We start from the raw sequence: 144,179 nt of genomic DNA, 5'->3' as shown, positions 1-144,179 counted from the left end.
TATAGACAGAACTATGAATTATTGTTTCATGTCAATGTCCATCAGAAAACATCTACCCTAGAGATGATATTCAATAACCATGTACTTATCAGCTTTGTTTTTTCTTTCTTTTTTTTTATCCTCATGTCTTTCTTTCTTCATTTTCTTCCTTGTTTAGTTAAGTCCAATCTTTCAATGACTTCCTGAGTTTGGTTTCATAAAGATTATATGTTTGAAAGCATTCATATCTTTGTGTGCCCTCATGATTGCATGATATTTAATAGCAGATATTCTATATTTGGAATTATTTTTATTTATAATTTTTACATATTTATTATTGTCATGTTTTGCTCCTTTGTTTTCTGAGTTACACTGTCACCCTCAAGAATGAGGCAGACATTATTACCCTATATACAAGTATGATTATACTACTGGTGGGACCCTGCACCATGTGCAGCCAAAAGAAGCTGTGTTCCATTTGTGTACAATGTGTCAAAATGCATTCTACTATCACGTGTAACTAATTAGATCAAAATTTTAAAAAACAAACAAACAAAAAATAAATGCCATTTATTTTGCTTTTACTTTTACATTAGCTATTCTGTCTGTTCATTTGATTTTCTTTTGTAAGTTTTAAAAATCTTTTCTTTATTTTTGATAGTCTGAAATGTAAATAAGATATAATATTTTGATGGCCTTTTATAAGTAAAAGTATTTAAAAATGTCATATTTTTCTCCAGGCATCCAATGTAAATAATATAAAATGCAAACCTTCAATTCTAGGAAGTTTTATTTCTTTCATTATTCTCTGCTACTCATTTTCTCTATTCTTTTTGCAATGCATATTAATTGAATGCTAGCATTCCTATTAGTTATCATTTATTTTCTATTTTCTTTTTTATTTTAAGCTCTACATTTTCATCTCTCTCTGAAAATTTACTCAATTTTGCAACCAAAATTAGTTGCTTTAATCATTATGTTTAACTAATGGAAGATCTCTCTTCTACTCAATTGATCTACTTAAATTACATTTTATAGTACTTCTAAGGAGATTACTTGTCTTGAAAAAACTTTATATTTCTTTGGCTTTATTCTTTTTTCTTCAAGTTTCTATGCTTTTGTATCATCTTGGCTCTCCATTCATATTAAAGGGAATACACTGTTTAATGTTAGTCTTTTCCTCCTGCTCTTCCTCCCTGCTCTGTTCTTAGTTGCTCTCATTATATCAAAGAAGACATTTGGCATTTGTTTTTTAGGGATTGGCTAGCTTCACTCAGCATAATCTGTTCTAATGCCATCCATTTCCCTGCAAATTCCTTGATTTTGTCATTTTTTAGTGCTGCATAATACTCCATTGTGTATAAATGCCACATTTTTGTTTTATCCATTCATCTATTGAAGGGCATCTGGGTTGGTTCCACAGTCTAGCTATTGTGAATTGTGCTGCTATGAACGAGGAAAAGACTAACATTAAACAGAGACATGAGGTGGGAGGGAAAGGGAGAGAAAAGGGAAATTGCATGGAAATGGAAGGAGACCCTCATTGTTACACAAAATTACATATAAGAGGCTGTAAGGGGAATGGGGAAAAAAACAAGGAGAGAAATGAATTGTAGTAGATGGGGTAGAGAGAGAAGATGGGAAGGGAGGGGAGGGGTGATAATAGAGGATAGGAAAGGTAGCAGAATACAACAGTCAGGAATATGGCATCATATAAAAATGTGGATGTGTAACCGATGTGATTCTGCAATCTGTAATTGGGGTAAAAATGGGAGTTCATAACCCACTTGAATTTAATGTATGAAATATGATATGTCAAGAGCTTTGTAATGTTTTGAACAACCAATAAAAATAAATAAAGGGAATACAGTAAGCAACATTGACTTGTGATATTATGCATTTTACATTTTATTGTGTTATTGTGTATAGGTTTTTTTTTGTTTGTTTTTTGTCTTTAGCAAGTTTCTGAAAAGGAGAATCCTTTTAAGAGCCAACATGGGAAAGAATATGAGGGATCTTACTTCCTCTAATGGCCTCTTTTTAATAATACATCTCATCCATCTACTAATGTTCTAATATCCCACAAAACACAGCTTCTTTGTTTTGGTTTCTTCAGTAAATAAAGGCATATTCTTTATTAAGGTATTGAAATATTAATAGTCACCTGAAACCAAAGGTGGAATCAGAAATATGAATGTCTGTCTTCTCATTATGTAGTCTTTTTTCAATCCACTATTATCTATGCCCTTCCATCCTGGCTTCCATGGTATCTTTTGCTCCAATAATCAACATTCATTAATATAACCAAAATAATGATGCATCAAATAAAATATAAAAAAAATTCTCTGTGGAACGCTGCTCAATTTTTTTCCTGTTTGGTAGTTGATTGATAGGTACTAAATATAATCAAATAATTGGTTAAGTGACTTTATAATTAGCCTTCATGTAGTGAAAAATTCTATATCAATAGCTTGCAAACAAAAGATTTGAAAATGCATAAACAGAGCAGAAAAGAAATAAAAATTGCAAAGCCATACTTTTTGTAAAAATAAAATAAAATTTTATGGACATATAAAAATATTGCAAATATAATTTCAGTGTTTGCTTCTATTCTCAGTGCTCATGATTAGAGTAACATTCTTAGCCATTAAAATATTTTTTTACAAACATACTAAAAAAGAGATTTATTATATTGAAAACTGTATTGGTGTCAGTCTCCTCTCTCTGTCCCTCTCTCTCTCTCTCTCTCTCTATATATATGTATATGTGATCTAATTTAATCTATTGTATATAAGGGATAACATAGTCTTCCTGAAGCAAATACATAACATTTACCTATTCTTATTTTAAATTCTAAATATAAGATATAACTTCATAAAAATCATAGATTTTTTAAATAAAAGAGACCTCTGTGATAATATGGCTTTGATTGCATCTTCTCATTTTTAATTATTATGAAAATGAAGCCTGAGAAGTAAAATGTGACAAAAAAAAATATACATCCAATAGTAAAGCGTTTATTTTGTAATATACTTTTCTATCCAGTATACCAAAATGTCTTAAAGTATTAATTTTATATCCTGCTGTTGCTTGTTATATAAACCATTACCTTACCTAAAGACTCATGATTATTTCTAAAGACTTCTCAAGGATGATTATTATACTTTCATTGTCTTTTAATAAATATTTGCTGAGTATCACATATGTTCACACTATCTTAGGCGTATCATTAACAAAAAAGGCAATAAATGTCAGCTGGAGACACTTCACTGATATTTGAGTTGATGATTTAAAAAAATGAACATGTGTTTCTAAGAATCTTAAAAACTGAATTTCTACCTCTACCTTCTCCTTCTACATGGGAACATCCAAGGGATCCCTCTTCTTCCCCTGTGGAGAAATTTGTCACCACAGCCCAGTCAGAGTAATGTAAGTACTGTCAACAGCCACATGATCCATAAGGAATGCACTAATCAGTAGGGGTTAAATAATACAAGCTTTAGTATTTAATATGCTTTCCTAGGACAATGGAAAGGTCCAATATCAAAGTACAAATTTAGTTGACACAAAGCAACTAGAGCAACATCTTGTGACTTCAGGGAGGAACCCTGCAGCAGACCCCACTTTGTTCATCACAAGCACAGCAGAGAATAGCAGTATCAAATATCAAATACAGGTGGAATTTGAAAGGGCCACAAAAAATGTCAACACAGCAGGCTTTTAGGTGATCTCTATAGAAAGCACATATTTTAAACAACTGTAGTACAAACTAATGCTTGGAATAATCAACATTTCATAGTGAGATTTACATTAAGTGGGGGAGGAAGGGAAGAATGCCTCAACCAAACAACTATATTGTGCCTTTCTAAGAGGTATTCAAGTGTTGGATGAAAATAGCTATAAATATATTTTTATTTATCCATCATCAGCTTCTTGGAATTTTTATTCAGAACAAATAAAAAACATGAAAACTAGGATCCTTTCTGAGGCTCATGCTTTATTTATGATTCATATCATAAATGCATTTTAAAAACAAGTGTGTATGAGTTCAGTTCAAAAAACAACATTCACGTTATTGATCTCTCTATTTTGTATGAACTTCCTGCTAGATACTGTTAAGAAAAGATAAATAAGAAAGAATCTTCATAGCTTACAGTTGCATAAATTCGATTAGGATAACAAACACATAATATATTTAAATATCATATGGGAAATAAAATATTATAAAAATATGAGAGGAAAATAAGAAAACCCATCTACATATTTATGAAAGGATCTTTGGAGGAAGTGTCCTTTAAGATGAGAGTCTTCAAGACTAAAATTTCTAACAAAAATTTAGTGTCCGTTGATCAAACTTTCCCCATCCTGCTTTCCTCCCTACACTCCTTAGCTTCTGGTACCATTTACTCTCAACTTTTATGGAATCAACTTTTGTAGATTTCACATGTGAGTGAGATCATATGCTACTTGTCTTTCTTTGTCTGGCTTATTTCACTTAATAATCTCCAGTTCCATCCTTGTTGTCACAAATGACAGGATTTCATTATTTTATATGGTTGAATAGAATTCCATCATATATATGAAGCACATTTTCTTTATCCACTTATCAACTGATGGACATTTAAGTAGTTCCCATTCTTGGATACTGTGTGTAGTGCTACAATAAACACAGGAGTGCAGACATCTCTTTGACATTCCAATTTTATTTCCTTGGGATACATACTCAGTAGTGGAATTGCTTTGTCATACAGTAGCTCTATTTTGAACTTTTTAAGAAACTCCTGTGCTATTTTTCCCCTGAAGCCTGTACTAATTCATAATCTCACTAACAAAGTGTTTAAGGGTTCCCTTTTCTTCAAATTCTTAATTGTACCTGTCGACTTTTTTTTTTTCATAGTCACTACTACTAGAGTAAGGTTATATCCCATTGTGGTTTTGATTTGCATTTCCATGATGATTAGTGATGTTGAGCATATTTTTATAGATTTGTTTGCCACATCTGTGTCTTTTGAGAATTATCTATTTAAATTTATCTCCCATTTTCTAAACAGAATTTTTTTTTTTTTTTTGGTACCAGGGATTGAACTCAGGGGCACTTGACCACTGAACCACATCCCCAGCCCTATTTTGTATTTTATTTAGAGACAGAGTCTCACTGAGTTGTTTAGTGCCTCACCATTGCTGAGGCTGGCTTTGAACTCACAATCCTCCTGCCTCAGCCTCCTGTACCGCTGGTATTACAAGTGTGCTCCACTGTGCCCAGCTAGGGTATTTTTTATTCTGTGTTGAATTTTTGTAGTACTTACATATTTTGTATATCAAAGCTTTGTCAGATATATACTCTGCAAATGTTTTCTCCTGTTGTATACTTTGTCCCTTTGTTGTTTTCTTTGCTATTTAGAGAACTTTAGCTTGATGTAGTTCCATTTGGTCTGTTTTTGCTTTTGCTTTGTCCTATGTTTTGGTGAGCTTCTCCAAAAGCTCTTTGCCATTTTAGTGTTCTAGAACATTTCCTGTGTTTTCTGGTATAGTCTCATATCTTGCATTGAAGATTTTAATTCTTTTGGTGTCAATTTATGTACCAGGTAAGAGGTAGAAGTCACTTTCATTCTTCTGCATGTGGACATCAAATTTTTCCAGCACCATTTATAGACAAGATTGCCCTGTCTCCTGTGCATTCTGAAAATCAGTTGCCTATAGACACATGGGTTTACATCTAGACCTTCCATTCCATGGGCTGATATGCCTGTGCTTATGACAATATCATGCTATTTTTATTACTACAGCTTGGTAGGAGAGTGACTATGAAAGACAATAAGATGCTGTTTGTGGGCTGGGGATATAGCTCAGCTGGTAAAGTGCTTGCCTCACACGCACAAGGCCCTGAGTTCAAGAAAGGAGTTTCAACTTTTTAATTTTATTTTTATTGGTTAATTACAATTATATACCATAGAGCGATTCATTCCACCATACTTGCACTTGTACTGTTTGATGAGTCACATACCCCCTTACCTTTCCTTTTCCCTCTCCTCCTCTCTCCCCCTGTCTCCATGCTCCATTCTACTGATCTCCCTTCTGTGTGTTGCTATTATCTAAATCTGTGCATTATAATTATATATAAAAGCAGGATTCATTTTGTTATGTTTGTACATAAATGGCATAATTTGGCAAATTTCATTTCCCAACACTTCCCTAAGCCTTCACCTCCTTCCTACCTGTTGGTCCCCTTCTTTTAATGTATTGGTCTACTCTATACTTTCATAAAAATCCTTTTATTCCTCCTCTCTCTCCCTAGCTTCCACATATAAAAGAAAACATTCAACACTTGAATTTCTGAATCTAGCTTCTTTTACTAAAGATTATATTCTCAAGTTTTATCTATTTAACAGCAAATGACATGTTTACTCTTCGTTTTTTTTTTTTTTTAATGTTTGTATTAGTACATTAAAGTTATACATAATGGTGGGGTTCAATTTACATGATCATACATGCATAAAACACAATTTACTTCATGTTAGTCCCCTATACTTCCTTGACCCTCCTATCCTCCTTCCCTCTATTTTCCTTCCTCTACTCTGTCTTCCTTTTATTTATTTATTTTTTTTAATTAGTGCTTTATAGATACACATAAAGGTTAAATTCTCTGTGATATATTCACAAACATACACAGAGTAATTTGGCCATTTTCATTCCACAGTTCCTCTCTTATGGCTGAATAAACTTCAATGTGCATATATACCCCATTTCTATATCCATTTGTCTGCTGATGGGCTGGTTCCATAACTTGGCTGTAGGGAATTGTGCTGCTATAAACACTGACATGCGTATATCACTGAAATATGCTGATTTTAGTCCTTTTGGATAAATACTAAGAACTGGAATAGCTAGGTCATAAGTGGTTTTATTCCTAGTGTTTGAGAGAATCTCCACACTGTTTTCCAAAGTGGTTGCACTAATTTGGAGTTCCACTAACAAGATACGAGGTTTCCTTTTCCCAGCAGCCTCACCAGCAATTATTATTATTTGTGTTCTTGATGACTGCCATTCTAACTGGAGGGAGGTGATATCTCCATGTAGTTTGGATTTGCATTTCCCTGATTGCTAAGGGTGTTGACTTATTTGTATGTTGATCATTTGCATTTTTTCTTTTGAAAAATATCTGTTTAGATAATTTGCTCATTTATTGATTAGATGATAATGATGATGATTTTGATGTTGAGTTTTTAATATATTCTGGCTATTCTAACAGGGGATTTTCTGTCAGAACACTGGCTGACAAAGATTTTTCTCCCATTCTGTAGACTCTGTTTCACTCTTGTTTTTTGTGTTTTGTTTTCTTGTGCAGAAGCTTTTTAATTTGAATCCAACCCACTTATTGATTCTTGGTTTTATTTCTTGAGTTTTAGGAATATCATTAAAAAAGTCAACACCTGAGCCAAAATGTTGGAGTGTTGACCCTATTATTTCTCCTAGCAGTGGCAGTGTTTCTGGTCTAATTCCCTAGATCTGTGATCCACTTTGAGATGATTTTTGTGCAGGACTAGAGAGAAACATCTGGTTTCATTCTTTTATATATTGATATTCAGTTTTCCTAGACCTCTTTATTTGAAGTCTCTTTTCTCAAATATGTTTTTTCTGGTTCAGATGCCTGTATAAATGTGACCTTCTTCCATGTTATATCTTTGGTATTCATGTCTGTTTTTATGCTGACACGATGCAGGTTTTAGTGCTATAGCTCTGTAGTATAATTTAAAATTGGGCATTGTGATGCCAACTTTGCTATTATTACTTAGGATTGCTTTGGCTGTTCTGTGTCTCTTATTTTCCTCTATGAATTTTAGGATGGTATTTTTCTAGTTCTGTGAAGAATGCCAGTGCTGTTTTGATGAGGATTGCATTGAATCTGTGCATTGCTTTTGGTAATATGGTCATTTTAACAATGTTAATTCTGTCTGTCCTAGAGCATAGCACATCTTTCCATCTTCTCATGCCTAGAAGAAAAGATTTTGAAAGGTTTTACCACAAAGAAATCATAAACATTTGAAGAGTTAAATAGATAGTTTTAACCTAATTGAAACATTACACAATGTATACATGTATCAAAACATTCCACTTAATTCATTAATGTGTACGATTATTACATGATTATCAGCTAAAATTAATTTAATTAAAATAGTAAAATTCAAATAGATGCATAAATACAATAGTTAAAGCAGAGACAAATATACGGTGTGCTACACAAAATGAAAATTTATGTGAATGTTGATAATTCAAATTAAAGTCAGAGATAGTTTTATTCTAATAAACACCTAATGAATAAAATATTTATCTCTATGTCACCATGACTTAAGTGAAGTTAAGTGTAAGCCTATTGAAGAAACAGTGTTGGTGATGAGGTCTATTTATTTATAAAGTTATGTTCTTCCAAATAGATGGTCGAGTTATTGCTTAAATAAAAGTGAAAAATTACTATGTTTAGCAGATTCTTAGGAATTAGAAAACAATTTCACATTTAAAGAACTTTTTATTTTACTGCTCTTTTCTACATTTATAAATAAAGTACCATTTAATGTGATAAATATTTTAAACATTTGCTTAAGATTATTAGGTATAACTCTCAAAATGGCATATGAAGCATATCTCAATATAAACATAAACATATTTGCTATTTTTTCAATGACAGCATTGGTGAAGATAGGAGGATCAATGCATCTTCTTATAAGTTCCCTCACAAAGCCAGCACAGAACTGGCCATAAGCAGTATTAAGTACAATGAGTATATGTTGTGCCTATCCTCTAGCCACTTCATTTATTAAAACCCATTAATGGTCCAGTCTCTACAACCCCAATAAGTAGACATTATTATTGTCCATATTTTTTTTAAATCTGAGCCACACAAGGGTTAAATTGTTTGCCCAAGTTCACATTAGAATAACAGAATAGTGTACTCTAAACTCCTTGATTACCCATACTGCAATGTGCTGCTTCTAAACATTCAAAATAATTTTGTGTATACAATGAATTGATGCAAAATTTAAAAAATGTGTTAAACAGTGGATGTGTAACCGATGTGATTCTGCAATCTAAAAAAAAATGTGTTATACAAATTTTTTAACCTCATTAAATAACCTAGAGAGACTTTTGATGATGAGTGATTATTTATCAATAAAATAAATTGAATTCAGTGACCAAGTGACTGGACAATATTTTATAATCTTTTTGCACAATTTAGAAGGTTTGAAGACAAGCAGGATTACTATTTACTTGGAATAGGAGAAATATAATTTTATTTCAATTATATTTTTAAGTAGTTTCCTAAATATGAGATTCCCATTCAGGGAACTCTAGGTGACCATGAATTTAGTCAGGGGTATAAGAGTAGTTCATTTCTGTAACAGAGGAGACAACGTAAGGTGATGCAACCCCAAAGACCAGAATTTAAAAATGAATGATGATAAATGATGAATTCATTCTACTTATCACCATGTTTTGTTAAAAAGACAGAAAAGGATATTTAGAATTGAAGTGTAATAAATATGGAGCAAATAAACCAAAATGGTATGACAATGTGCACAATCAACTTACGGAAGATACAAGTGCAGAAGGTAATATCACTGAGTAATGTGGAAGGTCTCTTCAAACATCCAGGCAATTCTGTAAACACAGACCACATCTTTCTTCATGTAGTTTAAAATGATGGTAATTAAATCTCATTCTCCTGGAAGGAATGTGATTGCCTACTAGACATTACTTTGTACATTTTTAGGTTTTCTTCTGAAGTATAATCTGGCATAGAAAGGATGGTAAGTTGCAGTTTACAGTTTGGCATTCTTTGCCTGTCAATTTGTGGCACTGATCTTATGCAGCTTTGTATTGCAGTCATTTGTGCATATTTCTAAATCTTTTTGGAACACAAGTTGCTAAGTCTGTAAAGGGAAGAACTGAGTTTATTTATCCTGTGTTTTCCAAATAGCCAATGGAGTTGTACTCAATAAGCAATGTGCTATATATTCCTCTATCTTAGGAAAAGAGGAAGCTAATGCTAAGTCTCAAAATACAATTTGGATATTCTTCTGAAATGTTGTTTAGATAAAAAAATCTATTTCCTCCATCTGCATTTATTTTGTGTAATATGTTTAATAAGATATGTCTTTTTTACTTATCAGACATTATTTGTTCATTTTTTTCTGAGATATACAGTAGATATTATTATCTCCAATTTACAGAAGGGAAAAACTGAAGACTAGGGATAGTGTCACTCTGTCTGTATAATTTTTGGAGGCAAATAAAAGAACACCAAAGGCCATACCTACTAAGTTTCAAAACATGATATTCCTATGTGTATATTAGCTATATCTTATGCAATATTATTTAATCCCCATAATGAAATTATCTCATCAATGTAAGGAAATAAAATTTAATGTCAAATCATGATTTCTTTAATTGAATTTTCATCATTATGATTTGTTTCTTAATAGAACAAATACTGAATGGCTATTTAGACACACATTTTATTTTTTTTAATTTTTTATTGTTGGTTGTTCAAAACATTACATAGTTCTTGATATATCATATTTCACACTTTGATTCAAGTGGGTTATGAACTCCCATTTTTACCCCATATACAGATTGCAGAATCACATCAGTTACACATCCATTGATTTACATATTACCATACTAGTGTCTGTTGTGTTCTGCTGCCTTTCCTATCCTCTACAATCCCCCCTCCCCTCCCCTCCCCTCCCCTCTTCTCTCTCTACCCGCTCTACTGTCATTCATTTCTCCCCCTTGTATTATTTTTCCCTTTTCCCTCACTTCCTCTTGTATGTACTTTTGTATAACCCTGAGGGTCTCCTTCCATTTCCATGCAATTTCCCTTCTCTCTCCCTTTCCCTCCCACCTCTCATCCCTGTTTAATGTTAATCTTCTTCTCCTGCTCTTCGTCCCTACTCTGTTCTTAGTTACTCTCCTTATATCAAAGAAGACATTTGGCATTTGTTTTTTAGGGATTGGCTAGCTTCACTTACCATAATCTGCTCTAATGCCATCCATTTCCCTGCAAATTCTATGATTTTGTCATTTTTTAATGCAGAGTAATACTCCATTGTGTATAAATGCCACATTTTTTTATCCATTCGTCTATTGAAGGGCATCTAGGTTGGTTCCACAGTCTTGCTATTGTGAATTGTGCTGCTATGAACATCGATGTAGCAGTGTCCCTGTAGCATGCTCTTTTTATGTCTTTAGGGAATAGACCAAGAAGGGGAATAGCTGGGTCAAATGGTGGCTCCATTCCCAGCTTTCCAAGAAATCTCCATACTGCTTTCCAAATTGGCTGCACCAATTTGCAGTCCCACCAGCAATGTACAAGTGTACCCTTTTCCCCACATCCTCGCCAGCACTTGTTGTTGTTTGACTTCATAATGGCTGCCAATCTTACTGGAGTGAGATGGTATCTTAGGGTGGTTTTGATTTGCATTTCTCTGACTGCTAGAGATGGTGAGCATTTTTTCATGTACTTGTTGATTGATTGTATGTCCTCCTCTGAGAAGTGTCTGTTCAGGTCCTTGGCCCATTTGTTGATTGGGTTGTTTGTTCTCTTATTGTCTAATTTTTTGAGTTCTTTGTATACTCTGGATATTAGGGCTCTATCTGAAGTGTGAGGAGTAAAGATTTGTTCCCAGGATGTAGGCTCTCTATTTACCTCTCTTATTATTTCTTTTGCTGAGAAAAACTTTTTAGTTTGAGTAAGTCCCATTTGTTGATTCTAGTTATTAACTTTTGTGCTATGGGAGTCCTATTGGGGAATTTGGAGCCCGACCCCACAGTATGTAGATCGTAGCCAACTTTTTCTTCTATCAGACGGCGTGTCTCTGATTTGATATCAAGCTCCTTGATCCATTTTGAATTAACTTTTGTGCATGGCGAGAGAAAGGGATTCAGTTTCATTTTGTTGCATATGGATTTCCAGTTTTCCCAGCACCATTTGTTGAAGATGCTATCCTTCCTCCATTGCATGCTTTTAGCGCCTTTATCAAATATAAGAAAGTTGTAGTTTTGTGGATTGGTCTCTGTGTCCTCTATTCTGTACCATTGGTCCCCCTGCCTGTTTTGGTACCAGTACCATGCTGTTTTTGTTACTATTGCTCTGTAGTATAGTTTGAAGACTGGTATCGCTATACCGCCTGATTCACACTTCCTGCTTAGCAATGTTTTTGCTATTCTGGGTCTTTTATTTTTCCATATGAATTTCATGATTGCTTTCTCTATTTCTACAAGAAATGTCGTTGGGATTTTGATTGGCATTGCATTAAACCTATAGAGAACTTTTGGTAATATCGCCATTTTGATGATGTTAGTTCTGCCTATCCATGAACAGGGTATATTTTTCCATCTTCTAAGATCTTCTTCTATTTCTCTCTTTAGGCTTGTGTAGTTTTCATTGTATAAGTCTTTCACCTCTTTTGTTAGGTTGATTCCCAAGTATTTTATTTTTTTTGAAGATATTGTGAATGGAGTGGTTGTCCTCTTTTCCATTTCAGAGGATTTGTCGCTGATATACAGGAATGCCTTTGATTTATGCATGTTGATTTTATATCCTGCCACTTTGCTGAATTCATTTATTAGCTCTAATAGTTTCTTTGTAGACCCTTTTGGGTCTGCTTGGTATAGAATCATGTCACCTGCAAAGAGTGATAATTTAAGTTCTTCTTTTCCTATTTTTATGCCTTTAATTTCTTTCATCTGTCTAATTGCTTTGGCCAGTGTTTCGAGAACTATGTTGAACAGAAGTGGTGAGAGAGGGCATCCCTGTCTTGTACCAGATTTTAGAGGGAATGCCTTCAATTTTTCTCCATTCAGAATGATGCTAGCCTGAGGCTTAGTATAGATTGCTTTTACAATATTGAGGTATGTTCCTGTTATCCCTAGTTTTTCTAGAGTTTTGAACATGAAGCGATGCTGTACTTTGTTGAATGCTTTTTCCGCATCTATCGAGATGATCATAGGGTTCTTATTTTTAAGTCTATTGATGTGGTGAATAACATTTATTGATTTCCGTATATTGAACCAGCCTTGCATCCCAGGGATGAATCCTACTTGATCATGGTGCACAATTTTTTTGATATGTTTTTGTATCCGATTCGCCAGAATTTTATTGAGGATTTTTGCATCTAGTTTCGTTAGAGATATTGGTCTGTAGTTTTCTTTCTTTGAAGTGTCTTTGTCTGGTTTAGGTATCAGGGTGATGTTGGCCTCGTAGAATGAATTTGGAAGTTTTCGCTCTTTTTCTATTTCCTGAAGTAGCTTGAAAAGTATTGGTATTAGTTCCTCTTTAAAGGTTTTGTAAAACTCTGCTGTATAACTATCCGGTCCTGGGCTTTACTTAGTTGGTAGTATTTTGATGGTTTCTTCTATTTCCTCAATTGATATTGGTCTGTTTAGGTTGTCTATATCCTCCTGACTCAATCTGGGCAGATCATATGACTTAAGAAATTTATCGATGCCTTCACTATCTTCTAATTTATTGGAGTATAAGGATTCAAAATAATTTTTGATTATCTTCTGTATTTCTGAAGTGTCTGTTGTGATAATGCCTTTTTCATCCCGTATGCTAGTAATTTGAGTTCTCTCTCTTCTTCTCTTCACTAGCATGGCTAAGGGTCTGTTGATTTTGTTTATTTTTTCAAAGAACCAACTTTTAGTTTTGTCAATTTTTTCGATTGTTTCTTTTGTTTCGATTTCATTAATTTCAGCTCTGATTTTAATTATTTCTTGCCTTCTACTTCTTTTGCTGTTGTTTTACTCTTCTTTTTCTAGGATTTTGAGATGAAGTATGAGATCACTTATTTGTTGGTTTTTCCTTTTTTTAAGGAGTGAACTCCAAGCAATTAATTTTCCTTTTAGAACTGCTTTCAATGTGTCCCATAGATTCCGATATGTTGTGTCTGTGTTTTCATTTATCTCTAAGAATTTTTTAATTTCCTCCTTGATGTCTTCTATAACCCATTGATCATTCAGTAACCTATTGTTCATTCTCCAAGTGATGTATGCTTTTTCCTTCCTTCTTTTATCGTTGATTTTCAGTTTCATTCCATTATGATCAGATAAGATGCATGGTATTATCTCTACTCCTTTATATTGTCTAAGAGTTGCCCTATGACATAATATATGATCTATTTTTGAGAAGGATCCATGTGCTGCTGAGAAAAAAAGTGTAACTGCTTGATGTTGGGTGGTATATTCTATATATGTCAATTAAGTCTAGGTTATTAATTGTGTTATTGAGTTCTATAGTTTCCTTATTCAACTTTTGTTTGGAAGATCTGTCCAGTGGTGAGAGAGGTGTGTTGAAGTCTCCCATGATTATTGTATGGTGGTCTATTAGACTCTTGAACTTGAGAAGAGTTTGTTTGATGAACATAGCTGCACCATTGTTTGGGGCATATATATTTATGATTGTTATGTCTTGTTGGTGTATGGTTCCCTTAAGCAGTATGTAGTGTCCCTCTTTATCCCTTTTGATTAACTTTGGCTTGAAATCTATTTTATTTGATATGAGTATGGACACTCCTGCTTGTTTCCGAAGTCCATATGAGTGATATGATTTTTCCCAACCTTTCACCTTCAGCCTATGTATGTCTTTTCCTATCAAATGCATCTCCTGTAGGCAGCATATTGTTGGGTCTTGTTTTGTGATCCATTCTACTAGCCTGTGTCTCTTAATTGGTGAGTTTAAGCCATTAACATTTAGGGTTATTATTGAGATATGGGTTGTTCTTCCAGCCATATTTGTTTATTTCTGTTACTAAACATGGTTTGTTTTCCTCTTTGATTATTTCCCCCCCCCCTTTACTGTCCTACCTCCCACTGTTGGTTTTCATTGTTATTTTCCATTTCCTCTTCCTGTAATGTTTTGCTGAGGATGTTTTGAAGAGATGGTTTTCTAGCTGCAAATTCTTTTAACTTTTGTTTATCGTGGAAGGTTTTAATTTCATCTTCCATCCTGAAGCTTAATTTCGCTGGATACACAATTCTTGGTTGGAACCCATTTTCTTTCAGTGTTTGAAATATGTTATTTCAGGATCTTCTAGCTTTCAGAGTCTGTGTTGAAAGATCAGCTGTTATCCTGATTGGCTTACCCCTAAATGTAATCTGCTTCCTTTCTCTTGTAGCTTTTAAAATTCTCTCCTTATTCTGTATGTTGGGCATCTTCATTATAATGTGTCTAGGTGTGGATCTCTTATGATTTTGCACATTTGGCATCCTGTAGGCTTCTAGGATTTGGGATTCTGTCTCATTCTTTAAGTCTGGGAAGTTTTCTCATATTATTTCATTGAATAGATTGCTCATTCCTTTGGTTTGAAACTCTGTCCCTTCCTGTATCCCAATGACTCTTAAGTTTGGTCTCTTAATGTTATCCCATATTTCTTGGATGTTCTGCTCATGGTTTCTTAACAGTCTTGTTGAGCTGTCTATGTTCTTTTCAAGCTGAAATACTTTGTCTTCATTGTCTGATGTTCTATCTTCTAAGTGTTCTACTCTGCTGGTAGTATTCTCAATTGAGTTTTTAAGTTGGTTTATTGCTTCCTGCATTTCTAGGATTTCTGTTTGTTTGTATTTTATAACCTCTATCTCCCTGTATAGTTGATCCTTTGCTTCCTGGATTTGTTTGTGTAATTCATTGTCGAAGTGATCTTTCATTGTCTGATTTTGCTGTCTAATGTCTTCCTTGATACTCCAGATCATCTGAAGCATGTATATCCTGAATTATTTATCTGACATTCCATCTGCTGCAGCTGTTACCTCTTCTAAAGTTGAGTTGACCTGCATTGCTTGTGGTCCTTTCTTTCCTTGTCTTTTCATACTGCTTGCATTTCTTTCTGCTTGGTGAAACTGTTGTGTTTTTGAAAATTTTTCCCCCTGTATATTTATATTGCTCTTGTATAGTTGAAAAGTCTCTCTTGCAGGGTCGGGCGGCGGTCTGCCTACCTTGCAGGCGCGGGCAGGGGCTCTGCTCTGCCCCTCCTCCAATTGGTGTGAGGTGTCTATCACGCCCGCGGACCCCTGGGCCTGTTCTGGCGGTCGGTCGCAGGTCTGCCTACCTTGCAGGCGCGGGCAGCGGCTCTGCTCTGCCCTTACTCCAATTGGGGTGACGTGTCTACCACGCCGGCGGGTCGCTGGGCTTATTCCGGGCGCGGGAGGCGGCTCTGCTCTGCCCTTACTCCAATTGGGGTGTCTTGACTACCACACCGGCAGGTCACTGGGCCTGTTCCGGGCTCGGGCGGCGGCTCTGCTCTGCCCCTACTCCAATTGGGGTGATGTGTGTATCACGCCCGCAGGCCGCTGGGCCTGATCTGCCGGTCTGTCGCATGTCTGCCTACCTTGCAGGCGCGGGCGGCGGCTCTGCCCTGTCCCTCCTACCACGCCCGCGGACCACTGGGCCTGATCTGCAGGTTGGTTGCAGGTCTGCCCACCTTGCGGGCGCGGGTGGCGGCTCCGCTCCGCCCCCTCTCCAATTGGGGTCACGCGACCACCACGCTGGCGAGCCACTGGGCCTGCTCCGGGCGCGGGCGGTGGCCCCGCTCCTCCCCTCTGGCTCGACGACAAAGCGAGAGAGACTGGGTGTCTGGGACTCACCCTCCCTACCAGGAGACCAACTGTTTCTGTCGCCGCTGGTATTGATGAAGTTCTCTCCTCCGCCACTTTCTGATGACATCAGATCTCTGCCATGTTGGTATCCTATGCGAATGGCAGCATTTCATTCCCTTTGCCAGGTGACCAAAGCAATGGGTGAGTCCTGACCGGCCCTCACAGGCCCCGTCTCAGTCCTGTTGCCACTGCCCACGAAGGCTCGGTTGGTATTTACCTCCACAGTATTCAGCAGGACCCGGACCGAGAAGCAGTTTCCGCGGGCTCCTTAGCCCTGGGCCAGAGCAGTTCCGGGAGCCGGAACTCGGCCGCTCCGAGCTCGGTGTATGCTCTGATAAGAGCAGGCTCCAAGAAGCAGTTTCCCCGGGTTATTTAGCACTGAGCCTGAGTAATTTGTCTGCAAGCCGCAGGCGAATGGCAGCCTGAAATTACCTGTTCTATGGCTGAATGAGCTGCGATCAGTCGAAAACAGGGATGGTGACGTCAGCTCTCCAAGATGGTGGCCGCTGGCCTCCTCTGTGTTCTGACCCGTGTGGAGAACTGAATTGGACTGCTTCCTTCCCCGTCTCAAACCCAGAATTCAGCACTGAGTACGGTGCTTGCACAGCTGGCAGAAGCCCGCAGAAGCCCGCGGAAACTGCAGCGCTGTATCCCTGCGTCACTATCTCCTTGTTTCCCAGCGCACGCCGCAGACTCTAGCCGCGGGGCTATTTGCTGAATAAGCAGTGTGACCCTCCGTGGGGACAAATCTCTTGCGTTTGAGCCCCCGTAGCCGATCCTCATTCGATGGAAATCCTTCCTCCAGGTTCCGGAGCACCCCACTATTGCTGGAAATTCCTAACAAGATAGCCTTTAGCCGTCCTGACTCGTCATTCTCCCACACAGTGAGGCAGCAAACGGGGGCAAAGCACTCCCCTCGCTGCCATCTTCCCCTCCTTAGAGACACACATTTTAGAGAGAAGGACTGAAAGGGCATTAATATCACTGCTAAGAGTGGCCAGCATGCATAAGATTTAAATAATTTAGTTGTATACCCTGATAGCATGAGAAGACACTTCAAAGGAATAGTTGAAAGACTCTCTGCCCATGTATCTATCAGCCTATGTACTAGAAGCAAACAAATTAACAGTCCATGATCATCTGACCATCCCCTGAAAACTACACTTGTATATCCTACTGCCCACATAACACATCACATAGAAAAATTATGTAAATATTTCAACCTAATGTGACCCAACCTTCTGATATTTCATATAAAGCTTCCTCTTCCCAATTCTGCCAATTTCACTAAATCTGAATTCTATAGTTTCAGCTGCATATACCTAAACACTTAAGAATTTATCTTCTTGTTCTTTCACTTTCTTGATAGACTCCACTAGCAAATTTATTCAGCTTTTCTTTCAAAGTTAGTTTGACCTCACACTGCAGTTGGACTAGTCACCAGCCCAGTCCAAAGCCCATCATCATCTGTTACCTGGGTTGCAGCAATAGTCTTCCAAATGGTTTCTCTGCTTTCACTCTCTGATTCATCTCATTGCAACCTCCAGAATTATCCTGTTATAAGAATAGACACATCACATTAATTCCTTGATGTAAGCCTCACCTTGGATTGCTGCCTCATTTATGATACAATCTGAAGACTTTGTCTTTAGATTCACATCTCTACATGATGTAGACACTGATGACATTTTCACCTATCATGTTTCCTTTGTTCCTTTGACCCAGTCATGATCTCTTCCAGCTATTCTGAACACATGCCTAGCATGTTCACTTTTACTGTACTTCTAGATATTCAAAAGGCTGCAAACTTCATTCTGATCTAATGTTACCTTCTCAAAGAAGTCTTAATGGTGTTCTCTATCTAAAGTAGGAACTTGTGTAGTAGCGATATCATCCATTACCACCTTATATTCTGTTTTATATGTGTGTGGTCTAATTCTTCACTAGAATATCTAAATTCCACGAGCACAGGAGCTTCATCCACTGAATTATCCCTATTTCTAAGAATAATAATTGTCACATAGTAGGTTCGCTGTGAATATTGGATAAAGTCATGGATATCATGTTTATTTGTATTTATGTAAATATTTAAAGACTACATATATTGGTTCTCAAAATAAGTTTAATCAATTTGAATGCATGCATATACGTACAGGTGCTCCTAATTTGTTAGATGTTTAATTAGATAAGTGGCAATTTAATTGGGAGGGAAGTGCAATATAACAGTTAACGACAAAATGGAGAGATGCAGATGAGTAAGTGAGATAAGAGAGATTCAAGGAGAGATGAAAGAAAACACATGAAAATAAGGAGAATTAGACTAATGATAAAAGTAGAAGTAGTATAAGTGGAGATGATGAATACATAACAAAATAGAAGTTTGGGAAGGAATCAGATGGTTGTACTTCATAGAGTATGAATATTGGGTTGTGTCAATGGGCAAAATGAAAGACGTCCTCAGCCTGGAGATGGAAGGATGCTGGTTAAGATGTGTTCTTTAGCATGCTTTTGTTTTGGACTATGTTACTCACCAAGACTCCCTTCCTCAAACAAATGAGGACAGCATATAGCTAGAAATGTTAAATGACTCTGGTTTCTTATTCCTCCCACCCCCAGATTTTTAACAATGATAGTTTTCAGGCCTGCAAGTCAAATCATGACATCTCTTTAAACTCACACATATTATTTCCCTTGTGTTAGAAGCTCATGTGTCACGGAAAGCTGGCCTGCAGCTATGCCTTATAAAGCTGAAAAAAAAAAACCCACAAAATGTTACTCCTGTTGTCAGGCATTCTCCTTATAACTAAGCCAGGCTGTCCCCCTTCATTCTATTTGTTCTGACAAGTTTGCATGTCAAGCCATCTATTCCCTTTCAGAGTGCTCTGTTGATAAAGTGCTTGGTCATACTAAAAGTCCTAGAGAGCTCATCTGTACAGGATTTTCACTGAACAAGCTGCTTATAAAATTTTTCAGGGCAAGTCAGCAAAGCTTAAATGTGTGGCCATCACCAGAGTGCAGCTTGAATGAATTGTTTACGCAGTTGTCTATAGATTATTTATAATATGCCTTATACCAAACGTGTTCCGTGTTTTAATGCATTTTGTACATTTGCTGCTTTGATCATAGGATAAACTCTGAAATAACTTTCTTTTTTCTATTTAGGTGATGATCACCATTAATGATCACCTCACCTAAATTCCATTTTTGAACTTGTTTAAACTCCTGATGTCATCAAGTGACATCTCTAGAAATGTAACCTAATATTCATAATGTGCTAATGTCACTAATGTACTTTCCATGGAATGTAGGAAGAGTTGAAAAAGCTCCAGTTGGTTATACTTAGTTCTGAAATATCATTCTTCAATGTTTGTGATTCACCTGCCTTTGCAAAATTGCTATTTATTTTAGGCTATTGATCTCTGATCTCTTGCAAATACTCAAATCTGTGTATGATAGTCTTTGGACATGAAGATTCTACTAGATAAAAAATTATGTGTGTCTCAATATATCTCATTCCTTTGAATAATTTCTCTTTAGCTAAACCAAGAAAAGTGGAAATTTGTTAAAAATAGAATATTAATGAAAACAAAGCATTCTATTCTAGGTCAGTCAATGAAATCAAATTATTTAAATAATTTTTGAACTTCATTATTGTACTTGAAATAGGAATTAATTTTGTTAACCACCACAAACTGTGTTTTAATTTAACCAATTTTATAATATAAATGTCTCAAAATTAAATTTTTGATCTGAAATTATTTGCTATACAGGTTAATAATTGAAAAATTTTAACATTTTCCAGACAATTTTGAAATCTAGATAATTACAGGGACCAATGATTTCTATCTTCCATTATAAAAGATAAATTAACCTGTGAAATTTTTTTGCAAAAATAATCTTTTAAAATAAAGATGATATCTAGTTGCTTACAGAATCCAAATATACCAATCACCAACCATCTACTATTCTACTTTTACATACTTGTGTTTTTACTTTGGAAAAATAGATAAACTCTTTTAAAATTAGAATTCACATTTCTTCAAATTTCTGAAAGTGTAAAGAATGGACGACAGAGTTGTAGACACTTAAAAAAATGTATGTATCCTTGAAGTATCCCTTTGTAACTGATGTAAGTTTGTGGAAAATAGAGAAAAGTTTGAGAGATTAATTATTTGTAAATTTAGCAATATACAATCAATAACTCTTATAGGCAGTATATTTATTTTAGGCTATTCATCTCTGATCTCTTGCAAATACTCAAATATGGACCCCAGCAGGAAAACTTCTTTTTTATCATTTCTAATAAGACAGATCAGTATGCATGTCTAAAATTAGAGGGTAATTAGATAATAGTAATATATAAGCCAATACTACATTGTAGGAAAGCATTAAATTTAATAATATCTACTCATACTGAAGAGAGGTATTAGACCTAATTTCCTATGAGATCTAGACTAATTTAATCTTTGGCAGTGAGAAGAAGACTCCATTCATTCATTCATTCATTCACTCATTTTTCAGTAAGTATTTCTGCTGCCAGATAATCTAGATTTCAGCCTTTATTTTAATCGGTGGCAATTTTATGGCTTTCAGCAAGTCAACTTCTCTGAGCCCACTATTTTCTAGTAAGTAGATGGACATAATAATAGTAAGAATTCCATAGGATTGGTCTAGATTTAAATTAGTTCATTCAAGTAAACCACTTAGCACTTGCTCCTGACACTTTGCAAATCTTTTAATTCTACCAACATTTTTATATTTAAATTCATCTGAACCCAAAAGACACTAATGTTGAAATGTAAGAAATAGTGATATGGTTTCTGCCCTTATTAAATGCTACTGAATTAAAAGTTGATGATTAAGAGAGAGAATATTTAAATAAACACACCACATAAAATTGTGACCATGACAAGTGACATAAAGAGGTACAATCTTTTATGAAAGCTATAATGGGAAATAAGACATAGTAAGGATGAATAGATGTCGTTTTTATTTTTGGTGACAAAGAGAAGATCATGGACAATGCACTTTCCGTAGAAGCATATTTACTGCAAAGGGGCTGGAGTTAATTGTCATTACACAGAAAGCAGCAAGCTCGGACATTCTTTCTCTTTTCAACAAGGGATATTTTTGAATTATGCCTGCTAGGTTACTATTGCACCCCATTCTATCATGAAGAAAGGATCAGCATTCTAGGTGAATATAGTCACAGGCACATAACATTTATGTAACAGATCTAGAGAGCTGCAGCATGCATGGAAATTTCCATACAATTTCTATTGATGTATAATTGACATATTAAAAATTTTCACTTAATGCATACATTTTGATGAGTATATACACGATATCATCACAGCAGCCAAGGTTCCAATTATATCCACCAGCCCAAACAATTTCCCCTTGTATTGTTTTATTGTATGTATGTATATATGTGTGGGGAGTGGAGTATTAACACAACATGAGATCCATCATTTTAGTATATTTTAAAGTACACAATGCCACATTATTTTCTATAGGTACTACGTTGTACAGCTGGTCTCTAGTATTTGTTTTACATAACTGAAACTTTATACCCATTGATCAACAATTTCCCATTTCCTTCTCCCCCTGCTCCTGGCAAATATCATTCTACTTTCTACTTTTTTGAGATTGACTACTTTAGATATCTCATCTAAGTGAAAGCATACAGCACTTTTCTTTCTCTGGCTGGCTCATTTCCCTTAGCATCCTGTACTGTGGTTTTATCCACATTGTCACAAATGACAGGGTTTCCTTATTTTTTAAAGGTAAGTAATATTCCATTCTCTATATACCAATTTATCTTTATCCATCATCTGTTGAAGGACATTTGAGTTGTTTCTTTATATTGGTTATTTTGAATAATATTTTAAGGACTTGAGGGTGGATATCTCTTCAAGATATTCATTTCAATTATTTTGGATAAATAACCAGAGGAGGGATTGTTGGTGGTATGATTTAGATCTAAAAATGTTTGCTGAAGAGCCCAGGTTAGACAATGTGAGAATGTTCAGAGGTGAAATAATTGGATTATGATGGTTATAACATCATCGAAGGATAATCCATTTAATGAATTAACAATTTAAATGGACTACCAAGTGGTAACTGTAAGCAGGTGGGGCATGGCTGGCTGAAGGGGTGCCTTTAGGAATTCTATCTTGTCCCTGTCTCCTTGCTCTCACTTTCTCTGCTTCCTGGCTGCCATAGCTGAACAGTTCCCTCCCTGCCCTCCCACCCCACACACTTCTCTCATGATGTTCTGCCTCAACGCAGGCCCAGAGCAATAGAATCAGACAACCATGGAATGCACCCCTGAAACCATGAGCTCAAAATAAACTTTTCCTCTTCTAAGTTGTTCTTATCAATTATTTTGGTCACAGCAATGAAAAGTTGACTGTAATAGGGATCTATTATAGTTCATTGTTTTTAATTTTTTGAGGAAATTCCATATCATCTTCCATAGTGGCTGCATGTTCTACATCCCTGTCAATAGTGTAAAAAAGAAGTTTGACCTTCCGTGGGAGCCAGATTATCCATTCTCAGGACAAGTCTGTGTTCAGTATTGCGCACTGGGCAATGGGCTTAGGTGAATGTGAAAGGAATTGATTTGTGCTGAGTGAAACCCGATTTGTGTTTGTATTTGTATATGTGTTTGCATATGCATGATGACTTCTGGTTTTCTCAGTGTTCTTTGGAGAGTGAAGCTGGGGTAAGAGTTGCTGAACTCTTCATGTTTGTCCTAAGGAAAAGCAAGGCATTGCATTTCACCAATTTTACATACAAAGTTGATTCCATGCAATTGGAATGAAAATTGGATGTTGGATAACCAAATTAATGCATTTAACTACTAGAAGCTGGACGAGGTGAAAACAATGTAGAATAAGGCAGAAGATACCAGACTTTTTCAAGAATGTTTCTTTAGCCAGTATTTTCTGTAACTTTTATTTATTAATTTAATACATGACAATAGTGGAATGCCTTAAACATTATTACCCATTTATAGCATAATTTTTTGTAACTCTGTATATAAAGTATGTTCATGCCAAAATTATGCCATTATACATGTACTCTTTATTTGCATTATGACTCTTAATGCACATATATACCACAGTTTTTCATATCTCTGTTTGTATATAAGGTATGTTGACACCAAATTCAAATCTTCACAGTATTTTCTGTATCTTCCTCTGAAGATAAAAATACACTGACATGCTTGTTAAATGTGTAATTTTCCAGACACCTACCCTAAATTTTCTAATTCATTGGATCCTTAATGGGACCCTAATATTTTATATTTGAAATAGTATCTCAATTGAAATTTTATTACAAGAGAAAATGAGGGAAACTTGTTATAGGCTATGGCTAGTTAGAAAGAAATAAGGATTTGTATTTGTATTTAATACAAGGAAAATGACTAATAGTTTGTTTATGAGATGAAATGCATAAAGTTCTGGTTCCTGGTGTGGGTTTCATGTTTCTCAGCAAATTTTCTTGTTATAGAGTTGCAATCCTAGAATACTGTAGGATATTCCTATGGAGAGAGAAATATCAGGTAGAAGTATCATCAAGATTGTGGTGTCTAGAATCAGCATCAATGTTTATATTTGTCTTTCTGAATATTTCCCTTTTACAAAGCAATAAGGATATCCACTGATCAAGTATAAGGTGTTTCTTATTTATACCAAATCTTTATACATGCATGTCATTAAGGAAATAAGTTTTTATTCATAGTTTTTCTATACATGTTGCATTTTACATCATTATAGCAATGCCTGCTACAGTTTTTAAGGCTTAAAACTAAGCTAGTTTACCTAGGTTATGTCCTTCTTTCCTGCACATCTACAACTGATATTCCTGGAGAATGATCAGCATGGTTGAACATCAATGAACTGTACACTTGAAACTCAGAGGTAAGAACCGTTTATCCCTGAAGTAACCTCCTACACCCTTCAGTCCCTTGATTCATTAACACTTTTATTGAAAATCCTGAAAATCTATTGGAGAATATTTCTAGAGTTTTACAAGATTTAAAATACGTGACTCTCTTCCAATACAGTGATTTATGTCATTAAATTCCCCTGAACACCTGAAAAACCCATGTCTATTGCTTCCAGGCAATCTTTACAATGATATATGTTTGAGTTATCTGCTTTCATTTCGTTCTATCATTTCAGGTTTCGAATTAAGTGCAAAGGTATGGTATCTAGGCTGCTTCTGTGTTCAATGGACTAAGCTCATATACTATGAACTTTTTAAAAAAAAAGTGTTTAAATTTTTAAACCTTTCCTATTTAGAAAAAAAAGTCTATGAAACAAAAATAGATGTTAAAGAAGAAAGAGAACGAAGTCCGTCTCTCTTACAGTGTTTTAATATTTTCATTTTGATATGTCTTCAAAAGGCTTGGCCTAATTTGGCTTAGGTTTCCAGCTCCCTCCGTCTGCCCACCCATGCTAATTCAACTTTGCCTTAAGTAGCATAGATATCAAAAGTATGTCCTGCTGCTTAAGTATATTGAGCTCTTCATTAAGGATTGAGGAATATATGTGCAAAGTAATGAGTACCCATGTGAGTTCACAACCACCATGAAAATCACTTGTTTTTCCATGGCTGTTTCTTGTATGCCAATTTCAAAGCCTCTGCCAATATGCTTGCTTACCCTCCCTCTCTCTCCTCCTCTCTCTGTCTCGGTTGTTTTAATAGAAACTACATGTTAATGTGACAGCCATGCATTTAAATGTTAAATGCCTCAAAGATCATTTTTTATATTAGTTTAACATATGTCCAGTAAGCTTAAATTTGCAACCTACTTGCTAATGAAAACTATAGAATAAAAAGCAATGCTCCCTTTCCTAGTGTAAATCATTTTGTTTCATGCATTCCTGCGAGTACATAGGAACTCTCAACCACTTTCATACAGCAAACATATTTTGAAATTTATAAAAATAAGCGAAGTGACAGTTTGGGCAGTGTCTTCTTTATATTTCATATAATATAAAACTAAATATAGTTAAAGCCTGATATTTTACTAATATTTCCATCTCTAAAATATAGTCTTTATTTTTATTGTTCTTACTTTGATTGCTCCAATATGTATTACACTTTTCAGGAGGTGGAAAGAATGGAGGTATTCCAAGAATACAGAAAGATTACTCGTACTGCTAAAGGACTCATGGTGGTCCACCATAAGGCAATGAAATATAATGTGGACAATGGGTTAGTAGCCAGTATTTTACCATTGCCCTTCTAAAGAATGGAAGGATGTAGCATAGCCTGACTCACTTACATATGAAAGGGAGATGCATCCAATTTTCTGTGCGATAAGGCATCTTAGTTGTGGTGCAGTCTGGTCTATCTTCATATTTACATGAATTTCCTGTTAAGAACACAGAGCTTCACCCTAGGCACACTGAATCTTAATGTTTTCATTTGAGTCCCATGAAACTATTACTTACCATGGAGTACTGATTTTCAATCAGAAGGTATTATGAACATAGGTTATTCAATGGTTTGAACAAGGACTCACACTTTCAGTGTTCCCATCTGTTCTCATATTTCTATCATGCCCATGAATATATTCTATGAAACACAATGGGAATAAAACATTACACTCTTTAAGCCATGAACCCTTTATAAACGCAGCCTTTGCTAAAATGTGGTACAATTAGTATTTTTCATTGCACCTGCCATGTCCAGCTCCAATTGGAGAAAGAAGTTTATGCCTCTTGAAACATTACAACAGGTAGCATATGTGCATGTGCATTGCTGGTTTGAATTAGATTCTCAAAAAAATAATTTCAACAATTTTCAAAACACTTTACCTTGCAAAAGTGAAGCAAAGCATCCAAGTAAACTATACAAAGTGTGCCTTTATTTACAAGTTGCATTTGTATACTGAAAAAAAATGCTACCAAGTATTTAAAGCATAATTTTGTTTAACTAAATTTATTTTCTATGGTTTTTAGCATTCATAATATTTAATGTTGTTTACATATTTATAGATTAATTTAGAAAGTAAATGCTTTTGCAGAGTAAAAAACAATAATGTGTCTTTCTTATTTGTATTTTCAAACTCCTGCTTACATGTTGGTCCCATGTCTTACTTTATTAAACTATTTCAGAATTGATATACTACCTAGTTTTTTGATAGTTCCTACACGTTTTTGAACTATTTGGAAATTGTAGAAGATGCTGAAATTTACTTGGTACCTTTACAACCTGTAACTTTCTGGCCAAAACAGTGGAGACACTGGTTTGCCAAAATCCTCATTATGTGAGAACCAAAGTGTTAAATCCTAAGCTAAAGCAGGTCTAAAGGAGCAGTAGCTGAGGTGATTTTTTTTTTTTTTTTTTTCTTGCTTCTTCACTGCCAGGAAGCAGCAGGCATCATCTGTGAGAATCCCTGATCTGAGCTCTGCCCACTTGCATACTTGCTCACAAAAGCAGAACACATACAACTAAAAGTTATTTTTAAGCATTACTTTCATAAGTATTCAAGTTTTCCTTTTTGTAGTCCCCTCTCCAAGGAGGCAAAACAAAATAATCAAGCGAAACACGCACATACACGCACACACAAAGAAACCTCTGCAAGTTCGCAACTTGTCGCTTAAGGCCCTCGAACTGCTCTTACATTGCTGCTGCCACCTAGTGGGTACCAAGTGGAACTCGATCAGCTAGTTTCCGCGGAATAAAATACAAGGGATTAGTCCCTTGAGGACAGGACTCTCAAGTTGAATTTCTTATAGTGTTAGTCCTCATTTCTCTAGAAACATGCCCTGTCAGGCAGAAGAAAAAATATTTCTCATTAAAAATAAATTATCATCAACAAGAAATAGAGGCGGATAAAATGCATTGGATACTTTGGGAAATAAAAGTCATTATCTAACTTTTCTATACAAACCTAACAAAGCTTCTCCTTTTGTGTGATTTCAGACTCTCTTGCAAGTTCAAGTAATAGATGCACTGGCCTCTACCAAGTAATAAAAGGAAAAAAGATGTTTAAAGGGATGAAAAAAAAAAGACACAAAACCTGAGATAATCTCTGTGTTTTGCTCAGAAATCAGTTGCTTTCTAAGTCCTAAAAGTGATGATTGTTTTTTTGTGGGCTTTCCCTCATCTTCTGTTATACTCTCTGCATTCTATAGAGAAGAATTAACCTTCTAGAGATTAATGCCAGGCATTCATCAAATAGGGCAAATGAACCAATATTGTTGGAAATGGCTAGACAAAAAGAAAGAGCATGCATTCTGGTCTTTGTGGTAATTTTAAGAAAGTATTAATTTATTAACTAATTTTCTGAAGGAATAAATGACCACTGACTTGAAACAAGATAGGTGTTTGGAGAACAGAAAGGAAGATTAGAAGTGTGTAAATTGGTGACAATAGAAAGTCAAAGGACCAGAAACATTGTATATACTAAATTAAAAAAAAAAAAAGACTGAAAATGTAATCAGAATTTCTGAATCTATTTTTGTCACTTTTAGTCTCATGTTACAAAATATAATTGTCATCTACTCTTATTGAAAATATCCCAGAGCTTTACTCTGCACACTGAATTTGTTATTACATGTAGGTCTTTGTTAAGAGCAACTTGGAGTTGAAATCCTATGATAGGGAGAAATTGAGAAGGGATATTTTAAAGATTAATGTGAAACATGATAGTAAGATAATGGCAATGCAGAAAATTCTTGGGTAGTGTATCAAAATGCAACAGTAAAAATAGAAATGACTCCAAGTCTTTAAACAGAGGGAATTTCATACAGGGTTTCTAATACAAGTGACTCCATGTGACAGAATCCATGAGAAACTCAAACTCAAAAATTAGCAATTGCAAGAAGCCTCTGTTACTCCTATGCTTGATCACCAAAGTCCAGCGTCAGTTTTGCTCAAAGAAAGAGGCCAAGACCACCCAGAAGGAACTAGTACTTGATGGAACTGTCTACTGAAAAGAGGAGCTTCTGAGAAAATATAACTATTGCTAGGAAGGAAGGCCTCCAGGGGAGCACCAACTTCTTAAAATAGGCAGAAACCAGTTGTATATGGAGCCAGGAAATTTAGCCTGTAAATGTGATAAATTCCCAATAAAGAAAGGGAGAGGGATGAAATTAAAACAAGTCAGAGAAGGGCACAGGTAAGGACAATAAAAAGCAGAAAAACCAAGTGTCCCACGGGACCAGAATAGAACCTGAATGCAGAAGGAATAACAGGGTGTAGAGATGATAAAGGAAGGAGGAAAACGTATGTTGGCAGCAAACAAAAAGCAAGATGAGAAGGAAAGCCCAGGCATGTGTGGTCAGATGTGTAAAGACAAGCTCTAGAATAAGAAGTTTGAAATCAATTTTACAGACTTATTCTTTCCAAAGACTGTTGCATAGGAACATATCTCTGGAAGATGCTAACAGACTTCATTTGTTAAAAGGGTGACATTGTGAAAGAGTTGGGGGAGTATTAGCATTTAAGAACTAAGATCCACAAAATTATTTAATCTGGATTTGTTATATACATTTTATGGATCTAGAGTTTTGCCACAAGACACATAAAAACTGCTGAAAATTTTGGAAATACTGCCACTGAGTCCCAAACTGAATAAAAAATGGGATGTTCAAAAAGCACCTAATCCCTGTAGATTGACTAAAGTAAAAATATCATAAGAAACTAAATTTCATTCAGATTTTAATTAATTCATGGATATTTGGAGCAAAGCTACTTGTAGAAAAAAATATTTTAAAATACCAATGTATTAGTAGATTAGATTTTAATATAGCAGATTTGTTCTAAAAAAGATACCTGATAATAGCAGATAAGTCTTATTTATTGACCACCAAAAGACATGGTAGGAACTCTCATTAAATTTGAAGTTTTAGTGCTAAATTATTTGTAAAAAAATTTTTGGAAGACTTTTTATAATTGAATTATTATCTATTTCACAAACTATTGCAAAGACGGTGGCTTCGGTTTAGAAAGTTCAAATGACTCTTGATACAAATGAATGAAATGGCAGAAACAAATGCATACAGTAATGGGAAGGAAAGAATTAGCACCCGGCTTCTGCCCATTCCTGCCTCCAAGGGAACTGGAAGTGTGGGTGGAACACTGGGCCACACCTCTTTGAAAACACTATTAATAGAGAGCACTGGTGGGAGAATGCCAGGAGTCATTATCTATAAAATGTTCTGAGAGGATACACCTGGTCAGTTTAGACTGCTTATTGTAGGTAAACCTGGAATTTATGGTTAATGGAGCATGAAATACCAGAAAATGGGTAATAATCCCATGAGCTGCCTAATTGCTAGAATACAAAGAAGGAATCTCTCAAAACCAGCTAGGATTATGGTTAATACTTCAACATTTATTACTCGTAAATCTTATATGTTAATCCCAAACCAAAATGTGCACCAATGTGAGAGAAAACGGATATTTTGGAGATGTACATTTGAAAATACCGGGATCATTCCAGAGGAGAATGTCCTGATGTTTGGCTGTGTCTTCACAGTGTTTAATAAATCTGGTTGCAGTCTAAAAGCCATGATCTTTTCAGTCTGATTTGACATCTTAACCCATTGCAGGAATACAGATTGGTAGAGTTGGCATGATTAACAGTTAGACCCACAAGTTATAATGACTTACGTGTACTTTTTAACAAGAAATGGAGATGAAAGCATAATGAGAACTTGTTGTTAGGATTGTTGTCTGTGTGTTTTTATGAAGTGGCAAAAAACATTGATGTAAACTATAGCTAAAAAATCTTCATAATGAAATTTAGCGGAAGAAACAGATCTGGGAAAACTAGCTAAGTAAATAGACAATGAATGCAAGTAGAAAGAAAGTTAATAAGGATGTGCTAATCTCTGGCTGATAATAGGAGTCCTGCTAAAACCCACACATTTATATAAAGGCACTGAAACACTGGAATGAAAATAAGACATTTTTTCCCTTGGATTTAGTAAAGATATTGAATTTAGTCACAACCCAGGTGTCATCAGATACCAGAGGTTACTCTCCTAAGAGCTTGGATACTTTATGGAGAAATACAAGCACAAGCCCAATGAATTTTCGCTAGTGTCCATTCTCAAAAATAAATGATCAGGGACCATGTCATTAATTTTATATATGACTGAATTAAAGGGTTATGACTTATCCCCAGGTGGAAGAAAACATTTGAGAAAAGCTGCTTTCAGATGGTTTGATAAATATTGTGTTGCAATATGTAAGTCTTGCACAGGGAGAGGTATAACATGCGTTCACTCTATTTCACCAACAAGTGAATACTACTTTCAAAACAGTAAATGAGTACACGCAATCCAATATCAGTGGGATGTTGATCAAAGAGATTCACTGAACTTAGTGTTATTTACGTAAGCTATGATTTTTCAAAGTAAAAGTATATTGTTAACTATATCCCTGGGGTGGAGACTGAGGAGAAGAGAGGATAAGAAAATATTCAAAATATCTCCTAAATCAGTGACCATGCCTGGCGCTGAGGGGAAAAAGGTAATCATACTACAAAAAGAAGTGGTTCTATGGAGAATAATAAAATAGAAAGAAAGAAAGGAAAGGAAAATCAAGGAAAGCATCTGATAACTAATTTATTTGGGGGAAGTTGTTCTGAAGCCAATTAGAAAAGTAGAGAAAAGTGAGGAAAGTGATTGTTTGCTGTCACTAAGCTGATAGGGCAATATAGATTCTTAGGGGGAAAATGAAGCTACTTTGGTTCCTCCATACTTTTGAATTTCCCCCTAAATTTTGTCAATACATTTCAGCCTGGAAGAATTCAAATCTAATTATTTTTTTTTAAAGAGAGAGAGAGAGAGAGAGAGAGAGAGAGAGAGAGAGAGAATTTTTTTAATATTTATTTTTTAGTTTTTTTCGGCAGACACAACATCGTTGTTTGTATGTGGTGCTGAGGATTGAACCCAGGCTGCACACATGCCAGGCGAGCGCGCTACCACTTGAGCCACATCCCAGCCCCTCAAATCTAATTATGAGGATCATGATTTGGAATGGAAATAGCAAAAGAACTGAATTTAATCAATCAGTTAAAGCCATGGTCTTGAAAAATATTGACTGTTAGGTTGGAATCTCTTCAACCCACCCAAGGTAGGGATTCAAGGTCTTTCACTTTGGAATGATGTGAAAATGGTATAAAATAGTTTTTAAAATGACATTTTAATTAAAACATTACCTTATTCTTAAGAGAGATAGAAAGCATTCTGAAAAGACCTGAATGGTATACAGGTAGGTAATGACTACGACAGTTATACCACAAATTAGACAATGTGACTAGAGAGAATACTAAATACCCAGTGGTTACGTTGTTGGTATCCAAATGCATAATAGGAACAGACAAAGCCCTTCTTTCAGCTTTAATTGGACATGCTAAAAAAGAAACTTGGGGTTGTCTAAGTCCCTCTTAGATGTCATAAATAAGGAAGTGATAGTAGAGGAAGATTATTCTTAGCTTCTTTTTTTAGAGCCTTGTCTGGCCACCACATGAGGTGGACTGCTTATAAAAACCCAGAATACATTTTCAAGGATCAAATCAGGTGCCTCTTGCCATGCCCAGTGTGATAAAGACTGTTCGAGAAGTACCAGAATTGCAACAAGCTACAAGTAACTGGAAAACCATGACAGGCTACTTAAACACTTCTTTTCCATACCCATTTTGGGGTCCAGTCAAATCTGCAGTTTTAAAATATGATGTTCAATCTACATCTATCCTTTTTACACGGGGACATCTGTGGGGTTTGTTTTTTTTTTTTAGTTGTCAATGGACTTTATTTATTTATATGTGGTGCTGAGAATTGAACCCAGTACCTCACACATGCTATGTAAGTGCTCTACCATTGAGCCAAAATCACAACCTTACATGGGGGACATTTGAATTACAGTAATACTATTACAATTTCATGGTACAGGCCTTGAACTTGATGACCTTTAATAATCGTTTATTTCACTACATTCATGATACCATGGAAGTTGTCCCTCAGAGGACGCAGTTCAGGCAGAGTTAAGAACTATTGTGCTATTTAAGATATAGAGACTGACTAATATTCCATGCCTGGCCTATTTGGTGAAACTTTGGCAAATTAGGTGGGACAGAGCAGAGGCATTCCTCAGCCTCTGAGAAACAAATTATCTCCTACTTTCCATGACACTAAAGAGTAAGCTGGGTAATTAGTGGAAATATCTGTAGAGATCCCATTAACCCACCTAGGAATGCTGTTGAAATCTATTCACTACAAAATGAACTCTTCTGACTAAGCACAAAAGCTATCAAAAGTTCTGATTACAACTAAAAAATTCAGACTAATTGTTTGGGTATGTTTATAATAGACATTTTCATTAAGGCAGAAAATAGGTTATTTGCTTTGTGCACAGGGATATGTTAGAAAGTAATAAATATATATAATTCAGAAAAGAGAGGGAAGCTAACTTCTTTTAATTCACTGTAGTCCATGAATTGGACCTATCGCCATGTAAATACAGGCAGGAAATTGAGGGTAATCAGGTAAAACTGAGCTACTAAATAGCAGAAGAACCACAGATGTGCCCCACAGGCTCTACTTATCTGTGCTTCACCATGCCACCTCCCATGGCCAATGCCAAGTAGTTAAATTAGACCCCTGTGGTATGAGAGTGTTTCAATTTATGAATAATATATATCAGCACACCCTGTTTATTCTGCTAAGAATTGTTTTCTGTGGTACTCATTGGTAGAACTGGATTCAGTGTGGGGGATATTTAGACTCTGCTCTTAGCTCACAGGATGATGGCATAGAGGTTCACACGTGCTCAGTCTTACAATAGTCATAGTGTGGTCCAACACAAAATCATGGAACAAATTGGCCATGCTTCTGATATATTGTGACATTTCTTAAGCAAAAATTTAAATACTCTGGGTATAATGTGTTGAGAAAAAACTACCAATTCCTGATTCTACAAACATGCACTCTGTTAGGAGAAGTGAAATATATGAAAGATCAAAGGCCACTGTTGCTTAAATGTGAGACTGAAGACAAGAGCAATACATAGAGATTGCAGGCGCAATGTGTGATCACACTCCCCATGCATTTTAAGGGCTGTGAACGAATATCTGATTTCTTCTTCTTTTTTTTTTTCACAAGTCATATAGTAAATAGATAGCACTAACAAAGTCAAATATTAATAACCAAGAACTACAGATCCTCAAATCCCCTTTCCCCCAACCAGCAAAACCCATAGAAATTTACACTGACCAAAGTAAATAGAAAATAAAAGTCAAACCACTTAAATGGTTGACATTTAGGGATAGAGCCAGGGTCTTGCTTTCATCTTTCTGAATCACCAGTGTTATAACATTAACAGAAAATAAGTGATATTATAGACATGGTGCAAAAGTTAGAAATAAGACCCAATGAACAATAATTTAATACGCTGGTAATTAAAACAATTTTAAATTTCATCTTGACAAAAGAAATGACCACTTTCCTTTGCATGTTGTAGCAGTGTTTTTTAAAAAATTCTAAATAGGAAACAATTCTTTTAAAGAAAAATAGCAAAGTCATGACAATATTTAGAACAACCCAAATTATTTTTGAAATGAATTATTGGTTATAATGAAAATAGTTGAATTAGAATGTAGAATATCTAACTTACTAAATTTGTTTTTCTCTGTTTTTCTGGTAGGCAGTCCTTTTGGAATATAAATTTATGAACGCTTTCTCTTGAGAAATTACTACTTCAGAATAAGTATAAGTTTTGCCTTATTGAATTGTTAGAATCTAGATCAAAGCTCATTATACTTTAGTAAGTACTTGTGATAGGTAACTTTAGTCTAGTATAGTGACATTGCCTTTAGAATCTGGCTTCGGCTCCTGACTTTCACCCGGTTGGATTCTCCGTGAGAGCCCTTAATTGGCCAAAGGGAAAAATCCTTGTTTCCCTCCCTAGCCGATGGTACCAGCTTGATGATGTTTATGATAGTATGGATACTAAAGAATACCAGAAAAAAGGCAAAGCAACCAGACCACTGAAATGGGTAAGAATCATGTTCTGCAGAAGAGAAGATCCTGTCCTTCAAACAGGGAAACCTTTCCAGCACCAGGTAATCCCAGCTCCAAATGTGCCTGACAATGTCCTCTGTTTTGAATGTGACTTCCTGCTCAACTCACTTTATTCTTGTAGAATCTCTGATGCAGTATTAGCCCTTCTGAAAAAGTGATTCTTTGTGAAAGAAACTTTTCATAGGAAGTCTGCAGAAAATATATTTCCAAGCCCTTTGAGATTCAAGGAAATCCCTGACGACCATTAATCTCTCAATGAGAAAGAAAATATATACAAGAAAGCTTTCATTATGAGTTCACTGATTACAGGCAATAAAATTCTTGACATGCTAAAGAAAACTTAAATATAGAAAAATTAATTTTTATGTGTGTTTAAATTACTGAAAATTATTTGACTTTGTTATTATCACATAGATAAAAATGTTTGACAGTGAGCATTATATTTTATTTTGTGACGTCTATATTAAAATTTATGAAGCACTATACAATTTATATATACTGTGGATTCTCCTTCTTCTTCATTATCATCATCATCATCATTATCATCAAAATAGCAGGAATAAGGCAAAAAGAAGAAGAGCAATGACAACATCAACAACAAATATGAAAAATTAAAATATCTGAATCCCCTTTAACATTAGTCTAGAAATGTTGCATACATGTTTTTCTCTTGTTGCTGTCTTGGTAATGACAAAATGCTGCAAATCATTGTTACCTCTATTTTACAGATAAAATAATTGAGGGGTAGAGGGGCTGGAGTTGTGGCTCAGAGGTAAAGCGCTCACCTAGTATGTGTGAGGCATTTGGTTCAATCCTCAGCAAAAAGATATTGTGTCCACCTATAACTAAAAAACATATATATATTGAAAAAGAATTGAGGGGTAGAGAAGAGAGGAAACTTGCTGAAGTATTATGCATAGTTAGCTTTCAAGATTAAGTCCAGCTACTCACATCTTTCTCATGTCTACAGAGCAATTCATAGGAACATCACCTGGTTTAGGTTCAGAGAGAAATTCTATACAAAGCTGAAAACTTTCTACTTGAGAAAAACTAAGATTCAATTATAGTTCTCAAATTATATTCAGACAGAGCTAAAATAATCTTTGTTTTTGCCCTCTATGGCTCCATATATGACAGCAAATTAAATGTCTTTGAGGAAAAAATAAAATACTCCATGAGCAACTTTGCTATGGCTGTTTCCCAGCAAAACTTTCTGGATGAAAATGTTCTTCCTATTCCCGTCTCACATATGCTCCTCATCACCCAAAGCCTACCCTGGACAGCCCTAGAAATACTCCAAATGTGGAAAACAGAAACTTTTGTGAAGAACACTGTGTGTTTCTTCTGTGCCTTCCCTATTTTATATAACACCAAAAGAATTTAAAAAGGTAAGAGGATATATTATCCCAATAAATATGGAAAATAATAGAAAACAACTGCATCTTCACTCACAATTTTAGTTAAATCAAAAATTAAAGGTTTCCAACAAATCGACAATATTTTTTTTTTTTATTCTGAATAACCAACAAGGATTGGCTACCTGTGTTTTCTTTACAGCTTTCATACCATTTTGTGATTATAACTTAAGGTAGTTAATTTTTTTCAATTTTTAAAATTGACACATCATACATAAGTGGAGTACAACTTCTCATTCTTCTAGTTGTATGCATTATAGAATGACACTAGTTGTGTAATCATATATGTACATAGGGTAATATGTCTGATTCAGTTGACAATATTGAATAAAGTTGCCATAATTCTTTAGAAGCATTTTACTTCTATATCCTTCAACAATCAATGTTTGGACAAAGTCTGTCCTTGAAAGCACACAAATTACTCCTACTAAAGTCACCAATTATGCATATGCATTTCTAGGACCAGATTTGGCCCAATGCTTAATTAGTGTCTGGCTGTGATTACATCTGTGGTGTTGAATTTTCAAATCTAAATTTTCAGTGCTGCAACAAAACTTTGTAAAATTCCTTTAATTGAAGTAGGGGAAAATAACATCAACAGTGGTTTGGTATTTTAGTCAGCCTGAGAAAATGTTTTTCCTTAATCTGAAAGCAATTTCTCTCAAATTCAAAACAGAAGAAAAGTGATTTAAATAAATACTGAAATACTATAAATAAATAATCATTGGTCTCTTGAGTTTGACTTTTGAATGCTGAGAGATTTTTAAACAACATTGTTCTGGGCAGTGCGTGCTGCTTTTTTCCCCTCTATCTCCTATCTGAGCAATGAAGGGTGCATTTTCCCTTTTCTTCTTTTTCTTCTCTTTTTTCTTTCCAAGTTTCTTTCTCCTACTTCATTAATGATTCACAAGTAGCTAGCTAGTAAGTACAATTCAACTCTTGTGAGACAAATAAACACGTCTTTCCTGGTGCCCTTCCTGCCCCCTTGTCTAGTGTGCATCTCACACATCAGTTACAAAGCGGGATTGAAAATTGTCTCTCTTAGGAGGAGTGCACATTATTGTTAAAGAGCATTTATTTATATATTTCACCATAGTTTCTCATTTTTTTATTGTACCTTCAGTTACAGAGTCTCACTTCATACTGAGCTTGAAGTAAGAAATACATGTCGTGAAAACTTTCCTAAGTAGTACTTTCGGGTTTAGGTTTTGTATCTATTCTCCGCGGATCAATTTAGTCACTATTTACAAGATCAAATGGCTTTATTATAATGTACATTGCATCTGAAATACTTTATCTGAAGTGATCCAACTCACACAGGCTGGCTCTTTCATATGAATGGCCTTTGAAAACAGAAATTTGGAACTAACATGAATTCCAATTGTCTAACCTCAGATTCATTTTTAAGTCCACAATAAGTGGGAAAATTTAATCACATCACGATTAGTCACCCCATATTTCAAAATATTATGCATTAACTCTTATGATTTGGCAACAAGTATTTCAATGACATTTGGTGTTCAAAAAGTGTTCTTAGGGATTCTGATTACCTTAAGGCTACTTCATAGCCCAAGGCTGTATCCTCACAGTGTTTCAGAGGCTGACAGGAAAGGGAGAAATTTTTTTCCACAGGTTGTTGCTTATCTCAAATTAAGGATATTCCCTTTGGCTCTCTGGTATCCATTTATTTCTCATAACATTTTTTGGGGGGAGGGAGGAGTTACATATGTCTTAGAAACTAGGATTAACCTATTTGCATACAAGTATCTTCTGGGGTCCTGGGAGCTTGATGTCAACTATGGATATTTTGGAGACGACTTGCCTGTCAAGTAAATCTTAGACATTACTGAGACCCAAACTCAGAAATAACTCCTTAGAATTAAGGAAATAGGGGAAAAAAGACTGCATTTGGTTATCTGCCTGAATAATCTAAGGTCATAAGACATTTTTTATTTCCTATGGTGCCAGGTCATGTCATGTGGGAATTAAAATGTACTATTTGTTTCAAATATTATAACTTATTTTAAGCTTATTTTATAAATATTATTTTTGATAAATACAAAATATATTTTTCTATAATTTGATATTGAATTTCATAATAGCAGACAGATCTTTCCAATATTCTATAAATGATGGTGTAGACTTCATGTGACATGATCTATAACTGTAACTTAACTGAACATATATTATTTCTAAGTTAATATGACTGAAAGTCAGTATGTTTGAATTCTGTTACACAGAAGAACCAGGAAAAAATAATTACTTCCATTAATAGACTCCAAAATCTTTGTATAGACTATAATCAGCAATATGATTTACTCTTGAATTGCCACTCTGGGACAAGGAACATTGATGAAAATTCTATTCTTCATTGCAATGGATGATGCTACTGACCCTTTGCCAATATGTGCTTTCTATCACCTTACTGCTGAATTACCAGCATTTTTTCTCTTGATTTTCTTTATAACCAAACCACTTGCTTTCATAAACGAGAAAAGAAGCACCACATCTGTGTGTGCATGCATACACACACACACACACACACACACACACATGTGCTTCAGAGATCTTGTATAATTAATACAGTTCAACTTCTCAAAATCAAGTAAGAAAACATACTGATTCTTAATGAAATAAGAATTAAAATATAAAATTTTTATATTTTTTATGTAGAAATGCTTCTATTTGCAGCTGAATCAAATTCAGATGGTCATTTATGTTTAATATTAATTAATAGGATTGTTATTAAATGACACTTAACAAGTCAAAATAAGTATTTTCTTGACTTTGTTTAATTCCTTAAAAGTAAAAATAGATTCTGAATAGTTCTCAAGGAATGACATTCTCTGCTTGATTTGTTTCTTTAAGATGTAGATAAGTTTTCTTTTTAATATTTTTTTTAGTTGTTGATGGGTTCAGTGTCTTTATTTGTTTATTTTTACGTGGTGGTGAGGATTGAACCCAGTGCCTCACACATGTGAGGCAAGTGCTCTACCACTGAGCTACAACCACATCCCAAGATGTAGGTATCTTCATACATGCAAATTTCAAAGGTGTTACTATTTCTTTTTTGAAGTCTGAAAAAAAATCATAATATTTGGAGTTTTATTGTGCATTTGGGTAGAGAAAATTTAGTTGTAGATGAACGGTCCATTTTGTAAAAGATTTTAACTTCTGTTTATAGGTCTTGCAAATTCATGCAGCATCAATAAGAATTTACGAAGTGCATATTATGTGCCATTCACTGTATTATTATAGGACTTCAAAGACAAAAACAAACACAAAAATCCTTCCTTTCTCCTCTATTTAGAGGTCAAAATAAAGTGAGGAAAGTGGATGTGAGGCCAATTATTAGCATATAATGTGAAAGTAGAATTATCATAGAATTTAGTAGAAGCATATGGGTAGAGTTGGGAGTTGTGGAAAGTTTTTGGTAGGACATGCCAGCAGTCATGTGAGTGAAGATACCAATACCAGTGCTGACACTGCTTTGGTATATACGGATGAGAACAAAAATAATAAGTGTTTGAAACTGTCTCTGTACTTTATAGCCTACATGGAGATTGTATTTCAAGAAAACCAATCTACACCTGATTGTAAAATTTCCAACTGGCTCATAATCTCCTAGCAATCCATATAAAGCCACCTTTTCTGAAGGTCTCTTAAATGTACCTTCAAAGCATTTGTTCTTCCCAACCTGTTTTGACAGCTCTCATTGCTGTTCCCAGACAGGAGCATTCCTGCTCTAAGTATATATCGAATCTAATGGGTTTGTGCAGGAATTAATTGCTACTTGGCTTACCAAATCATTTTGAACAGTCTTCAAATGAGTAAATATGGTAAAGTCACATTCATGGTAGAAAAGTGGCTTTCACAATGGAAAAATAATTCCATAAAAATGATGAATAAGTTTTTTTCTTCTGGATAAAAAAGTATCCCCAATTTTTATTTCATAGTCCTTTCATAATTTTTGAAACATTAAGTGCAGAAAAAAAACCTTGAAATATTGTTAATATGCTTATGTAAGGTAAGACATAAAATTACATATTACTTTAATGCAGTTCTTTATTACTACATAAGCACAGCATTACTTTTTTTAAAAAAGCTTTATTTAGGATGTTTACAGAGCAAAGCATTCACCCATTTTAGGGATAATTCAATGATTTTTAAGAAAAATACAAATTGTGCAACCAGCTCCACAACTCATTTAGACTGTTTTTAATACTCCCCAAAAGATATTTCATGCCATTTACAGCCACGTTCTTTACTTAGTTTACTTAAATTGTTCAAATTTAAAATTCAAGGATTCATTTTTAAAATTCACTTTGTCTCCTCCACAGTGCTCCTCTCAAGTACTTAATAAAAATTAAAGTTAAATTAAAAGAACAAATAAAAAAGTGTTTATGCGCATGCCATTTAAACATATGAGTAAAAGCATGTTTCAAAGCTTTTATTGGGCATTAATTGCTTTAATTTAATTATGAGAAGGAGAAACTCAAAAGAGTTTTACAATGTCAATTTAGCGGGTCAAGAATAGATGTGTACAATGAACCTAAATGCATTCTGCTGTCATGTATAACTAATCAGAATAAATTTAAGAAAATAAAAATAAAAAAATAAATAAAAATTTTAAAAAAGAATAGATGTGAATGCCATTTGACCCAGCTATTCTACTCCTTGGTATATATCCAAAGAATTTAAAGTTAGCTTATTACAGTGATGCAGCCATATCAATGCTTTTAGCAGGACAATTCACAGTAGCTAGTTATGGATCCAACATAGGTGTCCCTCAAAAGATGAATGGATAAAGATAACATGGTATGTATTCACAACAAAGTATTACTTAGCCACAAATAAGAAGGACTTTTGACATTTGCTGGTAAATGGATAGATATAGAGCTATTGTGCTAAGTGAAATAAGCCAATCCCCCCACAAGCAAAGGTCCAAACTTTTCTCTGGAAGCTAACCCACGATGTCAGGATGGGGTTAAAAAAAAGAATAGAAGTTCAGTGGAGTAGAAATAGGGGAATGAAGGGGATGGGGGACAGGAAAAGACAAGACTATGGAACAAGTCTGACAAAACTTTCCTGTGAATATATATTAATATTAAGATTCACAACTGAGAATCCCATGAACCTTACCTTATAGCCACATGAGATAATTTTTAATAACAACTGTGGGTAAATGGCAGAAATATCAGCAAAGTAGAGGGAAGGGAGTAAAGGAGGAGAGAGGGGAGGAACAAGAGAAATACTGGGGACTGAATTAGAACAAGATATATTCCATGCTTGTATATTACATCAAAATGGATTCTGCTGTCATGTATGAATAAAAGGAACCAATAAAAAAAGGAATAGAGGAGAATGAAAGAGAAATTGACTTGACAAATCTCAATAATAACTACCAGACAAGGATATTTGCTTAGGAAGTTCAAGATTTTAGCAGGTGGTTTTCATATAAGCAAAGATGTTGGTAATTAAAAATATATAATGACAATTTGTATCTATAGTATTGTTGCAAATCAGATATGTAATTTGTTACAATACACTGCTGGTACTGTTAAAGATAATTCTAAGTATTGGGAGGGAATGGTTTTTGCTCTAATTTTCAAAAAATATTAAGAGATGGGAAAAAATTATGTCTTACACATCTCAAATTCTTCATTTTGGAAAAAAAACTTTAGTGGAAGATAAAGCATAACTATCCTAAATATATTTATAATTATTTCATGTTACTAGTATTTATTGAACATTTGCTATGTTACACACACTATCTATATTATGGGAAGGACAAGAGTGAATAAAACAAAGCCCCTAATCTCTTATATTTATATATTATACCTTATATTATACCTTAAATATAAGGTACTTATATTTAAAGAGGGGTAGTCAGGAAAAGATATAATTCATTGAAGTGTAGTATAAATATATTGACTGTATCACATATTATTTAGAAGTAGACAGGGAATTGAGATCCTCTGGTATGAAGTTGTTCTACTTTAAGTGGTTAAAATCTTCTCTAAGGAGGTGCTATGTTTTGAATGTGGTGTCCTCCAAAAATTCACATGTGGAACAATGCAAGGTTTGGAAGAGAAATGATTGGGATATAGGCTTAAACTAAAAAGTGAATTAATCCCTGATGAGATTAACTGGGTGGTGGCTGGAGGCAGGTGGGGTGTGGTTAAAGGAAGTGGGTCTTTTGGGGCGGGGCTATGGGGATATATTTTGTATCTGGAGAGTGGCTTGTTGATCACCACATGAGCTGTTTAGAAAGAGGTAATACTAAGTCCTGAGGCTGTAACAAGTCTAATACAATCAAGAAAAAGAAAAACAAGGTAAATTTGGCTAAAGTGGAATTAAAGAAAGAAGACCAAAGTAAGGTGATATAAGAAAGGCCAGGTCTCCTACTATCTTTTAAGGCAAGAAACTAGTGGATGTTTGGCTTTTCAAATAGAAAGTAATGCACTGAAATGTTTTAAGCAGAACAATGAGATGTTCTATACCACATAATATCATCTTTCCTTCTGGTTTGAGTAATTGGGGGTAGGGCAAAGGGAAGTAGGGGAGAGGATTGATTCAATAAAAACTTAACTTAAAAAAAGAATAACTTTTGAGGATGTTCTGTATAGTCATTATAAAAAAGAAAAACAGGAGGAGTGTGTTTGCAAGTCAAACATTATTAGTTAATGTGAACCAAGCAAAACTTGATGGGCATTTGATGTAGCACATCTGAATAGGCCTTGGTGAATCAATCTGGGGTTCTGAGGAGCAATCAAGTCCACAAGCACTTCTTTTAAAGTCATTTTGGTGCAGATCTTATCAGAGCAATGGGACTTGGGGGATTTTTTGAAAGTATACCTTCAAAAAGAAGAGAAAAGGGTCCAATTCAGATGAAGCTTTGGAGGTTTCAACCCTTAGAAGACAGCTAAAGGGAGAAGATTCTACAATGCATTCAGTGAGTGGGAGGGAGGTGAGGGGCTGCTGTCCATGACTATAGGAAGTGTTGCTATAAAGAAAACCTTGCATCTGCCAAGGTAGAGGCCAGGCGACTTTAATGAAGGATTTCTTACAGATACTATCTGGATGAAAGCTTAACTGAAGTGGGTTGAGTAACATTTTTTTTTTTTTTTTTTTGTAAAAACAAAGTCATTTTTTTTTCCACATTTTTTTTTCTGGTAGGTAAAGTTGAAATGGAAGCTATATTAGTATCCTAGTTGAAGTAGAACCAAGCTAGTTACAACACCTGGTAAAAGAGCTAAAATTCCTATTTCTTTAATTTCTTTTCATCCCCTTTCTTTGATTTGATAGATAAAAGAGTATCCATTATGCCATAATGCCTATGGACATGTATTTGCTTATTTACATAAATGAAATCTTAAGTATATAACTGAGAATAAAGAACCAAATTATCTCTGTATAATGAAAAGTATATAATACTTATAATTTTGAAACTAATATAAGTACAGAGAACTTATTGCACATGGTATATTAGTTTTTCACTAACTATAACAAAATACCTGAGATAGGCACACTTTATGAGGAAACGGGGTTTATTTAGTTCGCATTTCTGGAGGCTGAAAGTTCAAACAGTGCGTTACAGGCTCTGGTGAGAGACACAATAGTGGATGGCAGGAGTTCACGCAGGACGAAGAGTCACATAGCAAGATAAGAAGTCAGAGAGGGATTGGAGTCTCACAGTCCGTCCCAAAGGAATGCCCTCAATTGATCTAAGGAACCCCACTTGTCCCTGACTTAAAGTTTCCATTGCCTCCCAATACCAGCATGTGAGGACCATCCTTCCAATACAAACCTTAGAGGAAATACTCAGCTGCTAAACCATAGCAGATGATATATAATTCCTGAAAGAGAATGTTGCACAAAAATGAGTGTTTTAACACACACACAATGACAAAATAGACACAATAATCTTAATAATTCTTAGTTTAATTTATTTCAGCAAATAAATTTTCTAAGTATCCATTATGTTCTGGAATCTTCATTGGTGCATGGGCTAGAGAAGGGTGATTGGGACTTAGAATCTGCTTTCAAAGGTTTCCTGTCTACTTTATAGAATTTACAGGTAGAGATATATGTGAAAGTGCAATGATGTTCAAGAACAAATAGAGATGAGAGAAGCTGTTAATCACATGGGAAAAACAAGTATTGGAAAAATCCTTAGCAAGCTTAATTTTGATTAAAAAAATGTCACCAGGAAGACCCAAAAGTATCCCTTGTGCATATATGGGTGTGCAAAATGTATGGTTCCCTTGAGAAACGTTAAGCTGCTTGGGGATTGCAAGTGGAGACTTAAAGAAGGTGGAATAATATGCTCAAGTTCAAGAAGGGTTAGGAGCCAACACTTTTATCTTCTCAGTAGGGGGAAAAACAAAAATGAAGTATGCTGAATATTACCAAATTTTGTCCAAATATTTTAGAGATTTTAACAAAACTTAGATGATAATTATTGGGCAATTAATTGGCCTGATGACTAAAACCATTTTAGCGTTTTGTTGTCTTTCATTGTCACAAGACAATCACACATGGTATTAGCCAGCCTTGCTAAAAACTTTGAAAAGCCCATTCTCATGATGCTCTGGGATGGTGTGCAATATGTTGTTAGGCAAATTCACTTTTCATATAATAAGTTACTGCTTCATTAAACCCTTTTTGCTTAGGTTCTCTGGAAGAACAACAATGATTATGTGACAAAATTTCCTAAACATGGCAATTAAAATGTTCTTCAAAGAAAAAAAAATCACTGTTGTGATTTCTGATAGTCATCAGGAAATCCCTTTGTTAAGAAAAAAATATATATATATATAATGTAGATTATATATATTATATTATAATTATGTAACATAATTATAATATAATAATATGTAGTATATAATTATGTTACATATATGTGTAGTATATCAATATATTATATATGTAATATATAATTATATACTATTATATATTAAGAATATAATATATGATACTTATATTAACATAATGATATATATTATATATATAAAATAATTTCAGTGTTGATCACTTAAATATTCCTTCCTTGCAGGATCATGTACAGGAAATACACAATAATATTCTTTTTAAATATATCAGTAGTGAAACGTGTTATGGCAATTACAGTACTCACAAAAAAAGTTTACTTTAATAATAATAATAATATATCATTATTACATATATCAGTGGTCCCTCTGTATCTGTGGAAGATGGCTTCCAGGAGTTCTGCAGATATTAAAAACTGAGAATTTTCAACTCTTATGTAAAATGTTACAGTATTTGTGTTTGACCTATACATATCTACCTGTACAATTCATTTGTAGATTACTTACAGTATCTAATATGATGTAAACGCTATGTGCATTATTGTTATATTTTATTATTTAGGAGATAACCTCAAGGAAAAGAAGCTTCCACATATTCAGTACCAATGCAGCCCTCATAGGCCTCACTACATAGCCCGTGATCAATGCTTGTGACTTGAAAAACACTCAGAGCTGGAAGATACTGAGGACCTGAGAATCAGTATGATCTATTGCATTGTGTTCCTGTTTGTCATGTAATTGCCATGGTTTTGGTGTGGTGCTTAATGAGCAGAAAATTCAAATTTTGAGCTTTCTGAATTATTTTTTCAAATATTTTTTAACGTCAGTTGATTGAATCCACTAATGGGAAACTGTAGATACAGAAGGCTGATTGTAATTTTTTTTCCAATCTGGAGATTGAACCCAAGTGTACTCTACCACTGAACTCTATCCACAGGCTGTCCTTACATTTTTCAAATTTTGAGATGGATCTGAATAAATTGGCCTCCAACTTGTGATCCTCCTGCCTCAGCATGCAGAATAAGTGAGATTACAGGCATGCACCACCATGAAGGCAAATTATAATTTAATTTTTACCTAATTTATATGATAAACAGAATCTCAAAATAGAAATTTTGCCTTTTATCTCCACTTAGTGAAGTGATACTCATAGCATTGGTCAGAGATTATTTAGGTTTTCTCCTCCCTATAACAGATAGAAAAATTAACTTTCAACTCTGAAGTTATGAGAGCCTAGCTAGCTTGCTTTGACCTATGAAATCTAAGTGGAAGTGACTTCTGTCATTTTAAGCAGAATACTTAACAATGTGGTGGAATTTTTCATATATCATACCCTGCTGAATGACAATGAATGAACATATGGTGTCCTTGGGTCACAAAAAGGTAGCAGAGCCCCTGGTGACCTCTTGGATATATTATATAAGCAACAAACTTGGTTTTTTAAGGTGCTGATATACAGGTAATTTTGTACCTAACCTACTTTGACTTATACCAGCTATTTAAAAAAAGCTATTCAATAGGGCTAGTTCTAAATGAAATTTAACTTTTATAGTTAACAATCTCAGTTCTATAATTAATATGCCCAATACTTTGTCATATCCCTAATTTTAAAATTCATTAGATGAAAAGCTTTTCCTATTCTCCAACTCCTCTGGAAGCTGACTGTGTTGTGGGAGATAGAAAGGGAAACAATGGAGTCCTTCTCCCTGTATCTTGTGTTTATACCTTTCTCCTCCTCCTCCTCACCTTTTCCATGTGTGGTTACAAACTTTCTTGCTAAAGGTGGGTGGAAAGAGGAGGCTTCAAGGGTAAAATTTAAAAATGCACAGGTATAATTTAGCTTTGGTGCATTTCTAGTTGACTCTTCCTGACATAAATCCTTGAGATACCCAAACTAGTTTAGCATAACTCACTCACCATCAGTTCCCTTTATGAGGTGAAGTACTCCAGGTTATGGTTAATACTCTCTCTCTCTCTCTCGTTTTTGATAGAACTTTATTTTTATTTTTGCTAGGCAAGCACTGTACCATTGAACTACAACCTCAGCCCTATAATCTCTCTCTTACCCTGAGCAAATCATATATTTTGCCCCACTCCACCCCCCACCCCCAGGTAGGGGCATCTCACTTTTGCAGTCATCATTTTACACAGCATCAAAGACAATTTGAAGTCAAATATCCCCTTTTGCCTGGCCTCCTTTGATACTGAGGAAACACTCACGCAGCCTTTGCCTTAAAACATTGGAGAAGCACCTGCTAATCTCTTTAATGTTAGAACAACTAAATGAATGTTTTTTTCTTGCTTCAAGATTTCTAAAGTGAAAGTCCTACACTGCCCAGTGTCCACTAAACTGCAGGGGGCAGATTAAGCTAAGTGGCAGCCTCAAAGTTTCAATTCCAATGTGGAGTGAGAAGCACTGTCCTCTCTCTCACAGAGACAGAATGAAAAGCATTGTCCTCTCTCTCACAGAGACAGAATTTTCTTGGGAAATCCCCACCCACCTCATCAAAACTGTTAATTTTATTCCCTTGTGATGAGGCAGCAAAGAGTTAGAAATCCATTTCTGTGAACCCCTTTTACATGATTGTCTCTCACCTCACTTTAGAATGCTGACATCAATCATCTTGTGGCCTCAGCAGAAAACTGATGCTAAAATAAATTTATTTTAAATATATGATGACACATATTTTATTCTTACCCGATTTTTTTTTGTTATTCTATTTTTTTTTCCATTCAACTGAAGTTCAAATGACTACTTTGATCAGATTCTGTTTGAAACCGTTAAGGAAATTTCATGAACATTGCATTTTCTTTTAAAAATTATTGATAAAAAGATTTTTTAAGTATTTTGTATTTCATAATTAGATAAACTGAAACCAGTTTTAAATTTCACTTCACCCTTTTGGCTTTTATGACTCAAAACAATATAGAATTAACTGAGGTTTTATTATGCTTAATCCGGGGAATAAATAACATAATAAACTTTCCTTTTAAATTCAAATCAAATAATCACAGATTAAGAATTTTATAGCAAGAACAGATCATACAGCCTATAGCAGCCACTTAACTTTAAGGAAAAAAAAGCTATAATCTTTAAATTACTTGCTCAACATTATAAAACTGATTAATACTAGAAGCTAAGTTTACTTACAGAACTCTCTCCATTATACCATGGTGTCAGTATTTATACAAAACTGCAAATTAATTGTAATAATTAAAAGATATATTTGTTTGAAAGTAGTGACAGCTATCCCAAGAGGACTATTTAAAAGTAAGTAATATTCAAATTCGTCAAAAATATAAGCAATTACCCTTATTGAAAAACCAACTGCAATCTCAATTTAGAGGTATTTGATGGGATAGATTATCCCTTCCTTAATCAATGCCCTTCATATTTTTGGATATGTACCACCTTATTTGTTATGGCAGGTTACAATTCTGTCTCAATTCTCCAAATTATGTTTCTTTTCCCCTGGAAGAGTGAATAGATGTCATTATTAGTGTTGGTGAATTTTGAAAGATGTCTGGATGGGAATTTCCATCATGATTCGCCTGGCCTCTCTGACTGCCTTGGACCTGTGCATTCACAGCGGGGCAAGAGAGAAGAAATGAGAAAACACAGGATCAGGTCTGCCACTGTGTTTCCATTAACCTGAGTGGTCCCTTCACAACCTCGGAAGTGCAAAGAGTGAATGATGGCCCAAGTGGGGCAGGACAGATCGATTGCGTAATTTTTACTCACTGTTTCTCCTCAGCTCTAACTGGCTATTGATTGGATGAGCTGGAGATGGGTAGTGCCTCTGGGACCTTAGAATGACTAGGAGGAAATTCCCTCCCTCCACTCAGCAACACCTTCAGGCGCTTGGAGCCATTCACTTTACAAAGGAGAGTAAAACAAAACCTAACAATGAAGTCACCGGAAGAGAAATAAATTTCATCCTTCAACAAGAAAGTGAATCACTGCAGTACTTATTTAGCTTTCAGATCCCAATTATATATTTAAGTTTAGAAAAATAAACATTCTATGTAAGTTCATAAAGTTTTAAACTGGTCGTTTATTATTTATTTATTTTTGTACGTTTAAGATTTTTTAATCTAGTCCCTAAATAGATGTGAAAACTGAAGCCCACAGAGAGTAATCCATTTACTTCAAAGCTTGGGGTAAGTTGGAGTAACCTTGGCTTTCTAATTCCCAGCCTAGCAGCCTCTATTCTTGGAAATGTTTTCTTATTTCAAATAGAGAGTCGCAGAGAGAGTCTCTTTTCTTTCTTTGGATCTGTTATGTCCTGTTCTACCACTTAAAATTAATGTAGCCACCAATTCCCAGGGACATCTCATGGATGTCAGACTGGAAAAAATGAAAAGAACAAAGGACTTTTGACATTGCTGGACCAATGTGCCAATACTACAGCTTGCCCTCCTTCTGGAACCTCAGCTTTCCGAGGTTAGGAATTTCCATAAGATTTAAGAGGATATGTGTCAATATTTCTGTTCCCTCAGCTTTAACTCAACTAAAAAGATTCTTCTTGATTCTGTTCTTTCCTCTTCTCTTGCAGGGGAGGAATCATTTAGGTCTCTGCTAGGAATGCAAAGCATCATGTGTCTCTTGAGGAAAAGAAAAGACATTGTTTATAGCACTAATTCAAGAAATTCCAACTGTAAAGATAGCATGGTCAGATAATGTCTATGGATGAATCTAAGGGGGTCTCTGGTCTAGGTACAACAACCCAATTCTTGGGGTATGATATTTTTATGGTATGGAAAGACTGGAGAGATTAATTCATTGGCATTAATAATTTAGAATGGAAAATAATGAGAGAGCCTCTGTAGTTTTTATAAGTTCTTATAGGTCAGTGGTACTCACAGAATGTGATTTTTGTTCCCTGAAAATTTGTCTTGCTGGAAGATATCTGGAAATATTTTCAGTTGACAAAAATTGGGGAAGGTAAATCTAGCACAGTGACACCCACCTCTAATCCCTATGGCTCTAGCGGCTGAGGCAAGAATATTGAGAGTTCAAGGACAGCTTCAGCAAACCGAGGCACTAAGCAACTCAGTGAGACCCTGTCTCTAAATAAAATACAAAATAGGGCTGGGGAATGTGGCTCAGTGGTTGAGTGCCCCTGAGTTCAATCCCGTGGTACCCACTACAAAAAAAAAAAAAATGGGGAAGGTGCTGTGGTATCTAAGGTTGAGGACAGGGAAGCAGGGAAGCTGCAAAGCATCCTAAAATGTTCAGGACTGCCCCTCCCCCGTGACAAAAATTATACACTCAAAGTATAAATAATTCAAAAACAGTGTTCTATCTTTACCTGCTGCTTATATGGCAGCAATCCCATCATTTGTAAATACTATCTTATATTCTACCCAATGAATTATTCACTCAGACCAACATAGATGGCTTGAGTAAGAACTTTCTGGAATTGTTTATATTTTTTTGCAAGACAGTGCAGGATCACTGGCAGATCTTTAATGTTCTTAGATTGCAGAGTAGATCATAAGACAGAGGTGTGGGGAAAAGGTCATTGGGAGACCGAAGGCCACAATTAAATTTGGGGGACAGTAATTAGCCTCTTGGATATTAATTCATTTTTAAAAAAAATTTTAGTTGGTCAATGAGAATACTAGACTTTATTTTCCTCCTTATAGATTGATGGATTACTAGTTCTGGCCTATTGGATATGGAAAGATAACATGTAGCATTTAACTGCTCATTGGAGACTTCCCAACTCCTTTGTGCCCTAGTGTCCTGACTGCCAAACTTCTAAACAATGAAGTTCTTATCCCAATAATGAATATGAGTTGAGCAAGAGATAACTGTAGTTTGGAGTCACTGAGACTTTAGGTTGTAAGTTATTTCAGCCTTAATGTTGTTGTTGTTGTTTTTTTTTTTTTTTGACAAATACATGTATTAAAGCTTTAACATGGATCATGTAGAGTTGAAAATATAATCTTTTTGAATTAAAGTTGGAATGTTAAACTAAAATCTAAGCATTTCCATTAATAGGAGTAAGAAAAATTATGTCCAATTAATCCCCACTGTATATCAGGCAAATTTCCTGCTTTCATTTCATAGATTGTGACCAATTATACAGCTCACCAAATGCTAGGCACCAGTATCGTAGGATCTGTATTTCTGATTGACATAGCTTTTACCATCACACATAGAAAAGCTTGGAGTTGAAGCTCCACTAGGTGTTATATGCTTTGTTCCCTGTGATCGGCATCTACTATAATGACCATCACAGGGTAGGCTTTCATGAATTCTTCTTGAGTAAATTAAAAAGTAATGATTTCAACAATTCAAGTTCAGGGAACTTTAAGTTTGTGGGGCTGGGAGGATGAATCATTATTGTTATTATCAGCTGGATGAGAGAGGAGACGTGCATTTGGGAGTAGAGCAGTGTTAATAAGTAAAGGCTCTGTCTTCATACAGCTCCATCTTAGAGAGTTAAAAAAAAACAAGAGAGTTTCCACTAATTTGTAATATTCACTCAAATTTGAAAGTTTCTAAGGTAATGAATATGCTACTACTGGGTCTGGAGAAAGGTGTGAGAATGAGAGGGTAGGTTTCAGAGAGGGTGTTTCAGTACTGCAGACCACCTTTGGAGCCGCTGTGACAAGATGATACTTTAAAAAGTGAATATCCTGTATCATTATCCTGCCTCAAAACATTTACGAAACTTGGAAAAACTGCTATCAGTTGCATGTGTGTGCATGTGCACATGTGTCAAGCATAGATTAAAACCCATTTGATCTTTCTTGACAGGGAATTAGGTGCATCATATTTCACTTACAGTTCTCTTAAGTGCCATCAAATGTGCCCCATGTGGCTACTGGCCCCATGGAAGATAGTTGTCAACAGTCAGTGTTAGCAAAAGTTGCAGCTACAGGAGGGGGAGAGAAGAGAACATGTTTTTAAAAAGAATATTTAATTATTTAAAAAAAAAAACGCCTCAGGATCTTAGGAACTGAAAGTTTGCTCTACTAATGATGAAAATTACAAGTTATGGAAGTGAATAAGGTGGTCAGTAGTAGGAGCTGCCAACTGAGGGGAAAGTGAGAGGTGTTGACTTAGTGTCAGTTATTGGAAAAATAAAAACATCCTGTGTCTTACTATCAGCAAGTTGAGAATCTCAAATCCATCTAAAAGAAAAACATATGTCTTAACTTACGAGCTGCTTACATCTAGTAGGGCAAGAAAGACAAAGATTTCAACATGATATAAAAGCAAGGCCATGGGGATGCACTAACTGCAGGGGAGCTCAGAGTACTTAGCTTAGACTGAGGGGGTTACAGGAAAATTTCCCCGAGAAGACTGCACGGCAGGAACTAAAGTTTTAAGGATGAGTAAGAGTTAGCCAGGCAAAGAATGTGGGAAGTACATTCAGGGCAGTTAAGCAGCATGAGTTAAAACACAGAACTGTGAAACAGCATGGTGCATGAGAAAAACAGCAAGTCATTGGATTTCAAGTGCATAAAAGTGAGAGGCAGGACATGGCAGGAGATAAGGTAAGAGAGTTAGATAGGTCATGAAGGGCTATACAGTATATAATAGCAAAGTGTGAGAGGTTTATAGGCACCAGGGTTCTACCAAAGGGTTCCAAAGCAGACAAGTGGTATGATCAGATCTCATTTTAGATGAAATATTAATGGCAATTTCATGGAAGGTGGAGGATTGGAAGAGAGAGATCCTCCAGGCAAAGAGAGCAGTTAGGCACCCATTGTTAAGGGTAGAAATGAACAGGCTATAAACAAAGGGAATTATGGCATGGTTAGAGGAAAGATTATAAATATATAAGTGATTTAGTAGATGAATTTAGTAGGAGATGACCTGGAGGTTGGAGTAAAAAAAAAAAGAATTTGGTATTTTATTCACAATCTCTTATTTACACAATTGTTTTTTGAAAAATAGGTTATAATATAACAGGAATAATTGATGGGGAAGGACAAGTTCATGATAACTTTGAGATCTTTTTGGAGATATTTAGCAGGCAGTTGGCTATGTAAGTCTGAACTTCAGTGCAGGTATTGATACTAGAAATACACACATGGGAGTCATAAACATTGGTTTATAGTTAAAATTAGATAAGGAAAAAGGTGTTCTGGGAGGGTGTGTAGAGGGAGAATAACTAGAGATCAGTATTGAGAGATGTTTAAGGAGTGGGCAAGAGAAGAGGAGAACCTATGGGAGGCTGAGAAAGACAGCAAAAGGAACATGTTTCCTCCCCTAATCACAAAAGAAAGGATGGTAATATTACCTTTCTTCCAGGAAGTTGAGAAAGATGAAAACAAAACAAACAAATAAACAAAACAGTGGATTTGCAATTAGGAAGTTTTTGGTTATCCTTAGAGATTCAATGAAATTATAGGGATAGAATATGTTTCAGGAATTTAAGGAATAAATGGGAGAAAAGGAAAAACTTTCATTTGCAGAAACATGCCAGGAAGAACAAAGAGAAATCTTAAGGAAACCAAAAGAGGTTTGTGCCCAACAGATTTTAAATGCTTTTCCTTCTAATTATTTTTAACTTTGGTCTGTGGGAAATATTTTAGACAGATTATACATCTTTGAAAGCTAGTGAGAAAGCCAATAAAAAAGGAGAAAGAAGATGGATATTATACAACGGATAGGCTAAAACCCTGGAGGATGTTTAGAAAATAAAGAAAAGATGTTGGTCGTGGGTGACCCCCAAGAGTAGAGGAACATGATCCTCTTAGAAGGCCAGAGTGTGTGAAGGAAATCTGAAGGTGAAGTGGACAAGAGAGCAAATAATTCATCTTTCATGAATTCCAATGCCGTAATAATACAGATGTCTATTAAGAACAAGGATGGGAGTAAGAATGGGCTGGGAGGATGAAGGAGGAGAAGTTGTAATAAGAAGTTGATAAGATAATTGACCAAGGAGGCAACACTTTGTCAAAGATCTGAGGAACTAACTGGGATTTGGATACTATAAATATGTGGCTGCATGCATGTTTATATGCTGGTACTTTGACATTGGAAGAGAATGCGAATAGTAGGATAAACTCAAGACTGAAGTTTTATTGGTTAGTTGTCTCTCAAGGTAAGGGACTAAGGAATTGCAGCCATTGGTAAAAGAGTTCAGGTGATCAGATCCATTTGGAGTAGAGGATAGAAAGACTTGGAATGTTGAGTTCAGCTGAGGACAGGAGGTGGGGTGGAACCAGGGAACTGGTTGTTCCTGTACTTCTGTGTAGCAAGGGTAGTGGGCAAGGAAAGGATGGCAGGTTGCAGTTGAACAAGAGATATCATCATCAAAGGTTCCGATGTGGACACATTTTTATTCAGCTTTAGTTTGTGGCCACTGGCTGTTGTGATATATGCATCATCCAATTTTTTAAAAGAAAACTGATTTGGGGGAGTTAAATAATTCTTCTGTTTAAACAGCTAGTAGATATGAAGAGATGGAATTTGACCTTCGGTCTTTTTGAGTACAAAAATTATGTATTTTCATTAAACTATATTGTCCCCTCCAATTTGGCTTCTCAAATACTGAAAAAGAGGAATGCACTTTTAAACAAAAGGTTTGAAATATTTTGCACCATACACAGGTTTGAAATATTTTGCACCATAAAAGGATCAATGTTATTCTGATACTCAGTTGTTCTAATTATGTTGCTCTGTTTTGTTAATGACTTGGAATTTGGTTTCTTTGCATTTGCATGTTTGATGTGGGAGCATCCTCAGAGATATGTCCTTTTCATTTTGGATACTAACAGCCTAATAACATTCTATTCATGACACTGCATTCAGCACACCGGTAAAGTAGGTATTGCTTTCAGAATTACATATAATTAAGTAAGAGGGCAAGTTGTCAAAAGCAAATAATTTTAATTCAAATTATTCAATTTAGTAGATATGTTTATTTTGCCAAAGATGTTGTTTAACTGGATTAATGAAAAATGCTCTTCTTGTAGAGTACATACTGGTACTCTATAAGATCACAGGTATCATGTTAATGAATCCATCTAGTTTTTTAGACAATTAGAATACCCCTCAGCTTACTAGCACAGGCAGAATAGAAACTAATTAAGTTTTACTCACGAAGATGTGGAAACATATTTTCCTTTGTAAAAACTTACAAATTCTTATTATCTTTGCAGATATTCACAGTTCAACTGAAATTGTTTAAAAAATAATTTCTTGGATCTGATCCCCAATTACATGGGGCATAGTTTGCCAAATTTTCTAAGCTTTCTTAAATTTGTGTTATTGCATTATTTTTTAAATTAACTCCTATACCAACATACTTAAAAAAATAAAGTATAATTTTTCTGTTACAAGGTTAAGTTTGGTCCAGTTTGTGATGTTCTAATATATTCCAGAGATTGTCACAACATTTATTCTGAAATGCCTATGTTTAGTTAATGTAGGTGATGTGATTCCAGTAACAGTAACCCATTAGAAAAATGTTCTGAAACCAAGCTATTATTTCTTTACTTAGTTTGGAGAGAATTTCCAGCCAAATCACATTCTCTAATTTAAATAAACTTCTTTATCTTATAGATTAAGTCATGCATAAAAAAGAAAATGCAAAAACATGGTTAAACCTTTAAGTATTAGGTCATTAAAAATCCATTCTTGCCTTCCTGCCCATTACTACATCTTTTTTCAGAACTGTCACCCATTTCATTTAAGCACTTAGCTCCCTTCTAATGAATGAATTGGCATTTCATATTACCTTATTATCCTATAAAACAAAATGCATACTCAATAACATTAACGGTAATTTCTCATAAAGACACATTATCGATCCGGGAGCTACCTGTAAGCATTGAAAATTGCAGCCTGCACACAGAGCCTTTCACATCTGGGCCTGAAGAATTAAAGAAAAATTAAATTTGACAGCAGTAAATTCACAGTCACAATCTAGGCCCCAATTTATATGCAAAATGAAATGCTTTATGAAAATTTCTTCTATTTTCTCACGGAGATTTGGGAAAAGATTTCACTAGATGCTTCTTTCTTTAATATTCCTCTACTTAAATATTATACTGCAGTCACTGCAGACTCTCTTTGATGTATAAATAATCAAGTTAAATTATGTGCTGCAAGGAGACTAGTGCTCTGCCATTCTTATTTTACAAAGTAATTTCTACCCTAGAGGGTCAAATTTCCCTGACAAATTCTTAATTACTATGTTGCAACAGAAGCAGAATCTATTTGTGCATAAATCCTGGGCATTCCCATGTGGCAAGTAACTAATATTACCAACCATTTCACTTGGCCTGTTCACTGAACTCCATAATTAGATAATACTTTTGATGATGGTACATTTGAAGTCTTAATCCATTTAATTTTTTATGAGATTTTTTTATTTTAATAGGGATATGTTAGTGACCACTGCCTATTTAAAAATCATTAAAATTCTGTCCACAGCAGTAATAAAGATTAAAGATTACTAATATGGCATTCATAACCTTGCTGGTTTTCCAGAAATCCAGGGCTTAAGGTAAATGTTAAAGGTCATTTAATATGTTAGTCACTAATTATAATCCTGGGTAATAGGTTCCTTTTCTAATTATCATGGTATAAAAGTTCTATTGTTTGGGTCTGTGCTTCTGATTTTCATATTTAGCTTTTTTGGGGATGAGTAATCCTGGAATTAAGCTCCTGAACATTGATGAAAGTAGGTAATGCTTGATGATTAACGGGATAAAAGCTTATATTTGAATGCTGTGTGATATCTTGCCTTGAAGTTACTTACAAAAGATGCAGCATCTTTTTTTCTGGGACTAAGTTCAGGAAAAAGGTCATTGTAAGATTAATGCACCCATATTTTAATATCAAACTATGACAAATTTGACAACAACCTTTCCATACTGCTGCAAAACATTAAGAAGAAAGCTTAAACAACCTGAAACAAGAGGAAGACATTTCTAAAAAAGTGGACTAGATTTTATCTGTCTTTTAACTGAATAACAAAAGAACAGAATTGTCCAATTCATTCAGCAGTGAATCATTTAGCCCATGAAAATACACACAATGGTATCTGGCAAGATTGAATAGGCACCTGAGAACATCAGTAACTGTCTTCTTAACTAAGACCACAGGCCCCTGGTAAGTGAATGCTAAGATGGACCCATCAGTATTTTGGCCAATAATGTTTGCCAAATTCAAAGTGTCTTGTCATTTTCCATTTAGTTTCACATTCATTTTAAAATCATTTTGTATAATTGCCTTTAAAAATGTCCACATTTTTTAAATATTTATTTTTTGTAGTTGTACACAATAACTTTTATTTATTTATTTTTATGTGGTGCTGAGGCTCGAACCCAGGACCTTGCATGTGGAGGCGAGCGCTCTACAGCTGAGCCATAACCCTAGCCCCTAAAAATGTCCACATTTTGAGGTATTTAGTTAACATGTATCTTTTTACATTTTAAAAATAATTTGCATTTTCTGCTTCTTCAGTCTTATTCCTTTGCACTTCATTCTTTGAATTTGTCCTTGCAGGGAATCTTTTGACAAATCACTAATATAATATCAAAAGTGACTTCAATTGTTAGAACTTTTAAATAACCTCAAAGTATTTTATAAGAATCCTATAAGTAGATATATTTTGATGAATTAAATCATAACTATTTTTGAGCATTTGCTATGTTCCACACACATAAAAATTCCTGCCATTATGAAAATTTTCTTATACTGATGGCAAAAATGCAATGAGCATAATCAATCTGTCTATCCATCTATCATTCATTAAGCTAATGTTAAAAGGTGAAAAGTGCTACAAGCCAAAGTAAAATACAGGAGAAATATATGGACTGATGATTAGGAATAGGGAAGAGTATTGCTATTTCAATTACAGTGATCTTAGAAGGACTCATTGGGAAAGTGGCATTTTTACCGAAGACTTATAAAGATGAATCAGGTTTATCAAGTGCACAACAGAGCAGGTACAAAGGTTCTGAGGCAGGAGCATGCTTAGTTTGCTCAAGGAACAGCATGGCAAGTAGTATGACTGGAAAACAATGAATGAAAGGAAAAGTATGAGGAGATCCATTCAAAAATAGTTTTAGGGCTCAGATTATGCCCGACTTTAAGATCTTGTAGAAATGTTGGTTTTTATCTGGCATGAAGTGGAGCCCTTTTGAGTATTTCCAATAGGAAGTGACATCAGTATTTTTAAATTTAGAACTGTTAAGTCTGGAGGCCCACAGAATCTTTTCAGATATTAAAAGTCAATTTCTATTTACTTTGAAGTGAGAGCTAAAGAATATCATACAGTTTGTGAGAAAAAAAAACTGTCAATAATGACACTATAATTTTGGTCTTCAGTAACATGGGTCTCATTTGTAAACTCAATAATAACATTTCCAGGATATTCTGTAGTCAAACACATAAATGAAGTGGATTGAAAGGAATGGAGACAGAAAACACAAAGAACTATTATTTGAGTTTTGCTGTTAAAGGTGAGAATAGCAAGGAGGTACATAGAGGCAAATAGAGGCTTATGAAATTATTTTTAAGATGGAAGAAATTGCAGTGTACATGTTGAGGATATGCTTATGGCATGATCCAGTAGGTGGAAAAAGTAACAGTCACTTGAACTAATGATTATGAACCAAGACTTAGAAAGTGAACTCCATCCAGGTTCAGAGAATCTAAATTAGTTTAGCTGGAAAATACAATTTAACCAAAGTTAGAGTTTTGCTAGAAGGTAAGAAAATGAAAAAAGGGTTTAAGACTTGACAATGTTTGTACCTGAAAGATGTGATGTGGGGATATGGAATTTACAATGAGTAAGGAGGATAGTGAGGGTAGAAATGGTATAGACATAGTGTCTTCAATATCTTTGATAGATATTCTCTTATATTTCATGGGAATGGAATACATACATGAATCAATGATCCTTTACAATAAAGTTGTTTTCTTAAAAGGGGGCATGGTATGGAATGGGGCAATTCTGAGAACACATAAAACCAAGGATGGAAGTACAGTGGAAAACATCAGGAAAAGGGAAAATTGGAAAAGCAACTGTAATCACAAATGCTATGACAGAGTACCCAGAGACATGAAAAGTATGAATTATACTTTTCCAATCAAGATCACAACATTAATTCAAGGTCAGGCTGTAACTGATGTCAGAGATTGGGTTTACGCATGGCTGGTTCCATGTGTCTGTGACTTGTGCTTTTTCACAGGACCCTATGCTCAGAATGACCTTGTACTTCGTTAATGCTCAGATGTTTCATTCTTGAAACTTTAAATAAGGACATTTTATGGTGTCCTGCAGGATTAACCTTCCATCCAAAATTGGTTGGAAGCAGAGACTAAGGATTGCACACATGTATCACAAGAGTATGAATAGGTATTACTCACATAAAGAGATTTTCTCAGGACAGGCTCCCCAAAAGGTCTAAAATGGCTTGAGTTTAGGAGGGGAAAATTCTTTGGTTTTTACTGGGGTTCAAAGGCATTAAAAGTTTCTGCATGCATGCTGGATTTGCTTGGTTTGAACTTCCCTGTTTGGTGACAAGAGAAGGAGTAAGAGCTTTCCTATTGGTTTATGTCAACATGGGGTTTGAATTCTTCTAAGGACTGAACATAAACAATCAAGTTAATCTTTTATCACAAATCATCTCTGGGATTCCTTCTTGCACTGGCTCTACCAGTGTTACAGCCGGTCCTGGTTTAATGGAGGCAGGCAATGAGACATGGTTTGGTATGTAAGATGTTCATTAGGGATTAACTACCACTAAGGGAAAGGGCAGAAGGAGAAGTTGAACTGCCATGCAAGGCATGAAAAGCGGTTGCCATCAGCATTCCCCAGAGGGGGAATTTTACATTCTCATGAATTGTGAAACCAGACAGTCCTCAAAGCTGGGGGCAAATGTTTCTCTGAAGATCAATTTGGTCAGACTCATCCCCGTATCTACCAGAAGTAGACATTATCAATATGTTGATAGTTATCATATTTTGAATATCAATTAGAAGATGTGATGTTTTCTAAATAACTAAATACAAGTAAGCCTGCCGTCAAGGCCTCAGAGGTGCCCATATTAATTAAGCACCAGATACAGCATAAATTTGTCAAAGAAGCAGCATCTAGATTTCATCTCCACCAATTATCAGATATGTGACTTAGTAGATGTGAAAAGCTTGGCCTCTTTGAGTGTCAGTTTTTTTTTTCCAAAAAGAAAATAATAATGCAAATATATATTTGTTTTGAGGAATAAAAATCTGAAACAATGGCTCAAGTTAAGGTTTTATATAAGTGATACTTTTTTCTTCCTTACAAGTGTCAAAGTATACATCAGGAGGTTTATATTTAGAGTAACAAAAATTCTGCGTTTTTCTGCACTGAAACAGTTTTCAATTATTTGAGTTGATTCTAATTTTGTTTTGCTGTCCTGTAAGTAACCTTTTCTTTAAGAACAAACTTTTAATCACGCCAGAAATTTTCATGTCCATCGATAATTACTGCCTAGAATATCTGTTTTATTCAAAAAAATCAGCAAACTTACAGAAAGATTATCAATAGAAAATTAAATTAAAAGTTTTTAATTGAGTATATTTCTTTACTCATTTCAGTTTCTTAACAAGGGATTCTTTGGAACTTACATAAGACATGAACATACTATTTCTCTCAAATACAGAGAAAGGAAGCTTTCTGTCTAACCACTTGTTTTTATCATGCCATATAAAGGCTCTTATAAAGCTTTGGGGGGATAAATCCAAGAGTGCTTCACAATCTCCATAACTTGAAATTTCTTATACTCATATACAAATAAGAGCATGAGGAATGTTTGAAACTTCACCGGTGTCGCTATTGATAAAAGAGGGTTGCAATTTTATTAGAACATATAGTACTTGTAATACATTGAGTACATATAGCACAGGTCTTCAGTTCAGGCTGAACAGACTTCTTTTGTGAGTAGAAAATGAAATAAACAAACCCCTTGTTTAAATGATGAAAGTCTGAAACTTGGCCCAAATTCTCTTGCAAATCAGACTATGTAATCTCATGATGTTTTCAGATGTTGTGTGAAGAAAGATCAATTTTTATCATAATGTGTTTTATGTTTCTTTCAGATTTCTTTCAAATTAGAAGTAGGGTTCAATGTCTAAAATTAAACTGTGCTCATCACTTCAAATAATTAGTTTTTTTAATAATAAATAGTGTCACACAGGAAAATATTACCCCAATTATACAGGAATAGATTTATCATTCCTCATTACAGAAATAGCTCAGAAAACAATTGGAGAGAAGGTGTGTATGTATGTATTTATGTGGGATTGAGAATGCTAAATAAAATTTGATAGGAACTTTTAATAAGAAACTGATAATTTTAAAACTTGATCCTGAGTCTATTTTCCTATTCACATATTTATCTATCTTAAAGCAAATGAAAACAAGGGTAATATTTAGTTCACTGATATTTTGAAGTAAGATCTTAGTTGGGTGTCCAACTACATAATGCAGGAGAATTTGATAAGGTCAAGAAAAAAGAGAAAAACATTCATTTGACTGTTTTTCTGAATTCCTACTTAATTTTCTCCTGTTATAACAACTATGCTAGATAGAAATGTCTTATTTAATCTCCAATTGAAAATGTAAAATGCCATATTGTTAAATTAAAATTATAAACATTGTATCTTTCATGAGTGTCTTTCCTATTGAAAATCCTACACCAACACTAATTTTAAAATGGAAAAACATATTCCCACATTTATCCATGACCTTGCTTGGGCCATGGAATTTCTGCCTTGACAACAGAGACACACAGAGAGAGCCATTTAGAATGCTGGAAGATATGCAAAAGAGAGTTGGCTGTATTATCAATTATCTCAACTTGATACCGTGGAACGTATACTCTACCCCTTCATAGCTGCTAAAAAGATTTAAAGTCATGATCACAGAACTCAAAAAGAACAATGCACTTTCATTTTGGCTAATCAGACATCTTAAAATAGACCACCATAAAAATCACCCCCGAAAAATGAGAATCTATTTTTAAATGCTTCCAGAAAAAAAAAAAAAAATCTATCTTCCTCAGTTTATCAGCCCTTACCAATAAGAAAAAGACTCCCTAATTCTAAATCTAATTTTAATTGTTACTTAATCACATAGTTTAAAACTGGATCTTAGTGAAAATGTGAATTCACTCCTTTCAAACCCTAGAAGTTTTCTTTCTTCTTGCCTTTATCTTTCTCCAAGGCACTTAGAGCAAGTCTTTGGACAATTTATATCACAACAACTCCATGTCTTCCTTAAATGCAGATACATGCAGATAATACCTAGAGGGAATAAAAAAGTCTATTATTTCATTTTATTTTAAACATTTTATTTTATTTTACAGAAAGCTGATGATATAATAGGTATTAATGTTGATAACCAATCTGTCCTACTTATGAATTTAACCTAACCCTCTCATTATTATAATTCCATCGTAAATTCTCATAAAAACTCACCTCTCTAAGCAATGCATTTTTCATTTATGATATCAACACAGAATTAAAATTTTATTGTGATTCCCCCAAATAATCATTCACTATATGGATCTACAAAGTCATTCAACAAATTCAACATGTATCAATTGAGGACTTTTATCTACTGTTTCATATATTCAGGATAGAACAGTAAAACAAATAATAATCAATAGCCTCATGGAGTTTCTTTTATAATATAAACAAATAACCAAGTTATACAGGAAGGTAATACAATATGCTACAATGAGCAGGGGTGCCAACAGAGGGATTTGTAAAGAGAAATGGGGCAGCTTTCAACCAGAAGCATGTTTCATGTGCTTGAAATGAAAGGAAGGAGGAAAGAGACCAATAGGAGAAGTGATTAGGAAGGGAGTTAGAAGCCAATTTGTATAGCACCTTGGGTGAGGTGCAGGGGCACTGCAGGGTTTGAGGCAAAATAATGACCTGATTGCAAGTTTCATAACTTGAAAACAACCTCTACTCTTAACAATGCTGAAATTCACAAATTCCACCAAATGAACTCTTCTAGTCCTCATGTTTTTATCAAAGGATCCCCGAAATCTCTATGTGGATGTTAGATGTGTGATGTTTCTAAAAGTTAAACTATCCAAGACTCATCTCCTGAGTTAAAGCTTTTTTGAAAAGTAAAGTTTGATGATATGTGTTCTCAGAACAGAATGCAGGCTCTCTCTGGACTCAGTTTTCAGGGTCTTCTTTTAAAGAAAATTTTGCCAGGATTGAGCATTAGAAAGTATGTGGAAAAAATGTAGCCTGGTGAATTCAGTTCTTTGGTTATGGATCCCAAGAGGTTTTATGATGGTCTGGTGCTTTTATGAACAAAAGACCTGATGAGAACAAATAAGAGAAGAAAATATTTATTTTGACTCATGGTTTCCAAGTTTTAGTTCATGGTTGGCAGAATCCACAGGTCTTGGCTGGAGGTAAGGCAAAACAACATGGTGGAAGGGAATGGCTGAGGAGAGCAAATTGTAGCAGGGCAACCAGGAAGCATAGAGAGATCTCCGCTCACCAGGAAAAAAAAAATATAAACCCCAAAAGAATGCCACCAGTGACCTACCCCATCTAGTGATGTCCCACCTGCCTAGAGTCACCTTCCAGTTAATCCATATCAGTGTATTCATCCACTAATTAGGTTAAGGTTCCCATATGACAACCATTTCACCTTGAACATTGCTGCATTGTCTCACACATGAAACTTTGGGCCACCCATCATATCCAAACATGACAATGGCCTGGAGAAAAAAACAGTTCTTGGGAGTAAGTATGATATCTGGACTTTTAGATTTACAGCTATTGCCTCTTTTTCCTTCCTTTTTTTGTCACTTTTTCACTTACCTTTATTGCTTTCATCCTTTGCATTATTTAGTTAACCTATTTGCCAATTTTTGCCATTCATTTAGCTTACTTTTAACTGATGGGTTAAATTTGAATGTTTTATATGTTTCTTTTGTATTGATAATTTATAATCTATATTATTAGCAACATTGTTGCTACTGAAACTTTGATTGCAATCTGCCAAATCTTTCAGGGGAAGAAAAATGTTTTCTGAATTTACTCAGGTAGTCAGATATTCTCCTATTTGCAGTTTTATTTTTTATTCTGGATGGCATAGTAACAGATTTATGATGACTTATACCTCACTTATTTCTCTTTAACTCAGTGGAATATTTCAATGTATATAAAAACCAAATGCAACATGCACAAAACTAAGCACACTTTATGACACAAACCACCTTCCCCTGATTTGTCTGATGCTATTAATAGCATTTAACACCTGAAACATTATAAATATCTGAGAACTTTTTAAATTGGATAAAACTAACCAAATTCCTTTAGCATCCTCAAATATATGTGAACAGCAACATATTACAAAAATGTCTGCAAAAGTGTCCTGTTATCAATGTAGTATATTAATTCTATTCAAAAAGTATGGACTGACAAACTTGAAAATTATTTTCATTCTAATTGTTTAAAATATATTTTAAGAAGCAAAGGTAAAAACCCAGCCTTTCAAAGTTCCCAGTTCTAAGAATAAATCTCCTCCACAGTATTATCCTGCCCCTGACTGCAGATTAAATTTGCTAGTAACTTAAATAATAAAATTCAATTCAAATATTCAGAGACATGTCCACATTTATTATTTCAACTGTTTAATTTTCCTCGGGGTGCATGTATTAATTAATTAATGTGCTGCCCTTCCTATGTGATGACTTGCTTAAAAAGGTAGAATTATTAATAAAGAAATTTCCCTTGCTTTAGCATATTTAGGGCAAAGACCAAATGCTTGAGACATTTAAACTTATTTTAGTCTATGACAAGCCTGAAAAGAGCAGGAAATGTCCCAGATATACCATGTAAGATAAAAATTGAGAAAGTAGTGACCCAAAACCTGGATGCATACACACACAGAGAATTTTTAAAAGTCGAGTTCATTTTAACACTGAGATAACAAAAGAGAAAAATATAAAATAATACTTATTAGTAATAACAAGTATAGTAGATCAGGGTTTCAGAATGAATACGAATAATACAAAACCATCTAACATAAGAAAATGTTCTGGCTTAATCTGAAAAATAATTCTGGCATCCAAGATAATCATATACTTCATTAAAATATGTTCATAACAGTTTGAATGGTGGGGGATGTTCTTTAATAATTTACAACGAACTATTGACTTTTATATATTATTTTTATGGATTGAAATCATCTTGCTTTAAAAAATTTCAGAACTTGTGATATGGGGTAACATATCTTCTATGATCCATCATCTTAACTCTGAATATTCTCCATACCTTCTTTCTAATTTGTGCTTCAACAAATATACGCAGTAGGAATTGTTGCCACGGTAAATTAAACAAAATGTTATAATATTAATATATCATTAAGCAACTGCATTGTAAAATGTAATTTTAAATACGTATAATGTGGAAGGGATCTAGAAAGGTCGAAATGTAGGGCTCACCAATGTTATAAACTAGCCCTGGATTGTGAATCAAATCACACAATTCATATCCCATATATATATTCAATTACCAATGAAGGGAAATTTCCTATCCCTTTTCCTGGAAGAAAAGTTGGACTCTTTTTCTTTGAGTTCCTAAGGAAAGGAAGTCATGAGACTAGATTTTGTGATTCTTCTATTGTTGTTTCTTATGTTTCAGAAAGCTTTCACGTGTAGGAACTTTGCCTTGAAAGCTGTAGAGACAGGAGGAAATTGATTCCCTCTGTGGTGGAGAGCAAGCAATGTCAGATATGCAAAGAACATGATTCAGACTCATCTGAGATAATATTTCAGCTTTAGTGATTTTAGTTGTATGACTTTCAGAGAGTTCCAAAATATCTCTATGCCATCTTTTCTCAGTTACTTACCAAAAAAAAAGTGCTCTGATGTGTAACAAACAGGATTGTTATGATAATTAATAGACAACACCCAAATCCAAACAGGCTTTTCTTTTTTTCAAAGTCTTCATAGCAAAAAAATGTCACTACTATTCAGAATGCATACAGAACAAAAACCTTTGGTCTCGTATCTAATCCACCATCATCTCTCATCAAAAGACCATGACTTGTCTAGCCTTTGTTAACTTAAAAAGAATATTATAATCTATATACTATATGACAGCCAGCAGAGTGATCTCACAAAGTGGAAATCAAATCATAACATCACCAATGTTTCTACTCAACAGACTATACAATACCTGTATTAAACTGGCCTTCAAGATACTCCATGAGATGGCCCCTCTCATCCTATCTGATTTTATTTCCTACTTTTACAGCACAATAGTTTTTAGACTTATTTAAAATGCAATTTTATTTTGAAATAGTTTTAGATTTACAGAAAGTTTGCAAAAAAGACAGTTACCATGTATTCCATTCCTAGTTCCTTCCAATACAGATGTTTTACATTTCACATTTGTCCTAATTAATGAACCAACATTGATACATTACTGTTAAATAAAGTTCATAATTTATTCAGATGTCCTTAATTTTTACTTAATGCCCTCTTTCTGCTCCAGGATATCATCCAAGATTCTATATTACATTTAGATATGTCTAGGCATCTACTGGTATGAGAATATGTCTGATTTACCTTGCTTTCATGACTTTGAAGGTTTTACAGATTACTGGTTAAGCATATAGTAGAATGTCTTTCAATTGGGATTTGTCTGATATTTTTCTTATGGATAGACTGGAATGAAGGATTTTGAGAGAAAGATTAGAGATAAATGTCATTATCATCATATCACATCCAAGATACCTTATATCAGCACAATTTACCATCACTGATGTTGATCATAATTACCTTGCTAAGGTAGTGTTTTCCAGTTTCCTCTATTGTAATATTACATCACCTACCCATTTCCAAATGGCGTTCTTAGGAAGTAAATCTTAAGGTGTAGTTCACATTTAAAGAGTAGAGAGTATTGCTCAATATCCTTGAATGTGAGTTATCTATATAAAGTATTTGGAATTCTTGATGGGTATATTTGTCTAGTCTCCATTGATTTATTTCATTCACTTATTTCAGTATGGATTTAGGGATATTTATTCTATGTTTTAGATTATAATTCAAAACCATCTTATCTGCCACTCATATTATTTCATAATTGGCTGCCAGGGATTTTTTTCAGTTGAGTCCTGTGTCCCTTTTACATACCCCCACATTGCTGTTCTACTGCTGTTATTTGTTAGCATTTAATTCTTTAAATCCTGGCACTACAAGAGACTCTGGGCTTACCTTATGTATTACCTGCCACAATCCTAGAACCGGCCAATACTCCAAGCATCTCTGATGATGTAGCTCTCAGTTTTAGGATGAAACCCGAGAAACTGGGGGGAATGCAGGTACAAGTCCCAGAGTCCAAAGACCAGAGAACCTGGCGTTTTGATGTTTAAGGAGAAGAGAAGGGTGTCTCAGCTCCAGAAAAGTGAGAGAAAAAACTTTCCTCTCCCCTGTCTTTTCAGTCAATTGTGTCCTCAGTCTTTTGGATGGCACCCAACCACATTGAGTGAAGGCAGATCTTCCATACTCAATCTGCTGATTAATGTGTCAATCTCTGACAGAAATGCCTTTACACAGAAATAATGCTTTGTAGTGCTCAACTATCTCTTATCTAATAAAGAAGACCCTTAAGATTAATACCATCAGCTAAACTTATTTTGAGGCTTTCAGTCCTAGACTGAGCTACTGGTTTACAGGCTACTGATTTCCTGGACTCTCCAGTTTGCAGATGGTGCACTAGGAGACTTCTCAGCCTCCATAATCCTGCAAATAGATTCCCTTAATAATCCCCTCTCACCTGATCTATTTTCTCTCTACCTTACTGGTTTTATTTCTTTGAAGAACCCTAATACAGATGCATGCACTTTAAGGATTATTATGTCTTCTCAAAAAATTGGTGTCTTTATTATTAAGTAATGACCTTCTTGATCCCTAATAATCTTCCTTATGAAGTCAGATTTGTCAAAAATAAATATAGCTGCACTTTTCTTTTGATTAGGGTAATAAGTTGCATCTTTTTCCATCCTTTGGGTCTTTATACTTCAAATGCATTTTCTTTTGTTTTTGGTTTTGCCATACTGAGGATTGAAGCCCCTGTAAACTAAGCAAGTGTTCTACCACTGAGCCACAACCCTCATTCCTAAACTAGGTTTTAGAGACATCATGTTGTTGAGTCTTGTTATTTTATTCTATCTAACAATATCATTCTTTTTCAACTTTTCATCTTACAATGGTCATTTATATAGTTGGATGCATATATAACATGCCATTAACAGTTCTGTTTAATGTATTTGTTCTTTACTCTTCTTTTCTCATTTTCTGCTTTCTTTAGTTTAAATTGAACATTTTGTATGAGTTCTTTTAATCTCTAATTAGCCTGTCATTCATGCTTCATAAAAGTTTTTAATAGCTGCTATGATATTTTAGAGATACAAAACATACTACCTTCAAATAAGACTCTACCACTTTACATGTAGTGTAGACACTGAACAGAATAGTGTTCCAGTTCTTCTCTTTTACTCCTTGTGACATTGATGTCATTTATTTCACTTAACCTGTGCTATGATCACCCAATACGTTGTTATTTTTATTATTTCAAACTGTTAAATTTAAATTAACAAGTGCTATGTGATTGTACCTTTGTTTGATCCTTCTCTGAAGCTCTTAATTTCTTGTGTAGGTTCAAGTCACTGATCTGTGATGTCTTCTTTCCAACAAAGGAACTTTTCACATTTCTTCTTAGAAATGGTCTGCTGCCAGTGAATTTCTTCATTTTTTGTCTATGTATTTATTTCTCCATTGTTTTACAGAAAAATTTTTTGTATATAGATTTCTCAATTGGTGGGGTTTTTTCCAAACCTTAAGTTATTTTACTCTATTCTACTTTTAATTGCATTATTTTAAATGTGCCTTCCCAGGTTGTTATCCTTGACTTCTATAGTTAAAGTGGTATTTTTTCTTTTTGTATCCCTTCAAGATTTTCATTTCATTTTTTGCCTTCTTTAGTTTGAATATGATGTGTCTAGATATATGTTGTTTGATTCAGATAGAGTGATATTTGACTTGATTGGTGTTTTCTGAACTTCTTTGCTATGTGGTTCAGGGGCTATTACTAATTTTGAGAAGTCTTGTCATTATTATTGGAAATTTATTTATTTTGCTCTCCCTTCCTTTTATTCTCCTTCTGACATTCTAATTATGCAGAATTGGATATTTTCATATTTCCTACAGTTTTTGAATGTCCTGTTATTTGAACTCTTTGCATCTCATACTGGGAAATTTCTATTTTTCTCTATTTAAGTTCAGTGATTCTTTCCTCATCTGTGTATGGCCTTCTAATCCACACAAAGAAGACATTCATTTATGCTACTGTTTATTTTGTTGTTTGTTTTTTGTTTGATTATATGGGGGATTGAACCCAATAGTACTTTCCACTGAGCTCCATCTCCAGCCTTTTGATTTTTGTATTTATTTGAAGATAGGATTTCACAAAGTTGCTGGGGCTGGCCTTGAACTTGTGATCCTCATGCCTTAGCCTCTCAAGTTGCTGATATTAAGAGTGTGTGCCACCATGCCAAGCATGTTACTATATATTTTATTTGTAGTATATATTTTGATTTTTCTTCATGTTTCTACCTTTCTGCTTATATTACAAGTCTTTCTGTGCATGTTATTTATTTTCTTCATTAGAAACTGTTACAAATGAATTTTATTTATTTTAAATTCCCTACCTGATGCTTTCAACATAGATGTCATCCAAATCTAGTTCTGATAATTCTGTTTCTCTTGTCTTTTGGCAAGATTTGTAACTTTTTGTGGAAAAAAACAGAAATGTTGAAGTGAATAAAAGGAACTGAGGTTACAAAGTCTTCAGTGTGAAAATTTATATTAATCTAAGAAGTGGACTATTTTTTTTTTTTTTTGGTACCAGGGATTGAACTCAGGAGCACTCAACCACTGAGCCATATCCCAGCCCTCTTTGCTATTTTATTTAGACACAGGGTCTCACTGATTTGCTTAGAACCTCACTTTTTGCTGAGGTTGGCTTTGAACTCGTGATCCTTCTGCCTCAGCCTCCCAGTGAGCTTGCACTACCGTGCCTGGTTAAAGTGGGCTGTTTCTAATGATTGCTATAACTATAGGTACAGCTTCAAATTCCTTTATTGCCCTTGCGTTTATCTCCAACCTTGACTTTTTCAGAATTACTTTTTGATTCACCAGAGTACTTTCCAGAGCACTTCACCAGAGTACTTCACCAGAGTCTATGTTTTGTACTTCTTCAAATATAATTCATTATTATATTGAAGTCCCTTTGATACTTGTTGGTGAAGGGTACTATCCATAATTAATAACTGAATCTCGGTCTTTTATAGAGTCTGTATCACTGGGGTATGACCTTCTTGAGTTTCTCCAGTGGTATAGCTTGTTTTCTCGTGGTCCCTACTCCTTTCATTGGCTACAGAATTTGTCATCTGTTTACTCGAATCCCTGAGTCTTATTGGCTATGTTTCATTCCCCCTACATCATCCAAGATGGCTAGAGAGGGCTTGAATGGGAAGGAATTATTTTCCTTTGCTAGAATAAAGCTAAGCATTCAACTTTAACAAGGTACATTTCTCCAGAGTTGGAGCAGGAGGTCTCAGAGGATGCTACAGTTGTTACCCTTCCTTTCCTCCTGTCAAAGCCAGTGACACTCCCTAGAAGGAGAAGCCATGGAAACTTGATGGTTTCTCTACACAGGTATCCTCCAGGATTTTTTTCTCACTTTCTTGCTGGTCCATACTCAGCCTCTCACATTTCATCAAAGTCACTGTTTCAGTGCCTTCATGACTTTATTATTCAGTGGCTTTTGCTCCAGGTAAGCAAATCATGAGTATCATTTTTCTGTAGATGCCTCTATCTTCCCAGATTTCAGGGTGTCATTTTGCCATGCAATTTCATTTCTCTGATAGGTCCAAAAAAGTTACTGACTTTCAGCTCATAAAAAATTTTCTTATTGTCAGGATGAGAGTCTTAATTTCCAAGTTCTTCACATGTTGGACTTTAAACTAGAATAGTTGGTTATATTAGTAAATCTGAAACAGTACTGTTAATCATGGAAAGATACATGGAAAAAGACTAAGATTGAATAATTAAGGAAGCCTTAACTATGCCTTCTAATAAAAAATAATAAGTCCCTATTTCACAATGTTGCTGTGAGTGCTACATAACACTAACTACAAAACACCTCAAGTTACACTTGGCAAATTATAATTAGCTATTATTTTCCTTTACCCCACAAACTCAGTAAGGGATAGAGCTGTTCTGTCTTCACTAAACAAAGGCTGCAAATTTTCATGAGTTAACATCTTTCCAATGTTAGAGACATATGTAGAGAGTATTCCAATTAAAATACATCAACCTTTATCAGAATGTTTATTTATAATACTTTTCTATTAAGTGTTTTATGAGGGGAGATATGACATCATCAAATATATAGAAAACCACTTCTTCATGATCAATTAAAGGAAGATTATGTTTTATGTTTCTTTACATTTTATCTTTTTCAAGCATGGATAACTTAAATAACATATACAGAATTCCTTATATATTAGTAATCAAAATACTTGAATAGCATACATATTAAAAACATTAAGACAGTTATGCATCAATTAATAAAATTGTCAGCTTTATTTATAGTTCAAATTACCTTTGAAATAAAAGTTATAGATTTCAAAGATACAATCTTAGAAGATTAGCCAAATTAATTTGTGAATAGACTATAAATTCATTATTTCATGCCAAATTATTTGGTAAATTTACTTTGGGAAGTATGAGAAGCATTATTCCTGTATTGTTTCACCTATCCTTGCCTTTTTCCATGTTTCAATCTCACTTCCCTTGACTGAACACCTGCAATTCTTAAAAAAAATTCTTAGGACAATTCAGTAAGGAAATCTTAAAATATTATTTCCAAAGTGAGTTGATCAAGACCAGATGTGTAACAACTTTACTTATTAAAAGTAGTAGTATTACTGATAAAATACAGTAAGTTATAAGTCATAAGACATATCTCCTTTATTATCTTCTCATTGAGTTTATACTATCTTTTGAACTTGACCTCTGTGGAGAATTAAGATATCTTTTCAAATATATGCTTAAGACCTGAGTTAGCACAAAACCACACATCTGCATTAATTCTCATTTGGTATCTGCATGTGGGGGTAAAGTTGTGATTAAGAGTCAGAGTTGGTCTTAATAAGAGAAAAATTGGAAATATAAAGTGCAAAAATCATAATTTTGGTTATCATCAACATAATAATCCTCCAAATTCAAACCTCACAACCTTTGGTTGACTAACACAAGCACTCTGGCCTTTACTTCCAAATTGATAAAAGAAATGGGGGCAATTTTCCATATAATTCATTGGAATTGCAAAAGTTAACTTTTTATAATTCTTAAGGGATTTAATTAAGTCTTTAACATAGAAAAATTTTCATCAGAATTTTATATATATTGATGTTCAACCTTAAGTTTAAATATACAAATTTCTAGATACTTTTAATGTGAAAATATTTCCAAATTAAAAAATATTGTAGAAAAAATGAAGTAGTATTATTAATTGCATTATTTTTATTTTTATATTAAATTGAATATATTTGTATTTTTTCCTAATGATAACATTTAGTGATCACTAAAAAACAAGAAACTATTGCAAATATAAAAATCAAAAATATCTTTATAAAACTTGATTATGTGGCTGGGGCATGTGGCTCAGTGGTAGAGCACTCACCTTGCTTGTATGAGGCACTGGGTTTGATCCTCAGCACTACATAAAAGTAAATAAATAATATAAAACTGCATATTAAAAAAACTTGAGTATATTTATACAAGCATTTGCATATGTAGATTTATGTAAATATATGTACATGTGCATACCTATGCCTGTATATTCACCTGTACATGAACATACACATGAAAATATGAATGTGAATATATCCATATACATGTACATACATTTTATGTATAAATATACCATATATTATAACAGATATTAGAAAAAAAGTGAAGCATATCATTTTTCACACTGGACTCCATTGTGACAAGTATTATGAACTTTTCTCTCTGTCTATGACTGTATTTTCTGGGTCATCATTTCTAAATGCTCTATAATATAAGTAGACATACATACTATTTTTAATATATAGTACCCTGTGATTAGGTATTAAGGTTATACATAATTGTTTCCTATAAAATTCTGAGGGGACCGCTATAGTAATTGCATATTTTATATGCAATTACATGCTGTATAATTATGATTTTGATACAACCACATAAGAGTTAAATTTTCTGAATTTCATATTCTTCATTTTTAAAGTTTAAAGGTTGTACCAATGTTAAACTAAGGTACAGGTTGTCTTGTTTTATTTACAGTCCTCATGTTATGCAAACATACACTTATTAGAATTGTTGAATTTGAAAACGTTTTAATTTGAACATCATTTCCACACACTTTTAATGCAGTTGTCCATTTTTTAGAAAATAATAAATGGTAGAATCTTGTACATATACCTGCATACGCATGCATGCATATCCACACGTATCTCCAGTCTCAAATAACATTTATGACACATTTTTTACCTTATGTGAGAAATGACAGCAACTGTTTATAGAATCTCTCAAATAATTATTGAATATATAACAATGTTGTTGTTGGATTGTGACCGCTTAGTGATCAGCTGGGCTCAGTTTTTAGTTCTGTGATTTTCTACCAATTTAGCAAGAAAGAATTTTGGTTTGGGGTCTTGATTAAATTATAGATTGCTAACTTTCATAGATTTCTGTGATTGATCTAAAAGTCTAAACTTTAGTCTTAGGATGCCACATGTGTAATTCATACAAATAATTTGTCCCTTTTAGTTTACTAATATAAAAATGTGTTCTTTCTTTCATCTAACCATCATTTAAATATTAGAAAAATTGACCACTCTTCAGTTCTGATTTTATTTTCTTTCTTGCAGAAATAAATATGAAGATTCTCAAATACAAGTAAATGAACAAACAAATAAATATAAAAAATACTCTGTTCAAGGTGTACACTTGAAGACTCATAATATCCCAAATTATAGAGTTCTAAAAGTGCTTAATTGTAAAAAGCATTTTTTCTGACATCTTGGACCTTTAATAAGGAATGTAATCTTTTCTAATTTAAATTCTTTTTAAAAATCTCAACATCTTGAACCATAAAAACAGGACTTTATTTCATAAAGGTTACATTTGTTTTCACATCTGGAGTAGAATTAAATCAATAGTTATATTTGAAAGAACAAAAGTTGGCTAGTATATTCCACTGGGTGAAGAAAAAGAAGATACTGCAAGGTAAAAGTAGATGTTAACACACTAATGATCATTTTTTAATAACAGAAAGACCTTTCAGTGAAAAAATACCAATATATTTTTTTCATTGCTGTCTTCTCTTTCAGCTAACCTTTGAATGAGAGAAACTTCTGCTGATGTCAAATGACCACAAGGATATTAACAACTGGACTTGGAGCCTGTCCGCCGCTGTTGGCAATGTCTCCTTTACCAAGCCAGCTTTCTTCACTACTGCCACTGACCTTGCAAACAGCTCCGACAAAGGTCGGAATGGATTCATTGATCAGCTAGACCAAGCATATGACAGTCTGTGCCTTAATTGAATCCCAAAAGGGGGCAGACTGGGTTTTTATTACAGAGGCCAGCCGATAGCACTCATTAAAAGCTCCACAGACTGTGTGGTTTACTAATTAGTTTATTATACAGACACCTTGACGATGGGCAAAGTTGTCATTTTGCCCTTTATCGCACAGGGGATGTTGTTAAAAGTTTAATCAGCTAACACTGACCAAGTTAGCTTGGCAGGCTGTGGATGGTCATTACTGAGGTCACTCCTGCTGTAGCAATTCTGACAGGGTCACAGCATGAACTTACAATAAAGAGAGTGTTACATAAGGTAAGAGCGCACCTGAAAGGGACCCCAGAAAAGAGATGTGCTCTGCAGGGAGTAGAAAACAGATGGGCTGTTAGGACAAGTGAATCCTTTTAAAGTTTATCTCTGCTTGCCCTGTTTTACATATGCTTTCTTAAAAGATGTGGCGTACAACAATCTTTTTGATATGTTCATCAGAAATAAGATTGCTAACAAATTTGTGTGTGTGTGTGTGTGTGTGTGTGTTTTGATTTTTTGGCCAAATATAGGGGCTCCTGATAAAAATCTACTCTCCAGTTATATATTTAAATTTACAGTTTCAGAGAAAGTGGTATGATATTTTGGATATTTAAACTTGCTCTAAATAGACCAAAGATAGTGTCCTGTTATGGGCTATTATTATTATTACTCAAAAAATCATCTAGTTCCCTGGCTAATCCTATAAGAAAGTTCTCAAAGTTCACCAACTTTGTTCCATTTAATCCTGAGGGGGGTTTTTAAATTATTTTTTTTTCTAAATTGATGCCTTTAAAAGTGTGTACTATCTAAGGAAAATGTTCTTGTTGTTCTTAAGCAAGTGTATGGAGTGAAGTAGAAGTGAACTTACTTTATGAATTGGGTAAAGACTCAATGGAAGACTGTAATTTGTTGAAGTCATCAGTAAATTCAAAATACAGGTAATTCTAAAATAAATAAAATATTCATCTGTTGATGCCCGAATTTTTTTCTTTCTTAGTAATTCCATTTTGTGCTCAGTAGAGTTGGTCACACTGTCAATCTAATTCAATTGTTAATCTATCTCCAAATAACATTTTTTCAACCCATTTTAATGGGTTGGTTTTGATTTTAGATATTTTGGACATAACCCTGGTAGGATTTCACTTTACAAAGTATCTGCTTGTGTGTTTTAATAGTGTATTTGAGCTCTATGAACGATTTAGCACAGTGCAGATGACCAGCTTAAAAGGTGTTATCCGTATTTTATCCATGTGTTGTCTTACAATATTTAAATCTCTAGAGATCTGCATAAACCTGAAATTTAGATCCGGGTCATACAATTGTTCTGATCCAGACATGATCCTTTGAAATTGAGGTTTTTATTAGTATACAACCTTACACATTTTTTTCAGCATCAGTTATCATATCTGCAGTATTATCTGAAGCCTTTGTGATAGTAAATCCATGTGGGTTAAACAGGATAAGAATGTGTTCAAACTACACATTTATTTTTGATGCAGTAAACTTTTATTTTGACTATGTCATGAAAAATAATATGCAACACTGAAAGGCATCTACCCTGGAGATTAAAATAGAATTTAATAGATGTGTGATCACATTGAAGGCTTTATGAAAAGTGAAGAAATATTCTGTATTGCATTCAGATAACAGAAGGAATTTAAGTAAGCATTGTATATTATCCAAATTGTAATTGATTCAAAAATCCAAGTTTAGCAATGAAGCTAGCTCTAGGGTTGTAAAAAGAAGGCATCTTCAAGGGTTCACACTTCTTGGTAGTTCTAAGGAAGCTTCCAGTGGAGATGGTTTGCTCCATATAACCTTATTGGAATGAAAAACAAACAAAAACCCTGCTCATCAGTGGAATTAAGAGAATATTGCTATTGTATATAATTTTCTCCAAATACCAAAGAAAGTTCGGGAAAATTCTTAGTAAGATAATCTGACAGAGAATCTCAATAGCATCATTTTATTTCAAATACTGCTATAATTTTTTTACATCAAAGATTGATAGATTTAAAAATTAAATATGAAAGCTTTTGTATATCATGAGACAATTCGAAAAAATCAAAATTACAGACTGTGTAAGGCTATTTGCAACACACAAATCTTATAAAGGTTAAATATCAATGCATAAGCAATTCCTGCAAATTATTAAGATAAGAAACACAAAATGTTGGAAGAATGCAGAGGTCTATTGAAGAATATTGAATTGAAGCTGGGAAACATGAAATAAAAAATGCAAATATACTATAAATGTTCAAAATTATTTATAATTAGAAAATACAAGATTATTTTATACACATTTTCATTGAGAAAAACATTTAATTCTGACAATTATGAAATTTAAAGACAATGTGGGTATATACAGTGTCATATATTAACACTGCTTTCTAAAAAATTATGGCAATAGCCAGGCACAGTGGCTCACACTTGTAATCCTGGTGGCTCAGGAGGCTGAGACAGGAGGATTATGAGTTCAAAGCCAGCCTCAGCAACAGCTAGGTGCTAAGCAATGCAGTGAGACCCTGTCTCTAAACAAAATACAAAATAGGGTTGGGGTTGTGGCTCAGTGGTTGAATGCCCTTGAGTTCAATCCTCAATACCCCCCCAAAATTTTGGCATCATATTAAGCATTCAAATTCGCTATTCCTAGGAATTCTTCTCCCAAATTCATACCCCGCTGAATTCTTGCATATGTGTATCAGTCATGCACAGGATATTCCATGACTTTTTATTAATTCAACAGTAATCAAACAACCCAACTGACAAACAGACATACAAATAAAAATAAACCACAGATAGCCAATAATTGGGATGCAAACAGTACATGTAGTGTCAGAAAAAGTAGAGAAAATCAGAATTTAAAAAAGCAAAATTCATACATTCTCAGTAAAGAAGAAACTGAAAACCAGAGTATGAGCTGTTGTTGGAGCTTCCTGGGTAGGATGAGGAGTTCTGATGCTGGTAACCTAGGTAGTTGTTTTCTGTGTTCACGCAGGATCAGGGAAAAAGGCCTTAGGCCAGTTAAGTTAGAATGGATGCTGCCATAGAGATTTATTGCTTTCAGAGAAGTTAAAGGATATCAATAGTGAACAAATGAACCAAGAGCTCAGGTAGGGAAATCTAAAACTTCTAGATGAAAAATAATTTTTTTTTCTGAGAAGTTTAACCAGCAAACAAACCCCAAAATAGGTTGGAGTTTTTATTGTCTGTGTATTCTGGTAGAACCCATTCCAATAATTAACATTATTAAAAAAAAAAAAAAAAACTTGGACCAACATTACTTCTAGAAGCAAATTCTAAATACTTCTTTGGAAAATATTCCTAACACAAACCATAGGAGTTTTTCCTTCTCCAGAGGAAAAGGTCAAGTCTCACAAAAATTAACTCACAATTATATATATATATATATATATATATATATATATATATATATATATATACACATATATATATATATATATACATATATATATATGTATATATATATATATATATATATATATATATTATGTATATGTATATTTTACCACTTTGAAATATTTTTACACTGTATGAAACAGAAAAAGTCTAAATCCACAAATTGATCTTGTTATAAGGATATTTTTTCAAAAATGCAACTATGTTTTAAAAGAATGAAAATATTAAAGAAAATATACAAAATAAATAAAACATAAAAAACAAGAAAAGTGAGCTTATTTGCCAGGTGTGGTGGCACATGTCTGTAATCCCAGCAGTTTGGGAGGCTGAGGCAGGAGGATTAACAGTTCAAAGTCAGCCTTAACAACTTAACAAGACCCTAAGCAACTTATCAAGGTCTTGTCTCAAAACATAAAAAAGGTTGGGGATGTGGCTCAGTTTTTAAGCGTACTTGGGTTCAGCCCTGGTACCACAAAGTAAAACAAATGAACAAAAAATTGATCTGCAGAAGGAATAGTTAAAACTATAAGGGATATTAAGAATTAAATTTTAATATACCCATTTAAAATAAAATGCAATTACACAAATGCTCTGACAGTTGGACTCAGTGACCTGGAAGCAAATTTAGTAGAATACAGATCAGAAACTAAATTAAAAAGGAGAAGACATCAAGAAACTTAAGCAGTAGCAGAAACAGGTACAGCATATAGTTGACAGTGGTTCCCCAAAGAGAAAAGAAGACAGTTAATTGTTTGAGATAATAATGGAGATTAAAAGCATAAAAACAAAATTGAATATTAAGATTTTTGGAGTAGACAAAAATCTTGCTCATTTGGGTCTTGAAGATTTCATTTCATAAGCACTTTTTTATGTTTATGACAATGGAATACATTTTATGGAGTAAAAACATTGAGGTTTCAAACCCACTCAGACCCAATGGAATGTGCTTTATTTCTTCATTTGTTTAACACTTATCTCCCACATAAAGCGCAATTAATATAAGAGCAGAAATTTTGTCTCTTTTTTGTTTCTGTTCATTGTTTTCTTAAAATTTATGACATAAAAGTACAATAGATATTTCAATAATGAATGAAAGATGGAAAGCAGTAATATTAAAGAAGAAGAAATACAGCCATCTATAATAATATGGCTATTTAGATTATTATTTTAATGAAAATAAAATAAACATTTTCAGATAAAGATTGAAGTTTACTCATGTTTACATTTTCTTTTTTAATGGATAAAAATATCTTAATATTTTAGTCATGTCAGAAAGGAATTATAAGGATACTGAAAAGGTCTAAGTGTCATGCCTCCTTCAGAAAGATTTTAATGATATTGTCTTCTGAGACTAGAATTGATAACTTTCAAGTCACTAGATAGATAAAAGGATGGTGATGATAGTCATAAAAAGAAATTATTAGATTCAATTTTTAAAAGGAAAACAGGTAGTAAAATAAAAATAATGCAAATTAGAAAGAAAATAATAAACAAATTTACATATAGTATGCCACAGTCTGGCTGGGCACAAATCACGAGCCACTGAAGCAGGAACAAACTTTATTTCTGAACTCCACCAGCACACTCCACACATGCTCCCCAGGAACTCTCCCGAACACCATGTGGCTCCTCCAGGAACCAACAACCGGAAATCCCTCTTCCAGAAATCCCTCCTCCCGCACTTCCCCAACCAATGGGAACTCTCCGGGAATCCCCACGAGAACTCCAAAGTAGCATGAGAACTCCAAAGTAGCAGGCCGAGGCGGACAGTAAAGGTCTAAAATACAACCGAATCAATTCAGCATCATCTTAATGGCTTGCCTCTCAACAAATACTATTGGCAAAATGCCAGGGGCCATTCTGACTTGGCTGTGGCTCTCAGCAATAGTAGTCTCTGCATAAAAATGAAATATATATATATTATTTAAAAAAATTAAAAGAGGACATAGGATAGTTTAGTTAGTTTTGTGTCACTATGACCAAAATGCTGACAAGAACTTAGAAGAAGGAGAGTTTTTTGGGAGCTCACAGTTTCAGAGATCTCAGTCCATAAACAGCTGACCGAATTGCTCTGGCCCAAGATGAGGCAGTACATTATGGGAGAAGGGCCCAGGGGAGGAAAGCTGCTCACCTTATGGTGGGGTCAGAAAGCAGAAAGCAAGAGAGGAAGGGGTCACAGGGAAGATGCAGTCTTCCAGGAAATACCCAAGTGACCACCTCCTCCAGTCATGTCCCATATGCCTATAGTTACCACCCAGTCAGTTCATTCAACTAGATTGGACTTACTAGATTACAACTCTTATTCTATGTTTTTTACCTGTGAATATTCCTGAATTGACAAGAGTTATTTTGGATACATCATATCCAAATCATAACATAGGCAAATGAAAAACCAGTGTTTCAAAGCTGGGGTCTTCTGATAAACTGAGGTAGCATGAAGACCCCCTCCAAACTCTGAAACTTGCACCATAGCACATACTGGCCAGTTCTAATTGGATTCTTAACCAGACAGTTTTACAGATTTTTATGGTTAGGAGGAAGTATCCTTATCTCTCAGAGTTTTAGAATCTGGTCACAAAACTTTCCCCCTTCATGGTAACTTTGGTTTCTCTTATCAACATTATTTTGGGCCTGTATTTCTCCTTCAGGTAACAGGTAATTTGCTGAGGACTGTGATATATCCTGTATACTTAGGCCAGACAGGGCTACAGGTAAATTGCTTCTTAGAAAGGAAAGCATGTGGGGGTCAGCACACTGAGCTCATTTTATAGAGTTTTTCTATTAATCCCCTGTTCCTACAATTTACATCTGTCTGTCATCTAACACTGGTAAGATCCAAACCTGAGTTTCTTCATAGAAACATCAAAAGTTACAGGAACTAGCTGAAATAACTTTATAAGAATTTGGAAAATAGTGAAAGACCTATACCTATCAAATAAATGTCCAGTTAAGAAATACCCATATACAAGAAAAGAGGAAATTTCAATGATATTTTTTTTTCCTGGCACTTGGTTCACTCTTCCATAGTGTGGTGGACCTGTAAATGAATAAAATGGTGTGCATGATATAGCTAACTTATTTTGCAATAATTATTAAAAGAGGAAAATGATACCAGATGAAAACTTGAGTTGACATAAAAATGAAAACTATTTAATATTTAGTAACTATAAAATGCAATTACTGCCTCTTAGAGTTAAGTGATGAAATATAAGAGTGATTTGAAGATGCCTGCTTAGAAGTACAAAACATTGATGGGGATATTGGTGCCTGAGAGAGGTTAGCAGGACATCTATACATGTGAGTAACCAAGCATGGGCAGCCAAATCCTTGATAAAGGTGAGAATGTTGATAGTAGATGAATATCAATGCAATTGTGTCAGTGCATCTCTGCTGAATACCAGATCATAAGTAAACTGTGAATGGCCTCTATTCTAAGAGAAAGCAGCCTGGCCTGGGGTATTGTAGCTCACGTTAGGTGAGGAAGACATTCATATGGGAGGGTGCTCTGCATTAGGATATCCAATTCCTGAAGAATAAGAAGGTCCCTGTACTTGAGCGCTGTCTGGTGTGTGCTGTAAGATCCTCATCAGGAAGAGTAGGGGGTCCATGCTGGGAAGTGGGTGATATGGTATGAGGTGCCAAATGGAATGAGGGAAGTGCCTCTATGGAGGTCAAGTCTGACATGAGGTATTAGAGCTCCATCAAAGTGATGGTCTGAGGACACCCAGGAGGAGAGCTTGTAATGAAGAGTCCATTCTGGTTGAACTGGGAACATAAAAATACACAAAGAGATGAACACAGGATTTTAAAATACTAGCAGGATTAGTAGGATCTCTGGGCATAAGTGATAGCCCAGTAGAGGTGGTTGGACCAGACTGCAGTGAGGAGGGCATTACATGACTAACTTGCTTTCTGGCCCAAGTATAAGCATCCAACTCTAGATATGAATAACTTAATTTGTTTGATAAAGTGTATGAAGTTCAATGAAATCATATTTTTGAACTTCTATTTTTCTTAATTATAATCTGACATTACCTTAATTGATATTTGGAAAATTATAAACCTAAACATTTAATTGTTTAAATTAATAAAACATTATTTTTCTATAAGTTTACCAAATGATTTCACCATCATCTGTTTAATGCTCCCAACAACCTAACGGAAGCAAAAAGATTAATTAACATCCTAAGGTAAATCAAGATTTAGAAAGTCAACTTGTATAATCATTCTGCTAATTTAATCTTTTGTTAATTTTCTTTCTTTTTTTTTAGGACTTCATAGTGCTCTTTAATATGAAAATTGGCATGCATCCCAATGGATCAAATTAATTCAGTCTAGTATAACTTGACAACAAAAGGAGCCCATCTTATCAGAGAAGGGCATAGTGTCCTTCCTGGTATTAAGTTCAGGTCTAATTATATGTACCTACAAGTGCTTGGATCCATTTATTTTGGACAAATAATCTGGGGGAGCTTGAAACACAGTTCTAAGAGACTCAAAAGAGAAAGAGAGAGAGAGAGAGAGAGAGAGAGAGAGAGAGAGAGAGAGAGAGAGAGAATATGCAATAATGTAAAATAATAGCAAAAAGAAAAAAAAAGAATCAATGGGAAAGCTGGAGTATAGTGTATGATTTTAGATCTTGTGATGAGGATACAAAAGGAGCAAACTGCTGAGGTCCACATAAGGCATTTTAATGATTTAATTTGTGTCCACTTTATTGAGGTATAGTATACATTCAGTTTCCTACAGGAAAAAAAAAATATATATATATATAGTTCAAAGTGTTTTGAAAAAGGTATATACACCTGCACATTAAGGATTCTGAAATCACATCTGAAGAGCAATGAGAACCCATCTGTTTTAGCAATCAAAGGTTAGTGGAGGCCTCTGAGAAATAAATCACTGAAGTTTGAGAATAATTAGGTTATAATCACCATGAGTGACTCCTAGAATCCATCTTTCTTAATAGTGTTTAATTTTTATATGTGACATAATGGGACAAACACTTGAAATGATAGCTGGCACATTTTTACCAATAATTTCAATACTGCATAAATTTGAAATCCTGTGGTAATGTTAGTGATCAAATCCAAATTATTTTCTTGACATTTAATATGGAATAGCCTAAATATTGATCACTTGGTGTACTAAAATTTGGATATATAGTTCCCCTTTACATTCTAAAAGTTATCTTAAAGATAAATCTATCTGTTGGTTTTGTCACATAGAAAAATCACTGAATTATTCCAGTCATCTATGTATTAGTGCCTGCTTTTCTACTATTTCTCACTATCTTCTCAATTTCTACCACTTTATATTTTAAGTAGGCACTAGTTTTTTTTTCACTCTTTTCTCTATTGTTCATTGCATAAGCAATAAAATCTAATAGAATTATTAAATATATTGGTTAATTTTATACGCAAATATATTACATATGTAATATATAAATTATGTTATGTAGGTTTGTGATATATATTTATATATGTAAATATATGCAATATATTCCAATATATTGTTTTCTTATATCACATTAAAAAATGTTTGCACTAAAAATATGTCATTTTATCACATTTTATATTGTAAATCTGAAAAGTTTCTGAGTTTCACAGAAAAGAGATTGTAAGAACAAGCTCTTCCTCTTGTTGTTCATCTCTAGTGTATTTTAGAATCATATAATCTACCAAATGAAATTATCAAGAAGACAACATATTTTTAAGCTTATATTTTGGACATTTTATCACTTCCAATGTAAATTAAATATATCTTCATCCTTTCCTTTGTGCCACCTATTTTAAACATTAAAAGTTGATATCACCCTAGTCTTTTTTGAGAGTCTAATCAACCATAATTAATGCATTAATAGTTTCACACCATAAATAGCTTAAATGAAACTACTCTTTAGGGATAATACCCTGAAATTAGATATTACACTGAATATTGGCAAAGATAAATGTTTCCTTTTAACTTAGAAGTCAATCAGTTTTTATTGAAAAAAAAGTGCTATATAAAAGCTTTTAATTTTGAGGATTTATATGATTTGAGAATATCATTTCTGACTAATGAAGAATGCAATGCATTTTAATAACTATGAAAATTGGCTTTAATATTGATATTGTCTCAACAATTCTCTTTTGACATGTGATGTGCAGAGAAAAAAAATTGTGAGTTTCAAGTTGTGATATCAAAATTGCTTTACTTTTTTTTTTTTTTTACCAAAATAGAGATAATTTATTTCATTCAGAGACAGTAATGAGATTTTAATTTTTTGATGTGTTATTAGTATTGAGGCTGACATTCATCAACTCACTGCAATTCACTGTGATTTATTCACAATAAATATTTTCATTGCATGACATAAATGTTTCCATGACTTAGATAATAAAGAATCTCTGAGGAGAGTAGAAATGTGTAGAAGTCACTGGGAGGAATCTGTGGTGAGAAGTAAGAATCTTGCAGGAAATGGGAAGAAATCTAGATATATTATGTTGTAAAGTAAGTGCTAAGACAGAATTAGAGAATAAAAAAATGAAAAATGTAGGAAATGACAAATGGAAGAAACATAACATATGGATAAAAAGATAAGTGTTAGATTACTTTAATGAATTGAAAATTTTAGGCAAGATGTTTGCTTTGAGCATTATCTTTACTTCAAATACTAAGAAAGTCACATCAGTCACTATAGATGGTAACATGGTAGGTAGATACTAAAAACAAAGAAAATATCTTTTTCTCTATCCAAAAACTAAGAGGAAAAAGTCATTGGAGCAGTATCATGTCTATAAATGAAAGCAAAAAGCAAAAAGGGCATAAATTTAGTGCACTTTTAAATACCTTAGGATCCTAGATGTTGTAAATCTGTGGATATTTATTTAAGTGACATGCAAGTTAAATGCATTTTAATCAAAATTCTAAAGGAACTTTTAAAACTCTGAAAAATAAACAATTTAAAAGACTATATACATATGATGTAACACACATAAAAATATTTAGGAAAAAAGAGAATGTGTAAAATCCAACATATGAGTAATATATCATAATGTTATAAATAAAATTCTGTGATGTGTTCAATTTAAGAAATAACAGCAAAAATTAAATCAATTAGACTGAATAGAAAGACAAATGGAATACATCTTGTATGAGAACTTAATGTAAGGTAGATAGATATAATAATTTTACATTGGGTGAAAACAATGAAATTTTTCCCCAAAAGAATTATTTTGGAGTATTTTTTTTTACATTTGGTGACAAAAATATCTCAAACATATGTATTTTTTTGTACAGAAAATAAGCCTTAAGTTGCTTAGAAAAATTTAGGTGAGGCTTATATTACCTCATTGCTAAAAAAATCATTTCTAAGTTTATCTACAATGAGCAATATTCTAAGAAAAATATTTCTAGATTTGAGAAAAAATGAACTCATATTTTTTCCAATAAGAAAAAATAATTAGCAGTGGCACAACAAAGAACTAAGCTAGAAATAACCTGCTATATCCAAATTTACTACCTATTAAGGTTGGTAATAAATATCCCCTAAAGGTGCATATCTTAAGGGCTTGGCCTCCAGGATATGACATTATTGGGAGGGATGGAACCTTCAGGAGGTTGGGCCTCATGGAAGGAAGTTAGGTCATTGGCGGGGGAGGAATGCCCTTGAAGGGAATATTGAAGCCCTTCCTATCTCTCCAATTCTGGCTTTCATGAGTGAGCAGCTTCCTAAACATATGCATCTGCCATGATGCACTGTGCTGCCACAGTCCCAAAGCTACATGGCCAAGCAATCATGGACTGAAACCATGATGCAAAATGGATGTTTCCTCCCCTTGGTTATCTCTAGCATTTTTTTCATAATGGTGGAAACATAACTAACACACTATTACAACAAAACATAATGTGTTTAAAAAAAAGTTTCAAGGGAATCAAAAGGGATCCATTACAGTCAATGAGCAAAGAAACATAAATAACCAATCAAGTTGTTTCACTTCACATGTGACCAGAATAAAATAAAATAGTATTTTCCTTAAATATCTTCTAAATCTTATAAAATCCAACATTCAAAAGATGAAGAATTTTTATCTTTTCTTTTGGAAGTTCAGGGAATCAAACACAGGCTCTCACACTTGCTAGGCATGCATACTACCACTGAGATATACTCAAGCCCAAGATGGTGAGAAATCATTAATGAAATAGATTATTGGTGAGAATACAAAACTAAATGATCTTTCTGGAAGACATTTTAGCAATATTTAACAAAAGCCTTAAAAGTATATACAGTGCTTGACTTTATATTTTCTAATTTTAAAAATTTAGTAATCAATTGAACAAATGTACAAATATCAATACAAAAGATTAACAATGGTGTTTACCACTTTCAAAAAATTTTAATTATCTTAATATTTGGCTAGAGTATATTAAATCTCCCAAAGATATGTATTAGTTAAATTCTTCAATGATTATACATATTAATTAAATATTCTGTGGTACACCTATAATATTAGAACACCATATGGTAACTAAAAAAGAGGGAAATATTTAATAACATAAATGCTGTTTACATATTATGTTAAATGAAGAGTACAAATAATAAGAATTACATACTTTTTCAAAGCTATGACTTCTCTTTTTAAGTATTTCTCTGAAGCATCTTTATTAAAACATAAGTAAATAATACTTTAAACTACATATTCATGTGGATGTTAGGAAATGATGTCACCACTGAATGGTTCAGGTAAAATCACATTTTAATATTCAATTAACCACTTTTTTAATACCAATTTTTATATGCGATATATATTTCACTAAGGTCACAGATCAGTGAACACTTTCAAAGTTTCTTTTATTATCACTTACTAAAATTGACTCCAATCACAATGGATTAATGTAGAAATGTGCTTTTAAAAAGTACTGTATTTGGAATACCAGGAACATTCCCTTTGCTGCATTTCCAAATCTTTGTAAATATATCCACAACTTTTCTCTGCCCTCTGGTTTATATATACAACGAAGGAGGTTTCTTGAAAACATCTTACTGAATTGTGATGTTTTAATATCTAACAAATTAATCTGAGTTGGTCCTGTAGGTATCTACATAAGAATGTTTAGAGGCAAAACCTAATACTGCAGGACATGGTCAGGAAGAGTCAGCAGGTGGGCATTCTTCCATCTGGCTTAGAAATGAAACCATGCCCTGAGCTGGCCTTTGTGAATATAAAGTCTAGCTACCTGTAGTTCTTCTGTGGTTAGATTCCTGAAGCTTTCAATTCTTTATAACATGCATGATAGAGGAGATACATCATTAACATCTCTTACAATCTCAGAAGAACAAAAGAGGTATTAATGATGTATTGTCTATTACAATGATGTATTGTCTGTTACAATGATTTAAAGCTTCAGGAATATTATGTGATTGAAATTTAGCAGCCTCAAATATAAAAATAAATTGTTTTCTTTATTTTGTAATACAATTAGTAGCCTATTTTTAATCCATTCAACCAAGATTAGTCGAATTCTACTTAAATCTGATATTAATGATACATTTTTTTTTCTTATTCATGAAATCTGTGTTTTGCTGCAATTTTCCTTGTGGCCCTTACCACCTTTTCATATCATGCACCCCCTATATGTTAGAGTACAAAGTTGTTGGCACACTTGTAATGTACTTGAGTGTATCCTCTGAGAATAGGGATTGTCCTCATAGGAGTGAAGATACCAGTCAATAGATGTTTCCCTAAATCATGGTTTTCATTTGTGTATATACATAATCAAAGTCACACAGTCATAAATATAAGACTAATCATTATACAGAGCAACTAGTCAGTGAATCAATCTAAAAACAAGAGAGTAATTATAATTATATTTTTGCCTTTACAAAAATATCATTGTTCAATGAAATTTGGATTATTACTATTTGGAAGCTAATACTTCCAATTATTTGCAAATTATATTTCAAATAATGTTTAACCAAACAGGACAGAATTCTTTATACAATGCTTTATTTTAGTCATCTTTGAATGCAAAACAAATCATTTACTATTACCTCTCAGAATAAAAATTTAAAATTGAACTGAAACAAAGAATGAGTAAGTTTTATTTGAGATTGTTGAATTATTTTATGATTTGTTTATTTTTAAAATAAATAACTGAATCTTTATAGAAATTATAAAGAAACACCATTATAAGTGTAAGTCTTGTGAATTATTTTGGGGGGGGTACCAGAGATTGAACTCAGGGGCACTTGGTCATTGAGCCACATCCCCAGCCCTATTTCATATTTTATTTAGAGATAGGGTCTCACTGGGTTGTTTAGCACCTCACCATTGCTAAGGCTGGCTTTGAACTCATGATCCTCCCTGTCTCAGGCTCCTGAGTCGGTGGGATTTTAGTCATGCCCACTGCACCCATCTTGCTATATTCTCTCAAGATTACTGGAATGCATATTTACATTTTTGATATAAAATGAGTAGTGAAAAAGTGGTTTTAAAAATCTAATATTTTAGCTTATATTTCATCCAGGATGTTGAGATTCTGGTAGATAATATAACTCTTCAGTTTCATTCAATGAGAAATACATTTTCATTTAAGATAGTTCAGATCTATGGCAAGCCATGACCAGAAAGACCCATGCTAAATCCTAACTACAGTTTCTGTTTGACTTTCTTTAACTTATTTATCCATTCTTATTGTGAAATTTACCATCTGTAAAATATGTGTAATGCTAGGAAGCTCATAGGGTTACTTTGATGACTAAGCAATAGGATATTTAAAATACACCTGGCATAATTCCTGTGGCCAACAGCTTTCCCTTATTTTAAACATTACTCTTATCGGAAAAAAATAAATAAATAAGTAGCAAAAATCCTGAATATTGTAAGAGCTGATCATCCGAGTTCTTTAAAACATATGAAGTAAATATATAAAATGGCTGGAGGAGTTGGAAGATGGTGACGAATAGAGTGCATCACCCCTATGTACCATGTCACTGCACAGGGGACTAACGAGTTAGAACGGCCAAAAGCTATCTTGTTAGGAATTTCCAGCAAAATTGGGGTGCACTGAAACCTAGAGGAAGGAATTCCATCACCCAAAGATTGGTTACTGAGGCTCAGTCACGAGTGAACTGTGCGCCCGGAGATTCAGGCTGATTTATTGGCAGCCCGCCCCGCTGCTAGAGACTACGGCACACTGGGAAACGGCGTGTCAGCAACGCAGAGGAACGGTGCTGCAGATGCTGTGGGGTCCTGCCGGCTGTGCCCTCACTGTGCTCCAGGCTGAGTTCTGGGTTTGAGACGGGGAAGGAAGCAGTCCAGTTCTGTCCTCCACACCGGACAGCCCACCGAGGAAGCCAGCAGCCACCATCTTGGAGAGCTGACATCACCATCGCCAGTTTCCGACATATTGCAGCAAGTTCAGCAATAAAACAGGTGTGTGTCATATAGCCCATCTCCCATACAGTGGGGAAATCACATAAAATCTCTCCCCGGCTTTCCGGGGGCGTGATTAACAGGGTAAGCGTGAACAGAGGCGTGGGGAAAGGTAAAGGCACCTGACCTCCAACTACCCCCCGTGAAAACGAAACCTGTCTCGCCAGCTCTAGGAGGAGTGGCTATCCGAGGGAATCAAAATAATAGGGGCCGGTTCCCAATAGCGGTGCTCCACATCCAGGAAACTGCACGCCCAGAGTGTAGCTTGAACTGCCGAGAGGTATCACACTGGGGAAGGCCTGGCTGGCAGGAGAAGCAACGAGACTAGAGACCAGGAATAAACCTAAGCTAATGGGTTTTGAGAGACGCCAGCAGAGGGGAGGAGGGAGCGGCCTCACACGGATTGTTTCCTACAGCTGGAGGGCAAAATCTGGGCCCAGAAGGCACAGCACCACCTACTGGAAGTGAAGAAAATAGAAGCCTAACAGTGCCTTTTTTTTCTTTCTTTCTTTAATTTTTTAATCTTAATTTTTTTAAATTATTTTTTTAATTGTAATTTTTATTTTACTGCATTTTATTATTTTTTTATCATTTCTTTTTCTTTTCTATTCTTTTCTCTTTCTTTCTTCTCTCCCTCTCTCTTTCTTGGTTTGCCTCCTTACCTTTTCCCCATCTTTCCTCTTAAGCATGACCACCCAAATTACATATAACTTACTAAATGCAAATAGATGAATACTACGAATCGGTCTATAGTCCACCTAAGCCCTTAAATACCCCGAAGTACTCCTGTCTATTCTCTTGTTAATATACGCCTGCATTTGAGCAACCCCCCAAAGAAGCTAACATATACTAACGTCCATACCATCAAATCACCCGACCTTAACATAAAATCCTAAGTTCAAACCTCAATTCTCTATATGCCATCAAAATCTGTAGGCCATTAATGAAACTAATGAATGTACCTTAAATCACAATTAAATCCAACATCTCTAAACAATGTCTCCCAACACAAAGGAGAGATATTGGAACTATAAAAACCAAAACAAATTTAAAGGAGAAAACAGAAACACAGCAGTCAAACAGAGTTGGAAAGTAACATGAGCACCATGAAAAAACAAGGGAAAAAAGGATTACAAACAATGCAGGACAACTTAAATTCACAGGAGAACCTAGAGGCATCAGAAAAATGGACAGAGAAAGAACTCAAGGCATACCTAACTCAGATGGAACGGAATCTTAGAGAAGACATTAGACAGCAAGTTCAAACAATGAAAGTATACTTTGAAAACGAATTACATAAGCAAATTCAAATGGCAAAGAATGAGCTCTACCAGGAGATAGAGTTTTTTTAAACAATCAAACAGTAATCCTAGAAATGCAGGAAACCAAATTAAAAACTCAAACGAAAATATTACAAATAGACTAGATCAAATAGAAGTCAGAACATCAGATAATGAAGACAAAGTTTATCAACTTGAAAAGAATATAGTCAACACAGAAAGGATGCTAACAAATCACGAGCAATCCATCCAAGAGATATGGGAAGTCATAAAAAAACCCCAAACTTAAGAATCATTGGTTAATAACCCACTTGAATCAAAGTGTGAAATATGATATATCAAGAACTATGTAATGTTTTGAACAACCAACAATAAAAATTTAAAAAAAAGAATCATTGGGATAGAAGAAGGTATAGAGGTTCAAACCAAAGGAATGAACAATCTATTGAATGAAATAATCTTAGAAAACTTCCCATACATGAAAGATGGAATGGATTGCCAAATCCTGGAAGACTACAGGACCCCAAACATACAAAACTGTAATAGACCAACTCCAAGACACATAATTATGAAGATATCCAACATACAGAACAAGGAGAGAATATTAAAAGCTACGAGAGAAAGGAGGCAGATTACATTCAGGGGTAAACCAATTAGGTTAATGGTTGATTTTTCATCACAGATGTTGAAAGTGAGAAGATCCTGGAATGATGTATTTCAAACGCTGAAAAATAATGGATTCCAACCAAGAATACTGTATCCAGCAAAATTAAGCTTCAGAGTTGACAATGAAATTAAAATATTTCACCATAAACAAAAGTTAAAAGAATTCACAGCCAGAAAACCAGCACTGCAAGGCATTTTGAGCAAAACACTACAAGGAGAGGAATTGAAAAAACAACACCCAAAACTAACAGTGGGAGGTAACTCAGAAAATGGAAGAAAAACAATAACCAAAAAGGAAAAACTAGCCATATTAAAATAAATAAATAAATAAGCATGACTGGAAGTATAAACCATATATCAATAGTAACCTTAAACGTTAATGGCTTAAATTCACCAATCAAGAGACATAGGCTAGTAACCTGGATTAAAAAAACAAATCCAACAATATGCTGCCTTCAGGAGACTCATATGATAGGAAAAGACATACACAGGCTGAAGGTGAAAGGTTGGGAAAAATCATACCACTTGCATGTCCCTCGGAAGCAAGCAGGAGTGGCCATACTCAAATCGAATAGAATCAACTTCAAACCTAAGTTAATCAAAAGGGATAAACAAGGACACTATATACTTTTAAAACAAACCATCCACCAATAAGACATAACAATTATCAATATGTATGCACCAAACAATGGTGCTGCAACGTTCATAAAACAAACTCTCCTCAAATTCAAGAGTCAAATAGACCACAACACAATAATTATGGGTGACTTCAACACAGCTCTCTCCATTGGACAGATTCTCCAGACAAAAGCTGAATAAAGAAACTATAGAACTCAATAACACAATCAATAACCTAGACTTAACTGACATATATAGAATATATCAACCATCATCAAGTGGATACACGTTCTTCTCAGCAGCACATGGATCCTTCTCAAAGATAGACCATATATTATGCCATAGGGCAACTCTTAGTAAATATAAAGGTGTGGAGATAATATCATGCATCTTATCTGATCATACTGGAATGAAACCGGAAATCAATGATAAAAGAAGGAAGGAAAAATCCTGCATCACCAGGAAAATGAACAATATGTTACTGAATGATCAATGGGTTACAGAAGACATAAAGGAGGAAATCAAAACATTCTTCTAGACAAATGAAAATACAGACACAACATATCGGAATCTATGGGACACAATGAAAGCAGTTTTAAGAAGGAAATTCATTGACTGGAGTTCATTCCTCAAAAAAAGAAAAAACCAACAAATAAATGAACTCACACTTCATCTTAAAATCCTAGAAAGGGAAGAGCAAAACAACAGCATATGTAGTAGAAGACAAGAAATAATTAAAATCAGAGCAGAAATCAATGAAATTGAAACAAAAAAAAAACATTGAAAAAATTGATAAAACTAAAAGTTGGTTCTTCGAAAAAATAAATAAGATCGACAGACCCTTAGCCATGCTAACGAAGAGAAGAAGAGAGAGAACTCAAATTACTAACATATGGGATGAAAAAGGCAATATCACAACGGACACTACAGAAATACAGAAGATAATTAGAAATTATTTTGAAACCCTATATTCCAATAAAATAGAGGATAGTGAAAATATCAATAAATTTCTTAAGTCATATGATTTGCCCAGATTGAGTCAGGAAGATACACACAATTTAAACAGACCAATAACAAAGGAGGAAATAGAAGAAGCCATCAAAAGAATACCAACCAAGAAAAGCCCTGGACCGGATGGATATACAGCGGAGTTTTACAAAACCTTCAAAGAAGAATTAATACCAATACTTTTCAAACTATTTCAAGAAATAGAAAAAGAAGGAGCTCTTCCAAATTCATTCTATGAGGCCAACATCACCCTGATCCCGAAACCAGACAAAGACTCTTCAAAGAAAGAAAACTACAGACCAATATCTCTAATGAACTTAGATGCAAAAATCCTCAATAAAATCCTGGCGAATCGAATACAAAAGCATATCAAAAGAATTGTGCATCATGATCAAGTAGGATTCATCCCTGGGATGCAAGGCTGGTTCAATATACAGAAATCAATAAATGTTATTCACCACATCAATAGACTTAAAGATAAGAACCATATGATCATCTTGATAGATGCAGAAAAAGCATTCAACAAAGTACAGCATCCCTTTATGTTCAAAACACTAGAAAAACTAGGGATAACAGGAACTTACCTCAACATTGTAAAAGCTATATATGCTAAGTCTCAGGCTAGCATCATTCTGAATGGAGAAAAACTGAAGGCATTCCCTCTAAAATCTGGAACAAGACAGGGATGCCCTCTCTCACCACTTCTATTCAATTTAGTTCTCAAACTACTAGCCAGAGCAATTAGACAGACAAAAAAAAATTAAAGGCATAAAAATAGGAAAAGAAGAACTTAAATTATCACTATTTGCAGATGATATGATACTATATCTAACAGACCCAAAAGGGTCTACAAAGAAACTACTAGAGCTAATAAATGAATTTAGCAAAGTGGCAGGATATAAAATCAACATGCATAAATCAAAGGCATTCCTGTATATAAGCGACAAATCTTCTGAAATGGAAATGAGGACAACCACCCCATTCACAATATCCTAAAAAAAATAAAATACTTGGGAATCAACCTAACAAAAGAGGTGAAAGATTTATACAATGAAAACTACAGAACCCTAAAGAGAGAAATAGAAGAAGACCTTAGAAGATGGAAAAATATACCTTGTTCATGGATAGGAAGAACTAACATCATCAAAATGGCGATATTACCAAAATTTCTCTATAGGTTTAATGCAATGCCAATCAAAATCCCAACAGCATTTCTTGTAGAAATATATAAAGCAATCATGAAATTCATATGGAAAAACAAAAGACCCAGAATAGCAAAAACAATGCTAAGCAGGAAGTGTGAATCAGGTGGTATAGCAATACCAGATTTCAAACTATACTACAGAGCAATAGTAACAAAAATAGCATGGTACTGGTACCAAAACAGGCAGGGGGACCAATGGTACAGAACAGAGGACACAGAGACCAATCCACAAAATTACAACTTTCTTATATTTGATAAAGGGGCTAAAAGCATTCATTGGAGGAAGGATAGCATCTTCAACAAATGGTGCTGGGAAAACTGGAAATCTATATGCAACAAAATGAAACTGAATCACTTTCTGTCACCACGCACAAAAGTTAACTCAAAATGGATCAAAGAGCTTGATATCAAATCAGAGACTCTGTGCCTGATAGAAGAAAAAGTTGGCTCCGATCTACATATTGTGGGGTCGGGCTCCAAATTCCTTAATAGGACACCCATAGCACAAGAATTAATAACTAAAATCAACAAATGGGACTTACTCAACCTGAAAAAGTTTTTTTCTCAGCAAGAGAAACAATAAGAGAGGTAAATAGGGAGCCTACATCCTGGGAACAAATTTTTACTCCTCACACTTCAGATAGAGCACTAATATCCAGAGTATACAAAGAACTCAAAAAATTAAACAATAAGATAACAAATAACCCAATTAACAAATGGGCCAAGGACCTGAACAGACACTTCTCAGAGGAGGACATACAATCAATCAACAAGTACATGAAAAAATGCTCACCATCTCTAGCAGTCAGAGAAATGCAAATCAAAACCACCCTAAGATACCATCTCACTCCAGTAAGATTGGCAGCCATTATGAAGTCAAACAACAAGTGCTGGCGAGGATGTGGGGAAAAGGGTACTCTTGTACATTGCTGGTGGGACTGCAAATTGGTGCGGCCAATTTGGAAAGCAGTATGGAGATTCCTGGGAAAGCTGGGAATGGAACCACCATTTGAACCAACTATTGCCCTTCTCGGACTATTCCCTGAAGATCTTAAAAGAGCATACTACAGGGATACTGCCACATCGATGTTCATAGCAGCACAATTCACAATAGCTAGACTGTGGAACCAACCCAGATGCCCTTCAATAGATGGATGGATAAAAAAATGTGGCATTTAAATGTGGCATTTATACACAATGGAGTATTACACAGCACTAAAAAATGACAAAATCATGGAATTTGCAGGGAAATGGATGGCATTAGAGCAGATTATACTAAGTGAAGCTAGCCAATCCCTAAAAAACAAATGCCAAATGTCTTATTTGATATAATGAGAGCAATTAAGAACAGAGCAGGGAGGAAGAGCAGGAGGAAAAGATTAACATTAAACTGAGACATGAGGTGGGAGGGAAAGGGAGAGAAAAGGGAAATTGCATGGAAATGGAAGGAGACCCTCATTGTTATACAAAATTACATATAAGAGGTTGTGAGGGGAAAGGGACAAAAAAAAACAAGAGAGAGAATTTAATTACAGCAGATGTGGTAGAGAGAGAAGACGGGAGGGGAGGAGAGGGGGGATAGTAGAGGATAGGAAAGGTAGCAGAATACAACAGTTACTAATATGGCATTATGTAAAAATGTGGATGTGTAACCGATGTGATTCTGCAATCTGTATTTGGGGTAAAAATGGGAGTTCATAACCCACTTGAATCTAATGTATGAAATATGATATGTCAAGAGGTTTGTAATGTTTTGAACAACCAATAAAAAAATAAAATAAAATGCATATACATATATATATACATATATATATATATATATATATATATATATATATATATATATATATATATAAAATGTTTCCATTTTATTTTAACATGGAAAACTTACCACAGAATTCTAATGGCAGATTTGAGAAAGCAAAAGAATCATTAATAATCTTCCATTAATAAAAATTAATGAGAAAATATTTCCACTTGAAAACTCTATCAAATATTTAAAGATAGAATTGACCCTCATTCTTTTCAAGATCTTAGTATAGAAGGGAATGTAATTCTTTCTAACTTGTTCTGTGATGACATCATTATCCTAATGTCAAAGACAAATAATGACAACATTAAAAAAGAAAACCCATAACACTATCTCTAATGTATACAGATGTAAAATCCTTGACAGAATGCTGGCAAATTGAATTTAACAGTATATTAAAAGGAGTGTATACCAGGACCTGCTGGGAATGCAAGTTGGTTCAATATAAGATAATCAATCAATGTAATGCATTACATTAATAGAATGAAGGAAAAGGAAAAAAAAAAAAAAACACATGATAATATCAATTGATGCAGAAAAGACATTTGACAAAAATCTAATACCTTTTTATAATAAAAATCATAGAAAACTAGGAATAGAGCAAAATTTTCCCAATGATATTGAAAACACTTATGAAACACCACACAGTAAAGGATCCAAAGCTTTCCCGGTAAAATCAAAAACAAGACAAGGATGTTTGATCTCACAGATGTTATTCAACATTATACTGAAAATCAGTTTTATTAAATAAAATCAGAAATAAAATGATGCATCCAGATTGAAAAGGAAGAGGTAAAACTATGCTTAATTGACTGACAGCAAATCCCAAAGTGTCGCCACCGCTCCCCCCGCCCCCTCCGCGACAAGGGTATGTGGGAGACCACCCTATGGACTCCGAGGAACCAACTGTCGGAACCGCCCTCTGACAGGGATGGTGAAGCACACTAGACCAGCTAGTGTCTCCAGGGCTGAGAGAGAGGCCTAAGTGTCTCCACTGGTCTGCCATCCAACCTGGCCCACACAATCACACGAGTTGGGAGATGAGTCAACCTGAAGGTGCAATAATCTCAACTTTATTGTGTCAGGGACAAGGTTATATAGTGATAGGAGGGACTAAGAAGAGACAGTAGCAGAAACCAATAAGGAGCAGTTAGGTCACTGTCACTAAGGGGCCTAGGCAGATTTCAGATTAAACCATTAGGCGGGACTAAGGTCAAAAACCCACTCACGGGCTTAAAGCTCCAGAACGCCAATCCAGCCAGGTCACATATACGGAAATGCTAACCCATGAGGCCGCCTCAGCAAACACCCAATAATGGCCGGGGTTCCAAGGGAGGTAAAAGGTCCCAACACCAAAGAATCCACCAAAGCTGATAGATGTAATAAACAGTTTCAAAAAATTTGTATAATATAAAAATCAATGTTGTATATAAATATATGTATATCTGTATATATCTGTGTATATATGTATATGTTAGATAGATAGATAGATAGATAGATAGATAGATAGATCTGCAATGAACAATTCTAGAAGGAAAGAAAGTAATTTCTTTTATAAAGCATCTAAAAGTATTTAATGTGAATAGATCTAAACAAGTGAGTAAAAGACTTGGAGATGGAAATTATAACCCATCACTGGAAGAAATAAGAGAGAGTGTAAACAAATAAGGAGACATCCTATGTTGGTGGACTAGATAAGCTGATAGCACTGAAGTGAAAATATTACCAAAAATTAATTACAGAATCAAGGTAATTCTTATCAACATCCCAATGACACTTTTTCACAGAGTGAAAATCCATTTCAAAATTCAGATGGAATATTAAGAGATCTAAATTACCTAAATAACATTAGGAACAAAGGACAAATTTGGAGAACTCACTTCACCTCAGTTTAAACATGTTACAAAGATATATTAATCAAAACTCTGAAGCTGGGGAATAAAGACAGACATATAGACTAATGGAATAGAATAGAGAGCTCAGAATAAACCCTCATGGTTATGGCTAAATGATTTTCAGAAGGTATATCAAGATGTTGGACTCAGGAAAAAAATTGTTTCTTCAACAAATGGTGCTAGGAAAACTGGATATTCACATATAAAAAACTGTAGCTGAACTTCTACCATATACCATATTTTAAAAACAATAAATAAATGAACAAACTAAACATAATAACTAAAATTTTAGGGCTCAGAAGAAATTTTAATCTTCATAATGACAGATTTGGTCCCATACTCTTAGATCTAACACCAATAGGATGAGAGGTAAGAAAAAGATAAATTCAAATAAACTAGATTGATCAAAATTAAATATTTTTAAATCGTATTTATAGAGAGGAAATAAGTTCTAGTGTTATATTGCACCCAGAAGTAGTTATAGACAATGATAATGTATTGTGTATTTCAAAAAGCTAAAACTTTGAGTTTTCTTGCCATAAAGAAATGATAAATGTTTAAGGAGATAAATATGCTTACTCTGATTTGAACATTATGTAATGTATACATGTATTGAAAACATCACATGTGTACTAGTCAGAGTTCTGTAAAAGAACAGAACAAATATATATTGTTTGTACTTATAACAGGGTTTTGTTTTGTTTTGTTTTGCTATTGGGGATTGAACTCAGAGGTCCTTAACTACTGAGCCACATCCCTAGCCCTTTTCTATATTTTATTTAGAGACAGGGTCTCAGGGAATTTCTCAGGGCCTTGCTAAATTGCTGAGGCTAGCTTGGAACTTGAGATTCTCCTGCCTCAGCCCCATCACAGTGCTGGGATTACAGGCATGAGCCCTGGCACGCGGCTCTAATGGGGAATTTATTAGATTGACTAACATGGTCAGCGGCTGAATAGTTCACAAAGACCATCTGCGCACTGCAGAGCCAGAAAATTCAGTAGCTTCTCAGTTCAAGAAGCCAGAAACTTCAAACAAGAGGGACAAATGATGTAGCCACTGTCCAAGGCTGAAAGCCCCCTGAAGTGTTGCTGGTACAAGTTTGCATTCAAGGCTAAAGAATCTTGAGTCTGATGTCCACAGGCAACAACAGTAGCAAAAACTTCATCCACTCAAGAAAGTTTGAGCTTATGCATGCAAGCTTTCCCCTTCCACTTGTACGCTCCACCCAGCACCCCAATCTATTGGATGGGGCTGTTCACACTTAGGGTGGCTCTTCTCTGCTATCAATTGATGCAGAAAAGACATTTGACAAAATCTAATACCTTTTTATAATAAAAATCATAGAAAACTAGGAATACAGCAAAATTTTCCCAGTGCTTAGTTTGCTGACATATGCTCCAACTGTCTATGGAAATACCCTCAAAAATACACCCCAAGTATGCTTAACCAATTTTTAAGTGTCTTTCGAGTCACTCAATTTGACAACCAAGATTAACCACCATAATATAATACCCCATGAATATGTATAATTATTATGTTAATTAAAAATATACAATATTTTAAAAATTTACGTTTCAATAGACTTTGTCCAAAAAGTGAAAATACAAATTGTATGAATAAATATTTCCAAATCAAATTTGATTATAATCTAGTGTTAACAACTCTTAAAATTCAATTACCAATAGGCAGCAGTCCAATTAAAAATGGTGTGCTATGGTTTGGATGTGATCTGTCCTCCAAAGATTCATGTGCTGGAAGCTTAATTCACAGAATGGCAATTTTGAGAGGTATGGATATTAAGAGGTGAGAACTAATGGAATGTGTTTGGTCATGGGACCACTGACCTAGAAAGAAATTAATGTCCATCTCATTGATGTAGTTTAGTTCTCCTGTGAATGGATAAGATCTTGTAAGAGTCTGTTGTTATAAAACCATGCCATCCCATGTGCTTGGTAGTTTTTGTCATGTGCCTGTTCCCTTTCTGCTTTTCCATCATGTTGTAATTTAGCTGGGGACCCTCGACAGGGTGCTGTTTGGACTTTCCAGCCACCAGAGGCCTAACCCAAATAAACTTTTTTCCTTTATAATACCTCTGCTGTGGCACCGTGTAATTACCATAAAACCATCTAAAATACTGGGCAATGTCCTGAATAGATTTTTCTTCATGAAGACATATAAATGGCCAACCAACTTAGAAAATTTTCTCAATATCATTACTTATTAGGGAAATGTTAATTAAAACTTGCAGTGAGTAGCACTGTACGCCCTCAAGGAGGGCTATAAGGAAAATACAACAATGGAAATAAAAACAAACAGAAAAATGTTCAGAAAAAAATAGTTTTTGCAAGGACATGAAAAATTTTGACCCTTGTATATTCTTGTCTGAAATGTAAAATTTTCAACCACTACAAAAAAACAGTTCAGTTTGGTAGATGTTCATAGAAATGCCATGTGATCCAAATACTGTACTCTTAGGTACATATCCAAAATAATTTAAAACAAGTGCTAAGACAAGTACAGGTACATAGTAGTGCTAGCCACAATAGCTGATAGGTAGAAATAGTCCAAATATCAATCAATTGATCACCGGTTATATACATGGTGATATTTCCGTACACAAGAGTATTATTCAACTATTAAAATGTATGAATTTCAGTACATTTCATAATGAATGTTGACTTTAGTATCATGCTAAATGAAAATACAGAGACACTATAAAATTATTCTGGTATGTAAAATATAAAGAATCTATAAATCTGTAGAGAAACAATTCATGCTGGTCTTTGCTACGGCTTTGCAGAGGGGAGAATTGAGACAACTGCTTAATGAGCCAGGATTTTCTTTTAGGGTGGTGAAAAATGTCTTGGAACTATTCCTAACATTGTGAATATACTCAATGTCACTGAATCATTCATTTTAAAAATATTCATTTTCTGTTTTGTTAATTTCACCTCAGTAAAATAAAATAGGGATTAAGATTAATAAAATGTAGACTTTTAGTTAAGTACTTCTTGTCCATTGCAATATTGTCAAACAATGTGAAATCTTTATCCTGCTTTATCTACATGACACAATATCCTCCCAAACACTTTTGCTTCTTTCACTCTTGCTTAACTACTGTGTGTCCTCCACAGAGCTCCAAGTTGCCCTAAGAGAACGTATGTGTGATTGTGATTCCACCAGCCATATGATGAACTGAGCTCCCTCTCCTCCTTCCCTGAAAGTGAAGGAATTTTTTTTAGGCTTTGTTTTTCACTTTTGTATCCCCAAAGCACAAAAGCACCAACACATAGAAGTTATTTAACAGAAAAAGCAAATATTTATAAAACTCATATGCATTCATAATGTCTCTATTTTTTAAGTTGCAAAAAATATTAGGAGTTGTTACACAAATACTAGCCATAGCTGCACTTTCTTGGTTATTCTATGGGTCTTTCTGAACTTCAAAGTCTTAATATAAATAAAAGTGGGAGACATCTATTTTATTTTTCCTTTTATGTTTCTTAGAAATATGTAACAGTTTTCATCATATATTAATAGTCAGTCCTTTTTTGTAAGAAAACTGATTATATGATCTCTCCAAGGTTATTTTGACCTACATATTGTTGTTAGGTTTGTTGTTTTAATTTATTTCATTAATTTACTTTTTTAAAGTATTATTTTTATAAGTGTTCAAAAATATTTTAGTGCAACTATAGAATAGTGCTACTCTGAATTTTTACCTTGAAGATCTTTAAGAAGATTTGCAATTATACATTATAGAAAGGAGGAAAGCATAATGAACAAAAATAGAGAGGATGAATTCTTATCCATGGCAAATATTTAGGCCTATGTGTGTTGATCATGGAGATGCTGCCTCAACTTCGTGATAGTTCTGCTGATAGACTGAAATAACGAAGGAGGTTTAAGGGCCATAGAAACCTTTGTGATCTACTTGTCCTTGTGTGCCCATGGAGACTCATTCAGTTCAGCTGCTCCTCAATACTGTAAAGAAAAAAGAACTCATCTGAGGATCTTACAGATGGAGAAACCTTTTGTGGAATTTTCTGCAATTCCTTATTTCACAGCAGACTATGGAGAGTGGAGCTGGATGGACTGTATAATAAGGTGCATGGCTCTCTGATAGAAACTTTCCTAAAGAAGAAAAGTTACTGATGAAAGCCAGTGGATTGTGCGTGTGTGTGTGTGTGCGCGCGCACTCACGCACTGGTGAGCAGTTGAGGTTTCCTGTGTCTTCAGTGACTGTAGAATGAAGGACAACAGGGGAGCAGGCCACAAACCTGAACTCCCTCTGCTCCTTCCCTGAAAGTGAAGAAAGAGCATCAAAGGGAATGAAAGTGACTGAATATCCAACAGAAAAGTATTGTATATTCTTGCTTTGGGTCACAAGCATGGTTTGCATTATAAAGCAAAAGTTTCCTAATATAACATTTATGAACGCCTTAGTCCTTGGTTATACATTGAGAAGTTGTGGGAGATATTTATGTGTTGCTGGTGATTATTAGCTCTGGATCAATTTATACTATTTTTTTTTTTTTGCAATCTGAGGGGTATTGACTGTATCTTTGCAACTTTTTGCATTATTTTTCTCTTTCACTGTACTTAAAAGTCTCTTCCCCTCATAATTGTACATTGTGAAAACAGAACAACTCCATGTATGTTACTTGCATTACCTAAGAAAGCAATGCCAGAGAATTTATTTAAAAAAAACATTTTCTCATTATTTGTAAATTAGCAGTTCTAACCTTTTATAGGTATTATTAAGTGGAAATAGCCTCAATAATGAACATCATTAACTAAATCATGGTGTTGGAATAAACTTACTAAAAATTTTACATTATCCTCTTTGATGAAATAGAATGAAACATTTCTTTTCACATTGCTTAAGAGATAATTCCTTGAATTTCACTGAGGTTTTGTTTCTAATACCACAAGTTTGAGTTCTCATTAAAAATTATTTTTCTAGGTTAAATTCACACAATATAAATAAAATGCTTCCAGATTATACTGGCTATTTTAACATAGTGAATGTTTCTGCTGTTCATGAAACTGAAGTACTGAAAATAATCTTTGATATTTGGATATCTTACCTCTGCCCCCTGCCCCCTCCTATTCTTTGCTTCCCCAGTTTTCTATTTGTTTGTTCACTTTAAACATACCTTGCATCTGTCATCTACACATATGCCCTAATGCTGCATGGTTCAGCTGCTTTTGGCTTGCGGTTCCAAATCCAAATTTTGATCTTTACCTTATTCTGGAGCAAGTATCAGTACATATTTCCAGACAGATTCCCCTATGACTTTGTTATAGGTACAAGACATTTATTTTAATTTCTTTCCTCATAGTAATCACAGATGAAAAGACAGGATGTGATAATTTACCAAAATGTCAGTTCTATGCCTTTGTTTCTAGCTATGGCTTTTTTATCTCACAAGTAAGTTAAGATTGATAGAGATTTAATGGCCTAATTAATAAAGGCTTTAGCACAGTCATTTCAATTATGTGGGCATATGTAAATGTTCCAGGCTGAAAATATTTACATAGCAACAGAATCTTTATTTAGTAAACAATAAGACAATTCTGAAAAAGCATAATATCATTTAGATTAAGTGTAAAGTTAAATTGGATTATTTTAACCAGATTGGGCAATTCAGATTTTATTCAGATGACCCATTACAAGAAAAGCAGAAGCATTCAACACTTGAAATGGTGTAACCATGCTGCTTCTGACTAGCTAGTTGGGGCTGGAACCATTCAATCTAGAAATATCATTTCCCCATACCCTTCCAATTGCACAACATACACAGATGTTTACTCCAGTTTTCTAGCTAAACCAGAGAACAGAAAGGGAGTGCAAATGAGCTTGCTTTTGTAATTGCATTCTCTCCAGTGATCATTAAATGTGTTTTATCTTTAACATGCTAAAATGCTAAGATATCACAAGGGAGTACTAACTCTAGAATTAACCTGCTAAATCTAAGAAAGCCTATAGATTTGCACTTTAAGTCTTCCTGAAAAAGTGTATTTTCGATGTTATTTTCTAACTGATATTATAAAGTTTTATCAGCTGTAAGCCAGAGAAATTGCTCAACCTTTTACATAGGCCATGAATCGGTGTTGTGTATTTAGAAATTTTGATTGTCATTATCAAATAATTTATATGCAAGGTTTCATTACATTCAATTTTAAGTTCCAAAACCCAAGCAAGACATGGAGAACATTAAGACTGTCCAGAAATTAGAAAAAAAATAATAAAAATTAAAATGGAAAATAGAAAATAGGCCTAATGATGAACAGTACTGGGAGAAAATTAAACACTGTCCTGAATTTAATGAATATAGCTTGGATGGTAATGACCAAATGATTTTCACACAGAGTGTAAGAGTTAATTAAACTATGAGGAATATAAGTCAGAGTTTAGGGCTGCAAAAGACACCAACGATTTATAGGATGGTTAAGACTAACCCAGATACCTAAATTAACCAGCAGCACATTTCTCAAGGGCAAGAGCTATCTTTATATTTTCCGTATGGGGCACAATGACCCTGTGTCATAGATGTTTAAATATTATGTGTTCACTACAATCAAGGAAAGAAAAAATCGAAATAAATTCTCGTTAGTGCTCCCATTGTGACTCAGATTAAGAGATTCCTTTCCCTGCAACAAATCTCTACACTTACTCCAGGAAGCAACCTGTACTGTCGATTCATTTTATCAACAACAAGGAGACTACTTCAAAGCAGGACAAGAAAGCAATCATTCTAGCTGGGCTGATTGCAGGTACCACTTGACTTCTTGGGATCCTGAAATGCTGTGTCTGGTTGTCTGATTCCTTTCTCTGTTCTTTATTGACTACCACTGCCTAATTTTTTGTTTGCTTGTTTGATTTTTGTCTTTTTCTAAATAGGGAAGTCTGTTTGGTCTTGTATAACTATGCTCCACTTCCCCCTGTGTTCTCTAGCTTAGGCTTCTCCAAACCGGCTTTGGTCATGTATTTTGAGCACATAACTACTAATATATATTAATATATATTAAGCACCTAACTTGGCCTGAGTAGCTTGCAAAAGTCTTACTAATCTACATTGTATGAAAATTTCTGAGTTCAGTTAGCAAAAACTTGACTGGGCTAAATACAAATAAAAGTAATTATCTATTACTCATTTTACAGGCCTAAATCCATTTATGCTTATGTTGGGAGACAATTTTCCACAAGGCTTTCATTCTTTGGCATTTCTTTTGAGCAAAGGTATAGGCAGGTTTTGTTTTGGATTATCTGTATATGATGTTTACACAGCAAGCAATTAGGAAAGACAAAGAATACCTTCCTTTGAAAGGACAGGGCAGAATTTTTTTCTCACTCAGGATAATAAGGACAATATCTTCTTCTGAGACATAATTTGGGCAGATTTTATTTAAACCCATTATAGAATACATGGCCTTCTGAAGTTTCTTGGGCTTCAGCTGAGATGAAAACCCACTACACACTCAGCATCTATGCTGGTCACTTGCATGGCCCTGAAGGAATGGTGGGAAAGGGGATCAATGCAAAAATGAAGCTCATGCTTGATTTTGAGTAATAAAAATTCTTTTGTTTGGGACCCAGGAATCTTCTTTCTTCTGCCAAGGTCCATGAAAGTATGGAAATTTAAGTTGTTATCTCACAAACTGGATATAGTCTTTGATTCTGTATATATCTTGACAATCTGAAATTAAATGATTGAAAGGGCGATGTAGCTCCATTGGTGACAAAGGTGCATGCTATGTGGTGTAAAGACTGCCTTGATTATTTACAGAACACTATCAGTGCCTTATGGTAATGAGGTGATAAATCAAGTTTTGATACAGGTGGGTTTCATGGAGGCCCAGTAGATTCTCAAACTGCCTTATGTTATTTTTCCCGTCTGTGAACTCTTTTTTTGGGCTAACCATTTGGAAACTTGCAGAATCTCCACACCAGTTCCCTAACCTATCATTCAGGACTATAAATGTCATGGAAAAACTAAGGGTGAACTCTTTCCATACTAGGTCACTTTCAAACAGCAAACCAAAGGTTCCACACTCTTAAGAGAATTGTTTATACAAGTTAGGACTATTAAAATGTACTGGGAAGACAGAGAGGTATTGATTCCTATAACATTATTACTTAAGCTGCTATTCAGAGATCCAAATGCATATTTAACAATGATTAAAGGATGACAAATCAAGAAGTGATTTATTTGTTTGAGTAAATTAATTTCCCTCTCCATTTAGCAAGTACTTTAAAAAATAAATTATTAAGTAGAATCAGAAATCTGTATTCAGTGGGTAGAGTCAATATTTTTCTTTTAATGATCTTAGTTCTTTGTTAAATTTCTTGCTTTTCTAATATAACATTATCTGTATATATCTCCATGTGTTTACATCATTGAATTGTGTGTCCCAAAAATGATATGCTGGAACTCTATTCTCAAGTACCTCTGAATTTATTTATTTATTTATTTATTTATTTTGGTACTAAAGCCAGAGGTGCCTTATTACTCAGCTATATCCCAATCCTTTGTTTTATTATTTTATTATCTTTATTTTTAAAATTTTAAGGCAGGATCTCACTAAGTTGCTGAGAACCCATGCTGCTGAAACTGTCCTTGAATTTGTGATCCTTCTGCTTCATCTTCCAAATTGTTAGGTTTACACGCTTATATAATTGTGTCTGGCATTCAGAATGTAATCTGAAATCTTATTTGGAAATAAAGTCATGGTAGATACAGTTAGATAAAATGGGTCATCCTGCAGTCAAGTGGTCCTCTAATCCAATGTGACTGGTGTCTTTATAAGAAGCTATAGGAAGACACAGAGATACACAGAGAACTCCACGTGAAGATGGAGACACAAATTGAATGCAAAATGAAGACAAGGATTGCCCAGGATTACTAGCTGTCACCAGAATCCAAAGAAAGGTATACAACCTACTCTTCCTCAGATCCTTCAATAGAACTAACTGTATAGATACTAAACTTCCAACTTCCCAACTGTGAAAGAGTAAATTCCTGTTGCCTTAAGCCACCCAGTTTATGTAATTTTGCTACGGCAACCTTAGCATACCAACCCCATCTCACAGTACTTCATGGCTTACTATTATGTTGTGATTACACTTATCAGAAATGGTGAGTGGCTTACTATTATGATGTGATTACACTTATCAGAACTGGTGAGCAGCAAGAAGTAAGCACCCCAGATGCTTCCATGAGATGCTTGTGTCATGGAAATTTGCCATTAAAATACATTCAGAGATGGTCATATTAATGAGGTTTCTGGTGAAGCAGTTTGATTAAATTGAGATTTGTGTTGCTAACACACAATAAGCATGAAGGGAAGAATAGAAGTTCATTGGATTAGATAAAGGGGAATGAAGAGAAAGGAGGGAGCAATGGGAATAGGAAAGACAATAGAATTAATCAGACATAACTTTCCTATGCTCATATATGACTAGATAACCAATATAACTCCGCATCATATTCACCCACAAGAATGGAATCCTAATTAGGATAAATTATACTCCATGTATGTATAATACGTCAAAATACATTCTACTGTAATGTATACCTAAAAGAACAAATTTTCAAAAACAGGCTCACACACACACACAAAAAAAAAACATTTTACACATTGTACATATATGAATACACCACAGTGAATCTCTACATTGTATACATCCACAAGATTTGAATGTATCAAAATAGAGTTTACTGTCATGTGTAACTAAAAAGAACAAATAAAATTTTTCAAAAAGATTTTACACCTTAAAAAAGTAAAAAAGGATGAGCTTTGTAAGATTACTGGTATTAAAATATTATAAAGGACAAGAATTGGAAAAAATGCATAATATCATCTAAAATTAAAATTATGTCTTTTTTTAATATATGAGGGTGTATTTTTTTGAATGGTACTCCAACTAGACTAAGAGATTATAATCCTTTAAAATATGGATCATAATTTCCTTTTAGGTAATAAACAGTATTACTATATATTACTTAGTATATAGTAATTATATATTATTTACCTTTTATAAATTTAACAATTATTTAAATGCCTCAAGGGTTTATATGATGCACATAAGTAATTCATGCTTGCTGATTGATTACTTAATACTGTCAGAGGTATTGAGGTTGACAGAGCTTAGAATATAATATAGTGGTAGAGTGCTTGCTTAGCATAAGCATGGCCCTGGATTCAATCCCCAACACTTCCAGGAGATAGATAGATAGATAGATAGATAGATAGATATTGAAAACTTCCAAAAGATTGCAAAATTTATGTCATAAAACATGACACTTTTAATAAAATAACTTATGGGTAGCTGAAGAAATACATTAAAACTCACCAAAAGATCTAAACACTTATCCTTATGTTACAGAACAGTTTGCAGATATGACAATGTATGAGAATGTTAGGCTTGAACCTTGCAGAGAGTATTTATCCTAGCAGTCTCTTTGGCTCTTCTAACGGCCTGAAAGAAGCACTTCAAAATCCTCTGCAGGGTTGTATGAAGTCACTCTTTCCTTGACTTCCCAGTAGGACAAGACAAAGCAAGTTCCAAGGGATAGGTTGACCCCTGACCCTGAAAGCAGTACTCTACTGATTAGGAATAGAAATTGTTTCTTTTGAGGGAAGAAAATGCTTCTTTTGGTATTCTCATTGTATCTTTCCTGGAGGCAAACCTAGGTCAAATTTCTAGAAATCTATAACTCTACAATTCTATTATTTAAATCCCAATTATAATGGTAGAATAGATTAGGTAGAGAAATGTCAGATCCTGCCCAGGGCTACATAAAAATTCACTGTCACAGGTAGAATTGGAACACAAGCCTCCCTCACTATATTCACAGCCACACTATAATTTGTCATATTCTTTTACTTATCTAAAACAGCTCTTTTGCATATTTAAATAATACATATATTTAAAAGGGTAAAAACTACTACCATATAATCTCGTGTTCCAAGCCAGACCATTCCCCATGGTCTCATAAATGATGAACAAAATTCTTCACATCCTGATACCGTGAATTTAATATCATCAGAAGTTCCCCATGCTAGAAGCAGGTGCCTGTGTGAAAGTGTGGCTGTCCCATATTGAGGAGCCGTATATTTCACAGTTAGTCTCTACACACAGAAATAAACAGCCATATGGCAAACAAACTTACTTTTTACTGCTTCATTTTATTTGTTTCAAAATAGTGCAATGCCACAAATCCAGAATATTAACAACGCTCCATCTGGAGAAATGTACGTTTTGGAGCCCTGAACCAGCATGTTAGCATTCCCACAAACTTCAGAACTTGACTCCACTGCAAAATTGGAACACGCTTCATGTCAACCTAGCATGCCTTCCAAAGGGAATGCTAAAGCCTCCATTAAAATGTGTATAAAATGGGAAAATTCATAATTCTGGAAATATTTTAAAAGAGGGATCCTTCTACACAGTTACAATAGACTGTGTTACAATGTTTATTAATAACTAGATTTGTAAATTTCATTAGCTTTATCTACCCCATCTGCAAACAAGAAAAAGAAATGGTTGTGAGATTTATTTGGATATAAATATCTGATCTCCATTTAGAATCTTGTTTGGATTGAAAATGAATGACTGATACTTTCTTCCTTAGTTCAGTAAAAATTATTTACATTTACTTATGTTCTCGTCAGAGTACAGGATAAGAAACTGAAGGGACAGTGAGTTTTGATCTTAAAAGACTTTATTGAATATAAATACCTCTAAAAAATTGTTCAGGATCCATTTTTGTTAGGTATATGGTTAGGTATATGCTTTTTTGATGAGAAGTTTAATGTATTTGGAAGTGATATCTTTCTTGACCATTAGAGAGAATAATGTGGAAGTTGCAGAATTTGGGCAGTGGAATCAAGAAAATCAATAACAATCAAATGAAATTCAGGGTTATATGTTTAAGAAAATGACTAACATATTGTTGGTTTATATTTTTTAAATTTTGTTTTCTTTTGAAACATTTAAAAATATTATCAAAAATTCATAAACATATATACACAGTTTAATGACTATTTGTAATCTACATGAAACAGTAAGATAACACAGGTAAAAAAAAATAGAACAGCAGAAGAGCGCAGGAGTCTCTTATATGTTCCTTTGTCATCAAAGTCCCTTTCTTCCAATGACAGAAACAAAAATTAATATTATTTCTGTGTTACTTAATTTTTTTCCTTCTGGTCTTAGCATTTATGTATCTGTTCCTAAGTAGTACTTCATTCCAGGGATTGGCAAACAATTTCCATGAAGGTTAAATAGTAAATATTTTAGCCTTTAGAGACCATAGGGTCTCTGTCATAACTTCTCAACTCAGTCACTATAACACAAAAGTAGCCTTTTGTAAAAGAATGAGTGTGTCTTCTCTCCAGTAAATTCCTTTACAAAGAAGATGGCAGGCCTGCTTTGACTTTGCAGCCATAGTTGCTGACACCTAGTTTAGTTTTTCTTCTTTTGAACTTGATATAAACAAAATCGTAACTTACTATTTTTAGTTTTTAATTTTTTGTTTTTCTTACTCAGCACATGTTTGTAAAATATACACATTGAGGCTATAATTTGTTCACTTTCATTGTCTAATGTTCCATTATATAAATGTTCCATAATTCGTTTTTCCATTCTACTCTTGATGGGTGTTTGAGATGCTTAAAGTTTCTATTACAGTCTTGCTCTCACTGTTCTAATGTATGGATCCAGGTGCTCATGTGAATGGATATTACTACTATCCATACTTATGAACTTAATTATTGGGTCACAAGGCATGCATATATGCCAGTATACTTCATAATGTCAATCTATTTTCCAAAAGGTAGAGCTTAGTGATACTATCACCAGAATTATATGTGCATTCCAGTTGTTCCATATCATGTATATGCAGTTCTTGCTAAATTTTTTCATGTTTGCTTGAAAATACAGTTTTTATCCAGCTACTTTTGTCCATTTTGTAGTCTATGTTTTAGACCTGTATTTTGTAAGCAAGGTATAGTTGATATTATTATTAGTATAAATTCTCTATTTCTCTTTACTTTTGTTAGTCATTACCAGTCAGAAACCATTTTCAACCAAATTCATATGTTTGAGTTTATCTGACTTGTCAAAGTGTGCACACTTTATATGCAAATCAATGTATAAGCCACAGATTCTCAGGTAGTTCATTTGTTTTTACTTCCCTGTTCTACTAAGCTTCTAGGCAAAATTAACTAGTAGCTCTAAAATTGGACAGAAAAAAAAATTATTGTCCAGTGCTGCTCATTCTTGTGGAGACTGGACATTTCATTTATAGTTTATTGTGAAAGTGTTTTCTAATTTCTGCCTCTGTTTGAAACTTGATATCACATTGTCACATGTGACAATTTTTACCCTCAGATTTTGGCCTAGCATCTCTATATCATCAATTTATTCAATGCTATTGAGATCAGTTTTTGATATTTTTATATAGAAGTTTTGTTTTTTCCATTGGCAGTTTGATCAAGGAATCTTGACAATGATTAGTAGAAATAAAAAAGAAAGTCCACAAAACACGTTAAATCTTAATTTTAGTACATTTAGGGTAACCATAGAAAATCTTTGGAAAAGAAAATATCATATTTATGATATAAACTTTGAAAGTAGTAGAGTAAAATGAATTGTCTATTTATCTGAAGGAAAATAGTGGGGATGGCCTCAATGGGAGTGGGGATGAACTCAATGGGTTACTAATGAACTCCAGGATATTTTTTTAAAGTAGCTCAATAAAAATAGAAAGTGTGTTTTTAAATTGGGGATAACAACTTCTTTACTTACATGGAAAAGTTTCAAAGATAAAACAATTTGTCAGATTTTAACTAAAGTGCCCAAACCATCTTAGAGGGGAATACTTACCTAGATACAGTCTAAACTTCCCTCAGAATTTTCTCTCTTGGAAATATAAAACTAAAACAAAATTTGCCAATTAGAAGAACTTTGCGTTGGTCTTTGGCAAGCACACTAAGTATATTGTATACAGAGAAAGAAATGGGTGAGGTTTGTAAAACAGAGAGTCAAAATATGGAATGCTGTCAGACTAGCACCAAGGATATGAAGAAATAAGATACATTCGTCACAACATATTAACATTATTTTCAACAAATAAAAAAAGAATTATAGAGTCCAAAGGCAACTTCATGATTTAAAATTACAAAATACATTGACACATATGGTCACAAAAAACTTATAACAGACCAGAGAGTCCAGCAATATGAGGTGACGAGAATGTCTGGAAGTTCTAATGAATACAAGGCTAAACCACAATTAATGCCAGTTCTTTTAATTTAAATAGCGTCTTCTTTGTTGTATATCAGACCTTTCTCTGAAAAAAAATCAGAAATTTTTAGCTAATTGTATTCTAAAATTACTTTAAATTCTCATCCAATAAAACATATTAAAATATGGAAAGAATAACTCATGTTAAATTACTATAATTTCCTACTAAGGCTCCATGGTAAAACTGGTAGACCAAAGAAAAATAACAGATGCTATATCTTGGAATTGATTACAAATCAAATATGTCCTGAGTTGAGTCCAGTTAAAATCAACATTATATTTTGGATAGCCAGCTAAAAGTGGGAGGCAGCTGGTGATGTATGAAAACACATCAGTAAACAGTGCATGGTCCATGCTGTAGCATGAATGTTTATGCCCCACCCCCATGCATATGTTGAAACCTAATGCCCAGTGTGGTGATATTTAGGAATAGGGCTTTGGAGAAGTGATTTCATTATGAGAATGGAGTTATTATGAAAAGTATTGTGCTCCTACAAAAAAAAAATCCCAAGGAAGCTCATTCACTCCTTGCATTATGTGAAGTTACAGCAAGAAAACAGTTGTCTGTGAAACTGTAGGAGACTTGTACTGGCACTAAACAGCTAATCTTCTGGTGCCCTGATCTTGGACTGCTCAGCTTCCAGAACCACAAGAAATATATTCCTGTAGTTTAGAAGATATTCAGTTTATAGCATTGTGTTACAACAGCCTGTCAGATTAAGACATCCCTAACTTTAAATGTTTAAGCTGGATTCTTCAGTCTAGCAATACAATGATATTTAGTTTTACATGTGATTTACATAAAAAGGAAAAAGTAAGGCAGAAGTCATCAATCTTACTTGAGATGACAGGTAACCTCTCACATAGGATATAGATGCCTCAAATAGTTCTAAAGGAAAAGATGCTACCTGGGGAGACCCGTTGTGTTTTAGAGAGAAAGTTAGGGTGTCTCGGACTAAGGCATAATATTCACAAAAGATACACAGCAGAGTTGCCTGAGGAATACAGAGACCCCAAGGCAATTTAGTATGGCTGTACCATGAGGTGTGACAAGGTACTAAAAGCACCTGGGCAATTGGATGAAGGTAAAAACTGAAACTAGTAGGGCAAAGTGCTTAGTGCTTTTGTATCATCGTTGTATGCAAAGTGGGAACTCATGCAATCAGAACGCTATTTCTGGTATTTACAAGTCTCTGAGGCTGGAATAATTAATGAAAACCAGTTAAAGGTTGGCCTCGTTCCAGAAAATTCAAGAGAGCTGCACTGTGACAAAGCTGAAGGAATGCATTTCTTCAAGAAGAAGATAAAATTTAAAATTAGTTTACTCCAGCATCCAAAAGGCTACAGTGGAGTGAAGGGAAGGCAGGTGACCAGCTTCTGTGACGGAGATAATCTAGTGCTACAACATTGTCCTTAACGCTTCAGCGAGTCAGTCTCTTGCTGTTTGAGTGCAGAGGCTTGAAGGAAGAACTTGAAGAAGAGACTGAGACTAAGGTCACCCAGCAGGTGACATTCAACCCAAGAGCATTACAGAACTATAGATGAATACTAAGGTTAGTTAAGTACAGTAGGGACATATGAGCCTCTACTTAGTTAATATGAACAGAAAGTGAAGAATGAAGAATACTTTATGAAGTTTCCACATTGGGAAAAGAACAGGGGTCCGCCAAATCTAAGGAACTTATGGAATAGGGGTAGAAGCTCTATAAAGGCCTATGTTTTACTGACTTTACTTTCTCTCTGCCTGGTTGTTTCTTATTTCTCTCTGAACATTATTTTTTAATGTTACCATTATCACCCAATCTTTATAGCTTACAACTTCTGTACTTAGTGGAAGGATCACCTCACATCATTGGGCTCCATTCTTAAAATCTAGGGGAAAGAACTGGCCCAGGCATGTGAGAGTACAGAAAAAAACATTTTCTACCTGGATGAAGAGGTTGAGACTTAGAACAATGTGGGAGTGGTGGATTTTATGGCAGACAAACAATATCTATTACAAAATCAAACTGTAATAAGTAAGTAAATTCTTGAGGCCTAGTGTGTAACACATTAACCAAAATATAGAGAACAATAAACTGATATTATTTGGGTGTTTTCTACATGCCATATGTTTTCTGAGAATTTTATATATCTCCTCTTATTTAATAATAAATATTGAAATTTTATTCAATAAAAGTTATTATTTTCTCACCGTGAAAATTATGAAAAATTAGATACTGAGATGTTAAATGACTAGTTAAAGATCACACAATTATGAAACCAATTATTTAACCCATGTAATAAAAGATGTGAATTAAAAGTATAAACATAAGCTTTCTGTCAGCCTGTAAAGTCTATTTTATTAGGATGATTCCCTACAGTATTTGACCCCTGATGAAATACTGTTAGATACTTTTACTGAGGTCTTAAATAACCAAAAAGAATAAGTATTTGAAATAAGTATTTGAAATAATTAGTTCTGGGTTTTGAAAGACTTTTAAATATAAGATTTGAATTTTAAAGAAATTAACATTCTTCAAATAATAGATATAAGAAAAAAGTTTAATATATTTAATTTACTAAGTAGCAAGTTTAAAATTCCATTATCACAAAAATGAACAGATTTCCTAAAATGAAAGCTGATTGGAGATGCCCATTTGGTATCCAGTACTTTGCATAGTTTTTCCCCCACCACAAACAAGTGTATATGCAGATGCAAAAGAAATAATCAGACATTTATAAGTACAGGAAACTTGAATTCCATCTTATATTACAGAAAAGAACTATTAAGAGGTACAATTAAAAACAATTTCACATAAAGCAGTATAACAGGGCCAGAATAAAGAAAGACATTCATAATAGGTGAACAAATTATTTCCCTCTTTTTAGAAGGAAATCAAATATATCTAAATCCCCCTAATTCCCTGAGCATGAAGAACTATGGAACTGAGAAATGTATGTCAGAAATAAGTGGTACCTGGAAAACATTCTTTGCAACAATGAAAGAAGAGAGAAGTAAAAAAGAAAAACATTATAGATAATCAAATAAAGATAACTATTAGAGAATATAATTTTTTAATTCAATGTTTTTCAAGTTGAATGAAGAAGAAAAAGCCTGAATAAATTTAAAGGGCTGGATTGAATTGGCATCTGAATATTTAATCCTTAATAACCTTTTTAGATACAAAAAATTATTTCATAAACCATACCTTTCCTAAGAAAATGTTAATAGAAATAAAAAGTCATTTAGCTAAGTATACACATTCAAACATGTACACAGGAAGGTACTCAATGGATATATTGGGCATCAGGGAGGCAAAATATGACTACCAATAATATTTGTTAATGTGTTCTTAGCAAATAATTATACATTGCATGATAAATAACAAAAATCCCCCAAAATAATGGCTATAGAAAAACTATCTTAAAATAGAACTCAAATGCCATCAGATTTAAAGATTTAAGTTAACCCACCTTGAAAAAAGTGTATGTATACAATAAAACTAGACTAAAAACATTGTAAAAGTTTACACTTATCATTTTAACAGAGTAAAATAGCACATTCTGTATTAAATAGGACTGAAAACCTAGAAAAATACAACAGGATGAGGTTAAATAAAAAATAAAAGTTTAAACATTTTAAAATTTAATTAATAAATATAAATAAAATATGTAACTGTTAAATGTATTCTGGTCTTTTAGAAACATCAATTAATCCATAGTCACTGTATTATCTTTCCTATATGGTCATAAACTTTATTCTTAATACTTCTTAAATCATTTTTATTCACAACCTTGGATAGGATCCCAAGTTCATCCTTTATTTTACCTATTCAACTAATATTGTAAAGCTTTAATCTTTTACATAATTCCAAAAGTAAATTTTAATTCTGCTGTTGTATCTTTATTCTCTTAGCCGCATTTCCTTATCTATCCAAACCCTTTTTCATCTCATCCATTGCCTAATTAAGTTTCTGCAGCAGAATCTATAGACATATTTTCCACACTACACTTTTTAAGGATATCAAACATTCTTGTGAAATTTTTGTCAAGATCACACATCTGATATATTGTAATGGAATGTTCTTCCTCCCATTTGTCTGGAGGATGATAAGTGCGGTGAAACTTCGCTGAGCTATGTTTGCGGTGGCCAGGTACCTTTCTTGTACAGCACTAGTCGACATAAATGATGCATAGTTTACCATGCTGTTAGCCTTTTGTGCAGATCTAATCCCCTTCTCATAAGATGCTATGAGAGCAGATTGATGTGCACAGACCTCAAATTCCTTCTGTTCTGGTAGAAAACTTTCACCTTCCTTAAAACACCTCTGAATAGTCATGTTTTTTTCTACGTTCTGTTCCTGTTTCTAAATTGATTTGATTGAATATATAAAGAGTTAAAGTTCTCTTTAGGGACTTTTAGTCTTTCCTGCTTCATGGTTCCTACAACTTCCAGAATCTACTATGCTACAATGACACATTCTGGTGGGATATTTTTTATAGTCACTGTATTAACGCAGCTACACAGTTAAATAGGTCAGTGTCCTTACTGTTCCTATTTCATATTTTAAGGTAAGAAACACAGATGCTAACCAAAACTGTACTATTTCTTTCATTTTTTGCCATTTTAAAGACTTAAAGCACATTTCTATTAGATACACACAAAAGAATTTCAACTGAAGGTAATTTGTATTTTATTTTCTGTCCAAATTATATGCACAGGTCAACTCTAGATATCATAAATCAGAACGTTCAGAAAAGAAGAGGAAAGTATATTTTTAATTTCTACTTGCAGAGATATTGATCCTAATTTTTGGTATAAAGAAAGAGAGCAGTTTGATTTTCTGTTGATGTAAAACTTGATCCTCTGAATCATTAGAAAAGCTATAGGAGATGTACTCTTTGGTACCAGAAGATCTGTGTTTCATGAGAAAAATCTAGGACATAATGACCTGTTAAGGTCCAGAATGATTTTTCTCTATGTGACTTTATTTTTCTTAGTTATTATGGATCCCTAACTGTATTTGGGGCTATATTATCTGTAAATCTTAGTATTAGGTATGTCTGTTAATTTCTGTCCTTTTATCTTTTGTTTTATAAGTGATTTTGATTAAAATTTAGAAGACTGTATCAGGGGCTTCAAATTGTATAAGATTTTGTATCAGAGTTCTTGAAAATTATTTTTAAGGCACTTATAACCATATTATAGTTCTTTAGAAAATTCATTTGGAACATCAGATACCTTGATTTATTTAAGAATAGAAATATATGTTCATTTAAATGTTTCTTCACATTCTTCCAAATTGCACATTTATATGAGCCTGCATTTTTAATTATCTTGATAGTTATCAATAAGCATGTCTTTAATATAGTGTGTTCCTCTTGTTGTAATGTTGAAGAATTTACAAGATAATTTCAGATTAATTCTTCCTTTATATCCATTTAGAGCATTAAGAAGATATTGACTGTGTTGCAAATTCTCCAACATACACCTGGGAGTATCTACTTTATATTTTGAGGTAAGGGACACAAATGCTAACCAAATTGCAAAATCTCTTTCATTTCCTGCCAAAGTTTAGATTCTATTTTTGCCAAAGTAGAAGAAAAGCACATTATACAGGATATGCCTCTCGGATTGTCAGTTCTCTTGCCAGTTTTACTTTAGCACCACAGAGCTGTGACAGCAGATGGACTCCCCAAGTTAGCACTTGGAATCAAAAGGTGTTTAAAGGACTGTGGTGGTAAGTGTAATTCTTTAATGAGAAATTATAAAGAAGGAAGAAAAGGAAAGTAACCTATTAAATTATGCAGCTTAACAGCAAATTTGAATCCTTTGGCTATTTGTGTGTGCATGTATGTGTGTGTGTGTGTGTGTGTGTGTGTGTGTGTTTCAGATGGATTTGGGATAAAAGAATTATTAGAAGTCTACTTCTAAAGTCCAATAATCAATGCTCAGACCTTATTTTACTTTTAGTGAGACTCTCAGTAACCTAGCAAGATCATGTCTCAAAATAAAAAATACGGGCTGGAGAGACGGCTTGGTGGTAGTATGCATCTTGGTTTACTCCCCAGTACTGAAAATGAAAAAAAAAAATCTCCTTTTACTGGGCATTTTGTATAGTTGATGAACTTACTAAAAACTTTCTTCACATTACATGAACTACATAGGAAGATTTTTTTTCTTCCCACTTGGCTGGTTATTGTTCTCCAGTTGTATCCTTCCTGAAACGTTCTTCTCTTCATAAACTAAATTTTGGAATTTAGTTTCCAGAGTTTCACATTCAAATCTCTTTGCTTTTCTAGGTGATCTCATTTAGCCCCATGGTTTTAAACACATTTATTTATTTATTTATTTATCCATCTATTTATTTATTTATTTGGTACAAGGGATTGTACCAGGTGCTTAACCACTGAGACACTAGCCACATCTGCATCTATTTTGATTTTTTATTTTGAGACAGGGTCTTGCTAAGGTACTGAGGGCCTGGCTAAATTGCTGAGGTTGGTCTCAAACTTGCAATCCTCCTGTATTAGCTTGTAGAGTCATTAGGATTACTGGTGTGAGTTACTGCGCCCCAGTGTAGTGCCTTTTAAATGTTCCACAATATGTATGTTTAGTTTGATCCACTGATATGAACTATAAGTTAAAATTTTTGGAAACAGTTATAAATACTCACTTGGAATCCTGTTCAGCATTTCAAAAGTTTGATTCAAAAGTTTTATTTTTTTTATGAAAGTGCTTATTTTGGTGCCCTGTTGCCATACACTTAAGGATTGATATGAAATTTAAGCTCAAGTCTATATATTTATTACTTGCATTTTTTCTTAGTTTTGAATATGTTTCTAGCACAGTATGAGATTCTTGAGACTTCAGTATGCCTTTTAGCATACTGCTACTCCTGACTTTAGGAAATGAAATAGCATGCTGTCCTTATTTTACAGCATTTGAAAAGGCAGTTCTTCTAAAAAGCATTACAGGGACTTCTAGTTTCTTCTCTGACAAGCACAGATATTGGAAGTCATCATTCTCATCTCACAACAAGAAAAATGCTAAATAAACTAAAAACCAACAACTCTTCTTAGATACAACAGATAATTGAGGTCAAAGGGCAAACCAGTTCTGGGAAAACTGAAGAGACAGGCAAATAAAGAGAATAGCAAATTACTAAGAGCAGAAGCTACCAGGAAAAAAATGAGTATAAAAACTATTAGGAACAATTAAAAGATAATTAAATAATTACAGGGGCTTGAGATTTTAAAACTCCTCAGGTCCCTGTTTCATAAGTTTTACTTTCAGAAGCTCCATCAGGTAAGTTTTCACAGTGAAGAAAAGGTTAAAAGGAAGGAAGGAAGGAGGGAAGAAGGGAAAGAAAGAAAGGAAGGAAGGAAGGAAGGAAGGAAGGAAGGAAGGAAGGAAGGAAGGAAATCTCACTTGGATTAAGCTTGGAGAGGGAAAAGTAAGCATCTTAAAATATGCCCAAAGAAATCTTTTCCATAACCAAAGCCTGTCCACAAGGAAAAATACTTTTATGAAAACCTTATCTTTTATATAAGAAGGACAATCAGACAACTTCAGCATAGTCAAGACTTTTGATCTCCCATAAGGGCAGAAAAGAAAAGAAAAGACAAGACTGAGAAATCATTCTGATTGGCACAGCCCAGACTGCAATACATCAAAAAATTGCAAAGAGTATGTGGACTTCATGCCCTCCCCAATATTTTGTTATCTCATAAATAGGGCACCAGTAAACAACATTGGAAGAACAGAGAGCTACAACTCACACTATTTAAGAAGGGATTTCTAGGGAAAGCCAGAGAAAACAGGGAGAATAAAACAAGTTTACTAGAGGAATTTGAAGCCTCTAACTCATATAGCAATAGAAAACATTAAACACTATCTAATTCCTAGGCAGACAAAAATAATATCTCACATTAAAGGTCTGATTCAGTTACTAAGATCTGAGACATCATGTCTGACTTTTAATTTTTAACATGCAAAGCCTGCTAAATGTCAAGAACAAACATAGTATAAAGAGACAGAGCAAGCATAAGAACCAAACTCACACATGGAAGAAATTTTAGAATTTCCAGACAGGGAATTTAAACTATGGGTGATATATTAAGAGCTCTCATAGAAAAAGTAGTCAACATGCAAGACCAGATGGATAATAAGAACAAAGAGAGAGAAACAAAAAGAAACACTCAAAATCAAAAACACTATAGCAAAAATGAAGAATACCTTTCATTGGTTTTAGTACAGTGAGCATGGCTTAGGAAAAGTCAGTGACATTGAAAATGTGTCAATGGAAACTTCCAAGTCTCAATTACAAAGGAAAAAATGATGGGGAAATAAACAGATAATACCATTCAGTCATACCAATTGTAAATGTATAACTTATATATAATGTGGAAATCCGAAGAAAGAGTAAATATAAACAAAATAAATAATTACTGAGAATTTTACAAAATTAATAATAGAAACCAAACCACAGATCCAGGAAGCTCAGCTAATACAATGTAAATTAAAAAATCTACACAGACATAAAGTATTCAAACTACAGAAAATGAAAGACAGACACACACACACAAATATATATATATATATATACACATATGTATATATATATATATATATATATGTATGTATATATATATTATAAAATACATATAAACATATTTTTTTTTCTTTTTGCAGGGGTCAGGTGGAGGTGGCATTTACCAGAGAATGAACTCAGGGGGCACTCGATCACTGAGCCACATCCCCAGCCCTATTTTGCATTTTATTTATAGACAGGGTTTCACTGAATAGCTTAGCACCTTGCTTTTGCTGAAGCTGGTGTTGAACTCACCATCCTTACGTCTTAGCCTCCTGAGCACATGCACCACCACACCCAGCAAAAATAAGGTCTTGAACAAAGCCAGAAAGAAAGAAAACCACCTACCTGTAGAGAGGTACAGATATAAATTACATAGGACTCTAATTAGATGCCATACAAAATAGAAGATGAATTGAAATGTTTGAAGTTTTGGAACAAAACTCCTCAACCTAGAGTATTGTATTTAAAAAGTTATCCTTCATAAAGTGAAGATAGAATACAAACTTCTCCAGTCAAACCAAACCAGGAAAATCTGTTGTCAAGAGACATGACTTGACAAAATTTTAAGAGAAGTTCTTTGAAGAGAAAAAAAAAAGGGCAGAATCTTGAATCTGTATAAGAAATAACAATGGAGAAGGAATAAATAAAGGTAACAAAAATATTTTCTTTCTATTTTTCACTAATCTAATAGATAATTCTTTGACCAAAAAAATAAGAGCAGCAATATATTCAGTGATGATCTTTTCATAATCATGAAAATGATTACCACAATGTTGTAAGAAACTGGGGGAGGGGAAAAAATTGGTAATACTCTATTATCAAGAATTTAAACTACTTCAGCCTCAGCAACTTAGTGTGCTCTGTCTCAAAATTAAAAAATAAAAAATGACTGAGGATGTAGCTCTGTAGTTAAAAAGTCCCTGGGTTCATCAATCCCCAGTATGGTATAAACAAACAAAATCATCTAAAGTTCTAGTTGAGCAGTGTACTATTAATTGAATAGAATTGTATTAGTTCTAAATATATATTTCAAAGTTATTGCAATTGCCACATTTCTCAAAGAGATAAAAATTAATAAAGAGGAGAGATGAAAGATTTCTATAAAATACTCAAAACCAGAAATGAGCAAAATAGGGGAAAATAAATTAACAAATATAAAATAGCAACAAATATGGTAGGTATTTGGCTAACTGTATCAATATTTATTTTAAAGACTATGGTATAAGATAAAGACTTACAAAATATATAAAAATAAGACCCAATCATATGTTGTCTGAGAAATTCACTAAATATAAAGACAAGATATATATTAAATGTAATATTAAATGTAAAAGAATAGAGAAGTAGACCATGTTAATAAATCAAAACAAAATTGGAGTTACTACATTAATTCCAGAGAGCAGACTTTAAAATAAAGAATTATTAGGTATAAAACTTGCCCTTATATAATAGTAGACATTGTACTTCATAAACATGTACACTTATCAGTCAAATGCAAAAGTAAAAAAATTAAAGGACATTAGTTTTTCCTTAAGACAACAGTCCTTAAAGCATATGTGCCTAACAACAGAGCATCAAATAATTAACGGAACTCAATAAGAAATAGACAAAGCACTACTATAGTTGGAGACTACAATAGACCTCTATTAGTAATGAGCAAGTTCAACAGGAGAAAAAACAGAAGATATAGTTGAAGTGAGCATCATCATCAATCATCTGGATCTAATTAATATTTGTGTAATAATCAATTTAAAAATAGCAGAGCACACATTCTTGTAAAGAACATGTAGAATATTCACTAAGACCACATTCTGGGACAGAAAACATATTTTAACAAATTTAAAAGTATAAATGATGAATGCACTCAGATCATAATGGAATTTAAAAATTCAAAAATAGTTAGAGAACTTTAAATTTATGGATATTAAATAATATATTTCTAAATAACATATGAATCAAAAAAGCTCAAGGAAAATTTTAAAGTATGCTGAGGTAGATAAAAAAAATTTGAAAACAATTTATCAAAATTCATGAGATGCAGAAAAAGGGGAAGATATATATATATATATATATATATGTGTGTGTGTGTGTGTGTGTGTATAAATTATATATATATATATATATATATATATATATATATATATATATATATATATAAAATTTCCTTAGATGCATATGCCAAAGAAAGAAGGAAAATATATAATTAATAATCTAAGCTTTAATAACAGGACAATAGATATAGAAGAACAAAATGTTGCTAAAACAAGAAGATGAAAAAATTAATAATATAACAAAATTCAATGAATACCAATAGAGAAATTCAATATGAATATATAATTTGAACACAGAAATACAATAGCACCAACTTTGTTTTTATTTCTCAAAACTGTTTTGGCTATTCTGGGTCTTTTGTGGATCCAGGCAAATTTTAGGGTTGTTTGTTTTTTCCTGTTTCTGTGGAAAATATTATTAGAATTTTGACAGAGGCTGTGTTCAGTCTAGTTCACTCTGGAATGCATGGCTATTATATTGACATTAATTCTTTCAATCCATGAACATGGAATATCTTTTTATTTATTGTGTCTTATTCAATTTTTTCACAATCTTTTATATTATTCAAGTATACAAATCTTTCATCTTTGGTTAAATTTATTCCTAAGTAATTGTTCTTTATTTTAATGCTATTGTAAATAAAATTATTTTCTTAATTTCCATCTCAGAGAGTTTACTGTTGGTAAAAAGAAGTGATGCAGATTTTGTGTGATAAATTTGATCTTACAATATTACTGAATTTTTTATTAGTTCTAGCATTTATTTTATTTAATATAGTCTCAGGGTTCTCTCTATAATGGATCATGTCTCCTTCAAGCAGATATAATTGTACTTGTTCTATTCTAATTTAGACAAATTTTGTTTCTTTTCCTTGTCTAATTGCTCTGGCTACAATTTTGAATGTGATGTTAAACCAAAATGATAAGAGTGGTCATTCTTACTTTATATTGAATCATGGAAGAAAAAATGTCAGTTTTTTATTATTGATTTTGATGTTGACTCTCAGTGTTTCACAATTGGCCTATGTTCAGGTGAGTTTCTTTTGTACCATTGTATTGTGAGTTTTAATCACAAGTATATTTGGAAATTTTTCATATGCTTTTTCTGCACTTATTCATAAGATAATGCATTTTTGAACTTTCAGTATTTTAATGTAGTTATTATATTGATTGGTCTGTCTATGTTGAACCAAACTTACATCCCATGAATAAATTACAATTCTTTATGCTACATAATCTTTTTGGATTTACAATTGAGTTCAGTTTTCTAATATTTTGCTAAGTATTTCCACATCTATGAATATTTTTCTTATGATTTGTGATATCTTTGTCTAGCTTAATTCAGTGTTATGCTGATCTCAAAAAATGAGTTTGGAAGTATTCACTCTTTGTCCATTTTTGAATGACTTCAGAAAGATTGATATTAATTTTTCTTCTAATATTTTGTAAGTACTGATTCAATCTCTTTTTTTTTTCTATTGTATTTTTAGATTTCCTATTTCTTATTGACTCAACAATAGCTTTTATATTTCCAGGAAATTTTCCATTTCTTCTAGGATATCTAATTTATTCATGTACTATTTTTTATAATACCCTGTGACTTCAGTTGTTTTCCTCTTATTTTGATAAGTTTTTATTTATCTTTCACCTTTGAGAGATTTTAATATGTCTTGGGGTAGAATTGATTGAGATAAATAAGACTTATAGTGCCTGTATATTTGTATCCTTCTCTATGTTTTGGAGATTTTCTATTATTATTTCTAAATAAAATTTCTAATCCTGTGGCATTCTCAGATCCTACTTGGACTCCAATAAATAACCTGAATGCTTGCTGTTCTCAAGGTGTTCAAAGTTACCATAGGCTTTCTTCATTCTTCCTGCTCCTCTCCCTTCCTGTTTATTTTCACATGTCTTTGAACTCAGTAATTCTCTAATCTGTTCACTCTATACTGCTATTGATGCCTTTTAACATAATTTTAACTTCAGTTAGTGTATTGTTCAGCTCAGAGACTCTAGTTTGACTTTTTTCTTCCACCTCTGTTTTATATTTTTCTATTTGAGTGTTGAATTATTTCTGTATGTTTTCTTTAAGTTCATTGAGTTTCTATAAAAGAGATGCTTTAAGTTTTCCAAGAGTTTCCCTAAACTAGATACTATCTTCTCAATTTTTTTTTTTTTTTTTTTACCTTATGGTGACCATTAAGTGAAGTCATGGTTTTCTGAAAGCTCTTTTGTCAGGAGTGGTGAAAGAATTATGGATCTTTGAACTTCCCAAAGACAAAGGTGACACTTTTCTTGGGAATTTCTTGATGCAAGCACACCAATAAAAAAACTTCCTGATTGTATGGTAATGTCTCATTCAAATTCCTTGAAATTTTAGTAGTTCAGAATCTTGGGTTCAAACATCTGCTGCCTGGAGATAGAGAATGATTGGGGCAAACTGATAAGTTCTATCAATTTGGGCTGCTTTTAGCTTCAGCTTTGTTTTTGTTTATCTTGAAGAATCTTTTTCATAATAAATCCTTCTAATTTTTAAGCCTATGTGATAAATATGCCAAGCTTGCTCATAGTTAGTCTTACTCCACTAGAGAGGCAGGCTGAACCACCAAGCCCCACTTTTTCTCTACTTTTACATCTGTTTGTCTTTTTCCTAATCCCATCATCAACTTGTCTGGATAGTCCTGAATAAACTGTTTTGCAGGACATGACAATTGGACCCGACACCAACACACAGGAATTCATTTGTCAAGGTGAGTGGGATACTCCTAAAAAATATGTGCATGGATGAAAGGAAGGAGAGGAGTGAGTTTTACACAGCTTCATGTAAAATAAATAGGATCCCTATATTATTATGCCTATGCTATGCTTACGACTATGTTTAAATCACAAGGAAGCCCAGTAAAGAAGGTGCAGCTGGTGTGTTTTTAGAATTCATTATTGATACTTTTTCTTGGTTCCTTGCAAAGGGAGTGGTAGATGTAGAGTCATGGGAAAGACTTGGTAAACATCTGCCAGCTAGCCATGTGGCCCCGGGATTGGACAAAATCCCCAAGGGAACTTTTACTTTGTAGTCTTTGATATGAAATTGTCTTGATCCATTTTGTAATAGAGTGAAATCTTTGGCTTCTGACCTGAATTCTGGCTTTAAAAATGCCAATAAAGCCTGCATACACTTAACAAAGAGTCTTCAGCCTGCAGTGTCTCCTACAGCCCTGCCCCCGCTCTGCCAGGCAAAAGGTGGGGAGGAAAAAGTTCAAACTCTGGCCATGGCTTTAAGAGAAGTTTTGCAGCCTCCCTGGAAAAATAAAAGTTCCAAAAGGAAATGTTTTAACTGTGAAAAGCCTGGACACTTGGCTAGAAATTGTTGGCAGGAGACTGACCATAAAAATAAACCAGGGTTGTGTCTTCATTGCTGACATGGTAAACATTGGGCTAATGAGTGTAAATTACAAAAAAAAAAAAAAAAAAAAATGTACATAGACAATTTTACCTCCTCAGTTAAAACTTCACTAGGGTAGTTATACACACACACACACACACACACACACACACACACACACAAGTATGTATACATAAACGATAGCATCATGCTTTCAGAGAATCCTACAAGATTTAAGGCCACAGGAAAAAAAGTGTCCCTTTTAAATTCAGGCTGTTCCTGACTTGGCTGACTAAAGGAAAACAAGTGCCATGATTAAATTCAAACCTCTTCTGGACTAGCTTAACTGGCTGTCTTTGCAACACTCTTTGTTAATAAGCTCCTCTTTAATACTACAGCACTGGGAGAAAACAATGGAAAGATTCTAAATGTACAAGTTTTCCTTTCCTTAGAAGCCTTTTTTGAGAATTTTACAGGCTCCCACATTTTTTAAATATCTGAAATGACTCTAGTCTGAACTCATAGTGAAATCTGAGTTGATAAAAATCTTCTATATACCCCTTTACTGGACTAATTATGGTTTTGCTTTTCTCTAAAAGAAAAAAAAATCCTATATATTTGAGCTCATGATTTTATGGTGAATTCACATTTGATCATGGATGCCTAAATTAATGTATTTTTCTAATCAGTTTTATCTAACCATGGAGATTGTTACACTCTGTCTTTGTTCAGAGGCCAATTTTTCTAGGGATGGTGGTATTGGGGGTAGATCTGATAGTCATTAGGACAATAAGCTGGCTATCTAAAATCTTCTATGTCAGTATCCTTATGGCTGTTAGGTTTTATGCCTAACATTTCCATCTGCACAACCCTGCTCTATATTTAATTCATAATGTAAAAATCTGATTGGCTCTATTTTAATTTTAACAGATTAAATATGACACAGGCTTTAATAAATATCTGCAACATTGCTTCCTACCTGAGGAGCTCCCCTTACAAAAAGTTATAAAATCTGTGTTTCTTGTCTGTTTTGTATATGTGTGCACACTGGTGTCTTGTATTGTTATGTCCATATATCATGTACATGGTATTAAAATTGACATATTGATAAATTATTGCTCCTAAATTAAAATTAAAAATTTATCTAAATATTTTTCAATTTACATGACTTAAAAAAGAATTTCAGTTTGCATTGGATAACCAGATAAAAATAAAGATGTCTTTAACATTATTTACTCAAGTTTTTCTAGGTGGTCAGGTAATTAATAAAGGGATAGTTTCTATAAAATGTTTAAAATGTAATATCCATTGCTTCTAACAATTTCCTTTTACAGGAAAGAGATGGTTAATACTATTAACCACATTTGTTTGATATCTTGGCTTTTATAGTTAAAAATAAGTAAATTAGATTTAACATTAATGGGATTAATCTTTATAAATGTATTTGTTTAAAAAAAGAACTAATTATTTTACAAAGTTAAAGTGCTAAAATATAAACCACTAAAATTCCATAAGGAAATATATTTAAACATTAAATGCATTTTCTTATATTGGTTAATGGAAAAGTTTTGAGATTGCATTGTTTTTGTGTCTTCATTAAAAACATAGTTGCTGGGAGTTAAAATTCTGTCAGGTGTAATTTATAAACAGAATGTCTAAGAGTTTTTGGTCTGGTAAAGTAAACAGTTATAAAAAGTCTAAGTAAATTATAAAAGATTTGTGAAGCATAAATTTCAAAAAGTCTATATGTAATTAAATTGGTTATATATAATTAAAAAAAATCAGCTAAAATTATTTAAGGCTTTTTCCTCTTTTAAAAACAAAAGTTCCTAATCTACAAAGCTTGCTTTGTGCTGTGTTTTTAGCATAGAGCCTGTTTAAAGAAATAGATAAGGTATCTTCACAGACTTCTGCTACATTTCAGGAAGCTAATTGGGCTTCCAAAATAAAGGTTGAAAGAGAAAAGAAAAATGAACTCCCCAGAAAAAGCTAAATATTAATGTACTGATATAAATAAAAATTTAACCCTCTATGTATTAAAGTAATAAGGATTAACATAAATCTACTCTCATTTCAACAAAATGATTCTTGTGTCTGTTAAGTTTTATTATTTACAGAAACTAGTCTTTAAGGAATTAAGGTTCATATAATTCTGGTTAAAAAGCAACTGCTATTTTAAAGTATAAAATTACATTTCAGATTCCAAGATTTTTCTTTAAAAACTAAATGTAGTTAATATAAAAACCATCAGTGTAATTGTGATACTGTTACTGGCTAAATATATTCTTATCTCCCAAGTATACAAGTCTTTAAACTATAAGATTTAAAAAAACAGTTTACTAAGCTGATGCTCTTTAAATTAAAGTTCTCTATAAGGGTGGTGTCTTACAGATTTATATAAAAATAACAAATTTGGTTAAAAATCTATTTATGTCATTTAATATTTTATAATTTATAAAAATAATCTGTCAAGAAGGGGAATAGCTGGGTCAAATGGTGGCTCCATTCCCAGCTTTCCAAGAAATCTCCATACTGCTTTCCAAATTGGCTGCACCAATTTGCAGTCCCACCAGCAATGTACAAGTGTACCCTTTTCCCCACATCCTCGCCAGAACTTGTTGAAGTAGCAGAACACGACAGTCACTAGTATGGCAATATGTAAATCAATGGATTTGTAATTGATGTGATTCTGCAATCTGTATATGGGCTAAAAATGGGAGTTCATAACCCACTTGAAGCAAAGTGTGAAAAATGATATGTCAAGAACTATGTAATGTTTTGAACAACCTACAATAAAAAAAAATAATCTGTCATAAGTTATGAAATGTTGTATAAGTTATAAAATTTTATGTTACTATTTACAATGAAATGTAAACTTAAATACATTTTTAAAATGCAATAAGAAAAGCCTAGTTTACTTAAAGTTTCATATGAGGTATAAAAACATTTTAATACTTTCCCACAAAAGTTCTCTTAACTTATTTGATTCATGTTTCAGATGTAATGTTAAATTATGTCAACTGATTCATATAGTTTCAAAAAATGATATATAAAACCTTTGTAAAATAGTATTCAAAAACAGAAACAAAAATTAGTTTCCACAGTAAAGCACCTTACCTAAGATTTGTTGAGAGACCACTTTACCAATCTTAAAACTGTACCTCTCACCTTATTCTATGTTAAGATAACCATTCAAATTCATTGAAAATTAAGTTCAAAACATAGATTTGTGTTATAAGGATACTACAATCTTAAAATAAACAAAAAATATATAGCTAAATAAAGGTTTGAAATTATAAACAAAAGTATGTTCCTTGGCTCATAGCTATTGTTTAAACTAAATATGTTTTTACTCTTAATTTCATTTTGTATTTTCCTTATAAACTTTACAATTATTGTCTGTTATTATCTTACAAAAGTAAAATAATAAGGTCATCACTTATAGGACAAACAAGATGTAAGGCTGACTTCCAATACTTATACTGATCCTATTTCATAATCTAGTTGCTCAGCTTATTATTAAAGACAAAAGATAAATCATACAACTCATGGGAGCTAAGCCTTCTTTTATTATGGGGCTCTTTATAGTTCAACTACAACATTGGCTTTGGCAATCCTCATGCCTAACCGGTCACTTTTGCTAATTTTCCTGGTCAAATAAAATACTCTTAAAGTCATTTCTCACTGTTTAAATAACTTTTGCAGTGCTGGACCACACTCTAGAAATTAAAACTGATAATGCTTTAGCTTATACTAGTTCTTCTTTTAGACAGTTTTGTGATCAATATCATATTGATCACCATACAGGTATTTTGTTTCATCCCCAAGGCCAGGCTACTGTTGAGTGGGTTCACTTGTACCTTAATATAAAATTACAAAAATAAAAAGAGGGAGATAGAACTCCATAAAACTGTTTGAGTCATGTTCTCTTTGCTTTAAATTTTTAAAATTGTGATGCTGAAGGTTGCACTACTGCCGAGCAACACGTGGCTCCTATGACAGTAGGCCTGTCGGGCCTAGTCTGGTGGAGAAACTTAAAAACAGGACAAAGGAATGGACCAAAATTAGTAATAATATGGGGCATAGGCCAGGCTTGTATCTTTCCAGAAAGTGCAACTCATCCTATCTCGGTACCTGAACATGTTGTTCACCATCACCATGGAAGGTTTTGAGCTGCAGTTCAGACAACTGAATAATCTGATGCAGGGCTGAACAAATAGTTAAACAGCAGGGAGGTCCTAAGTCTCCAGCCACAATGTTTGTGGCTATGCTGGCTTTATTGGGCTGTAGGGTAAATGGGGTTCATGGGGAAATTTAATGAACTTATTTCCCAGATTCACTTTTAGTACACCCAGCTTTGTGGCCTGGGGAATCCATTACAGTATTTTCTAATGATACTCAAATGTTTGGAGGTCTTTTGAATAAACATATTATACCTATTCATTCAATTGGATTTAATTATACTGGGTATACTGGGAGTTGAACTTTATGTTGGTCCCACAATACATAATGGCTACAAATTTGTTTGTGTTACAGGAGCCAAATACAATATTTCCCAGTGGGACTTGGGGAAAAGTTAAAAATCATTTAATGGGCATTTGGCACAGAAATAATGACAGTTGAGACCTTATGGACTTACATCATAATATTCAGAATATTCAGGAAAAACAGGAATGATCTCATGAATCCCCCATAGCTTGCTGAACAAATACTTAATGATTTAAATGGCTTTAATCCTGGGAATATGTTAAAACACTCAATATGGTACAGTTTTAGAATTATATGTTTGCTACTGATTTTCTTTTGCATTGTAATAATAAGTTGCCATATCTTTTGATAAAACATTTGAGAACTTCAATAATAGCCTATCACTTGCATTTAAAAAGTGAAAAAGGGGAGATGTTGAGAGTGGGGAATGACTTAGTGGTCTCTGAATTGCCCAAAGACAGAGGCAACACCTCTCTTGGGAATTTCTTGGTGTAAGGGCACCCATTGAAAACTGTCCAGTTCTATGGTGATGCCCCATTCAAAGAGAAATTCCTTGCTAGCCAAGGTGCAAGCTGAAAGTTCTATTTGGACTGTTTTTACCCTCAGCTTTGATTTTGCTTGAAGAAGTTTTCTCACAATAAATCCTTCTGATGTTTAAACCTATATAATAAACCTGTCAAGCTTGCTCATAGTCATTCTTCCTCCACTAGAAAGGTAGGCTGAACCACTAAGTCCAGGCCTTTTCTCTCCTTTTGTGTCTGTTTGTCTTTTCCCTAATCCCCTCATCATCTGGTCAGGTTAGTTCTGAATAAAGTGTAGCACAGGATGGTGACACTCTTTGTGCTTAGGCTGTTGCATAGCCTGCTCATTGAATGATTAGTATTTATTCCTGTTTTGGTAATCTGGCTTTGTGTGAATGTGTGTGTGTGCCTGTCTTTCAAGGAAATCTAAACCTGCTGCATATTTTCAGTTTGTCACTTATCTATTTCAGCACTAGATGGCACCTTAAGTCCAGGTTTGCCACAGTGGACTCTTGATATGTTTTCATTGTTTCAGCATTAGATGGCAATCCAAACCCAGGTTTGTCTAAAACCTGCAGTTTTGTTGTTTACTGTAAATCAAGGAAGTACTTGAAAAATGCAGTCTTTCCCCATAACCTCTCGATGTGGCTGGTGTGGGCTCAGACACCTCATCCACAGTCACTGGCCTGTGGTTGGGCATTATATGATTCTTCCTGGCTTACCATAGAGGGACCAGCTCAAGACTCCTGTCATACCTGTGGTCACCAAAACTGCAAATCTTTGTCATATCCTGAGATCATAGCCCACCAGGACCAGCACAGCACTGAGTAAGACCAAGGGCCATATTGGTATGTGCTGCCTAATGCTGAGATGGGTACTTGGTCTAAGATTCCTACATTGAGACACTGTTGAGGTTTACCAGAAGACTAATAGACTGGTTCACATATCTTAGTCTGGCACCAACACTGTTCCTGAGGCTCCACCTATATGGTCTGTGGTGATCTTCCCATTGTTAGACTTTGCCAGTCTTGTACTAAGTTTCATTGCAGAGTCCTGTGCTAATGATTCTGTCCTACACTGAGAATGGAGACTTGAGCTACTCTCTGTTGCCTGAGGTTGGTATTGATAAAGACATGGCCACTAGCCATCACTTGGGTAATGCTGAGTTGGGTTATGTCTAAGTCTCAAAGTTGTAAGGACCTATACAGTCTCAGGGGTGCATTCCAGCCCACCCTGAAGTTGGCAGTACTGCAAGATGAAACCGTGAAACAAGATGAAACAAATCTGTCCCACCAGAGCGCAGGTCTGTATGTTGCCAGGGCACATATAGAGGCTTCACCTGGTTGCACTGTCCTGGGGATAGCTGTGCTGACTGAGGTTGAGGGATGGGTGGACAACCCAGTTCCTTGGCTACCATAGTTGATGCTAAATTGACATGTACCTAAGTCTCAAAACTACAGGGACCTGTGCAGTCTTGGGGAGCATGAGGGGAATCTCAGGCCAATTCCAAGACTGGTAATGTGGCAAAACAAAATTCTAGCCTCTCATGCTGGTATGCAGATTGCTGTTTGGGACAAAGGTGACTCTACAGGCCAAATCTGCAAGTTCTGCCCTGGGTACAGAGGCCTTTGGTTTCTGTTTAGTCCCTGGTTTCACCATAGTGAGCTTATCAATGAGCTCTATCTAAGTCAAATTTCTGTGTTAGCTTAGGTGGCCTGCTCCCTTTTGGTGGAAACTTGATCCCTACTGTGCTACCCAAAGCTGGTTGGGGACAGAGGAGGAGCCAGTCAGTCACTAATAGTTACAGAGGCTAAGTCCACTGTGTTGGCCTGAGACTAGGGGTCACTGGGCTCTGCACCTCATTGGTTTTACTGTGGCGGGCATTTCAAGACTAAGACCTGGGTTTAATTCTTTCTTTTCCCCAGATAGAGACATCCAAGGTTGCTTCAAGCTAAGGGATGAGTGATGCTAAAACTCTTTCCAGTCTTCCTTTTTTCTTTCTTTCTTTCTCTCTCTCTCTCTCTCTCTCTCTCTCTCTCTCTCTCTCTCTCTCTCTCTCTCTCTCTCTTTCTGTCTTTTTAGTTATAAATTGACACAATAACTTTATTTATTTTTTTATGTGGTGCTGAGGATCGAACCCAGTGCCTCACACATGTGAGGCAAGCGCTCTACCACTAAATCACAACCCCAGCTCCTTAGTTTTTTTTTGTTTTTTTTTTTTTATTGTTATAATAAACCAGGCACTCTGGTCTCTCATCTGATTTCATTAGCTCTCCTAAAGGGGTTATTTGTTTAAACTGGTAGCACTATGGGGACATGATACCTGGGGGTCTCATTCACCATTTTTCCTAAAGTTAGGTTAGTAATTTGAGATATATCTATTTTTTAAATGTAGGGACTCATTTCTATAAATGTCTATCATAGTAATGCTTTTGCTGCAGCTTATAAGTATTGCTTTGCTATATGTTTTGTTTTTGTTTTTCCTAAAAATATTTATTCCTTTCCCATTTGACTTATTCTTTGACCCAGGGGTTATTCAGGAGAGTGCTGCTTGTGAATTTTCCTATTTTCTTGCTTATATTGATTTCTAGTATTGTTCTATTGTGGTCAGAAAAGATACTTGCAATTATTGCAATCTTTTCAAAGATGACTTAGTTTGTGATCTATCCTAGATAATATTCTGTGTGCACTAGAGAAACTTTATATTCTTCTGCTGGTAAATTAAGAAAATTTAAGATGTCTCTTAGATCCATATGGTGTGGTTAAATTCCACTGATTTCTTTTTGATTATGTGGGTAGATGTTCATTTAATTATTGAGACTGGGGGAGTTAAAGTCCCCTACCCTTATTGTATTTCTGTTAACTTCTGACTTAGATCTATCTATATTATTTATTTACAATATATAAATATGTTGGATGATCATATGTTTATAAGTTTACATTATTCTGATGAATTGATTCTTTTATAACCATGTAATCATGTTTTTAATTTATAGACACAATTTTTTTTACTTTAAGTCAATTGTAAATACTGTTGCTTCTATTTTATTTGTATTCCTTTAGCATGAAATATTTTTTTCTCATCCTTTCACTATTAGCCTAGTGTATTCTTAAATCTAGAGTGACACAAATCAAAATATTTTGTGTTTTTGTTTGATTTTTTATGTGTTGTTGTCATTTTTTGTTTGTTTGATTAATCCATTAGGCACTTGAGGCCTTTTGACTTGGGAATAATCCATTTCTATAATTAGTTTATGGAAAATATCAATAAAGTTAATGCATCTGTGGTATAGCTAAGCAAGAAATAAAGGGAAGAAACAAATTATTAATATTATAAATGAAACAAAGGCTGTCATTACCGATCCCATGGCCATTAAAAGGATAATAAACCAATATTGTGAAAAATTCTATGCCCACAGATTGAGAAATTTAAATGAAATAAATCAATTTCTTTCTGTTGAAAGTCACACTAGGCAAAGTAGATCATTTGAATATGATTGTTTCTAAATAAATTGAATTAATAATCAATAACTTTCTAAAAAAACTAGGCATCAAGCACAGATGGACCTCATGATTATTTATATCACCAAATATCTAATTAAAACAGTATATAAATTTTCTATAATCTCTTCCAGAAAATAGAAGCACAAGAAAAACTTTATTATTCAATGTGTGAGGCCAGCATTATCCTAATACTAAAAGCAGTAATGTCTTAAATTTACATAAAAATTTTCTCAAAAAAATGTTAATAAATTAGTCAAATATGTATTAAGTGAGGTATACAGTATGAACATGTTAGATTTATTTCAGAAACACAATGCTGCTTCAATATTCATAATCAATTAACATAATTCATCATATCAACAGAGATTAGAAGAAAAATCACATGATCATAAAAATAGATACAAGAGAATCATTGACAAAAACCCAACACCTATTCTCAACAAAAACAGTCAGCCTGTTAGGGATGGAAAATAATTTCCTCAAGTTAAGAGCAAACATTATCAAAATATCCTATAGCTAACATACTTACAAGTGACAAACTGGATGAATTATCTAATATAGGACACAAGGCAAGGCAAGACAAACCATAACCTTCTATTATGGTTTGGATCTTCAATATGTCCCCCAAAATCTTATGTGTTACGCAATGCAGGAATGTTCAGAGGTGAAGTGATTAGATTATAAGACATCTAACCTCATCAGTGGACTATCTATTTGATGGATTAATAATTGGAATGAACGGCTAAGGTGGTAACTCTAGGCAAACTGAGCATGGCTGGAAGGAGTAGGTCACTGGGGATATTCCCTTAAACTATATCTTGTCCCTAAATCCTTTTTCTCTTTATCCTTCCTGGTTACCATAAGTTGAGCATCTTTCCTTCACCGTGCCTCCACCATGCATTTCTGCTATGATGCTCTGCCTCCCCTAGGGCCCAGAGCAATCGAGTCTGCAGACCAGGGTATGAGATCTCTGAAACCATGAGTCCGATATAAAATTTTCCACCTCTAAATTGTTCTTGTCAGGTATTTTGGTCACAGCAATGAAAAGCTGACTAATACACCTTCTCATCACTCCTATTTAGCATCTTACAGAAATCCTAAGTAATACAATAAACAACAGAAGTAAAAATTATGAAGCTTGGGTATAAAGAAGTAAAACAATGTTCGCTCACAGATTATATTACTCTATATGTAAAAAGTCACAAAGAATCAATAAAAATAACTCCTGGAACGAATAAGTAATTATAACAGGGTTGCATATGCAATGCTAATATAGAAGTCAGTTGCTTTCCTTTACATTAGTAATGAACAAGTGGAATTTAAAGTTAAAAAATAATATGTTACCCTAGCACTAAATATGTAAAATATTCCAGTTTAAATGAAACATGATATACAAAATTTATATACAGAAAAACTGTAAATTTGGTGAAGTAAATCATAGAAGATATAAATGAATGAAGAGGCATTCCATGCCTATATGTGAAAAGATTCAATATTATCAAGATGACACTTCTTCCTAAATCAATCTATAATTTCAACACAATCATAATCAAAATGCTACCATGTTATTCTGTATATATCAATAAGTTGATTTTAAAAATGCATAGAAAGGGGAAAGGTCCAGAAGAGCTAAAACAATTCTGAAGATGAAAAACAAATTTGTAGAACTTAATACTTCCTGATTTCAAGAATTAAAGGTGCAGTAATCAAAACAGTGTAATTTTGACAGAAGAACAGAAAAACAGAGCCATGGAGCAGAATAAAGAGCTCAGGAACAGGCTGAAACAAACATAAGCAGTGGATTTTGAGAAAGAAAAATGTAAATGAAAATTGAAAAGATAAAGAATATTGTCAAAAACTGGAATAACTGTATACCTTTGTGCAATATATATATATATATATATATATATATATATATATATATATATATTTTATACACACACACACACACACAGATGTAGGATCTTGTATTTTTCAAAAAAAAACCCCTCAAATGTATAATTCTCTAAAACATAAAATATATATGGCTATAATGTTTCTAGAAGAAAATCTATATTATATTAGGTTTGGCAATAACTACACACAACAACAGAGGCATGTCCATATAACACCAAATTGGATTTATTAAATTAAAAAGAAAAACTTCTGTTCTCAGAAACAATATTAACAAAACACGTGTGTGATAAACATGTTACATGTAAAATGCATAGATTTTTTAATTTAATATTAAAAATAATTAAACAACTTAAAAAACGGGCAAATCTGAATAAAATACCTTCTAAAGGAGTTATGCAATAGGCAAATATGCCTATTAAAATGCTTAAAATCTGCCATTAAGGAATTGAAAATTAAATACAATAAGATACAATCACATACTAAAATGGTGAAAATATGAAACACTGATTATAACAAAAAATGATAAGAATGAGAAGTAATAGGAATGCTCATTCATTGTTAGTGGGAATGCAAAATGCTGGTGTCTTTCAAGGAAATTTGGTGCATTTGGAAGTTTTTTACAAAGCTAAACATAATCTTATTTAAATCTCAATAAACTCTTTCCTAGGTGTGTACTTATATTAGTTGAAAACATACATCCACAAAAAAAAATGCTCCTGAATATTTTTAAAAGCTTTAAATATTAAAAAAATTAAATATTCAAAAACCCCTCAAATTTATTCATGTTTGCCCCCAATATTGTTCCATAATAGGTGAATGTGTAAACAAAATGATATGCACACAGTGGACTATCACCTAACTGTCACGGTTTGGATGTGAGGTGTCCCCCAAAAGCTCATATGTGAAACAATGCAAGAAAGTTTGGAGGAGAATATAAGCAGTGAATCAATCCCTGATGGGATTAACTGGGAGGTAACTAAAGTGCTGGAGTGTGGTTGGAGGAGGTGGGAATTAGGGTTTATATTTGTGTCTGGTGAGTGGAGTCTCCATCTCTCTTTTCTGATCAGAATGTGAACTGCTTCCATCCTCCACACTCTCCTAACATAATGTTCAGCCTCACCTGAAGCCCCGAGGAATGTAGCCAGTCTTCTATGTACTAAGATTTTGAAACCGTGAGCCCTAAAATAAAACTTTTCCTCCTTTAAAATTGTTGTGGTCATATCATTTAGTTACAGCAGTGAAAAAGCTGACAACAAAATGAAAAACCAAGAACAAAATAAAAATGAGTTATCCTGAAAAATACATGCAGGAACCCCAAATGCACAATACTAAGTGAGAGAAACCAATTTAAAAATGCCAAATAATTAAAAAGATTAAGGAAATGGGGGGAATAAAGGGAAGTTTACAGTGGTGAATCCATTTTGTATGATGCTATAATGGTGAATACAAGAGTTTATGCATTTGATGAAACCCATTGAACTGTACAACAGAGTGGACACTAATGTAAATAATGAACTTTAGCTAAGAGTAAGTAATTAATAGTTAATGTATGAAGGTTAGTTACAGTTAGGTTAGAGTCCACTGTGTGCGTATCATTTTGTTTGCACATTCACCTATTATGGAACAATATTGAGAGCAAACATGAATAAATTTGAGGGTTTTTTTGAATATTTAAAACATTTTTTATTAAGAATGTAACACATCAATACAAGATGTTAATGGTTGGTAAAGCTGTGACCAGGGACAGGGTGTATATGTAAACTATTTATGCCATCTGATTGGTTTTTCTTTAAATCTAAAACTTCTCTATATAATAACAATATTTTTTAAAAGGTATTGTGGTATATTTCTCCTCCTCAAAAAATTATAATTTAGTTGATGATACAGCTCAGAGGCAGGGCTAACAAATTTGTGGAAGCAAAAGAATTTTTATGTATTAACAATGAAAGAGATTCACTCCTAACAAAGAAATACTTTACCCTCCCTGATCAGATGATTTTGTTATAATAAGCCAATATAATTTAAATACACATGTCACAAATTTGATCTATAAGAATCTCTCTGGGGGCTGGGGATATAGCTCTGTTGGTAGAGGGCTTGCTTCATATGCACAAGGCCATGGGTTCAATCCCCGACACCACCAAAGGGGAAAAAAAAAAGGAATCTTCCCAACTAGATGACAAAAAAGAGAACCCATAAAGTAACCAGATAAATAAGAAGCCTGTCTATCCCCATTTTCTCCCTAATGCTCTTACTGCTACCTAACGGCATGGAAATCACTTAATTTTCTATGTAGCACTTGAAAATAAAGAAAAAAAAATCCATCTTTAAAAGTTGGACGACTAAATGAAAGTTCTCTTTTTAAATTAATTGGAAAAAGTTTTAAAAGCTAAAATACTTACTTTCCTGATTGTCTTTATTGTGGTGAAATAAAATACCTTTATCTTGGTGAAATAAAATATTTGAACATGTCTATCTATGATGCTGTGCCCTTAATAGTTCTCATTGTCAAAAGTCATAGAATATTGTTATTATCATGGTATTTGGTTTTGATTAGTCAAAACCATCATGCAACTTTTGAAAATGCTTTCATAATCCTTAAATAGTTTGATTATCTTTGCAAACATTGTAGTAAAGATACCTATCTTATGACAGATGTTTATTATGTAGGGGCCATAATATTACAACCTATATTTATAAAATATGAGTATTAATTAAAGCAAGAAAACAATTATAAGTTTGTACATTTACTTATTTTTTACTGAAAAATTCTACAGAAGATATAACTGAATCTAAAAACAGATTAGGTTAATTAATACTACAAAAATGTATTACATTTCTGCTAGAAATTAATGGGCTGTGGGCTGGGAATGTGGCTCAAGTGGTAGCGCGCTCACCTGGCATGCGTGGGGCCTGGGTTCAATTCTCAGCACCACATACAAACAAAGATGTTGTGTCCGCCAAAAACTGAAAAATAAAGATTAAAATTCTCATTCTCTCTCTCTCTCTCTCTCCTCTCTATCTTAAAAAAATAATTAATGGGCTGTGAGTTTTAATTTCTAAGGAAAGAAATTCAGGTACAATTGTGAACAGCTTATTGAAAAAGTCAACTTAATATTCTATAGTTGCTAAACAAGATATTTGTTTGAATTATAAAAGTCAAAAATATATGAAATAAAATGGTATAAAGAGAGCAACCCATAATAATGCTTTATCAATTGTGTGTTTGTTTTTTTAAGATATTTTATCTTTATCAGGTCTTCATTAATTCTATATTCATTAAATATATATTGATAAATTAATATGATTGGGAGAAAAATCAGGAATATTCTATAAAAAGAGATAATTTTTGAACCTAATTTTAATAGTTTTCAATAGATACCAAACACTTAATAGTATTAAACATATTCAAGGGAGAAACAACATCAGCAAATCCTTAGAGGTTTAAATCATAATGTTATATTTAAAATGTAAAAGGAAGCAGCTCAATAGAGTTCTTTGTTTTAATCCCAAAGTAGGTGCACCAAGACCACAGATTTCTCAAAAATTGTGGCAGAGGATTATAACTCACATAACAATATGAACAAAAATAATATTTTTGAGAGTTAATTGTATGTCAGGTATTATACTGAAGAATCATATAGCCTCATGGAAACTTTATGAAATATATACTAATAATCTCTTTACAGAAATAAGAACTTTAAGAGATGGAAATGGTTGTTTGCTAAATGTCCAAAATAGTTGATAAATACTAGGATGGCAGGAATTTAGCCCATTTGTGCTTAATTCTTAAGAAATGCGGAATCTCTGACAACTGAAAATAAATATTAACAAGGTAGATTGTCTCATGCAATTGTCTTGTGCAAGCAAGATCCGGTTTTGCATCATGTATTAACAGAAGCCTGCTTTAAGGAAAATGCTTATGATTCAAAAGTAAATTTCTTCCCCAAGAAGTGCTGTTTGCTTTTCACTATTTTATATTTGTATTTATTTCAATTTTTTCTCTATATGTTTTTTGATTATTGTGATACTTTTCTCTAATTTTGGGACATTTATGATTAATAGTCATAGTTCATGTTTTAATTTCTTTATTTAAGCCTATATATTCCCCCTTTCAATTTGTTTTAATGGTATCCCACAAGTCTTCTTACCATTCAGTTTAAAATACATTTAATAATAATTTTTCTATTTTTAAAATTAATGGCTTAAGTGGAAAAGTATCTCATAAATGCCTATAATATTTTGACTTTTTCAAGTTTTCTTAAAATGATTTCTAGATGAATTTTTTTGTAATCAAGATGCAAATTATTTGAAATTTGTTGAGATTTTTCCCATGGATAAATATATAATGGTTTTTAAATTATTTGTATTTTCCATAGTTATATGCTGTATAGTTTTGGCTTACAGTATTCTAAATAGGACAATTATATCAGGTTTGTTCTATTGCTGAAATCTTCCATGTGCATACTGATTTTTTGTGTATGTGAGATCCATCAGTCACTGATAAGTTTGTGCTGAGCTTCATTATTATAACTCTGTATTTGTTAACTGGTCAATTAAAATTAAACCAGTATATTATATTTCTGTTAAATCTTACCAAAGGTTTTTAATGTAAATTTCATTTTCTTTCACTTTAATATAGTTAATATATTGGTGTTTGCATGATACATCTTCTTTCACTTCCAAACAAAAATTTTTATTGCTGATTGCTTTGAAATATTATCTTTAACTAATAAATATAACAAATATCCTTATATTCTGTTGAGAAATACATTATCTAACTATTTTTTGATACCTATCCAGCCTATTTTATCCCCTTGTTTCTCTTCATTTCTGCCTTCTTTGTAATGATTATTTTAGTATTCCAGAGTGACATTCGTCTTTAGGTGTGACATAACACGAAGTTATGCCTAGAGACTATACTTGTATATTATATGTTGGAAAAATTTAGTCCATTGCAAAGCCAATCAAAGAAGTATGAAAAAAAAGACAATTATGAAAACTGAAGCTATGGAGAGTGGCTTGTACCTGGCAAATTATACATTCATTGAGTACTTCACTCTACAAAATAAAATTTGAATAATGCTAAGTGATGTGGACACAGTTTAATGATTTTAGATTTATGGAATCAATCTAGAAATAATTTTTGTTTAATTGTACATGTGGAATAGATATAAGTATTAGCAACCTTGAGAACATTAAAGAAAATATTAGAGGTGACAGAAGTTGAGAAGATAAAATAGCAAGTCAAAAGACAATGTTAAAAGAAGAAAGATATTTAGATCAGTCTTCTGAAACAGCTTCATATCATAGCATCAAAAAAAAAAAAAAAACCTGGGTTAATGGATGAGGTTGCCACTCACCATTGGACCCAGGGTAACCAAGTCTGACTGGACATCACTAAGAGATGATGGATTTATATTGCAGTAAGCCTACCAATCACTCATGGCACACTGGTTGGGAGTTCTACTTAAAAGTGAATGTCTAACAAAGAGAGACATTTAAAATTCGAAATGACATTTAAAATTCTAAAACTAGGAAACAAGAATTCAGGGCAGAGATTTGATGTTAACCTGCATCCCTCATAACAGTAAGCAAGAATTTGGTATGAAAATAGAATAAACATACTATTTAAACTCTAAATACAGATGTAGTAAAATTGAAAACAATACAAAAAAGACTCAAAAGAATAATCATAGGATATTTCTGAAAAGTAGTAATAAAAATGGAGATGGGTAAGCAAAGTCTATACTTTGCCTTTAGGATTTTTAAATTCTGTTTACATATAATTTTATAACTGTTACAGCCTGGGGTGACATAAGATAAAAATAAAAATGAATCTGAAATGATAAACACAATGTGGAAAAAACAGAGTAAGCAAAATATGGCTTAAATACTCACATTAAAGTAAAAAAAGTAAGGTAGTAAGGTTGTAGGAAAAACCCTTCCTTCAGGTTTTTCTGGGAATTGGCAGGAAATGCTGTTGAAAGTATGAACTATATGTAATCTGATAAATTAATGTAGTTTATTCCTTTAATCTGAAAAACAAACAAACAAACAATCCTCCATATGTTGGGAAAGAAGCAATAATGGGTCTCCCCCAGTCCAGAATCATAGCTAATTCCAGGAAACTTTAAGAGAAATGAAGCACCCAGGTCCTGATCATTCACCTTCCACATCTTACCAAAAAAAAAAAAGTCTTTCAAAAAGCAGATAATGACAGTCCTTGCCATGTTACAAATGCATTTACAATGGTATGAGAAAACCCTTTACCTGTACCTCTCCTATTAGAAGAGGTCTAATTTCTAAAGAAAATAGAAAAAATACCTGTAAAATAAAGAACTAAACATTTAATAGGTCATAAAATAGAGGTGTTTATACACAATAGAGTGCAAGTCATGGTATTTTACCTGAATTCACCTTATTTTTCCTATTTGCTTACAGAAGACTTGGATTATAGTTATGGCACTTACTATCTCTTACAGGAAAAACTGACATATATGTATTTTATTCAACAATTTCCCAGGAAGAATAAATACTACTTTCTTCATTTTATCTTTTCTTTCTCACCTTATCCTCAGTATACTCTCTTTTATATAGACATTAAGTCTTTAATAAATTTGATTTGACTGAAATGAGCCCCAAAGGTAACTATTGGTTAGGTTAAAAACAGTAAATATTTTTGATATAAATGGTAATAATAAAAATAAGGAGCTATAATAAATTTAATCTTTTCTCACTAATTACAAAAAAGGGTCTTTAAATGATTTTCATTTTCAGTCAGATAATTGAATCTAGATTAGGATGCAGAGTTCTAAACATAACTGTTATTAAATATAATTAATGCTATTTTCAAGCTTAAATCAGAGTCATGCTACTTGAGAGTAGGAGGTCTTTAGGCTTTAGAATAAATTTAACTGATGATTGCAGATGGATTTATTATTTATTATTATTTTTGAATCATAAAATTGGAATGTATCCTTATCTACAGAAGAATATTAAATTTAACAACACGTAATTAACCATTTGTTATGATTTGAATATGAGGTGTCCCCCAAAAAAGTTCATGTGCTAATGCAAGAATATTCAGAGGTGAAATGATTAGATTATGAGAGCTGTAACCTCATCAGTTGATTAGTTCATGGGATGGATTAATCATTTGAATGGATGACAGGTGGTAACTATAGGCAGTTGGGGCATGTGTAGAGGAAGAAGTTCACTGGAGCATACCTTTGGGCTCCTAATGGTCCCTCTTTTTCTCTCTCTACTTTCAAGCTACCATGAGCTGAGTAGCTTTCCTCTCTGGGATGCTTCTACTATTATTTTCTGATATAATCCATAGCAATAAAGTTGGCCAACCTTAGAATGAACTCTAATAAAACCATGAGCCAAAATAAACTTTTTCTCCTTTAGGTTGTTCTTATCAGGTATCTTGGTCAGAGACAAAAAGCTGACATACATTTTTTTGTAAATGATTACTGCTTGCTATATTCCTTTTAATTTTTTACATATTCAGATATAGG

The sequence above is a fragment of the Marmota flaviventris genome, chromosome 3 (assembly GCF_047511675.1).
Source record: "Marmota flaviventris isolate mMarFla1 chromosome 3, mMarFla1.hap1, whole genome shotgun sequence".
NCBI classification, from domain to species: domain Eukaryota; kingdom Metazoa; phylum Chordata; class Mammalia; order Rodentia; family Sciuridae; genus Marmota; species Marmota flaviventris.
This window is presented reverse-complemented; position numbering follows the sequence as displayed.